Raw genomic sequence first — 139344 nt, 5'->3', positions numbered from 1 at the left:
TGGATTACGTGGGTCACCTTCTTGGGCTGAAATATACCCTCTGCCCGTGTGGATTATCTTTATTCCCCAGCTGCTCAGGGGGGATCCTCAAGCACGGATCTTGGCAAAGACCAGCTGGCGTGGCTCCCCGTGCCTCCTCTGCAGATCCTGCCAGCCCCACACAATCCCCTGACTGCTTTCTCGTCTCTGAGGGTATTTCTTCGGAGCCCGAGGAGAGAGTTTCACTGCTACCTGCCTAAACTCCCTGCCTTCCCCTGCTATCAGAGGATAGCGGTGGCACCTCGGGGCCGTCCAGCCTAGTGGAAACCTCATTTCACATCTCATCCTTAACGCTTGCAAGGCTAACTTCAAGGTGGATGCTGTGCAAGGAGGAATAAGCTGATATTTGGGACAGCGTTCAGGTTTTTGCTTCCCCCTCCCATCAGAGAGCAGCCTTTGCAGCCGAGAGGAGAAGGTGTGCACTCAGCTCATAAAAATAAACAGTGTTCTCTGCTACATTCCTGGACGTAATGTTTGCAGATCTGATACTCGCTCCGTCAAGCATTAGTTGCCTCAAATACTAAATATTTACATAGCGTGTGTCACGTGCAGGCTGTGAGGAGGGAAAGCATCACTGTGCCCACTTACAGGGGAGTTAAGTGACTTGTCCACGGCTGTCTGGAAAGACCCTAGCAGGCTCTGAAAGCCAGCAGAGCCCCAGGGCACGGGGCTGCTCTCTTTCCCTGGGACTCTGGGAGCTGTCCTTTTGGGGGAAAGTGCCCCTTGGCAGAGGGAAAGGAGCCATAGGGAACTGAGCACAAGCAACAGGACAAACCTTTGGCTGTCCCATGGAAAGTCGGGCCTTTGTGCAGGCCGGGTTGGCATCACCCAGCCCGGGAGGCTGGGCTCGCTGCATGGCTCGATTTCACGTGGGAGACGATGCCAGAGGCTTTAAAGAAGCAGCTGCCTTCTTACTTCAGAAATGACCCAGACTTCTGAGAAAACTCATCTCTGCAGCAGCAAACAAATTGTTGCTCCTTCTGTTGACAACAAGCCATAAATTACCCCGTTATATAAAGGAGAGAGGTGCCCGCAGAGCTGCGCTGCGCACGCGTTTCGTTTCAGAGGGGAAGGGCAAAGCCCTCGCCTTTCAGTGAGATGCCCCCAGTTTACCCAGGCTGTCGCCCAACACCCTGCTGCCCAACAGCCTGCTGGCTTTCTATAGATTTCTACAGTAAAGGTCGCATAGATGGCTGGGGAATAACACCCTCCCCTCGCTGCGTGTCATGCGGATGGAGCTGAAAGTCTCCCAGGACTGGTTGTCTCCTGCATGTTTATTTTATTCAGTGGTATCATGTCAGTGTGTCTGCCTAAATATAGCTTCTGTGAAGAGCATTTCGAAGTTTCCTGTTACAGTTTCACTCGCAGTTACCTTACAGTAAATGGAGGAAAATCAATGTAATCTCCATTACGCGCCGCCTCTAAATGTGCCTTGCTGGAAATTCTGCCTGGTTTGATTCTCCTCTCATGGGAACCACTCGTCCTCTTTGCCTCCCTCCCTCCCTCTCCCTCCTTTTTCTGATGGAAAACCCCATAGTTTTATCATTTAAAAATCCCTCACTCTCCTTTGTCTGAGAGACACTGTCACAGGAACTGACAGTGCAGAAACCACCGAGTCCCTGCACAGAGCTGCGACTGCAAAGCTCGTGTTAACTGGCTCTGTAGCATTCGGGCACGATCATTTCAGCAGCTTCTACAGAGCAAGTTGAGCAGAAGGGTCAAATTCAAGGTAATCTCTGAATAGCAAACAGTAGCCTAGACCTCACTTCTTTTGTCTTTTACAGATCCTACAAGTAGCAAGAAAATGATTGATTTTACAATGTGTTCCTTCTGCCACGGTGTTTACATACAGCTCTCTTGCATGTCCACTGCCTTCCAGCAGCATGCACCTACAGATACACAGAAGAAATACCCTTCTCAGATCCCTGCAGTGCTCGTGTCAGCCAGCCACCAGTAAACAATCGCAGCCGTAAAGCAATCCAACAGATGTTATGCTAGAGATGAGTACTCCAAAATAGAAAGCCTAAAAATACATCTTCAGGGCCAAATCACACCCGTCTTTTTTTTAACGCCGCGCTCTGCCGTTTTTGGCCCACAATTGGATCCTCAGTTCCAAATGTAGGTAGTCCTGTGGCCACCAGCACACACTGGGATGGGGAAGGATGGGGGGGCATGTGGAATCCTGCCTGCAGTGGCCACCTAAGGAACAGCCATATCCTAAACAGGTTCATTTGAGAGTATTGTTGTTATTTGCCTCTCAAATATCTCTGTAATCCAACACCAAGGGCTTCGCCAGTTCCAATAGACATTTTGGAAATGGTGCATATTGATACTCATTTTTCAACACTTGGACCTGAGGTGGGATTTAATACCTAGAGGGGTTGTGTTGGTATGTGCAAAACAGCACAGCATCAAAGCCTCTCCCACTGCAGGAAAGCAGAGGGGGCTGCGGCAGAGACAGATCAAGTCACTAAAGGTGCAGACAGCACTGTGCTGCCCAAGGTGGCAAGATGGGGCTGGAGCACTCTCTGGTCCCGCACTCTCATCATGAGTCCTCAGTCCCTGAGTCCAGCAGAGATGTTTCTTCAAGAGATTTTGTTTCCATCTTGCTTCCACATCGCGAGACTTTGAGCCAAAAGGAGAGTGCAGAGCCCTCGAGGGTTAGGCAGCTGCTTTACATAATGGTGTCTAGCAAAGCCTGGAGACAAATGTTGGATTATTTTGTGCCTTTTTGAAAGAAGGGGTCTAGAAGATGTATCAGCAACATCCTCTCTGCAGAGAATGTGGACAGGAGGACCCCAAAGAGAGGCCCTACGGATCTGTGACTATCGGGTCCTCGGGAGGCTCGTTCCTACAAGTGAGGAGCAGATGACACCAGTTGTTTTGGCCTGAGGTTGTACTATCTCGGGCTGTGATCCTATCAGACCCTGTGAGCCAAACAAGACGAGGCCACGACAGCAGCTGGCTGGGAGATTTCCAGGAAAAAAGAAACTACTAAGCAGCCTTCACAACTCTGACCCTCTGCTCAGTTCAGGGCCTGCGCTAAGAGATTTGGACATGCAGCAGGATGGGGCATTAAAGCTTTGAATCTGAGGCTAGTTCAAAGACCCCATTCCCAGCCCAGCTCTGTGACGTGGGCTGGGCAGGAGGCAGCATTTCCCAGCTCTCCTGGGATGTCAATAGAGCTTATTTGGCTGTTTAAAGGTTGCATCTTCTGCTTGGATTACCATCGAAAACAGTCGGATGGACCTGACACGTTCCCTGAGAAGAAATGGTACAGCCAGAAAGGAGGGACAGGATCAGAAGAAGGGGGAGAAGAGGAAAAGCTGCTGAGAGAGATTAATATGCACTGCTCTCATGTCTGAAGGCAAGAAGCAGCAATGACTGGGGAAGCCCTGGCAGCTTTTGGTGCCAACCTCTGTGCCAGACGAGACGATCCAGAGGACGCAGGCAGCTGGCACTGGGGGTAGATAACCCAGCACCCAGGGATGGGACTGGCTGTCCCTCCAGCCTGTTTGGCAGCACTAGTGTGTGATGGGCCTGACTCTCCAGGCACACTGGTCCATGCCAGTGCCACATGGATGGATAGAGCGTATCCATGGAGCAGCTCTCCCGTGTACTGCCACTCCCTGGAGCAGACATCTCTGCTGGAGGAGGTATGGGAGGGCAGTGCCTGATCCCTTGGGCTGCAAACACATGGGAAATGCCAGCCATAGGATGTGAGGGGATGGAATGAAGATGGTCAGGGGAAGTTTGATTGGACATTAAGAAAAGATTCTTCACTGAGAAGGTGGTCAGTCGCTGGAACGGGGCAGTGATCGTGGCACTGAGCCTGTCAGAGCTCGGTGAATGTCTGGATGATGTTTTTACTCACATGGTTTAGTATTAAGTAGCCTGTTGAGGAACAAGGAGTTGTACTTGATGATCTTTGTAGATCCCTTCCAACTCAAGATAGTCAATGATTCTATGATGCTACATATTTGCTCTGGAGACCCATAGGAGATTGTCACTGTTGTTCCTCCCACTCTGTAATGGTGCAAAGACAGATTCCACATCCCTAGGCTTGGGATGAGATGGGGGCCAGAGATTTAGCAGCTCTCAGTGGATATTGCTCCAGCAAGTGCTGATTCCTTGTTTCACAGCTTTAATAGGCAATTTGGTGTGACCACAGGGTCTTCCCCTTCTCCACTGCCTTTGCCCAGTGGTCAACATGCTTGTGTCAGCTCAGTTTCAGAGGCTGAACCATGGGCTGCCGTCTCTGTGTGGCAATACAGGAGTTACCAAAGATATGAAGGTGGGTTTGTCATGGAAATCAAATGAGATGTGTTCTAAAACACACAGCTTGGAAGGATCTGGGCTCATCCCCAGCACAGGCCACGGCACTGTGCCTGGCACAGGCATTACATGGGCTCTCCCCTGCCAGGACATTGTGCCAGGGGAAAGCTGAGCTTTGTGCATCCTCCAACCAGCTCCTTCTCAAGATAGGCCACAGAGCACTTTTTTCATTTTTCCAGAGGCTTGAAGCTGAACTCACCTACTCTAGAAAGAATGTGTCTTGCTTCAGCTTCCCAACACGGGTTAAAATCAATAACATTAAAGTTTATTTCAAACACTTTAGTTTATCAAAGCAGTTTTCTCAGCATTCCAACCTGCTGTCAGGGGTTTTTTTCCACTGTTATTTGCCATGCATTAGGTGTAGCAAAAGAGTGTTTCACAATCTCATCTGCTTTCAAAGACCTTTCTAACAAGCCCTGCCATGAGGATATCATTCATTTGATGACCTTGGTCAAAAACAAACACAGGCCCCAAGGTGCAGCATGTGCAGAGGGATTGATACGCTCACAGGTTTTGTTACAGGGAAGGTTTTCTGTGCCACTGTCTTGCTGAAGCTTCTGCCTTGTGTACATCCAGAAGCATTGCTGCTGCTGGCTGGGAAGCTAAGCTGTTTCCTTGGCTCCTTTGGAAACCATGAAATACAGTTACGCTCTTAAACAAGCCCCACAGCCCAGTAGATATCTGTGCCCGTGAGCTGATGTTTGCAAACACGTTATGCTGTTATCTCAGCAGCTGAATAAATGCATGTGCAAAGCTGCTCTGCTGCAGAATTTGAATGGGATGATTGGATGTTTTTGTGAGTAAGAAGAGCCTGGAACAGGCAAAGGGGGTGAATAAATTTGCTACAGATGAAGCAGCTCTGCAGGTAAGTCCCCCAGTGAAAGGGCAGTTGGGTTTTACATGCATACTGTCCTTCTGTGTGGCAGACCTGCCTGATGGGGGCAAAACAGGGTTGAAGCATCTGATCCAGAACTGCTGCAGACTCCGCTGCTTCCATGGAGTATCAAGACATACATGGATCAGGCCTTGAAATTTCCCCCCACTTCTGAAAATCAGGTCTCCTCTTGGGTGCTGGCTGTGGCATTAAAAGTCTAATTTTAGGCTCTTGGCTGCAGTAAGCATCCCTGTAAACGCTCAGCCCCTCTGCCAAGCTTCTGTAGGCTGGAGTGGAAATTCACATCAGGGAGGCTTTGCTGTCTGCACTCAGTGGGGAATAAGGAACCAAAGGCACAGAAGGATCATCTGCACAGCGCTACCCCTGAGAGGGCAGCACTTGCAATAGAGATGGTATTGGCTGCTTTGGGTTTTCAGCAAAGTTTTGGGGCCAAACCTGTGGCTTTCTCCCACCTTTCCATCCTCTTGACATCATCTCCTGGCAGCTGCAGCTCCTGGCCCTGTGCTGGCTGTCCCCTGATCCCAGAGCACTCCACGCTCAGCACCAACACCGGGAGCTGCAACGAAACCGAACCAGGGTGGGGAGGTGTGAGCAGCATGGGATGCAGTTGGCTCTGTTGTACCATCTCACATCACCCAGGGAGGGAGCTGGGGACTGCAGAAGACGTGTCTTCTCTTGGGAAGGAAGTGGTAGTGGGAATAGATGGTGGAGGCTCAGAGGAAGGAGGGGATGGTTGCTTGCCACCCCGGGCCCGTGGTTTCACATACATAACTGATGCTCTTCGATGACCCCTGGGTTATCTGGGGATGCAGATTAGCTAAGTTCTTGTTTGCAAAGGACTGTTCTTTTACAGTGGTGTGAGTTATCTGAGATGCAGGCTGTATGCATGAAAATACAATACTTTGAGCTCCTCCATTCAAAGCACTGTGATGTGATAGTGAGATAGTGAGGGTCTTAAATCATGTCTACAGCACTGATTACAAATCCACATAGTCCTGTTGCAGCATGCACCAGGATCAGGGACAGACCTGGAAAAGATTCTTTGGGGATGGACTATTCAAGTGCTCCAAATTCTTGCTTCGTCTCTGGGAGAGGATATTGCTTAAATGCTACCATCATTTTCCAAGCCTTTCAGCTTGGAGAAAGCCTGTGCTACTTGTAGAGACAGTCCTGCAGATGTTTAGGATACAGCAGTTACATCCAGCCACTGCCACACTCCTTACACAGGATTATAGACACAGGGAAACTGGCAGAGAGTCAAATCCTGGCCCTACCAAAACTAGTGGGTTCACTTGTGCAGGGCAGGGTTCCATGAGGCACATTCCTGCTTTGCTTCTTACCCTTTGTCATTCTTCAGTAGAACGTAAAATCCAACTGAATATAGAATCATAGAATCACAGAATGGTAGGGGTTGGAAGGGACCTCTAGAGCTCATCCAGTCCAAGCCCCTGCAGGTTCACCTGGATCATGGGGCACAGGAATGCATCCAGGAGGGTTTGGAAACCCCCAGAGAAGGAGCCTCTATACCCTGGACAGACAAGTCAGGGACCACTTAGAGAAATGCATTTTCCTGTCTTTGGAGGTACATGGGTGGTGAACATATCCCTCTGTCCTATGTCTCATGTGCCCATTTACTAAGTAGCACTCCAACAGTTAAACAGGGAACATCTGGACTGCTCCTACATTTGCCATCACTGAGATTTGTGCCTCTCCAGGGATTCTGGAGGATGAGCTGAGCTACCTGATGTGAATGGGTGGGTTGATATTCAAGGGGAACTCTTTTTTATCTCTTTTTATTAAGCATTGTATTTCTATTTAAATGCCAATATTAAACTTCTGCCACAAATTCTGGTTCAATACATCCTATCCTGGGTGAGATTCACAGGATGTTTGAAGCAACCACTCTGACAGAGGATCAAGAGACAGCAGGTAAGGAAGGTGCTATAGGTCCATGGATAGAAGTTAAAGCACTCTCCTGACCTCCCCTGTGTATACAGAGACAACAGGTAAGGAAGGTGCTACAGATCCATGGACAGAAGTTAAACCACCCTCCTGTGTGTACACCAGTACAGATCCATGCACAGTGGTTACTTTCAGCAGCTGCAGCTTTCCAGGATGGAAAGCAAAGGACCCAAACATGAAGACTGAGACTTAAGGATGAAAACTCTTCATCTCCCCAAGCCTTTCTGAAAAAAACCCTAAATGTGTGAGGCCCAACACTGCAAGCAAGATGCTCTCTTTTAAAATGAGCCCCAAGTAAAGAAGAGCCAGTTGGTGTGCTGAAGATGACTTTAGATAAGAGAGTTAATTAGTTTGCATCCCACAGCTGTGAATATCAAACGTTGGGGAAAGCTGCTCATTGTACCCAACCCTGCAGCTCTACAGAGGAAATAATGGCTATGCATTGAAACTGAGAATCGCTGGGGTAGCCTCGAGCCAGGGCTGCTGATAAGCAGCAGTAGCGTGGTAAGGCAGGCAGACAACATCTTGAGGAGCTGCAGGGCAGGGCCTCGCCAGGGACAGCCACCTACAGATGCTGGAGAAGCTTTCTTGATCAGAAAAACATCCTGGGGGAAGCTCAAAGACAAGTATGGCTCCAGAGAGAGGGAAGAGCTATTTCTCTGCACTTTTCCATTCTCCTGTCCTTTCCCCTGGAAGTCCTGGAAACCTTGTGAGTGCTCCTTTTCCTCAACAGCAAATGTGGAGTTCAGTGTTGACAGATCCATGTAAGCCAGACACATCACTTCAGGACCTGTGCCAAAACAACCGAGGCAAAGAAAAGTCATGCACTCTTCTTGGATTCTTCCTTGTGTTCCTTTGGAACCTCTTCTGTTCCAGCTTATACCCATTGCCCCTTGTCCTGTCATTGGACATCACTGAGAACAGCCTGGCTCCATCCTCCTGACACCCACTCTTTATGTATTTGTAAACATTAATGAGATCACTCCTCAGCCTCCTCTTCTCCAAGCTAAAGAGCCCCAGCTCCCTCAGCTTTTCATCAGAAGGGAGATGTTCCACCCCATCATCTCTGTGGCCCTAGTGGGCCTGATCCTTTGACATCCTGTATCTTCTTTTGTGATGGTTTTCAACAGTGCTGGAAAGCAGATACACAATTAAATCAGTGTAACTACATCCCCTTAGATGGGTACTGACACATAACTTACTGGGGAAGTTTCACCTTCACCTTTTAGACAAGCTTGGTTAAATCTGCCCACTTCCAGTACAGGAGCAAAACTCCTGCTGATGACTGAGAGCAAAATTCAGAGCTTTCGGCTTCTGTGTCTATAATTAGACTGAGCAGAAGGCAAAATATTCCATTATGACAATTTCAGACTTGAAAGAAATAGGTTTGAGCAGATGTTGATTTGCAGGATAAACAAGTCAATTCAGTTTAGTCCCCTCTACTGTTTTAGTCCTTTGTTGCTTGATTTAAAGTGTCAAATCCAGCACTCATGCTGTCTGCATGACAAAAGACACGTGCCAGGACAGACACATAAACCTGCAAATAGAAAACACATTCAGCATCAGTGGAGGTCTCTGTATTTCCCTACCATCCTTTAACCTCCAGGACCTCTAATTTACCCAGGTGTTCTAAAAAGAAATAATCTACAAAGCTTTTGCAGCTCAGAAGCAAGACAATTGCCTTTGATGCAGAGATCTCTCGGGGTATGGTGCTGTGTTAGGTTGTACTAAATAAGCAGGCTGAGCCTGATGGTCTCTAAACTCTCAGGTGAAAACAACCCTTACAAAAAGGGCTTATAAAGGCTGTTTGGTGGTGTGATGTTGGGAGTCGGACAGACCTGCATGTCTCTCATCATCAGAGATGGCACAGTCCTTGAGGCTGAGGCTTTCCCTGAAGCACTGCAAAGCCCAAGCCCGTAAAGCAAGTTAATGCAAATCACTTGGAAATAAGTTTTCCTACAAAGAAACAAACAAGCAAGGAATCCTTCCTGAAGTTACAGGCTCTCTCTGGAAAGCTCAGCTTGGGTTTAAAGGACTTTAGTTTTATCAGAGGTCTCATTGAGGTCTGTGGCTCCTCCGACTTCCAAGTTTAGACGGAGACATAATTCATCCCTTTTAATAATTGAAAGGCATTTGAGTCTTCTTAGTCTGAAGAAAGAGATAAGCAGCTTTCTGAGCACTCAAACTCGAGCTGATCTTACAAGGGGCATTAGTGCAATAGCCTTTCCATGCTTAATAATGTGTTTTGTAGCCTAATAGAATAATAGAAGAATTGTCTAATATGTTTATTGTTTGACATTTTCATTTCTTTAAGTGTGAATGCTGAGCTGTTGTAAGCTGAGAGGGTATTATGAGCTGAGGTGCGTGATCTTTGCTGTGAGTATGTGGATACACTGGTACACTAAACAGTAACAGCTAAATGTTTTAATTTGGTAACGAGGAGGTGAGCTCATTCAAAAACCCAGTGCTCAAACACAGATCCCAGGGCAGAGTGTAACTGATGGATCAAAGAAACAGGCAGAGAGGAAAACGGGATCCCAGCCCTCGTGCTGCAATACAGTTCCTGAAGCCCTGGTGCTTCACTGACCATTTTTCACTTGTTAGACTTATGCAGACAAATGTTGGAAATTACCAATATCTTACAAGGATTGGTTTGCTCCAGAGGATCTGTGATCTGCACATAAATGACTAACGGGGGGACTAAGCTTTGCATCACTGTACTCACCTGGAATACCCTTGGTCTGCTCTGGATCAGATGCTGCTGCATGGGATCTAATGTTTCCAGGTGATGTGGTTTCCAGGTGGTGTTTCCAGGTGTTTCCAGGAAGGCAGACTCCTGCACCCCAGAACCACCCAGGAAAAGGGGGGGAAATAGTTCCTAAACTGCACAGATGGCTCCCATTGACTCCCCTCCCTCACTCTCACAGCTCAGCCTGGCAGAACGTGGCAGAACGTAAGCTGCTTTGCTGGAAAAATGAGAGGAGTCTTTGCTCTTGTTTTGAACAGCATCCAGGATGGATATTTGCAGCTGGAGGATGGCTGTGGCTGGAGGCCACGTTGTGTGAGACACCAGACTACTGACCCTACAGCCTCGTGGGACCTATCCAAGCTCTGCGGGCTTCCTTGTACCATGGGAGTCTCAAACAGGGCTGGGTCCTGAGCCCCTCAGAGTGTACAGAGTGGTCCTGCCTGGCTCCAGACCTACCTGCTTTTAGGGGCTCAAAACAAGGTGTCAGCACAGGGTCTCTACTTTCCTTGAAAAAAAACACAACCCAGCTCCCCCAAATTCCCATTCCACATAAAAGATCTAAACACAGTACCCAAGGGGAAAAAGTTCCTCATTTATATACCATTTATAAAGCAAATTCTCTGTGTTAATTCTCCAGTGCCACAGACATCATTCTTCTCACCCATGTAAAAAGCAATAGGACAAGAGGAAATGGCTTCGAGTTGCACAGGGGAGGATTTACATTATACAATAGGAAGATCATCTTCACCAAAAGGGTTGTACTGTGGAGTCCTGTGTCCAGTTCTGGGCTCCTCAGCTCAAGAGGGACAGGGAACTGCTGGAGAGAGTCCAGCACTGGGGCACCAAGATGATCAGGGGTATGGAACATCTTTCATATGAGAAAGGCTGTGGGAACTGGGGCTGTTTAGTCTGGAGAAGAGGAGACTGAGGGGTGATCTTATTAACATTTACAAATATCTAAAGGGTGGGTGTCAGGAGGTTGGGACATCCTCTTTTTTCTATAGTAGATAGTAACAGGACAAGGGGTGATGGGATGAAGCTGGAACACAAAAAGTTCCACTAAAACATAAGAAAAAACTATTTCACTGTTCAGGTGAGGGAGCCCTGGCACAGGCTGCCCAGGGAGGGTGTGGAGTCTCCTTCCTTGGAGGTCTTCAAGACCTGCCTGGACATGTTCCTGTGTGACCTGATCTAGGTGACCCTGCTTCTGCAGGGGGGTTGGACTAGATGATCTCTAAAGGTCCCTTCCAACCCCTACCATTCTATGATTCTATGCTTGTCAAGCATGGGAACAGGCTGCCCAGGGGGTCCCCATCCCTGGAGGTATCAAAAAGCCATGCAGATGTGGTGCTGAGAGACATGGTTTAGTGGTGGATGTGGCAGTGCTGGGTTAATGACAGGACTCGATGATCTTTAAAATCATCAATGGAGGATCTGGATGTGCTTTACAAAGCCAGTGAGGCAAAACCAGCCTTGCCAAGATGAACTGCCACACTCAGCTTCAACCTGCGAGATCCTCTCTGATCTTTTCCAGAAACAGAACCTTACAGAACAACAGGTTTTACAAGGAAATATCTCTGCTCCATAAAAATGAGTCACTCCATTTAACGTTAAACCAGCTGCACTACGTTTCCATCGCCTCTCCCTCTGCACAGGGCAGCCCTGAGTTGGTGTCTGGGTGCAGATGGCAGCAGGAATGCTGAGAGAAACCTGTCAGTCTGTGAGCAGCAGAGCTCAGGGGATGGGTCACTGGGATGCTCGTGTCTCAGCCACATGGGCTTGCCTTCTCCAATAGCATCATTAAACTTCTCTGGAGCAGCTACCCAAGCCAAAAGGTGGAAGTGCTGGGACTGGACAGTAGCTGGAGTCTCCCACACTCAGAGGCAGCCTGCTTAAACCCTGCTTCTCTGAAAAAGAAGCTAAAAATAGCAAGGGGAGATGTGCCACAGCCTCTGTGCTACCAGTGCCAGATTTGTTTTACATTGCAGCAGCGCTGGGACTCAGGCCCAGGCCATGAGCAGTCCACAGTGGCGAGGGCTGGGGATAGGGGGTGCTGGGCTGGGGCCTGGTGCTGTGCCCTGAGCTCTGCACCCCCTCCCTCCCAGCTGTGGTCCCTGCTCCTGAGGGACCCTGTCTGCCAGAGCCACATCCAGAGAAGAGCTGCTCGGGGTGATCCTTAGGTCTGAGGAAGTAATGAGGAGGATCGAAGTGGTCTCAGTTTCTTTATCCCCTGTAAGAGGGTTTGCACCATAAGACGATCCCTTACTCTAGAGCAGCCTGGTCAAGTGGAAATCAACACTAGCTAAGTAAACGCTGATCATCCTGCTTAGAGACTTGAATTAAAAAGCTTTACCAATCAGCCTTGATTGATAGAAAAAGGACAGGGCATTAGGATTAGTCATGCAGCTTTAGAAGGCAAGACCTTCACCTCAACTATTTTGCTTCTTTTCCTGTTTGCTGACACCTCTCCTATTAAGTGAACCAGGAGCAGACCTGCATCACTACCTGCAGAACATGCACACGCCGCTTTTTGCTAGGAGAAACACCAAATCTACACGTTACTCTCCATCTAGGAGCTAAATCCTGAGCTAAAGAGAGCTGTCACTCTGCTGTGATCAATAAACCTGTTAGCCCTTGTGCAGTACCTTGGCTCTCTGAGAGCTCCTGGAATCAGATCTTATTATTTTGATGTATTGGTGCTATTTTGACTGCTCTCATCTGAGGGACTGGGCTCAGGTTGCTTGGAGCAGTAGAAGAAAGAAAAAAAGTAGAAGAGGAAAAAACCCCTCACAGCCAAACAAGCCAAAGGCATTATTGGTAAAAGGGAGCTCTTTGAAGAGATGAAGCTGGCAGTGTGACAGGGGAGATGCAGCAGAAAACACCGGGTAGGAAGCTGGTCCCTTTCCAGGCTGTGCCCTGCAAATGAGGCAGCTGCTGCCCTTACAACACCCAGAGATGCTGCCCAGGGATGCAGAAGGTTCTGCCTGCTTTGCAGGGCCAACGTGAGGCTGTGCAATTTTCACACACACCCAGCATTGGCCTAACTGTTCCCTTTTTGCACTGAAGCCTGTTGCAAGCCCCCTTTCCTACTCTTTAAAGATACTGCATACATATGAGACAGAAGTATCAGAGGCAGAGGTTGCTCACCACAGAAAATGAGGTTTATCTGAACCACTTCCATGACCAAGCACAAATCTTATGACCTTGGCTGCTGTACCAGTTCCTGAGGTGCCCCCCAACTTCTCCAGTCATGGCAGGAAGAGACAGGGCAGATCCTGACACCAGACCCAAAAACCAAGGAGACGTCTCCCTCCCTCTCCTGTTGCCTCTGGAAGGTTCCAGCTCCAGGAGTCTGTACACCCCATAGCTTGTGGCTCCCCTGGGCTGCCACAGCCCTGCTAACCTGCCTGAGCCACAGCCAATGTGCTGTGAACCTGCCCTGGGGCTCTGCATGTGATTGATGGTAGCATGGAGCAGAGGAGCAGAGCAGAGGGGCTGGCAGAGGGGATTAGCAGCTGATGGATTGCTGTAACTCAAGCCCTTGCATCCCTGCTGCACCACCAGCTTGAGGTCAGCAGCTCTGGGGCTGCAGTACAAACATGGCCAGGCCAGAAAGCTTCAGCCCAACGTCCGCTGAGGTGTGGAAGCCATGGAGGGTAAAACCCAAGTGAAGTCTGGGGGGACCTGTGGGAAGTACTGAAGTCACCAAGCCCCTCACTCTCATATTGAACAGAAATGAGCTGCAGACAGCACAGCACGGGCTTGCAACAGCTCAGGTTTTGTTTTCCCGGTTTGATTGCAACAGGAGCACCCCGAAACGCCCGGGCGGGAGCAGGGGGGAGCCTGGAGGGCGCGCGGGAGGAGGTTACGAAAGGAGCAGAGCGGGTTATCGGTGGGAGCACATTCCTGCGGGGCTGGGCAGCTGCGGCCCCTTCCGCAGAGCCCGGGGAGCTGTTTGCACAGTGCCAGCCGCTTGCCCCAACAACATTGCTTGAATTGTTTCTTGCGCTCTCAAGTGTGTGACTGTGCCTGGGCCAGTTATTTTAGCGGCTGCTGCACAAGCAAAAGCGTCACCCGAACACCCCATCCCCACGGCAGGGCGGCAGGAGCTGCAGGCATGGTTTATTCACCACCACTTCCATTGGCCAGGCTCATCAGAAACCCCGTGGTTAGCCCCACAACCCACCCCCAGGCTCCTGGGAGGAGCTGCAGGAGCTGTGGCTCTGGAGGCGAGCAGCAGGCAGGAACACATCCTCTCCCATCACCCCACCTGCAGCTCCTGCAGAGGCTTTGGAGGTGGCAGCTGAGCTCGTGGCCAAGAAGGCCAATGGCATCCTGGGGTGTCTTAGGAAGAGTGTGGGCAGAAGGTTGAGGGAGATTCTTCTCCCCCTCTACTCTGCCCTGGTGAGGCCTCAACTGGAGTCCTGTGTCCAGTTCTGGGCTCCTCAGCTCAAGAGGGACAGGGAAGTGCTGGAGAGAGTCCAGGACAGGGCCACCAAGATGACCAAGGGACTGGAACGTTTCTCTTACGAGGAAAGGCTGTAAGACTTGGGGCTGTTTATCCTGGAGAAGAGGAAACTGAGGGAGGAACCTCATCAACACTTAGAAGTACCTAAAGGGTGGATATCAGGGAGATGGGGGGACACTTTTTCCTGTAGTGACCAGCAACAGGACAAGGGGTAATGGACATAAGCTGAACACAAAAAGTTCCACTTAAACACAGAGGGAAACTTCTCTGCTGTGAGGGTGATGGAGCACTGGCACAGGCTGGCCAGGTAAGTTGTGGAGTCTCCTCTGGAGGCTTCCAAACCTGACTGGACACGTTCCTGCGTGACCTGATTGAAGTGGGTCAGCTTTAGCAGGGAGATTGGTCTGGATGACCTCTGGGTGGTCACTTCCAACTCCTACCAGTCTATGATTCTGTGATCCTGTGGCACCATGGGGCCCAGCGAGCACCTGTCTCTGCCCACCAGCACCCGTTGAGGCTTTGTAAAGGGCTGAGACTGTCGCTGTGCCAGCCCCCCAGCGCAGTGGGGCAAGGCTAATCACCTGTGTTTCCATTGCACGTGGAGCCAGGTGGGATGTTGGCCTCCTACACTCATTTTTCAGGGACATTAATTAATGGCTCTTTTTTTTTTTGCCAAGACCCTCTCCAGAACTCTCAGGGAACCAGATTAAAACCAGTCTGTGTGATGCACCTGTCTGGCACTGTCTGGAGGGATGAGGCTCTCACATGGGTGCCCTCAGCCCCGAGCAGTGCCCATGTGCTGTGTGGGGCTCAGGCTCCATCCCTGCTGGTCAGGTTGGCTCCAGCCAGGGTTGGCTCCAGCTGCCATAAGCAGCTTTGCACCGATCACAGCAACATATCGCTGCTGTAAAATGATAAAATCATGTTTGTCTCACTGTTGAATGTCCTACCCATCGCACCCACACCCCGAGACCGAAGCACAGGCAGGCACAAGAGCCCAGAGATTCTTCTGTTAACAGGATTGGGCACGAGGGTAGGGGAATGTTGACAGCTACTCCTGCACTGCGCATTCCCAACTCATTTTCTTCATAACTGAGTGTCCAGAAGGGGTTTCTCAGAGCACCACTGCCTTTGAATGTTTTATTAGAGACCTAAGCCAGCACAGGATATTGAGTGCTTCAGCAGTGAAGCAATGCAGTGTGTGGTTGGCAGGGTTTAATACGGACCTGATTGTATTTCCAATTACGAGAAATGCACTGAAGCCAGTCCTGAGGCAGGCCAGAGAGCTCCCAGCGCCACAAATCTGGGCCATTTAGCTGCGTTATGACTTCTCCTCCCTCATGATTCATCTGGAGAGCAATTAAAGCCCTTGTAAAAATGTGTTCCCAAACAAAGAGTGAGACTAGCTCTGAAATATTGGACAAATTGAGGAGTAACTTTTGCAGTAGTGCAGGATTTGTATGAGCATCCCTTTTTTGTTGTTGTTCATGTCAAGCAAAATCCTACGTGACCCGTTGCAAATGAAACCTCCTGCTGGAAACCTCCTCAAACGTCCACGGCATCCTTCCTTAAATTACACCTGAATCCACATTAGGGCTGGAGTTTTTGGAGCTCCGCGTTCCTGCTGCATTGTTAGAGCTGTAGCATCCCGAAGCAGAGAGCAAGCAAACCCCCTTTTGGAGAGGCTGAGCCTAAAGAGGGATTAGGGATGCTGATGCTGCTGTTTAGGCCACCCGGCAGCATCCCTGGGACTGAGGAACTGCGGGTGAGCCCCTGCTCAGGCCGCAGCGCTGCCTGTCACCTCCACCATGAGACTGAGGCCGCAAACCCGTCCTGCAGGGCCTCACAGTGGCTCCTCAGCAGCCGCCTGGTGCTTGGGGCGGTGGCTCCTCACAGCTTCAAACAACGGCCCTAATCTGCGAGAGGCTGCGGTGGCCGGGCGCTGGGGGAGCACAGCGGGAGCGGCGCACACAGACTTTTATGGCCACAAAGGCCAAGTCGCACCTGCTAACGGTTGTGAATAGACTTGCAGACAGCACCAGGTGTGCCATTTCAACAGATTTCACAACTGGGTGTGCCTTTCATCTATGTATAGAGCCCCGGAGAGGGGATGGAGCGCGCTCCACTCGGCAATTGTCCTAATTTAGGAAGAAATCCTATTTGCCCTGCAAGCGGCCCTGCTCGGCCCGCACATGTGTTCCAGCAGCAATTGTATCGGTTGCCCTCAGCCTGGCCCCAGCCCTGGCCCTGCAGGGAGCCCGGGATGGCCGCTTTCATCGTGAGGGATGGTAATGAGGGAGCAGGGGAAAAGGCAAGCGGCCTCCTGCCAGGGAGAAGGCTTCCAGCGGCACCAGGAGCTTCCCCACCGGCTCCATGGCTGGGCTGGGGCACCCATCCCAGCGCTCACCCCCACCTACCCCGTCACCCAACTCAGCTTAAAGTGTCAGCCCTTTAGAGAAGGCATTTTAATCTTGTCACTGTTCAGTGCTTAATACTGTGGGACCCTGGAGTAGCTCAGAGCACATAGATACTTTAGGGTAATACACAATAATAAATGAGGTCCGTGTGCTCTCAAGGTGTTGGTGATGTCTCTTCTGCCACCCATTAGTGAGACTGACAGCAACGTTACACTGAACACTTTATAATTTCAGGCTTCATCAGAAGCCCAAGTCACAATTTCAGGTTCGTTAGATTACCTCTATGTCCCAAAGCCATGTCATAAAGACGAGAGAGACACTAAGATTTGCCTTTTTAGATGTGGACCACTTGGCTGTACTCACTAAAATAAAGATGCTGATCTCATGGGGATGGCTGGATGAGGTCAGGTAAGAGTTTTGCAGGCTGGAGTCAGTACTCATTAGCAGCAAACGGGGACTTTGTTTTATTCCAAGCTGTCTGCTCTCCATGGGCATATGGATGTTGGCACATCCGAAGGATGCGCCTAAAACGCAGCCGTGATTGCAAGGTTCCATTAGAAGCGTTTTTTCCTGCTTGGGCTTGGCCGATGTGTATCAGATTTGCTCTAATTATGATCTTTGAAAAGAGCCCTGATGAGAGAAGTGGCATCTGCATTGCTCTGGGTTTATTTTTGTAAATGTGAATCATCTACTGTTTCGAAAAAAAAAAGTTCAAGCCCTTTCTCCCACATTGCCAAACCTTCCTAATTCCTTATAAAATCCCCAGCAGAATTAACAAGGGAAAAAAGGAAAAGGATGAAGACACACGTTTACCATTGCAAAGCCAAACACCAGGTACAGCATCACTTTATGTACTGGTTCTGCGACACTGCTTTGCTGCTGTTTCTGTGGAAAACTCTCAAATTGTGGAAGGAAACCAAAGCAATTCCTTGACCATCTTGTTTCTGTTGGAGAATTACACAGCATAGGGTCTGGCAGCAGCATCCCGTGGCATGTAAATGCTCCAGTGCCATCGCACTGGGATTTTGTAGGTGTCTGTAGGCTGGGGAGGAATAGACAGGCAATGCTACTTAGCCTCTCACTTGGCTTTCTGGATCACAGCAACATGCTGAGGGACTGTGCAAATGATGCAACTGCCCTCTGTCCCACTTATATAAGTCACATCAAAAATGCTTAGCCTGAAGCCCACACCTTGCATTGGTGAGGTTGCCTCGGAGCACATTAAAATAGACTGGCCCTATCCTCTCAGCACACACCCTTTAGGTATTCACGTTGATAAGATCCCCTCTTCAATCCTCTCTTCTCCAGGCTAAATAGCCCCAAGTCTTGGAGCTTTTCCTTGTAAGAGAGATGCTCCAGTCCCTTCATCATCTTGGCAGCCCTGCACTGGACTCTCTCCAGGAGTTCTCTATCACTCTTGAACAGGGGAGCCCAAAACTGGACACAGTATGTGTGTGCATTTCAAACTGTCCTGCTCAAAGATGTGCAGCTCAGGCATGACTGGCTGGCACCAGCAGCATGATGTGCACAGAGATGTTAGGTCTTCCTCCTACCCCTGGCTGGCTCTGGCTGTGGGGTCTGGCAGCCCCCAGTTCACTATGTGCTGTGTGGTGGCACAGCAGATCCAGCACTGCCTGGCCTGCCACTCCTTGGGCTGTCTGACCAGCCCCAGTCAAATGCAGGTGCTGAGGTTTGAAGGCAGTTCTGGACAGACTCACCAGCGAAGCATGTATTTGGTGGGATGGATCACACCTGATGGCCTGTCACTTGCAGACCTGGGGCAAACCCTTGTCAGGAACCCACCCCCAGTCCCCAGGGAGTGTCTGACTTGGGGAAAGCTCTCAGGATCACATCAAGGCCCTCACTAGAAGTGGAGTTTTGTTCACTTGTAATTCTGGGGCATGAGGTATAAATACATAAATGCTGCTTTGAAAAGTTTCCAACTCTGTGGCCCCTCCACTATGGTGATTTATTTTTCCAACTTATTGCATTATACAGCAAAAAAAGCTTTTGACATGTGCCCGCACACACTCACTAGCTTGACACTAACCAGATCAACAAGCTACTGTGTAATAATTTTGATGGAATCAAATGCATAATTTTCTAACTACAGCCTGGAGTAAAAGACATAATTTATTACACATATTGTAGTAGCTGGTAAAGGCCTCAGCTGCAACGAGGACACATCGTCTCACACACCATAAAGATGCAGAGCAGTGGTGACCTCTCCCTAAATAACCTTCCAATGTAAATACATCAGACAGACAGAATTTATTTGCTTTTCATGATAACTCAGCCCTTGATTTCCCTCAGACCAGGCACAGCTCAACGCACATGTGTCTGAACTTTTGTGTCTGACTCCCACAGAGGAAGGCTGCTCTTTTCTTCAGAGGCCTGTTTCCAGGGAGCTCTCCTCCTTGGTCTGTAGGAGAACCAGCAAGTAATAAAAGCTTTTGGGAAAAAAACAAACCCACCTTATCTCTGTAGACACTTACTTAGATCTGCAGTGATTTTAAGTCAGCCACTGGAGACCATCAAGCACCTACACTGCATTTATTCCAGCTGCAAAACGAATGCTTGCATATTCACAGCCAAACACACTCAGCACCTCAGTAATCCTAGAAGAACAAAGAATGCAGGCATCTTAATTAAGTCAGTGAATAACATAAACCGGTGCATAATTAAATTGCCAGACTTGGTTCTCTTTCATTCATGCTCTCAATGGTTTCACGTGACAACCAGTTCACACCTAAACTACGCTGATAGAAGTGATGCATGTTCTACTTAGAGCATTTTATTAAATCAAAGCATGTTGCTCAGTACATCTGTGCACCTTGCACAGGCTTCAAAGTAAACTGCACCAGTGATGATAAAATCTCTCAAAAAAAGTTCTTCTAACCATGAGATTTCAAGGAGAGGCAACTCCCATTCTTCCCATTTGGGTGATAAGGAAGCTGAAACCACACACCACACCTCAGAGACATCCCTTGTATTAGTCACCTCAGAGTCTAATTAAAAGAATTTGGCCTCTCGAGTCCCAGTCTGGAGGACAAAGTTTCATCTAATTAAGCAAGTATCACCCATAACACAAACAAAGGAGCATGTGTTCCAGTAGAAGTCCTCATCATTCATCCTTCTATTCCCATCACTGCTGCTCAGCATTAAAGTGGGAACAAACAGAAGCATATAATCTTACAGCTGGTCTATTGTCCAAATGACACGTTAGCAGGAGGATTTACAGACATGTTTGTCATGAAATAAAGCTTTGCATGTTCAGAAATGCAAACGTTTTCTCCATCCAGGAGCTACACAGCACAGAGGAAGCTGTGCACAACTCAAGAAAGGAGTTAAGATATCTATGACTATTAAGGTTTGCCACCTCCCCCCAAAATGTATCAGAAACTGCAGTGAATACCCAGCTGCCAGTACGTAGCGACCACAGTGACAGGCTCCTACAGCAGCTGCTCTGAGGTCCTGAGCAACCCTTCAAACTGTGGTGGGGCAGTGGCGTGAAAAAGAAGAATGGGACACGCTTACTCAGCCCTTCAGAGGCAAATCCTGGCCCCAGTGAAACCAGTAAGTGTTTTGCTAATGGTGAAAACTGGGTCAGGATTTTAATTCTGATTTTGTTTCCAAATTCATTTCAAGACAGATCTGCTCTGTGAAAAGTCGAGTTGATTGAGACAGGCAGGTTTGTAGTTTCCTGTTCCAACACACCAGCAGGGAAGCTTTGGTTATTGTTTTGCCAGCTTCGGTGCTATGTTGTTTTGGAACCATATGAAGCTGAAGATGACACCCATTGTCTTTGGGAGGCTCTCATCATAAGCAAACTTCATGGAGTCTTCTAAAGGTATCTCTACAACTTCAATCAACTCTCCTTCTTCAGGCTGGCCACCTCCTTCACCCACTCTCATCTGATCCGTTACTTCTGCGTAAAATAATGTCTGCTTAGAACCTGTCACACCGACTCCAGACCTGGAAAAAAAGCAGAGAGGAAACTCTGTCTTAGATTTTAAAAACAAAGGAAAACAAAAGAAGCAACTAGGAACCAGGAATGGAAACCCGTGTCCTTAGCTTGTGTCATTAAGCAACATCAAAACGCACATCCTTACCCTCTGCTAATGCCATTTAGAAGCCGTAAATGTGGCTTTGGTAATACAGAAACTGTCTGCAACTTTCATGCAGAAAACTTCTGAGTACAGTGGCACATGAAATGGATCTGTCTTCAAATATATTCTGCAATTCTGGGAAAATGTTAGTTTGGGAGAAAATGAAAAAAACGCAAACAAACAGGTTTTGCATTGGTAAACTGCTGTTGCACATCTACTGAAGTCAACAGAAGTCTTTCCAGCCAGTCTGAGTGAGAGCTGGAACGCAGGATGACTCAGAGCACTCACAGACAGAGCGAAGCACTTCTGTGTATCTGTGTGCTATCATGCTCTGTTGGTTGGCTTGTTTTTACACAAATATTTAGATTTTTTTACTCTTTAAGATGATTATGTCCATTCACAGCTGGTCTCCTCTGCTCATGGGCTGGATAGGTACAAGAGCAGAAAGGCAGCTGGAGAGTCGGTCGTTATCCCTCCTGAACTTTAGCCTTGACCCAAATGGACCACTGCAAGCACGCACGTCTCTGAAGTAATTCAGTCTCCCTCCTACGTTCGCTACAGTGGATTTAGTTGAGGATATTTTAGATTATGCAGTCTTTCTTCAGCTAGACCGCTTGCTGTGTATTATACTTCTTATTTGTTAATCCTCTGTTTCCTTAGGACTACTTCATTTAGGTATTATTAAATAAGGGATAAGTGCATAATCCACTCATTTAGTCCTTCCAAGAAAATATTCCCACCATAACAGCGACTTCTTCATTCCACGTGATTGCGAGTGACTTTTCACATTGAACCTGCATCCAAAGCTCACTGAAACTATGAATGAGGTGTTAGGGCAAGCTGAAAAGTTAGCTTCCATATTATTGTACATAACAGAGGATTCTAAGATTTGTGGCAGTGTTATGCTCTTAAGAGTGTACATCCACCCCTACCCAACCGCTTGTCATCTAAATCTTTCAGTCAATCCAGCATCCATCACACCCCGCAGCGGGAATTAATCACTTGCCTCTCAGCTTTCTAAGAACGCTGGCAATTACTTTGTTTGGAGAATGAATAGTGATTATTGAAGCTGGTTTCTTACATCAATATACACCTTTAAAAAAAAAACCCCACAGAATAGGGAGTGAACCAGTGGATTCTTTTCCTGATATATTCCGTGACTTTGGGTAAGATGTTTCACCCCTCCAGGATCATTCCTGTGTATCTAAGAATCCCAGAATCACAGAATCTTAAGGGTTGGAAGGGATCTCAAAAGATCATCTAGTCCAAGTCCCCTGCCAGAGCAGGATCACCTAGAGTAGGTCAAGAAGAGAAACTGAACCATCTTCAGCACTTCCAGGAATTCTCAAGGCTGCCTTGGGATTTCTTCTGTTCTAGGATCATCACTTTTGTTTCAGTATCGGTAGTTGTTTCTTTGATACATACTTTAACCAACAAAATGTGAACTAATAGGATGCAGCAAGAGGACAGACCAACAGTGTTGCTCTCTTTCACTTTCACCAATGTCCAAGTCCTCCTTCCTCAGTCAATCTGATTCAGTCTTTACTTTCTGCTGTGAGGGTGACGGCACACATTACTCATACACTTTTTGTTAGATGCAACTGATTTTTCTTGGTGCTATCAAGCAACAATATGGTAAAAAGGAAGGCTGGAAATGAAATAGTGATTGAGACCAAAAGGATTTATTTCACAGTCCGTCGTGGATGAATATTTAAGCTCCAAACATTCAGTGAACAGTCTCCCCAGCTTAGGCACCTTGATATCTGTCACTGACCACTGTCCTGTCTGCTCCCCACTCCTCACTATCGTAGCTATGCCTGTTAGAAGGAGCCTCACTGAGAGAACGTATCTGTGATGGAATAGTAGATTGGCAGAAGGATTGTCTCTTTCAATCAACTAGATATCTGGTTTTCCTTCTGTCTTTCAATTGTTTCTGCAAGAATTGCATTTTAGACTGGCTTTTGGTAATTGATAGTAAGAATAAAGAACGTATGTTAACTTATACTGTAAAAATTGCAAGCCAAAGAATGCAGCTTGCTAGTCTCCACAGGCACCATGAAAAATCACCTGCACAATATATTTAGTGTTCTGTTATTTCTGATGAGTCTCAAGTCTGACCTTCATCTGAGGTGCCCCACCTGGAGAATGGAAATGATCCAAAATTAAGTACATTCATGTCCACTTCATATTATGTAAAGGTTATAAATGATACCATAGAGACTTTATTAGAGAATCTCTTCTATAAGGGCGTTCTGGCTTGATTATTTACAGTATAATCTCCCTCCATACCACCTGTGACCATTTCCTTATGAAATAGCTGCAGCTGTGGAAATCACAGGAGTTCACTTTCCACACACCTTTCTTTAAACTAAAGGAAAACTGCTTCTTGAGGTGCTACACTGTAAGACTCAGTTTCTTGCCACTGTATCTCAATTTCAATATGTAGCAGATTTCAATATACTGTTATTTACATCATATATTGTCCTGGTTTAGGCCCACCAGGGAACAAAAGACAACGATTAGCTTCAAGTACCAAAGACCTGAGGATTGCCAAAGGGCAGGGAGAGCTTAATTGCTGCTTAAGGTCCAGGACAAACAGACAAGGCTACTGGGCTTGGGGAAGAAAACAGGAAATAATTTAATGCAACACCAAGTAAACCATACCCATAAACCTCCAAAACATAACCAAAACAAAACAACACAGAGTGGTAAACAATGAAAAGTCCCACCAGCCCTTTAAGACCACCTTCTGCCCACTCCTTCCCTCTTCCCGGGCTCATAGCCCTGAGCCCGGTGTTCATTATCTTCTCCCTGCCTGCCCGGCCCAGAGGGGCAGGGAATGGGAGTTTCAGTCAGTCTGTTCCTGATGGCTTCTGCCATTTGTCTCTCCTCAGGGCAGGTGGGCTCCGCACCAGTCCTCCCTGCACGTCCGTGGTGTCCCTCACACACACACAGCCCTGCACGGGCTGCTCCCACGTGCATTTATCCCAAAGGCTGCAGCTCCTCTCTGCCTCTCGTGTGGGGCTGCTCTGGGCCCGCAGGCTCCAGCACGGCCTGTGCCATGGCCGCCTCCCCACACAGTCCCTCGCCCGTCCGGGTGCACTCACACAGAGCTGCTGGTGGCTCCACAGTGCTGGTGAGGCCGCAGCTCAAACACTGTGTTCAGTTCTGGGCCCCTCACTAGGGGGAAGGACATTGAGGTGCTGGAGCATGTCCAGACACAGGCGATGGAGCTGGTGAAGGGTCTGGAACACAAGCCTGATGAGGAGTGGCTGAAGAAACTGGGGGTGTTTAGTCTGTAGAAGAGGAGGCTGAGGGGAGACATGATCACTCTCTACAACTACCTGAAAGGAGGCTGTAGTGAGGTGGGGGTCAGTCTCTTCTGTCCAGTAACAAATGACAGGACAAGAGGAAATGGGCTCAAGTTGTGCCAGGAGAGGTTTAGATTGCAGATGAAGAAAAGCTTTTTCACTAAGAGTGTTGTTAGACACTGGCCCAGGCTGCCCAGGAAGTGCTGGAGTCCCCATCCCTGGAGATATTTAAAAGATGCATAGCTGAGGTGCTGAGGGACATGGGTTAGTGATGGGCTTGGCAGTGTTAGGTTAGTAGTTGGACTCAATGATCTTAAAGGTCTTTTCCAACTGAAATGATTCTATGATGCTGTAAGAGTGGCTACTACACTGAATAAACTTTAAAATACTGAAGTTATGGCATTTCTTCACAGACACTGGAATATAATTTGACACCAACAAAAAAACTGCAACAGTACATATGCAAAGCAGGAAATAGCCACATGTTCATTCTTTCTTATTTGATTATCTAATTTATCTTTCTGACACAAGTAATTCATGAAAAACTAATAGAAACTTCCAAACAACTTATAGATAAAATCAAAGACTGCTGGTATTAATACTCACATTATTCTATTCTACTCTTTCCCAGCCCAAACAACAAATTTAATATTTCTAAAACTACTTAGAATCCCCTCTCTATTTAGATGGGTGACTTTGGAGGCTATTGCATGACATTATTTATATACATATTCCTTGCTTTTATTTATTGTGTAACTAAATGTTTATTTCAATGGTTTCAGAAAGAAGTTGAAAGACATAACATCCTCATCAGAAAGCTCAAGCAGTGTGTCTTGGATGAGTGGATGGTGAGGTGGATCGAGAGCTGGCTGAATGACAGAGCCCAGAGGGTGGTGATCAATGGCACAGAGTCAAGTTGGGGGCCTGTGGCCAGTGAAGTTCCTCGGGGATTGGTTCTCGGGCCAGTCTTGTTCAACATCTTCATCAACCACCTGGATGAGGGGACAGAGTGTACCCTCAGCAAGTTCCCTGATGACACCACACTGGGAGCACTGGCTGATTCCCCAGAAGGCTGTGCTGCCATTCAGCGGGATCTCAACCAGCTTGAGAGTTGGGCAGAGAGGAACCTCATGAGGTTCAACAAGGACAAGTGCAGAGTCCTGCAGCTGGGAAGGAACAACCCCATGCACCAGTACAGGCTGGGGGTCAAACTGCTGGGGAGCAGCTCTGCAGAGAGAGACCTGGGAGTCCTGATTGATAATAAATTAGACATGAGCCAGCAATGTGCCCTCGTGGCCAAGAAGGCCAATGGCATCCTGGGATGCATCAAGAAGAGTGTGGGCAGCAGGTCAAGGGAGGTTCTGCTCCCTCTCTACTCTGCCCTGGTGAGGCCTCATCTGGAGTCTTGTGTCCAGTTCTGGGCTCCTCAGCTCAAGAGGGACAGGGAAGTGCTGGAGAGAGGCCAGTGCAGGGCCACCAAGATGATCAAGGGTATAGAACATCTTTCATATGGGGAAAGGCTGCAGGACCTGGGGCTGTTTAGTCTGGAGAAGAGGAGGCTGAGGGGAGATCTTATTAATATTTACAAATATCTAAAGGGTGGGTGTCAGGAGGTTGGGACATCCCTTTTTTCTATTGTATCTAGCAACAGGACAAGGGGTGATGGGATGAAGCTGGAACACAAAAAGTTCCACTTAAACATAAGAACAAACTATTTCACTGTGAGGTGAGGGAGCCCTGGCACAGGCTGCCCAGGGAGGGTGTGGAGGCTCCTTCCTTGGAGCTCTTCAAGACGGACCTGTTCATGTTCCTGTGTGACCTGATCTAGGTGACCCTGCTTCTGCAGGGGGGTTGGACTGGATGATCTCTAAAGGTCCCTTCCAACCCCCACCATTCTATGATTCTATGACACAGGAATACACTTTCATTCATAAAAAAAGGCATATTTATTACCTTTTGTAATTTGACGTTTCTTTCTCTAAATGTCCTGCCTTGCTCTGCCAGTTGATCATTTTTTGCATGGATCCATGTGGAACGTACTTTATTAAACTAAATATCCACAATATTTCCAGATATTAATGTATCCTGCCTATCCCTAAAAAAAAAGTCCCAAATCAATGCTATTGTTATTTCACTTGTCTTGATTTTCATAGAAATCAAAAGCTAGAGCATTTGTTGATTTGGAGTTGTTCTGAACCTCCCTCTGGCTGAAGTCATAACGTGTTTTAACACATATCCTTGGAAAATGTGTGTATATATTTCAGTGATTTGGGGTATCAGGGTCAGAGGAAGAAGAGAGCCGAGAGGCAAAAGGTGGATCTGAAACAAACAGCAACAGGGAGCGATGAAGTTTGCAGTGTGCTTTCAGGTTTATTTATCACTAGGAACTTCCTATGCTTTGCCATGCTTACTTGCACTGAGTGTGATGTTTAAGGGATCTTTGATGTGCCTTTCAGCAGGGTTTTATTCCTTTTTCTGCTACCTTCTTCCTCTATCTCACCTCTGTGACACATGCTTTTCCTTGCCCCCATATTTCACATTACAAATAAAATGCTTTTGCCCTGGCCTGAAATGAGTCACCTATTAACAGATTATGGCTATATTCATTAGCTTTGCATCTGTGGAAATCACAGGGGTCAGCACACCCAAACTGCAAGCGATGAGTTACATCCCTGGGAAAAAACCTTCCTGATAAAGGTGCCTTCCCAGTACCAGAGAGGCTTGGTTTGGGGGAGGGAAAGCAACGTCTGGACTCGGCATCGGTGACACTTCAAGCTTCAGTCTCACTCCATGGGTTTAGCACTACGTTGCCCAGACCAGGCATGCCATGGCTCATACTGACCCAGACCTACTAAGCCTGGCTTGACCTAGCTGATTGTTCCAGATGCATTTTGATGTGTCTGTATGGTGCTTGACTCTTATTTACAACTGTGGGACAAATGCAAATGATCTATACAAACCACAGCTCTATTTTTCCTGTCTGTTTACTGTATGGATCAGCTTCCTCTGAGAATTATCGTTGTTTCAATTAACAGATAAATGACTGACAAATGCTTTTTGTCAAATCATTAGGGCTCACAAAGCCTGTAACTTCAACAGAGAGAGATTTTTAAAACCAGAAGAGCATCAGCATTAAACTTTTCACATTGCCTCAGAGGCAGTTAGAAGCCTCCAGCACCTTTGACTAAGAAGGTCTAAGAACGTAAGCATGTCAACGTAAGGATAGCAAAGCAGTATGGTTTTCATCACAATAGTAACTTAAATGTGAGTTTAACACGTCCAGACGAGACCGTATGCTCTGTTCCCATATTTCAGTTTAACTAAAACACTGTGATTAGATCATGCCATGGCTTTTAAAGCTGAGGCAAACACGCTCATAGGAACTGCACAGCAAAGGAGCAGTTTCTGGAGAACGACTGCAAGGTGCTTCTCCTCTCCTCCTGCCCAGGGCTGGGGCTGGCTGGCACAAGGAGGCTGTAACTAGAGTATTTTCTATCTACTTCCTTCTAAGACCAGGGGAAACACAAGAGACAGATTGTCACTTCAATCTGTTTTTGAAACACGGCAACAGCAGCTATCACAAAGCTTTTGTTTAGCTCTTCCCTTCTATTAAGTGCATGAGAAAATACATAGTGCATGAAACAGACCTCACAAAATGGGACTTTTCCCTCCTCATGTCTGAGTTCATAAGCACAACGATACATTACACACATATTTTTTATCACAAGTGGGTAAGGGCATCTTGTTGCTTTTAGAACGAAAAGAGTTTAGTAGGGCCTAAAAGCCACAAGTGAGACTGAGTCACCTTAGGTGTGTGCCAACGCTCAGTAGCAGTGAGTTTCCTCCTCAAACTCAGTGTGTGCACACATGCACATTTGTAAGCAGGGTTGAAATTCAAAGCATGTACTCAAGATTAGCTATGCCTTCTTCTGCTGTCTGGGTGCTCATCTATGCCAACCAATTACTACATTCATGATTATTACACTTCTAATTTGAAGGAACAAACATGTACAAGAAAATAAACAATGTCTTACACTTTGCTCCTCTCCTGCAACACAAGGAACAAATAAATTGCCTTATCATCATGAAGACTTATTAGTTTAACTCAGATTTCTGATGGACAGCAATTAAAAGTGAAATTTCTCACCACTTCTTAATATTTAGGAAATGCAAAATCTATAAACAATCAACATTTACCTGATCCTATCAACACAGAAACACATTGTTTGGTTTTAATCTGACACAACTAATGTGAAAATTCCTAAATGCAACATCTCCTTTTATGAGACATAAGCCATCTGGACACAGAATTTGGGTATAGAGTGAATACAGAATTCATGTTTACAAATAAATGCGTTACAAATCTCTGTTATTTATGCTGAAATCAAGATCTATTTAGGCATGCAACATGTAAACTGATGAACAGTGACACGCAGCTCCTATTGTCACTTCTTAGGACCTTTGTACAGTTCTGACATTATAAGCAGCAGGTGCAGGAAAAAAGCAGAGAAGTAATTAACATAAAATTACTTTACATTATGCCATCACCCAACAGGTGTACTAGCAGGTGATCTTTCTAATTACAATGCACTCCAACATTTTCAAGGCTATTACTCTTTCTACATAATAACCTGTGAATACAAACCATTTTTACCTCATTGCACAGAGGCTAATAGCCAGAGCACAGTAATTGGAACATCCAATATTAATTCTGTGAATGCTCTTCTTTGTTGTGTACTTTTGGGGGAAAGAAAAATCAAATGTAGGAAGATTAAAGTAAGTACCTATGTTAAAATAGCTAGGTCCTTCAGCTAATCCATCTGATTCTCTCGCTGTGGGGCTGAGAACCTACAGCTCCTATTGTATCCAACTCATAGCCAGGAGTTTATTACAACCTCTGAGAGAAAATAAAGACAGAAGGAAGGGAAAAGGAAGTTGAACTAGGAGCTTTGCTTCAACTTCATCCTGATGCTCTGAGGTCTTATTTAAGTCCAAATAATTTTATAAAGATTCTTCAAGACCAAAATTTTCAAGAACTGAAAGAAAGTAAGTTGGATGGCAATAATAACACTTTCAACAACATCTGTCCCTGCTCCTATCTTATAAGGAAACAAGTCTCAAGGAAGACAGTTGGAAGTACTTCAACTTAGGAAACTAAGTCACAGCTGAATTCCACATGGGACTGGAACTGAAAACTGCTGGGATACCATGACACACAGAAAATTTGTTGTATCTGAGTAAGTCCAAACTCATTCACCAATAAAATTTTGTATTTAGGGAAAAAATAAAATGCAGGGAAGCTCACAGATTTCTTTTAGAGCTTTTAAAAATAACAATTAAACTGGCAAATGTTCTCATGAAGCTTCAGTTTACAATTCTACTACTATAGTAATAGCTACATTTTCTTATCAAGCTTTATCTCAATAGTTCCTTTACTCCATTGCCTCTACCATCTCTGCTATTTTTCACTGAGGCCATACATTTAGTTGGTGAGAACTCAACACACCAGTAGGCATCAAGACTTCCAGGAAGCCTCCAAAAGTGGATAAGCTGCTGCCACAGTAGAAAAGCAAACTTTTTGTAATGTCATCATGTTACTTATGGTGTGCCTGTATTGGGTTTACATGGCAAGGTTTTAGTGGGGGGTTACAGAGGTTGTTTTTTCCTGTGAGAAGCTGCCAGCAGCTTCCCCCATGGCTGACAGAGCCGGTGCCAGACGGACCCGTTGCTGGCCAAGGCCAAACCCATGAATGATGGTGGTAACACCTCTGGGATCGTGTATTTGAGAGAGGGGGAGAAAAAACCTGTGTTATGGCAGCTATAGAAAGGACAGAGAATACATGAGAGCAACCACTTTGCAAACACCAAGGTCAGTGGAGAAGGGACAGGAGATGCTTCAGGCACTGGAGCAGAGATTAACCTGCAGCCCATGGTGCAGCCCATGGTGAGGCCCTGCCCCTGCAGCCATGGAGGAGCAGAGATCCATCTGCAGCCCAGGAAGGACCCCACACCGGAGTGAGAGGATGCCCAAAGGAGGCTGTGACTCCCTGTGATGCTGGACCCATGGATAGAAAGGAGCCACCACTGGAGCAGGTTTGTCATCAGGACTGTGGGGGACGCACTCTGGAGCAGGGGAAGTGTGAGGAGTCCTCCTCAAGGAGGAAAGAGTGGAAGAAACGTGCGATGAATTGACCACAACCCCAATTCTCTACCTTCCTGTGCCACTGGAGAGGGAGGAAGTAGAGAAATCAGTGAAGTTGAGCCCAGGAAGAAGGAAGGGGTGAAGGGAAAGTGTTTAATAAGATTTGGGTTTATTTCTCATTACCCTATTCTGATGTGATTGGCAATAAATTATTTTTTCCCTCAGGCAGAGTCTGTCTTGCTTGTGAGGGTAATTGCTGAGTGATCTCCCTGTCCTTATCTCAACCCATGAGAGTTTTGTTATATTTTCTCTCCTCTGGCCAACTAAGAAGGGGGAATGGTAGAGCAGCTTTGGTGGGCACCTGGTCCAGGGTCAACCCACCACAACTTGTGTGCTTGCAGAAAAATTGCAATTTGTGTAGCCACGATGAGAAGAGGAAACTCACCACACAGCCTGCAAACAATACAGTGTTTTTCTCTTCAGAATGATTCCTGCCTCTCTCTACACAGCAAATTCACCTTCTGGCTGGCATTTTTCTGTAACAGGAACAGATATTTCTGCTTCTTCGAAGTGTGATTCCTCTGACCTCCTCCAGTCAAGTCCCTCTTAATATGTTTGTCTTTCTTGTTATCCCCAATCCAGTCTCCTTCCTTCACCCACGCCATACTGTCCTCCAGCTGCTAGAACAACTTGTTCCAAAGACTCTTACTCAACTCGCGTAAATTCCCCAGCTCCTGGCTCCTTTCCTGATTTCTCGTTGACTCCACAGCTACTCTGTGGATCATTCAAGGTAATTAAGTCTGAGATCTGCTTAATTCAGTGCCTGACTTCTATCTGATGAGTATTATGTCACAGGAGCTTTGACAGAGATTAAGAATTGGGTCCAACAGCTTATTTGTACGTGCTTTTGAAATATTTGTGGCAGCGTTGCAGGTAACCTTTTCTGGCTAGCTGAGAATTCCCCCAAAGCCACTGCTGCAGCCTGTGATAACCAATGAGAAAAATACCCCTCTATCTCCAGATTACCTTTACTGCTCCCACTGCCTGAGAACAGAGCAAAGATCTGCTTGAATACAGTCTAAATACTTTCCTCATTTTGTAAAGAGATTTTTTTCTCCACTGCAATGAATGTACTTCGTCCAAGTCACAGCATCATAGAATCACAGAATGGTAGGCGTTGGAAGGCACCTCTAGATCTCATCCAGTCCAACTCCCCTGCCAAAGCAAGTCCCACCTAGATCAGGTCACACAGAAACATGTCCAGGTGGGTTTTGAAGACCTCCAGAGAAGGAGCCTCCACACCCTCCCTGGGCAGCCTGTGCCAGGGCTCCCTCGCCTCAACAGTAAAGAAGTTTTTCCTTAAGTCCATTTAGTTCTTAGTCCATGTTTTTCCTGTGCATTGTTCCTTCATTTCTTCTTCCTTTTTCTTCTAAAGGATTTTATATTGCATTTTTCGCCCTAGTCTAAGCTCTTCCTACACATTAAGAAGAGGAGGGCATGGACAATCCATTAGTCACAGAACAGTATCGACCTCTCAAGCCAAAACTGTTTCTCTCTTTACATTTGACATTTCTTCTGCTTTCCATGTCCTTCTGTCAGGTCCAGCTCAAGTCCTGGTTTCATTTGTCAGGCAATGTCCTTCTCATGACCATGATTCCAGAAAGGTGTGTCATTAGGGATCCAACACAACTCATTGCTTTCAGAAAAAAACAGGTGTGAAGACACTTGTTTGAAACCCTTGTTTGTAAAAAAGCCTTTTCACCACGTGCACAATTCTCTGAGTTCTTAGCTGCAAAAATCCAACAGACTTAACTCAGTAATTATTAAAGTTGTCTAAATGACCTAATGTGGTTTTATTTGCATCAAGAAAGGAACAGTTAGGTGATCCTGCTCTGGCAGGGGAGTTGCACTGGATGGGCTTTCAAGGTCCCTTCCAACCCTTAAGATTCTATGATTCTGTAACAGCTGCTAAAAGATTTGTCGGGAATACATCAAGTGCTGTCAAATAAATATCAGATATAATAGGACAACAGCTCTTGTGCATAGAGGCAGCAACACAAGCAATGTAACTTCAGTTTATCAAGGCTTTGAACGCTATCTAATGTGACAGTTACATTAAAAAGTTAGGAGATCATAATTTACTTAGAAATTGAAGAAACTGTGAAATAGGTTCAAAACCACTACAAAAATGGTATTCATGGTATCACTGTCAAATTGGAAACACAAACTAAAAGGATTTCACTGAGGACCATCCTCCACCCAATGCACTTAATGATTTGTTTTAGGGCTTGTATGTTGAAATACAGACTGCAAGTAGCAAGGCTGAGGTAATTTATAACATGGGGGTGAATATTGGAATTCAAAATCATCCCAAAAACTTGGAGAAATGGCCTGGAAAAATAGGATGTAATTCAGTAAAGACAAGTTCAAGGCTCTGTGTTCAGGCAGCAGCAACAAGCAGCGCAAACACAGACAGGAGGTAAGTGACAGTGCAGTATTGCTGCAAAAAATAGTTTTGAGATAGGGGAGGCACCGTGGGCCATAAAGCCACTGCAAAGAAGGCCAATATCATTCTACAGCATATAAACAGAATCATCTGTAAGACCAGGGAAACAACCCTTCCACTCTATCTGACACCACTAAAATCTGGTGCTCCACTTTGGGCACTATGTTTTTAAGAAATACACAGACCAGATGGAGAGAAGGCAAAGGACAGGAAAAGGAATAATCAGACATCTAGAAAACATAGTCTAAAGAGAAAGCTTAAATCAGCTGAGATAGATTTGCATAGACAAAAATAAACTAAAGGGGAGACATGTTCGAACAAATACGAGGAAGCTACATCGGTACTTCATGTCCACTGGGAACAGAGTAGTAAGCCTCTGGCTTGAAGTAAAGAAAGAGAAATTGAGACAAGACGTGAGGAGAAATTTTCTCATGGTACAGATAGTTAGACACTTCAGATAGAATGCTGAAACCATCCAAGAGAGGCTATGAAATGATCAGACTTTAGAGAAGGCACAAAGGCACGTTTGTCAGAAGGGATTTAAATCCAGCTGAGACTGATCTTTGAAGAAGAGAGCAGTCCATACGAGATTGTCCCCAAACTCCTTACAATTCTATTTTCTATGGCTTGTTTCTGACCTGATGCACTGGATCAATAAATAATACAGAGCAACTATTACATGGATCACTGGGATGGCAGACAATAGTGCACGATGCATTGTAATTATTAACAGCATGCATAAGCATCGATGTTACGCTTCCTGTCAATACTTTGTATTGACAGTCATGGCGTGAAACAGCAGCACAGAACATTTGGAAAAACCTGTTACACTTAGAAAAAGCTCAAATATTCTTATATGTAATACAGCCATTATGGAAAAAAATGTCCTTAGCAGACCACAGCGGAACCAGTTCTTTCCTGTTATTGCATCAGATCCTCAAGGATCAGACAGATAGGCTAGTCTTTGGCTGAAGAAGAAAAACAGGACACTCCTAACACAAAGACCACAACATTTAGAGTAAAATTCTAAATTTTTCACAGGAAGTTCAATAAAATGATCTTTAACACACCATCTTTGTGGATTCAACCTGTCACATTAATCTGGAAAGATAAATGCCATGCATGCCCTTGTGTCTCCAGCATGGACCTCCACGAGCAGAAGGCTGTGCCCACATAGACCAAGCAGAATTGGGAGATTAACATATTAAGTGCCCTTTGCATGGGTCTCAATGGAGAAAACTCCCATTGTATACTCTCTTTGCAAGTCAGTGCAACTAAAAAACACAAAGCAAGCAACTGAAAGAACACCCACCTGTAAGATACATTTATCAATCAAAAAAACATATGATGTTTTAGGCAAATGTAAATCATTAATGTCGAGTCAATCTTCTACACTGAAGGTACCAACTTCCACAGCTATAGAAATGATATTCTACTTCTCTTATTTTGTGTTGGTATACAGATACCTACATCCCTATACATATGTATATATCTGCATGCTATAGCCTGTCAGTGTCACCCAACCTATGAAATCCTACAGACAGCTTTTGCTCATAAATCTAGAGGACACTTTTTCCTTTGAGTAGAACAAACCCTTAATCTAGTTTCAAGGAGCTGTAAAAGACAGCTCCTGTGATTCACCCCCTCCCCTCAACAGAAGCACTGCTTGTTAATCCGGCAGGAAACAACATTTGCCAGGATTGACAGCTGTGGATTTGTATTCAATTCCCAAATTAAAAACCAATGACGGGGCCTAGTTCAATGGAGATGTCAAGCAAATTAAAGAAAGTAAAAAACCTGCTGCTTTCTCTGTAAAACACAAACATACATCCATTTTGGATAACAATACCAAAAGCTGGGAAGGCGATATAATGGGATTAAAGCTGTGTGCAAAGTTTCTCCTGAGGACTTCTTTTTCCCTTTATCAACTCAGATTTTGTATTTTCCCTCTTATGTAGGAAGTTTTCCTCTTACTCCTAATCTATGTTTTCAAATATGTTAAAATCTATTCCAGCAACTACTTGAAACCCTGCAAAAAATACAATGTAAAAATTTTCAGTCTCATCAGCAATATATATATATATATATATATTTTAATATATAACATCAATTATTGTCCAGTTCGAAGAAGGCTTAATTATAGCCCAAATATTATGAAGAGATTTGACATCACGGGTTCTCATGCTTCTGCAAAACTGTAGTAATGAAAAATCAGAGCCTGTTCTTGGGCAGCTTCTATTGTTAATGAAAACTGAAAGAATTGGAGATGGAAAATGCCTGACACAGTAAAGACAAGCTGTTTTCTAGCACTGTAACAAACGACTCTGAAGAGCCATATGCACCTTTTCCCAGTTTAAAGAGTCTTTGGAATAAATCATGACAGTATCAGTCTTACTGGGAATTCAATCCCGTAATTATGAGTTCACAATTCCTTCAGTCTCTGTAAATACTCCTCTCACTTGCTGAAAACTACACCTTTTATGTACTTTCAGATGTCCATGCTCCTCCAACACACTGCTTAAATAAGGAAACAGGGAACATTAATTTACATTCAGGCCACTTCAGCAATCTGTGAAACAACAAAATGCAAAGTGTTTTAACTCACGGCAGTTTACCTGTAAGAAGTGATCCTCCTTAGGTCTGTAACGGGAACACGATAGCCACACTCTTCTAAGACTTCCTCACATGCAATTTCTTCTAAAGAAAGGTCTGGTTTGTCTACAATGCCAGCACAGAGTTCATAGGTCACTCCTACCACAGCAGGTAAGGGATCCTCTAGACAAGAGAAGCTCTCCTCATCCTGATTCTTGAAGGCTTGAGGATTACACCTTTCTATTTCACACATGTAAACAGCTTCAAAAAAACAAACCAAAGACAAAAGAAAAAGAAAAAGGGGGGGGGGGGGGGGGGGAAGAGAGTGTTAGTTTGTTGATATTAAATGAAATAAAATACAGTACACAAATTTTGCCTGGAGTTTTATAACCATCAGAGTATTTAATAAGGAATTCAGTTGTGCTGTGTGCTTAAATGATGATACAGTGAAATTCAGAGAATTTCAGAGAACAAAGGTTCCCTTTCTGTTTCTTTAAAATTATTATTCAGACTCTATTTGTGGTTACATAATTTGGCAGGAATGAATGCACACCTTACCATGAATAACAGCTTTAAAAAGGAAGCTAGTTCACCCAAGAAAGCTAAGTCCCAGAAGTGCCACACAGCTTCCATTTGTGGGGCAATACGGATACTGGGATTTAATTGAAACTCTGCAGTTATCTTGCAGAAAAGTTGGGTTGCACATGATGAACCATGTGCACAATGATGAGTCTTTCAGCCTGTCAACTCAGCTGTTATTTAGAAAGGGTATGAAAAGCATTTATGTATGTTTGAAAAGGAAAAAAAAAAATCCTCTTTTGAACATATAGTTGCACAGATTCCCGTGTGGAGTCTGAAAAAGGCTTCTTGAATTAATCTACAAACAGCTGCCACTGTAAATGCACTGCTAAAGAAAGTGCAAATACCAGATTTTAGTCCTTATTTAAACAAAACCTCTCACTGATGTCAACAGAAATTTTGCCTGAGTGAGAACTGCAGGACTAGATGTTAATACACAAAGAATTACTACTAAAAATTCCAGACCACTGTTAACTTTATTTTACAGGTATAATCATAGAATCATGGAATGGTGGGGGTTGGAAGGGACCTTTAGAGATCATCCAGTCCAATCCCTCTGCTGAAACAGATCTCACTTAGATCAGGTCACACCGGAACATGTCCAGGTAGGTTTGGAAAACCTCCAGAGCGGGAGCCTCCACACCCTCCCTGGGCAGCCTGGGCCAGGGCTCCCTCACCTCAACAGTCAAATAGTTCTTCCGTATGTTTAAATGGAACTTTTTGTGTTCCAGCTTCATCCCATCACCCCTTGTCCTGTCACTAGAAACAATGGGAAAAAAAGTGCTGCCCCAACCTCTGACATACACCATTTACATGTTTGTCAATATTAATGAGATTCCTCCCTCAGTCTCCTCCAGACTAAACAGTCCCAGTTTCCACAGCCTTTCCTCATAAGGAAGATGCTCCAGTCCCCTGATCATCTTGATGGTCCTGCACTGGCTTCTCCAGCAGTTCCCTGTCCCTCTTGAGCTGAGGAGCCCAGAACTGGACACAGGATGAGGCCTCACCAGGGCAGAGTAGAGGGGAAGCAGAACCTCCCTCAACTTGCTGGACACGAGCACATTGGCCTTCTTGGCCACGAGTGCACATTGCTGGCTCATGGTTAGTTTATTATCAACCAGGACATGCAGGTCAACCGATCAACTTTTTTTTCTTCTATTTACTGGATTTAGCTTATTATTTCTTAAAACTGTGGTATTTAACAAGGCCTTTAGAGAAACGTTGCCACATAAAAAGCAAAGTGCCCTAGTGACTTCTCAAGCACTTGGTCTCTGAGGAAGAGTCTACATCCCAGAAATTTGTATCTAGGCTCCTTCTGCAATGCTTCTTACAACACCTCTGAAGTGTAGTATGGCAAGGTCAACACTTGAAAAGGAATCCTTCTAGATCTGTCTCTTGTCCAAAACTGAATCTGTCTCCAGAAGTTAGAACTTTCAAAGCTCATTGTAGTGGATACATCTAAGCCTTTGAGATTCAAACAGTTAAAGAAATGAGCCTCCATTTCTTACTTGAAAGATATCTAGAGCTCAGTTTTCTTCGTAAAATGCAGCATGAAGGCAGAAAATATCCACACAGACTCTGAGGGAAAGATCCTTGAAGGGTATCTTTTGTCGTTATTCCAAAAGCTTCCAAGAAAGGACAACTACCTCCAAGATCTCTCTGAGATGAGCCAAATACTGTTAAGGTTTTAGTGCTTTTTTAGTATTTTATCAGTAAATACAAAAAGGGACAACATGGGCTTCTCACTTAAGGCACTGGGCATCAAAACAGGATACAGGTAAGAGTGTGGGGTACAGAAATAGGATACTGTGATTAATGCAACTCTCTGTTACAAGTGTGTTGAATCCCTGAAACCCATCCTGTCATTCCAGCAGGGCTCTGCCATTCTCAGCACAAGTGGGCTCTGTGCAGATCAAAACCTACATTCCCAAAAGGACCTAATCCAGCAGTCCTCTTCAGAGCAAAAGTCCTGCAATATGCCAAAACACAAAGCCCAGTAACAGCCTTTCTCTGTAGATAAGGAAGAAAAGAAGCAGTACTAGCGACTTCTGTGGAAGTGTCCAAATATTAGAGCATTCACCAAGGAGTCACAGTACGAATTCAGTAACACCAGGCTCGAAAAGGCTCGAATGCAATTCATCACTCATTGACAAATAAAGCCTAGAAAATCAAGTTGCCTGCTAATATCAGGGAACAGAGGACTCTCTAAACCTCTCCTGAAGGTGAAAAACTGACTGAACAAGTGACACACCATGGGAGATAAAGCACCAGATGGAGAAGCAGTCTGTGGCCTATTGGCTAGGGAACACTCCTCAGGGGGAAACTGATGACTGTCCTCTTCCTCATCACAGGTTCTCATCTTACTGCACATGCACAAAGAGCTTGGAGAGCAGAAACTAGAAGCAAGAGCTCGGCTCCCAGCACAGTCACCCACTCATTATACCTGTGTTTGATTGTTCTCTCTTCTTATGATACTTTGGTCAGAAACTGCCACTTCATCATTACTGGACAGTCTCCTCCACCATTGGATGGACACATACCATAAGCAGAAGCATGGTGAGGACTCAACAACCATCTGGTGCTCATCAAACATCTTGACTAATTGCCACTGCTGTAGCAAGTCTCAGAGTAGAAACTCCAATAGAACTGATGTCCTCAGCTTCCTTTCTGCAAAGCTGGGACAAAGGGTAGATGGCTCAACTGAACTCATCAAATAACTTATTCAAAGCAGCTTTGTTACAGACTCATATAGGGATGTGTTTGCTACGTCCAAAGGGAAAAAAATAATGACTGAAGGGTTAGTGGGGTTCATCTGACTAGGGAACGTGCTAGCTGGTTTTTAAACTTTTGATGTCTCTTTGCACCAGTGTACCTCCTGAAACACAGCATGGCTTACCATTCAAATCTTTGATACTGATCATCACAATCCAGTGAAAGATGGTTATACTTGAAGTGGAAAAAACTGGGCACAAGTTCCTTGGTACTAACCCCAGCCTTTCTAAGGAGCAAATCATTGTATTCGAAAAAGTGTGCTACTCGTTTTGTGACTACCAAAATGAGCGCTGCCCAAGACCTTTACCCATCAGACACAGATGAGGAACTCATACAGAAGCTACTGAGATACACATGTAACTTTTCTCTCTCTGCTCCTTCCAAAGGTGTGATTGATTTTTTTTTTTTTCACTCAAGATGATCTAAGTCCACAGTACCTTGAAAAATATAGTCCTGTCTGCCTCACCCTGGTTGTGTGCTCCTGCCATTTTCAAGCCCGCACGAACTCTTCCAGGCCAGTCAGATAAGCTGCCTAATCCTCAACATTTTCTGTTTGTAGCCATTTTCTGTATGTAGCTGTGGCTGCATAAGGGCTAGTGTGCTAAAGTGAATGAGGTGGGAATGTATATATGGGGAAGGATAACTGCCTTTACAAGTAGCACAAACTTCAGAGGGAAAACCTGATGATGACATTACACTCCAAGGAAAGGCAAGCACATATGTCAACTATCACACGTGCAGGGGCTGTGCCTGGTGTGTGAGCAGCAGCTGTTTGCTCACAAGTAATGAGCTATCACCTTCCTGGTGGGACTCTGATATAAGCTAGCAATGAAAGAAGTCTCAGCCTTTATTTTTGCTTTGTGGAACAGGCACCAAGGCAGACAATAACCATGGACTAGAAATATAATTACAGTGATGTGTGTAATATCAGGGCACAGTTACATTCACTGTACTGCTACGGCGTGTCTGACTGACCACTGTTCCTAACGCCGTGCTCCAGCCTCTGCAATGGTTTAACTCCAAGCTCTTGAGGCAGATTTAACACTTCCATATGGATGATGCAATGAACATGTCGGTGTTCAGTACATATATCCATATGCACATGTGGGAAGGCTTCTGTCTAAGACTCCAATAGAGTAACAGCCATATGAATCATTTTATTCAGCTGGTAAATAAAAGACATTGGATTACCGAGAAACAAATAAACACTTTATAATTTATGGCTTTATGAGAAGTCTGCACTGTCAGTACAACAGTGCTGCACAGCACCAAAGAGCTTGTCAATCACTGTCAGTAAGAAAGGACAGCCTGACACCACCCTAGAAAGTTTCCTACAAAGTCTACCATGAACAGTCTTGAAATGGTCTCTTAGCAACAGCCAGTGAACTATCTAGTGATTTGTTAAATTAACATGCAGAGAATATGCATTTCATTTTTAACTTCAGAAAGTAAATATTGCTTTGAATTAAAATAACTGATACAAAAACTCGAGGAAAAAAAGAGAGGATCTTTATATTAATAAGTGGTCAAACGAAGCTGTCTGTGGACTAATCAAAAAGCACATAGTCCTGAATTTCCCTCATTTTAAATTCCCAAGTATCCTGTGCACAATTACACACTAAAACAAAGGAATGTTTAAGAGAAAAAAAATATGCTTCTGCCTACAAAATACTAGATAGAAGGAACTTCAAACAAAAGTATTCTTTTGCATAATCATTGTAGAGCTGTTTGTAAGTTCATTTAAAAGAGGATAATGACTAGCCTAAAAGGAGAATATAAGGCTACCCTGATTGTTTTTTCCATCCGTAGTGGAAATTTCCCTGGTTAGAAATTCTGACCAACTGCAAAGGGTGGGCTATGACACAAAGAAATGGAATATTGAGCAAAGATTTTTATCACCACAGATGCACCAACTTTTAGCTGCTAAACCTTGAAAAGCTTGCTTCACTAGAGAGCAAAAGTAGATCTAAAAAAAAAAAAGAGGATTACCTGGGCGGAACTGCTTCACCACAACAAAGCACTGCCGAGAAGTGTTAAAGATCAGGATTGACACACTGAGGAAGAAGACAACAAAGGAAAGATCAATGCTTTATGAAGGATTAATGCAGAACCATTAAACTGACATCTTGCTAATTTAATTTTAACTACATAAATACATATAAGATTTATTACTAACGCCACAATGCAACAAGATTCTTGTCCAAAGCCATCAAGAGGGATACACAATGGGCTGTGTTTCCAAAGCCCACGAGAATTTATCCAAAATTAAGGCACTTTCGTCTCCTGCCACGCAAAGTAAGCCACCAATCAATTCCTCCTCCTCAACTGAAAAAAAAACCACTCCAACCCTAGGAACATTGCTACTAGATAGTAATAACAGGGATAAAATTCCTTAAGAGCATTTTCTTCCCTTATATCAGTCACAGATTAGGATAGTCTAATTCTTAAGCCCAGTCTAGTTTCAAGCTCTGTAAGCACAGAGCATCTCCTATCTGTAGCTGCTTGCTGAGCTCAGACCTTAAACCAGACACCATGCAAGTCCAATTCTGTGCAAATTTAAACAAGTAGCAGTTTTAACTACTGCTACTATTCAGTGGTTTAAAAGTTACATTTTGATCTTCCCCCCTATCCTCGCTGATTGCTTGAAATGCATGTTGTGTGGAAATCTGACAGGCTGAGTATTTGGAGATGCTCAGAAAGTGGGGAGTATTAATGTTTCTGCTTGCTTAAATTACTCTCAGGTTTTACTAGTTTAAAAAAAATGCAGACACAAGTCTCTCTCCTTGGTTGGAAGCCCATGAAAACCTGCAAAAACAATACTTTTCTCATTACCATGGTAGCATTCTCTCATTTGTTATTCCTCACTGTAGGCAAAGTTAATTCATTATTCTATGAATTCTACAACAGATTAGAAGAACAATGGTATGTTTGCAGAGCTGAGTTAAACTTTTGACTCTCCTTGTAAAAGTGCTGTATATTTATTTTCACTATTTGATTTAATAATGAAGACTCAAACTGCCAGAGCAACTGCTATTTGATGATTATTAAAAATAATGTTAATGTTTATTATAATAATATATAAAAACCAAAACAGAAGGGAGAAGTCCAGATGTTAACATTTATATTCATGGTTGCTGTTCTCAAAGACCAGTACTGCATACTGATGGCTTCCTGCCCCAGGAGATGTCATTTGCAGGCAATTTTAAAGCAAAGGTTTCAGCCTTCAGAGAGGCTGGAGGAGAACATTCACTGTCTGCTGGCATGAGGGTTCCTTCTCACCTAACACTAGAATATCTGGGAATTACAGTGTAGGTTGCTAGAAGAAATCAAGTTAAGCCCCAGCCTACAACATTTTAAAGTTTACTTCAGCATTATCCTTTGATCATTTTTTCCCCCTTTTTTTCCTTTACATGACTGTTCTTCTCTCCAAAGCTGCAATGTCTGAGCGTAGACATTACATTCACTAAGAGGAGAAAAGGAATTACTGCTACTGAACCTTTGTTTTCTGTCCATGGGTCTGAGGATGTGCACTGCCTGAATTTGGAGACAGCAGCAGTCTAAAGCTGAGATTAAAGAGAAGAGCATACGTTTGCCCTTTACCTTTCTTTACATCCACCACCCCAGGCCTAATCTTTCACTTGGCTTGCCTTCTTCCACGTCTCATTAAACAACTCATACCAACTCATTAAAAATGGCTCAGCTATTAGACATTATTTTTTCCTAAGAGTCAATCACTTGAGATTTTTATGGAACAGATGGGAAAATTAAAAACAATCTGTCAGAATTAAGGAACAAGATCAAATTAAGCTGGAAAGGAGTAGCAGCAAGTTATTACAATTGTCTGCTTCTCACACCATCTTGAGATGAGAGGGTACAGAAATGGCACAGATCTGCAGAACTTTCTATTTAATTACTTCTGATTTTCTGAAGAGACTGACAAACAATTTTGAACATAAATTTACATTTTTTAACAAACCACAACACACAAGTTCTAATATTTCTTGTCAGAGTTGGAGAGGCATGGAGGAGAAAGTTCAGAATGACACCTTCTTAGGAGGAGTGTGACATTATGAATACCATTTGGTATTTCTTATTCCAAAGGAAACAATACAACACTAAACATTTCCACAGGTCACTGGGTTTGTAACTTCTGAAAATCCATCTGAAGCTGCACTCAAGACAGTTATTTGAGTATTGTAGAAAGTCAAGGCAAGATTGTTTAATTGATTTAAATAGATCCCCAAAGCCAGTGCTTTCTGTGGGTGTCCATGTTTCTGCAATGACCCAAATACGTGGAGGTTCAGCTGTTTGGTCTGGCCTGCAAGTTCAGGAAAGTATTTCTTTTCTGGAGTTTTAAATAATCATACAAAGAATTCACCACATAATTCTTTCTGAGATTACTATTTTTACACACGATACAGTCTACCAAAAAAGCAGAGTTTCAAATACATCTTTCAATAGTATTCTACCATAAGGTATTAGAAGGGTATTTGATGTTTCAAGGCAATTCCCTTTAAAATACTACAACCAATTCTAATTTAGAATATTATACATCCATCTAAAAGCTTTAAAGTGATCAATACAGGGAAAACATACAAACCAAAAATTGAAAACATTCACAATGACTTTGGGAAACATCTCCACAAACAAAAGATACAGAAGATAAACAAAGCCCAAGCTCTAGGTTATCAGAGAAAAATTACACAGAATCACTTGAAGAGAAAGAAAAAAGCCAAGCCAAATTTACTAAAAAACAACAGGAATCTTAGAGAAGAATTTAATCTGAAATGAATAACAAAGGTCTTAAGTAGCAACAGGCTTCATCTGCTCATCTCCCAAAGAGAAGCACAAGACCACTTATTACTTTTTGTGAAGGAAAAGAATATTCAGATGTAAGAGGGTCAAGATAGAGCCAAAACTCACCTTCATACCCTAAAAAAAAGCTATAACACATCTGTAAAAATGAAACACTGTCTCAGGTTAGACCTGCCAATCACAGAATCAAAAGGGCTGGACAAGACCTCAAAAGTTCATCTAGTGCAACTCCCCTGCCAGAGCAGGACCACCTCGAGTAGGTCACACAGGAACTCATCCAGGGGAGTTTGGAATGTCCCCAGAGAAGGAGTCTCAGCAACCCATCTGGACAACCCCTCACCTTCACAGTGAAGAAATCTTTTCATTTTGGGCAGCAGATGATTATTTTTTACCATATTCCACAGTTGTACATCTTTGCTGGCTATTCCTTCAACAGATGATCCTGAGCCAAACTGCTGGTATAAGACGAGAAGCCAGTAATGCAAACACAATGCTGCTGAGCCACAGAATTGTACCTGGGAGTTGCCGAGCACACACAGGTATCACGTTTGGTACCTGCCACTACCAGTGAGCTTGCCATCTCTGCAAGCAAGAGGTGACTGAAAAGGCTTTGAAATGTGCCCCGTGTGTCATTCCAGAGCTATAATTTGCTTCTGTGAGATACAGATCACCTGGAACCAGTGAATCGAGACTTGGCTCCTCCGCATTGCATCTGTTGGTGGCTGGTTTTGAGACTACGACCAGGCAGAAAGACAATATATTGAGAGATGACACAGGTTGGTACAGTGTCTTCCAGGGCTGGTGATGACCACAGGCCTGCTCAGCCTTCAGCCTAACTCCTCCTTGGTTTCCCTCTGCATCAGTTCCTGCTCACTTTATACAATAAATCACTACTCTAATTACAGGATACTCTCCCAAAGCAAGCATGTATGTAAACAGGTTACTGTACAACAATGGAGGACACTGTTATTTCTATAAATAGAGGAACAATTAGGGTAGCCTTACAATATTTTAAGAAAGATATTTACCTAAAATGTCAGCAAGACATATCTACAAAGATGAGCTGACCTGTAATTGAGCTTTTGTTGTACTCGAGCTTGCAGTTAAAGCATGCCTGGTCTTAGTATCTAACACTATTTTCTTAAAGGGATTCCAACTATTCAGGATCCCATATAGCATTTAACCATTTAAACTTGAAAGAAAGCCCTGGAGAAAATAGGTGAGTATTAGCATACTCTAATGAATATTTGGCTTCCCTAAAATGTTTAAGTCAATGTGCAGAAGTTACATACCATTGACCCACGGACATCTGCCACACAGGAGTCTAGAATCTTAACTCCTCCTCCAACTTTAAGAGGTTCATTGAAAGAGAATATATCCACCTGAATGCAACCTTTACAGTTGAAAACACCACTTAACACAAGCTAAGAAAATGTCTCTTTTGTGCCATTGTCCTCTTTTCCTTCCCCCAATACACTCCAGCTCTGTCTTTACTGAACTCCCAGTAACTGATGCTTTATGACATTCCAGCAGAGCAGACATTCATATAGAAATACTACTACTATGCCTTCACACACTCAAACCTGAGAAAGGAAGGTGGTGTTTAATATAAAAATGGCTGTTATTTGACCATGACAGTTACAAGGTAGGGGACAGATGAAAACTGACATCCTGTTAAAATGTGCACACACATATGGAGAGATAGGAAGCTAATTTGTTTGAAATACATCCATTAACATTAGCAAATTAGCTTCACCAAAGCTCCAAGAACGTGTACTTCTACAGCTCCAATACCTGAAGGAAGGGTTTGGGTAGTGGGAGTTAGGGGTTTAGGCTGGTGTTGATTTTAGTTTCTTTTTTTTTTTGTCTGAGTGTGTCTGGTTTTTGCTATTGTGGTTTTTTTAGGTAGAAAGGTAATTTTACCTTGTAGTCATTGGTTTGGTAATCTCCTATCTTGACGGTTTGTCAGTTTGTTGACCTGGGCTACAGTTAATCCAACAAGCAACAGCTAACACCTACTAACGGCTTTTCAAGAGACAAACTTTTAAAATCCTTTAATAAATATTGATTCAGCCTTTGATTTTTCTTAGTTGTGACCTTAATGCACACTTTACAAATGAGAATTTGCAACAGTAAAAAAACATTTAAAAAATAAATCCCAGTACAGAAATAGCAAAGGACAAGATTCTCCTGTGTTTCTGTCAAAGAAGTAAGACTCTCAAGGTCAGAGATGAGGATTTTTAATGATAATCTTGTACTAACACTACAGTATGCTAAGTAATTAATGAGGCAATATGGGCAAAGAAACTGACTTTACAAGAGCAACTCAGAATCATCTGTGTCTAGCATGGGCATGTGTTTCACCAAGTGTGATCGGAATCGAATAATGCAAGATAAAGCACCTAAAATAAAGAGTGACTTCAACATTGAAATCCAGAGCTTCCCATCTATTAACCACAGCCACTGCCACCTAAAAGTTACCTCAAAATTAGCTGAAAGTCTGTAATACTATTTGTGCTGCTTACAATCATCTCAGCTCCACAGTGGAGTACAAAAATAAAGAAATCAATCGTTTCTAAGTCCTGTAATTATTTCAGCTTAAAATTTGTTTTTCTTCTTGAAGTTATATGCATTTGGCTTGCTTTGTTTATACAGTGGAGACAAATTGGTCTTTCATACCATTTTCCATGTCAACACTATAATTTCATCTAATCTTTTGAAAATATTATGTTTGAGAAACACTCCAGATCAGGATTAAGGGATGTTAGTGAACAAGTTTCCTTTTCTTGTTCAAATTAGAAACAACTTTGCTTTCAATTTTAAAGCAATAAACAAAAAACCCTTAAACTCATTTGAGAACTAACAATCTAGGGTAATTCTTTGGGAGGATTCATCCTTCAGGGGGGTTTACTTAATCTGAAGCTGTTTCTAAATTACTTTTGGTGACCATGTGAAAGTACTGCATGTAGCCCCTCTGCCACTTTTGTATTCAAATTAACCATCCATTTCACAGTTGGACATGTCCCTGAAAACTTCTAATGTGGTATCTAAAGTGCTGTCTTCTTCCTTTTCTCAGAGCAGCACCTGTAGTATCTTAAGCCAGAGAACAGATACGTAATAAAGCTGTACCCTTTGATTATTCTCCAGTGCAATTCCTTTCATTTCCCAGAGCTTTAACTATAATGCAGACAGTCCTCAGATTAAATGTGTGTTCTTGCACAATCTTTACTGGTTCATTTAAGTCTTCCTTCAAAGCATTTTACATTTTTCAAAGGCCAACACCAATCCAATTGGCTGCTTAAAATGCAGCCTATTACAAAAGCAAAGCTATAAGCTCCTGACAAAAACATTCAGCCTTTCATACTAATCACAGATAAAGTGGATTTGGCAAAAGATAATTAGAGACATCTAGAAGATTTCTGAATTCTGATGAAATTTGCATGCTTTCTCCAATGCAACCTAAATATTTAAGGCTAAGTAAAAACAGGGTGAAGTAGTGAGATGTATAGTTAAGAAAATAAACATTACTTTGGAAAAAATCAAGAGGAAGATTGGTTTTAGGAAACTGAACTGCTGCAGGAAGTTGTTCATGACACCATAAAGCAGGAAGCATATGTTTGGTTAATCATCAGACTAGTGGAAGAAAGAATTAAGAAAGTGCCAACAAATCCACACAAATGCACTTTTAAAATATAATCTCTACTCATAAAGTAATAATTTGCACTCAACCAAAGAAATACAATGCAGGACAACTTCTTTGGAATAAATGATCCTCCCAACACCCTGTTTTCATACAACAGAGAAAAAATAGGAAAGTAAATTCAACTGCAAAATAAATGAGACATCAAAGCACGTTGCTCTCAATAACATTCTTTAAGTGTCATATCTTGGCCCGTATCCCAGGATACCCTTGGAAATGACACGTTGCATCTCAATGAGATGCTTTCAACAAAATATTTTAATAAATAAATTCAGGTTTTATGCTAACTTATTCGATTAAATAAAGCTTTGTGGGCATTATGTACAGCAGATGCCAGAGCCTGATGGGCTTTTGTTCCAATTCCTAATTATTTGTGAAACTGCTGCTTATAAATGCTATCACATAGCAGGACCAATAAATAACCCATCTCAAAGGCATAAGCATGAATCCATTCTGAAATGGCAAAAAATCATAGTTTTAAAACAATAGCAGGTTTCCAGGATGACTCACAAATGAAAGCTTGAGTGTTCTGCCCTACCTAAACAGACAAACCGGCAACTTTGTTTCTTACCTACCAAAAACCAAACATGAATTGAGTAACATAGTCTGTTGCCAGGTATATTTCAAAACCACCTGGAAGCAGAGGAAAGACTCTTCTTGATTTTAGTGACTGTAAGAGAATAAACACATTCAACTTATCTTGTGTATTATTGCAAATACTACAAAATTAAACCCCTAAAGTTGTAAAAACAAAGTGCCTCTGACCTGGATATCAGAAACCTGCATTTAGAAATTAATCACTAATCAGCCAAAACTCTTGTGTACCATGATTTTAGGAATTTTTATGGATTCTGTTTTTGAAATTAAGCAAATATTTAACTTCTCAATTAAGCAATACCCTCAATGAAGATTTTATTGCCATTTTACCCTGTTTCAGCCATACAGCAGAGAAAAGTTTATATGCTATATGGTGCTTTCACATCACATTCTTTAAAAAGGTGAAACAAGAATCTGAAAATTTGGCTTTTGATTTTGATGCTGTAAAGTTCTCAGAGAAAAACACAAATACATTCATTTTTGCCTCATTGCTATGATTTTATTTAGATGGGATCCTAAGGTAACAACATAATAAGACATCTTAAAAGAGAGTAAATACGCCTGCAGAATTCCTGGCACATAAGCAGAGGATCTGTCAAGTCTTCACTTAAAAAAACCCCCAAAATGGGAAAAAAAAAAGACACATGCATTAAGTGCATTTTATTTGCAAATATCATATGCAAAAAAAATCGTGTAATTACTTGGGTTGAAGGAAACTAATAGGCTACTAAGTTTTTTCCTTCCAAGAGCACAAAAAATATCATTATCCTGATAGCATCCTTGATAGACAGATATCAGGTCCAGACCTGAGTGTTTTTGATGACAGTGATTAAGAAACACCCTTTCCTAGGTTGTCTTATTGCCCATTGGTAAAAAAGGTTTCTTAATCGTTAATTTAACAAATACTTTCCACATGAGACATCATTTCTTCTTGTGTCATTGATTACTGATGAAATTAAATGATTCTGGCCTGCTTTAGAACATTCCTTTACATTTTTTGTGATAAGTAGTAATTTTTCTCTTCAGTTGTGTTATCCTTTGCATGAACATGCCCAGCCATCATTACCTTCTCTATTATTTCCCTAAACTTTTCATCATTTTTGTTGTTTGTTGAACTACATCCAGTTTATTTTAAACTGGTACGTTATCTTCTGCGCTATCTTTGAAGATAATCAGGAAAATTCCACACCATTGACACCCTGGAGGAGACATTACAAAGACACAGTTTATAGCACAACAGCACTTTATTGCATGTAAGAGGCACCCACCACCCAAGAAAGCTTTTTCTTACCTATAAGGATGTTAGAAAGCTGTATTTTACCCATTTTTGAACTACTGTGATAATTCTTGCACAAAGGAAGTATCTGAGTTAAATTTCATGGTGTCTTAGAATACACTAGGACATAAACCAGAAAAATACATACAGGATTCAGTTTCCATAAAGTCCAAACTATATGGCATATGAAATAGGAGAAGGAATTTAATCCACTCCTATAAAGCGGTCAAGGCACATGACTTCCACCCTGACTCCATAGCTGCCTGCTACAGCCACGGAGCCAGGATAGTAACCCTGGCTCCTCCAGGCCACTTGCATGGCTCTGGGGACCCATCACCTGGCTGGCACTCGTGACCAGGGCCGCAGGCAGACGCTGCAGCTGCTCAGCAGCACCATTCCTTTCTACTTTGTTGTCCCTTCAGCAGCCGCAGGAGCCAGCACTTGGCCAGGTAAGTTGAGACCACAGGGGACTGGTTGAGTGTTTATCATAGAATCACAGAATTATAGAATGGTAGGGGCTGCAAGGGACCTTTAGAGATCCTCCAGCCCAACTCCCCTGCCAAAGCAGCTCCCACCTAGATCGGGTCACACAGGAATGTGCCCAGGTGGGTTTTGAAGACCTCCAGAGAAGGAGCCTCCACACCCTCCCTGGGCAGCCTGGGCCAGGGCTCCCTCACCTCACACTGAAAGAGTTTTTCCTTATGTTTAAATGGAACTTTTTGTGTTCCAGCTTCCTATATTCATCTTCCTGTTCTGAATTCTGCTCATTTTTAACTTGCTTCAAGAACCTCTTTCTGTTTTCACCCAGTGCTGGTACCTGCAGTAGACAACACACTGAGGTGCGGACTACCTTGGTTCCCTTCACCTTGCAAACTCCCTCCTACTGGAGAATTACACTTTTCAGTTGCCTTAGCAATCCATAAAGCCTAAGCCTCTTTTCTCAGCAAATGACTAAAGTAGGAACTAATTTGTTTTAAATATGAAATACATTGATCCCTTTACTTAAAAGAATCCAGTCCTACATTATTTCCCTCTCCATTTTAGAGAGATAAGAAAAGACTTTTTCTTCCAATAATAATTTTAAAGTCAGGAATTACCACTGATCCACTGTGGCATGTTTTTTTGGGTAAGAACACAGCATAAAAAGTGTACAATACACATAGAGAGTCAGAAGCTTTTTAGCCTGAATGCCTTTTCCTTGTCACATGATATTTTCAGAGTGGAGAGGAACACACATAACAATCCTGCATGCAATTCAGCCTCCCCATATTTGTTTTCTTTTAAATGTAGTGAACTTTACGGTGATTTTTTTTGAGCGGAGAAATAGCCATAATTTTGCTTTATATCCATTCCCAATGCAACTAGAGAGCTGTCCTTTTGCTTCTCAACTAGCAAAAGGTATAGTTATGTTCCTGTTCTCAAATGTTACTACCCAAAGCACAAAAGCAAGCACGTGACTATACACTGACCTTCATCTGTTCCCAAATTATGCTTTTTAAAAGCCTTGAATCTGTTTAAGGGGAGCTGCTGAAACCTGAAACGAACTTGGTCTATTGCTTTATAAAGTAGATGAATGTAAAACTTGAGTATTACATTTCAGGCCCTTACTGCACTAAATATAGCAAAATTAGGATGAGGGAGAGAAGTGGAACATGAGTCTAGTTTTAGATAATAATTTTGTCTTAACAGGCATTAATGATTACTTCGTAATATTTGTTAAGTTTCTATTCCTGTCAGAAAATTTGCAGAGGAAAAATGTCCTCTTGATCAGGCTTCTTTATTTTTAAAAGCAGTGACCTTAAAAGCAAATTAACAACTTCTTCCCCTGCAAAATCACACCACCACAAATTATTAAGCATCTTGAAATATACCTTGCACTTTAATTTTCACTGCTTGCACTCTGCTTGCTTTTTATAAGGATGTTTTTAGTAATGAGGAAACACATCAGCTGAGTATTCAGAGAAGTAAACTTAATTTGAAAAGCTAGCAGTGCATAAAATACCTACAGAAAGCATCTTTTGCTGTGTGTCACTGCATTGACACAACAGGCCAGAACTATATAACATGAGGACCACCTCAATAAACTGGTTCGATAATTACACTCAAGAAGAGGTAACCAAGGATTTTTACCTTTCTTCATTCTTTAGTTATCTTCACTTTTGTTTCTAAGGACATAACAAAACCTTGCAATGAGCCCTGATAATGTTCAACTGCAACAATTAAAAGAAAGACTAACATAATTGTAACACCACAGGATGCAAACAACAGCAAACGTGTTACTTTCCAATAGAAAAATGGTTTGTAAGTTGACAGACTTCTTGACAAGTTCACAAATTTTTGACAGTTGTCAGATGGGATCTGTCACATTCATTAAGTATTTGATCTACTTATAAAATCACAGAAACTTGCAGGTTGTAAGAGACTTTTGGAGATCATCTGATCCAATCTCCTGCTCAGAAATGAGGTTGACTTCTAAGTTAGGTCTGTTTCTCAGAGCTTTGTCCAGCCAAGGTTTGAATTTCTCCAAGGATGGAGACACTGACACTCATCTGACTTCTGACACTACAGGTTTTGAAGCTTTGCCTTGGTAACAGTTTATTCTGTGGCCAGTAATAAGTTCCAGAAAACTTTCTTTGTCTTTGAGTGGCATGGAGGGATTCAGAGTAAAGAATTATTTGTTCAGCATAAAGCATAAATGACAAAATATGTAAGCAAGAGGTGACTCCAGGACTGATACTCTATTCTGAATGGTCTTGATCTTAAGAAAGCTCAGGAGCCATGCACCATAAACTCAAGCCCTGATCTGCAATGACTAAGAAAGAAAAGTAATACCTCATAAAAATTCTATTCTTTCAGCTCATGCTAGTGTTAGGCCAGCTTGCATGTGGTTAAATGATCTTGTCCTATTGCAATATACAGTGACATAAAAGGTGACTCACACTTAAGGTAAATGAAATTACTACCACAGCCCTCATGTTTTGCCTTTGTATAATTTAATCAGCTGTTCATCTGAACAGTTGGAAAGGACAAATTTATACAAAAATAACTTAATCTCTCTTGTTAAATATCTTCCTGTATTGAGCCAGTATTCTGATATAAATCTATTGAATATTGGGTTATGTTGACCTCATTTGAAATGAGAAAGAAGACTGGGGTCCCAAAGGAACCCAACACACAAGCTCTTAGTTCACTGTCATACAGCAAGGATGTCACTTTAAAGTATACATTTGCTTGTGCTGCTGAAAGAGGATGACAGATAAAAACATGAGTTAGGCTTAATGTGTGGTTTTATATGATTAGCACAGTTGGGGGGGGCCTTAATTCACCATCAGTAAATTCATGATACATATCAATTACATGTAAATATATAACACATACATACACATGTGTACTTTACAGACCTGGCATTGCAATGTGCATGTAAGAAAATGTGGAGTATTTAAGTGTGTTACAGCATTTTCAGAAGTAAGATATGTTTTGAATACTTTTGAAAAATTATTATGGAGAAATGATAATAATTATGGAAAGCACCTACAACCTTCCTGAAGGAGACATACACATTAGGAAACCCTCACCAAGAGGATTCATGTCTCAGAAACATCTCCTCTTCTTCAAGATTTGATTATTAACAGTAATGAATCTCTAAGAGCCCTCTAAGTATTAAGTTCTTTATAATCTTCAGCAACTAGACAATGTGATTTTTCCTTGTGAACTAGCATCACAGCTCCTCTATTAAAATACAGTAAAATGTAGAGTTTTCATGCATGATGAGGCATTTTGGACTTGACTAATTTATCTGATAATAATTGACTTTATATTGGCAAACAGAACTTCTGTAAACCAATGGATTTCCTCCACAGAAAGTTCACATTATTACCTTCAGTGTCAGCAGTTGCACTGAAGTTACTTGTGACAGAGCATTAGACATTCTACGGTTCAACAGTAGTCACTAATAAGTTAGGATGGCAGCTGTTGTACATCTGAAGCTAACAAATGTTATGTGACCAGAGATGACTGGCATGACATGTGGCCGTAGCCTTTTTATACAGTTATGTTCTCAACAATTTTAAAAATGTCCACAAAAGTCCTTCAGAAATAGTGTTCCCAAGGAGTTCATGGAAAACTGATCCTTTCCTATTTACCCCATTCAGCTAGTTGCATGTATTCACACATTATCACACATTATCACAGAGAAATATACTAAAGTTTAAACAAAAATTGGAACACAAATTATTCATCTGGAAGTCATGTTGTCAGTACTGTGAATTGAGGCTGGATTCACTTGCTCGATAGTACAGGGCATATATTAAATTTCCAGCAATCAGTTATCATTTCATCCTTTGTATCTGTGATCATAAATTCAGGCACATGCCCATATGGACAGACAAAGTGCAAAGACAAGAACTGTCTTCCAGGCAAATTCCAAAAGCAAGTGTGAAGTTCAGTATCGAAATATCACTCCCTTTTCTGTCCTCATTCTCAAGCAGAACAGGCATTTTTAATCTAATATGTCCCCTGGAACTTTTACATTGATAAAAACGTAATTGATTTTACCTACTTACTTTACATACAAGAAGAATTCATCTCTCAATATGGTTTGGGTTATAAGTCACGATTTCTTTTGCCATTAGTGTTTTGCTACATTTTTTACATTTTATAGACTTAGAAAAGCTTTTTTTAGATAAAGTTGTTACTTTTGTTTCTTATTTTCATCTTCTATTACCCGTGACTAGATTTATACTTTTTTAAACAACACATTAATATGTCAGTAGTTAATAACTCTGAGTCTGGGTCTCTTTCATATACACCCTACTAGTTATAATTTTGCATGAACTGATGTTTGAAGTCAGGAGTTAACTGCTTTTCTTCCCTGAAAGGAGGAATATAATTGGAAAGACAGTACAAAGTTGCCAGCCATCCATTTCTTCACATGTGCTTAGGAGAGGGTTTTGGTGTGTAGAGAATGGAATGCCTGAAAGGTTTCAGGCATTTGTAAAGTTACTTGGATTAGGCTTTGCCTAAAACATCCTTACATAGCAGTGATGAGGAGGATTAAAATAAAAATGGTAGCTTTCAGTTCCATCTGCTACGCCATCATTAAAATGTACGATACATCATGTGCCAGAACTCTAGGATTTGAAAAGTCAAGCACAGACAAAATTTACAGAAAGCATAATAAACCATGAGGAGATTTAAAAGTTTCTGATAATTCTGTCTAAAATAGTAGAGAACCTGCTGCAAGTACTACACAAGAAGTGAGAACTGAAAAGAAACAGATTTCAAATCAACAAAATTTGACCAGTGGAAGAGAATATAGCGTGAAACACAACATAAAGACAAAAGGAATTAGTGTGATTCATCTGTTACCTGTCATGTGTCCTCATAAAATCCCAGAACTTCTTAGTGCCATTCTGGGGGGGAAAAAGAAAAACAACATAAATCCATCAGTACGCTTAATTCCAAGTGAAAAATTACTATAGTGAAATTTAAAAAAATACAACAGTAATTGCTTTGAAATCTTAGTATAGCTGGTTTTATTTATGAGACTGTTGTTTTGGATTCTGACAGCAATTATTGTCAATGCTGAGAACTGTGTTTGAGCAGTTCAAACTTTTAGACCCACAGTATTATGGTGACAGCTAAGTTAAGATGATGGCAGCCTTCAGGACCAATTTGGGGCCTGATTTAATCATTCATCAGGTGCTAGGAAGCGATTAATAGCTAAGTTTTAACCAGTAAAGTAACACTCAGGTCTATGTTCTTTCATATCCAGAAATGGTTTCAGGATGACAGCTTGGAACTTACATCCGAACTAAACTCATTTGGGATCCAGGAACAAGACATCCTTCCCTCTAACCCCTTACAAAGCCCAAAATAGTAGTTTTGTCCATGATATGCCTAACATGAAGAGATCACACTCCATTCTACACAACAGCTGTTACTCTGCACTGCTGAGGACTGCACTGGTGAGGATACTGTCTAACAGCAAGCTTGAAGTCACAGCACTCACTCAAGAACTGGGAGACATAAAATGGATTATTTTCTCTAGTTGGGTCAATTTCTGTCCTCTGATATCCTAAAAGTGGAGATCCACTATAGCACAGATGAAACTGATCCCCGAAAACAGGCATTCTTCCACAGTTATAAAGAACACCCTAGCTTATATTGATATTCTATTTTCTATAATCACCTACAACAATTCAAACACAACAGAGAAATGTATACAATTCTTTACCTTGCTTATTAGAAATGTGATTTTTTTCAGCTGAAATACAACTCAAAGAGATTTCACTCCTAAGTCAGTTTGAAGTCTATATAAGGAATCACTGTGAAATCAGAGAGAGTACTTTTTTTGGTTGATATCTTTATCTTATAGGCAAGGCAAAACCTAGACATGCTGAAAATCTACATAGCTAAAATATGCTTAATGTGACAAGCAGCACAATCTCTCTATTATAAAGCAGAGTTACATGGATGATCAAACCCCGAGCAACTGGTTAATGATTTAAAGCAGGTAAATGTGAGCAATGACAGAAGAATCAGGTTCAGTTGGTGGGTAAAGGTGCCAACCAATATAGACAGGCCCTTCAGCTCTATTACAGATGTCATGGCTACCAAGTACACAACAGCTGGTGGGGATTAGATAACAAGCACTCTGGTTCAGAGATTAAGCTCCTGAGCTTTATGAGTTTACCAAGCTTTTTGGAATAGTGACTATTTGCTTGCTAGCTGGGTTTTTCTTCATTCCCACAACTCTAATTATAAACAGTTGTTTACCTCAAGAGAAACTCTAGTCTACTCTTCCACTGGTGACTGTGCATACCTTCGGTTAGCACTGACAGAAATCAAATGTGTGCATTAGAACAGAATACGTGTCATTGTTTAAATGCAATATCAAATTGAACGAGAACTAGAGACAGAAATGTCTCAGTGTGAACTGAAATATTAAAGACACTGTTTGTCAAGCTGAGTGTATACTCAAATCCATTCCACCTCATGAGAGGTAGAGGAACAACTTTGAAATGACTGAGATACAACACATCCTTCCAATGCTTGAACTTGATAGCACAGGCAAGATAATGTAAGGTATTCAATGTGTAAGGTCTGCTCAATCCTTTTGTAGGTTTATTTCTACCTGTAAGACAGGTATTTGGGGGACTTTCTCTTGTTTGCAGATTGCTGTGCAATTTTCCATTCCACATGAAGCTGTGGAACAGGGGTAACGTCTTCTGTGTGTACCTTCAACCTTCCCCTGCCCCAAATTGTGAGATGTACTATCATCATCCATTCTCCCTATGTAGCAACCACCTGGGAGAAATGTGGGTGTCCAGCTGATGGAGAAGACAAAAAAGCCTGAATCAAGGATGTCCTTGTATTAATTTAGGCTTTTAGTCCTGTGATGCTACTTCCTATCATATGATCCCAGCAACTATTTTCTTGTCTCTTTCCCCCTGCCATTATTTTGCAAATTGTAGAACCTGATTGCTTTGGAGCACTTATGGAAGGGTTTCAAATAACTGAGGAAAATTACACCCTGGAGAATCATCCTCATCCAGACGGGATCCATCAGATTTCAATGACCTCAAGGATTAGCATCATTAGCATGAACAGAATCACAGACATGCACATCATTTTTAAAAGAAAAGAAAAAGTGGAACTAAAATGAATCAGAAAATACAACCTTTATTTTCTAAGTGTCTGGACAGCACATAAAGCGATTTGTCTAAAATATAGTTTGATCAGTTGAAGACTCAAACTCAAAACCAGACACAGGCTACATCAATTTGAGTCTTTCCATTTAAGATGTTGCTTATCATCACACACTCTTACTGGACAATATTTGTTAAGCTATTTTCTGCCTATATTTGAATAAAAAATAAAACCTGCACCTGTCCAAATAAATAAATCAATAAACAAATGAAACATTCCAACATCTCATTGTTTACAGTGGCAGAAACTCAAATGAGCCCCATTCACGCCCTATTGTCCAAGCCAAATGTAATTTGAACTCAACTGTATGGAGTTGAGTTTCTATTGTAGTCTATGTGTGGTTCTTTCCTAACAGACTAGTATGAAGGTTGCTAATTATTAATAGCATGTAAACAGTTACCAATGGTTCTTATGCTGCTTTACATACTTTACAGAACATTAATTCTAACCAGTTTCCAACCAACTATATCAAGCTGTATGTAATATCTCTATCTTATCTTTAGGACCAAAATATTAATTGCTGAAATTGATCAAGATTCATGCTTTTAAAAGCCAAGTAGCCACGACTACTTTTTAAACTGCTCTATTCTATATATCCTGGCCTTTGATAATGCTCTCCTATCACAACTGTCACAGATAGGTGGAGTTAAAGGTATCAATGGCCATCACTCCTAAAAAAAAGAGAAGTATCATTATGAAATACAAAAACTCTCTCAAATCTTTAGCACTCTCCATTTTAATAAACATATATATGTGTATTATTATAAAGTACTCCATTCTTCAGTGTCTAGTAAGGAACAATCAAAGTATCTCTCAATGAAGTGAGAGAAATAAGTGTGATTGATTGCTGGGAGATCTAAACACAGACGCCCAGCAGGAGAAAGGAGCATATTATTACATCTGAGAAAGATTTCAAAACTTACTCTTGGGATAGGAAATGTGTCCTGTGACGTTTTATAAAGACAAACAGGTCGAGAGTATTTTACATCAATTTTTATCTGTTCAGAATAGCAGCTCTGGTACTGCAACAACCTTGTATAACACATATTCGATTTGGTAAATCTTTAATCACAAAGTAATCACACTCTATTCTGTGCTCAGTGATCAGGTTCTGTGATGTTGCAATGCTGAACTAGGGCATATAGCATATGTAAGTTAATAAAGCTGTATTCTAGGAGAGGCAGCATGTGAGACAACTTCGTTTCATGTTACACAGAAGACAGATTACTTACACAAGCACAAATTGCACAAGAAAGCCGTATCAGGTCAGATGAGATGTCCAACTTGCCTTGTATCCTCTCTCTAACAGCGAAAAACACATTCAAGAACAAAGGAAGCATACAGCAACGCTTCCCAAGAATACTCTTCCAAGCCCTTGATGAAAGGCAGCTGAAGGGTGTCAAAAGGCAATCCCTCAAAAAGGCATCCAAATTAACCACAGTCCTCTCCTGGTCCCAAAAAGCAAACACAAATAGCCATTTCTGTGCTACCTGAATGCACAATAGTGGGTCACGAGTCCTCCTCATATTATCTATGAGTGACTTTAACAATGGCATTGACAACTTCGAATGACAACAGTATGCTACCAGCTTTAGAGTCCGCACAAAGGGAACTCAATCCCTTTTGGTTCAAATTATTCCAGGACAACCATGCACTGCAAAGAGCTCTCTGCTAGAGAAGTGTTGACAGTGGATGAAAGTTCAGCAGATGTGATTCTTACCAGCAGAGAGCTGTTTATGATGCCACCCATGCTTGAGCTCCACATTCTCTGTCCTGCTTCCATCCTTGAAATGATTTTCCTAAGACTCTTCCTGCACCTGCTCATTGCCATAATTACAAGCAGAAGCCTGTTCACACCGTCTGTTACGAGTAAGTTGGACTTGTCTGAAGCCTATAATGAAAATACTATTCTTTCTCCCACCTACACTCTCTCTGGCTAAAATGCCTTAAGAATTGCTGCACCAGGCATATCACTGTCCTACCTTCCTCCACTACCTTAGGCAATACAATGTCTGAACAACATGGTCTGACTGCTGTTCAGTACCTAAGCAAAGGGTAGCTTTTGGTTGCTAGAGAAACTTGCCCAAGATTTAGCCCAGGCTAGCCAATAAAGAAGATAAAAATGACATGCTATGCTAAGAAGAATTCACTAGCACTGATCTTACAGTGATACTGGGTGTGCTCCACACGAGACTGACCCTGGACGTGCTCTGACACAAGTGACTGGGGAGTTTCCCTCTACTCTTTATTTGGGGCAGCTTGAATGCCTTCCTCCCTCTCTTCCCTGAGGGCAGCACCCGTACACGGTCTGCCACCTGAGAAGCTCTCGAGCCAGCTCACACATCACGTAAATGTATTTGCACACATACCAATACTCAGCTCGGTGTTATACTGATACCATCCCGAGCCTTCAAAAAAACCCCAACCCAAACAAATCAAAACCTCTTCAGTTTGGCTGCGGTCTCTACCGTTGTGTATAGCCCTGCTGCGAATAACAACAATTTCTCTGTAGATGCTGCTTTATCAAATGGAGGGAATGAGGACTGAAACACAACTTTAGAGAGACAGATGCAGGCTTTTCCTCAAGGATTATATCCAAGGATCCTCCCAAGAAAGGGAATCTATTTATAAATAATGGAAATGAGTTCAAGCTGTGGTGCCTCACTTATAAATAACAAGACATGCATCTTTCCAATGCTATTGAGTTTGAGAACAGGATGAGAAAGGGATGGCTGTGCAGCAGGCCATGCCATGCAGCTAAAGGTAATCTAGGTATAGTGCCACGCTAAAGGCTGACACAGCAGAAGTCTGTAAAATCATGAATGACATAGAGATGGTGAATGTGAAACTTTCATTCACTATTTCTTGTAATACAGAAACACTATGTCATAGCTGGACACCTGAGGAGAAAGGTTAAGGCTTATCTGGGCATTGATCTGTCTTCCTTCAAGGAACCAGTGCTGAAGTCCAGCAGCTGCGCACAGAAGTCTGTCTTACTTGTTTCATGAATCAAACAATTAACTGATAGCTTCTGAAACACATAAATGCAAACAGTACTACATGTATGTTTTAAGCATGCACGGCTCAAGGTTTATACTTCTTACATTTTATTAGAAGTTTTGTTTGGAAGAGTAAACTGAAAACATGTTAGTGTAAAAGGTACAAGAACACTCACAAAGCCTCTTTAAATGCTTCTCTTAACTCTATGTAATAACTGTTTCACAACATTGCACAAGGGTGTCATAATAAATCCTCAACACACAGGTTTATAGTAACAGATTTTCTGTAGTTACTCTGTTGGGAGTTCAGACAATTCAACAAATCCAAATTTATGTTGGATTTGCACTGATTTAAATGACTTCTTGTAATGAGCTCTGGACAGAAAACATATGACTGAAGCAGAAATGATCTTTACCCAAAAGGTTTTCCTCTCTTAATAAATAAGAATATTGGGGCTCTTTAGCCTGGAGGAGATTGAGGGGAGATCTTATTAACATTTATAAATATCTGAAGGGTGGGTGTCAGGAGGTTGGGACATCCCTTTTTTCTATAGTAGCCAGCAACAGGACAAGGGGTGATGGGATGAAGCTGCAACACAAAATGTTCCACTTAAATATAAGAAAAAAACTATGTCACTGTTCAGGTGAGGGAGCCCTGACACAGGCTGCCCAGAGGGGTTGTGGAGCCTCCTTCCTTGGAGGTCTTCAAGACCCGCCTGGACACGTTCCTATGCGACCTGATCTAGGCGAACCTGCTTTTGCAGGGGGGTTGGACTAGATGATCTCTAAAGGTCCCTTCCAACCCCTACCATTCTATGATCTATGATTCTAAGGAAAATCCTTTATCTAAGTATTTAGTGATTTAAAACATGACTGAACTAAAGGCACTGTGCAATGTAATCTTCCATGATCATCTACAGAAAACTACTGCTTGGACAGAGAAAGCCAACATGGCCCAGAACTGTCAAGTCACACAAAAACCACCTCAGGAGAAAGGGTTTCATAGCTTGTATTACAGATTTTTGAGAAGACTGGTGACAGGCCATGCAATCACTTAAAATGGTGGAAACATATGCCCAAAATAAGCAAACTAACCTCACACATGCCACGAAAAGAGAAAAAGAATCTGTCCCTGACAATGATTAACTTCTTACTGTTTACATTACAGGAGAGACAGCATGACGTTGGGGACCCATTGTGATAGGCACTAAGCATATGTAGTGGGAACAATCATCTTACAATTCAGTTAGAGCCCAGACAAAAGTTAGTGTAAACAAATAGAGGCAGTTAAGGAAAAACGACAAATACATTACGGTATAGATAAGCTACATGCACCAGTTATGAGGGTTAAAATGGCAAACAACAATCATGATTCCCTAGCCTCTACCAGTTGGGCTGGGTTTAAAGCAGTCATCCAAGAAATAAATGTGCCATGTTTGTGAAAAAACAATCCAACTCGAGAAGTTGAAGCAATTCTAACATAAAAATAACTCTGTCCTCATCGCTTCATTTACTCTGCTTTCAAACTCCTAAGACACAAAAGCAGTTGATGTCTTTAATGCAATGGGATTTTGACCAGTCTTCATGCAATAAAATAACAACACTACAAGACAAACAAATAAGACAAATAATTGACAAATAACGGTCTGAAACCAGAGTCAGCAAAGCCAAGCAAGTGTGTGTTGCTTGTTTAATGATTTACATGTAACAAAGCAGTAAAACTCCCTCATGGAATAATCAGATTTTGCTTTTTTTCTGTTCACAGATTATTTTTTATGCTATGTGGGTAGGTTTTTCTTTAACAACATGTGTGAAACTTGTTTTTCTATTGCAGTCATTTTCACAGTCAACCAGTCTTCTACAAATTTATCTACACAGTTTAATATCAAGGTGTACAGCAATGCCTCTCTTTGGAAATTCACTAGGCATTCTCTTGTTGAGGTGTCTGTTTGCTGCAAGAAAACACTGAACTTGCCACTTTATTAGATGGGGTTTCATCAGGTTAACCCTCATGAGGAGCATGCCTAAGGAATTGAGTAACTGACTCATGACCAGGGACAAAAATCTGCACCAAAGCAGAAGCTCTGGCAGCCTCCTGTCACCTTTACTACCTCAAGTAGTCTTAGCTTAATGATTTTCAGCCATGTTCACCTTTTTTATGACCAATAAAATCCACCAGGAGGTAAATTTGCAATAGAGGCAACTCAGTATTTAAATACTTTGAGTTTATAAGAACATATGCTCCTACAATGGGAAAATATGCCCAGAAGATGTCTATTAGCTGCTGCTTCTCCTTGAGTCTCAGTTCTTCGGCTAAGCAGAGTGAACTTCCACCATGGTAATGAGATACTGGATAAATTAGACCCTCATCCCTCTGTAAATGAATCTTTCCCTTCCTTTCTCACCCACTAAAGAAGTGCTGCTATCAGTTGAGATTTGCTTGTTACATTTTTTTTTTCAGCTTGATGGAACACGATGCCACATCTGTAGCAGGTTCCAATAGAAATGTGTAAGGATTCATCATCTAATTGCAACCATTTCTTACCAGCTGAATTATTAATGTTATAACTCTTTGTTATATATAATCAATACATAGTGTTTCCAGTGTCGCAGAATCACAGAGTGTCCACTGTGATGTGCCCACAGAAGCTGTACTTCCAGGACAAACTCAGGACTAACTACTTCATGCTTTCCACTTTTCTATCATAAAACTAGTGATGGAATTGCCTTGTACTACCTGGATATTTTTCACGGTATTTTCATCACTATGCAATATATAAAAAGTATGTGAATCAGTTAAAAAAATAAACCACTAGCTTTGATGCCCAAAACTCTATAGTTCAGGAGGTCTAAAAGAAAGCAAGCATTAGTAACTACCACGATACTCTGAAAACTGTGTGAAGAATGGAAATCAAACACCAAAACAATTAAGAATAAAATACCTGTTTAATCTGCTTTAAAACTTTCAGTGCTTCCTGTTGAAATTTTTAATTGGATGAATAAGTTAATGGAGTGTATTTTTGTTTATGGAAGCTAGAGAGTTGTCATACCTATAAATCTTCCTCATCCCCAAAAAACGTGCAAAGGAACAGTAAAAAATTCAAGGACGATTAACATTCAGCTTTTTCATCTAAATGAAGAGCTTTGTCTTGAACAGACTATTTGCATATGAAATCTGTTTGAAATAATGACTTATCATAGGGGTTTGATTTGTGGTAAGCAGGAAGAAAGCTGTCTCCTTTTTTATAATTACAGATTTCATAGAAAGTATTACACACCTTTCCAAATGAAGGGAAGCACTTTCAGTTGGCATAAAACCATCCAAGTCAATTGTAACAAACAATTAAAATAAATAATATCTTTGTAATTTGCATTAGTTGATTACACAGCCCTTGTTTTTCTCCTTTTTGAATGTATACATCAGTATTAGAGAACTGTTTTATGATAGCTTAGCTATCATAGAATCATAGAATGGTAGGGGTTGGAAGGGACCTTTAGAGATCACCTAGTCCAACCCCCCTGCAGAAGCAGGTTCACCTAGATCACATCACATTGGAGCACGTCCAGGCGGGTCTTGAAGACCTCCAAGGAAGGAGGCTCCACAACCCCTCTGGGCAGCCTGTGCCAGGGCTCCCTCACCTGAACAGTGAAATAGTTTTTTCTTATATTTAAGTGGAATTTTTTGTGTTCCAGCTTCATAGAAAAAAGAGGATGTCCCAATCTCCTGACACCCACCCTTTAGATATTTGTAAATGTTAGTAAGATCTCCCCTCAGTCTCCTCTTCTCCAGACTAAACAGCCCCAGTTCCCACAGCCTTTCCTCATATAAAAGATGTTCCAGTCCCCAATCATATTGCATAACTACTAATTTAAATGTAAAGTGATGGTGTTAAAGTCACTGAGTCCTAGGCTGCAGCTCCAAACAGTGTCAGCCAATGGAAACCCAAGCTGACCCTTCTTCTACCCCAGCTGCACAACTCTGCTCTACCCCTGCCTCGTCACTTCCATTTGCACAGCTACACAGCAAGCTGGTTCTGGGAATTGATCTGAGTTTTAAAAAGTGCTCTACAATAAAAGCTGATGAAAAATTGATTTGTGGTAGCCAAGATAAATGTAATGCCATTATATACATACCAATTTTTTACCAATGACTGTTCAATGCCATAGCCTGGGCCTATTCAAAATTCCTCCAAGAGGACAGAGATGCATCTGATAAAGAGTGTTCTCCAGAAAGCCATATGCACACACAAAAAAAGCCAAAATTACGATTTCAGTCCACACCCACTAATCCACTCCATCAGACTGCACATGCTGGAGTAAATGAAGCCTCCTCTTCAAAAGCAATTTGCAGAATTACTTGCTGATGTTGAAGAACTACTTCAAAAGAGTTTAAATGTTATGGAATTTTATTGTTTTTTAAACAAGCCACTGTTTAAGCTCAAGAGGAAGGGGGGAGTGTTTGTTTTTCAAACAAAGCTTGCAAGTTTTTGTTACTAAACTATCCAGAATGTTTATTTTTAAAAGCACCATGATTACAAATAATGGCATTTTGCAGTTTTTAACTGACTTCTACGCAAACGTTCCAGTTAGAAATGACTGTGTTTACTGCCTTTGCGGAATCTGCACCCAAAAATATACAAACTGATGACTTTTCAACGTTAGAAATGAACATTCTATCTGAAGCACAAATACAACTACTGCTAATTGGCTTTAATTGACAACATTAATGATTTCAGAAGTAAGACTAAGCTAGAGACAAGTCATCCTGTGTGCTGTGCTGACACAGCAGCTGTGAGCAGGGCAAAGTTGCTGCCATCTCCTCCACTACACTCACTTTATGTGTAAGGATCTTGAATCAGAGAAAGAGATACTCAGCTCTATGTGACAGCAAACTCTTTGAGGCATGGACTTTACTTCTTTTGTGAAATTAGCTGGAAGAAATGAAGGTACTTCTTGAAGAAATCGTCATATATACCAGTGGAGACCACACCAGGGATATCTCAAGAGATGTTAAACCTAAGGTCACAGACTGTAATTTTTACAACCCATATCAATTTTCTCTTCAAAGTGAGCGTTATTCTGGTAGGAGTTTGTAATGAAACTGCAAACAGATGGTTATGGCAATAGAGTTTACTGTTCAAAGGTGCAAGTTTTTCACACTTTAAGAGGTAATATAAACAAGAGAGAATGCATTAATTTATTCAAATCTTAATGCAATACTGGGCCAAGCCACTTTGTTCATTTTATGTATATCAACTGCCAAAGCAATTACAACTAAGATACTTGATGATGTGTAAGTAAACTTTCTCATATAATCCTCTGGAAGTTTACTTTTCAAGTCACAGTTTGTTTTTTGTGTGTACTTTTCAACAATGGAGTTGTTGCAGTTTATCTTGGCATTCAGCTATCAGTAAGATCATTCAACTTTGAATGAAATTTATAAAACATCAGCATTATGAGTACACCAAATTAAGTAAAATCTCCTTTCTCACCTTGGTTTTCTGTTTTTAATGTACATCACCAGTAAGAACAACTGCATATACATATCAAACGTGCTTAATTCCAAGGGAAATACATAGCAGCGTACTGAAATCTATCCTACAAAGAGTAAGGATATGGTGCTTAAGAAACACGATATGCACAAAGGTCAAATTTATGACTTTTCTCACATCATTTTACTGCCAGGTCAGCATATAATTTAAGGTTATAAGTTGAGATACAGATGGGGCTTTCCGAGTACTAAGTTGACTCCAATTGCTACGAGGTAGAGTTTTCAGACTCTAGTGTTATTGTACATAAATGACAACATTTAAAGCAAATAATTTACTGCTCTTTTACTCAAATTCCTGTCATATTGTTGAATTATGCTTCATGTATTTTCCCATTTTCACTAAACTGCGTTTTCCCTTTGAAGTCTGTGACACACTTCCTTCTTTTGCAAAGATAAAAGGAACACACACTTTCCTCATTTACTAAATTACTAACACTGCTTTTTCCACAAACTTACAGTAAAACATGAAACCTGAAACTTTTTCTGCACATAGTTAAGGAATGTATTCTTAATAATGAGAGATGTTTTTACAGAGATAATATAATTTGCAAACTGTGCATTCAGCGTGTGTTACACGTCTCACACAGACACTAATTTCCATGTCTGCTGAAAACCTGCACAGCCAAGGCCATTTTTGTCATCTTTCCCCCCAGGTTTTCTGTTACTGTCAAAGAAAAATATGTCACACAACTTGCAATAATTCTTTATTTGCAAAATTACTATCAAAGGGACAAAAAGTCTGGAAATGTAAACCACTAAGATTTCTTTTGCCATACTTTCTGTTTAATCTGACCTAAACTAGCACTTCCATCAAAGTAGTACCAACTTGCCTTTCCCTGCTTTCTGCATGGTGTACAGTGTGCAAACAGCACAAACATTTCTGCAACCACACACTGAGCCACACTGAAGACCTCACCTAGTGACTAAACCAACTCAGCACAAAAAAGCTTCTCCATTGCCAGTCATGTTGCCACTGCACAAAGGTATGTGCCACACAAAAGAGGGGACAACTGTACCTGTGATTTCATGTCTCACATTCTACCATTCTGAGCTGCCATACTGACATACTAGACTTGATGATGTTCAGTGGGATTAATACACACATCCTTGAAGAAAACCAAAAGCTAGAAGCAATTGAGACAATTGTCCTGGGTAAAATGTGATCAGAAATTGTAATGTTTTGTCTCTGGAATTCTGTATCAGAGCAAGTAAAAGTGATGCTAACATCCCTGTGGAATAGGAGAATAGATCTAGGAGGCATATCTGCTGGCTCCAGCTCAGAGAATAAAAGACAAGGAAATACCTCAACCAGAGATCTGCTGAGAACTCCTAGGTGTTTTGTCTTTCATTTCTTTCTCTGGAGTTTTCCTTATTTGTATAAATTGTTACATATTCATTGAGTCACAAACAAGCAAACAAATAAACATAACCTTTGTAGTTCAGTAATAAACAAATCTGGGGAATGAGAATCATAGGTTCATATCTCTGCTCCAGTTTATAGTAATTTATGAACAACTCCAAAAGATGAGATTTAAGAAAGCATTTTGTAGCATACACTGACTTTCTCCTTTAAGGCACTCGCTGAAAAGATGGAAGACCCAAACTTAGACTTTACTCTGAACCACTGGCATTTCAGGCAAACACCAGAATCCCCAAATAGCATCTAAACACCTGTACTGAATAATGTAATACTCTATGGTGGGATTTAAACTGCAATATTTGTTCTAAGGTTACAAAACCACCTTAGTGAAATCCAGTGAGGCTGATTCCTGCAAATTGCTTTGTAAAATGGCACTTAACACTCCTAAGTCACCAAAGGCAGTATTTTCCAAACTGCTACATTTTCCTGAGACACACACAGAGCTAACTACAAGAAAAACAAACTTTGTTACAAAAAAAAAAAAAATAAAGAGATCAAAAGAATGAAAAACATCTCCAGGAAACCTGTTTCAATCTTTTCTGGTCCACTGACAGCTGCTTCTTTTGACCACAGCGTTACCAAGATAAAGGGCCTGACTGTGAAATTTCAGACTAGTGATATTTAATGACAGGCAGGGGAAATAACTCATAACATACCTAGGTCAATTATGTCTGTAGTAGCTGTTTCAGGATAGAGTGAGAATCACAATAAAGTACCCGTTGTGAGTCTGAGACTCCACAGTAGATGAGAAATCTTCCTTGCTATTCTTTAACTCCTTCCTGTACTTACCCTGTGTGCTCATTACTCCAAATGCCCTTTCAAGCCCTTAGGAAGAGGATTCTCCACTGCTATGGTCTAAATCACATTCCCATAACTCATGATTCCCTTGACCACTCACTGGTACGGCACCCCTGAGAATTAAGAGACTGCTGAAGACAACCTGATGCACAACCTCTGCCTTAGAGAGTCAATCACCCCACTGACTCTGCAAGGATTTAGGGCTCTCGCCTCCTCTCTGCTGGCACAGCACAGAGAGAAGCAAAGTCTAGTAAGCAGAAGGTGAAAATGAATCTTAAAATCATCAGTCCCAAGGCAACCACTACGCCTACAAGCATAATTTCTTCTTTGCTACCCTAGGTCATGACCCTCATCCAAAAGAGGAAGGAAAGAAACTGTCCTTTCATCATTAATTTCACTATACCATTCAGGAAAACAACACTGACACCACCATAAAACCACAGTTTAAGTTGCCACTGGTATTTCAGCCAAATGCTAATCACCACCATCAATTGTCTAATATTTCTCATTACCTTTTTAGTCATTCTAACAAATTCCACTGCAACTTATACAGGGATTAAAATCTTCCCTGGTTGATAAAGAGAGAAAAAGGAGACAAGGAGAGAAAAAACTATCCCTCTTCTACCACAGTACTGGCTCACTCCATTTTTAGATGGAAAAAGCTGCATTCAAATCTATGCAGCTGATGAATGCTGTTTTAATTTCTGAAACAGAAATTACTGTGTCAACCAAAGCAGAATATTGATAAGTGTTTGCACAGACTATTGTATCATTACAACTGGATTAAAAATGACACAGAAAATCATCTGTCACGCGTAGCTTCAAAGTTACTGGTTTTGTAAACACATCTGTGAAGCAATAGTGTGGATAACAGACACATGATTTTTAAAAGCAATTAACAAACCCATTTATTTACAACTTACGAAGGATATGATTTTTTTGATGCAGAATTCAAATCAATGTGGGAACAATATAGCTCTATGAACTGCACACCTGCATCACACAGCAGTCTGGTACACATCCACAAAGAGCCCGCGTTAACAACATTGACCAAGGTCCACAAGCAGCATTTTGGAAGATCCTAAGTTTTAACAAAGTTGGGAAGGAAGCCAGGTGCAGCATCGTGGTGTCTCCATGGTGAAGCATGAGCAGGGAAGGATGCCTCCTACACAGCAAGTCTCATAGGAACTCAAGGTTACCACTCAATGCAAGTGTTTTCATAGACAAGGTCCTGGGATTTTTAGTGTGTCTCCTCAGCAGTACTGGGTACATCGAGCATGTTAAAACTATTTATTGCCATTTTTGTTGGCTCTTTCAACAAAATACCAAGACACCTTAGGCTCTAAGACTTTATCCTGAACGTGCAATGGCATAAACCCAGCATACACAGAAGAGACTAAAATCTTAGACAAAGAATGAAGTTTACAGATACAGCAGGGCTGGTCTGAGAATGAAGAATTAACTTCCACAAGTACTAAAGACAATTATACACTTTCCCTTGCAGGAGCCAGACATCATTTGCTGACCAAAAAGTACACAAAACACAGCACTGCAGAAAGTTCTTTCTTTTCTCTTTCATCCTCTCCCCAAGGCAAAACTGCTAGGTGTGGTTTGTCATCCTCCTTAATGCAGTACTGGAAAGCATGCCACTGCTCTATCATAAGGCCTGCAGAAGAATGTACAGACAGAAGGGAGGGAAGACACAAGGCCAACTGGCATTCAGCTGGGTTGGGGTTCATTTTTCTTTGAGAAATACTTCAAAAGCAACTATTCCAACAGTTTTTCCATTTAGTGAAATACATTCCCTGACTAGCTTGTTTTCAGTCCCTGGATGAGATTAGATCTCTACTCTCTCAGCTCCCCCTCCCCCCCCCCCCCCCCCCAACATAATTCTTACACTTAAATCATCACATTTATATCGTTATTTTTGCAAATTACTCTTTCTGTAGCAAGTGTACCATGATGCTCTAGGCAGGTTCCAAAGAAATACAAGGAAGATTTTCTTAACCTTTGAGGTGAGGGAGCACTGGAAGGGGCTGCCCAGATGGGCTGTGGAGTCTCCTTCACTGGGGACATTCAAACCCACCTGGACAAGTTCCTGTGTGACCTACTCAGGTGGTTCTGCTCTGGCAGGGGTGGCTGGACTGGATTATCTCTCGAGGTCCCCTCCAGTCATTAAGATTCTGTGATTCTGTGTGAGGCTCATATATTCCTGTGCTATTGAAATGTTGCTCTTAAGAGCATGACAAGCCTTGCAAACAAAGTAAGCCAGAAGCTGCCTATGTATGTGATAGCCAACTTCTCTTCTAATCCTGCTGCTTCCCAAACTCAACAAGCTTAAGTGGACAAATAACAACAAAGGTAGGTTTAAAAGCCAAACCAAAACTGAATGAAGCCAACAGCATTGGTTTATTTCAGCAGTTCAAAATAACAAGATTTACAAAAGCTATATAGGTCCATATCCTAAGTAGATTTTTAAATTATTTACAATGTTCTGCTCAATATACAAATTTATCTGTTTCCCCTGTTTTTTTCCACATCTTGACTTCCAGCTCAGTTTGTCAGAACACTTAATTTCTGGTCAAAAAACACACTTAATTTTTGGTCAAAAAACACTGAGCTGCTGCAACTCCAATCACCTTACTTTCCAAGTTAAAAAAACATCTCTTAGTCAAATTGCTTTAGACTTTATCTAAACCAGGATGAAGTAGTAAAAATGCAAGCGGAGATCTGACCTCACCAATAAGAGGTGGGAAAATATAACCTTATTCAGCAATGGTGGAATTTCAAAAGAGGATCTTAGAGTGTCATGTATAGCCTATAACCTTTTTATTCCAAGTTCACAAGTAACTATTAAAGCTAATTAAAATATGAGCTAAAATGAAAAAAAATCATTGAAAAGAATCCTTAAAAGAAAAATGAATTATCAAAGCCTGTGTAGTTGACTGCATAGTCAATATTCCTGCTAGCAATCTCAATGATCTGGTATGTCATAAAAATCTTATAGAATCACCCAAATAATGCTATGCTTTTTGGATGATATAGACACCAATTTCTAAGTATATCATGCAGAAAATCCAGTAACTGCAGTCATCACATATTAAGCTCTTGGGAAAAAACCAATTTTCTACATTAAGAATGAAGTCTAGAGTCAGAATCATGCACAGACGTAGCTGCTTAACTCCAGAAAGAACTCATGAATTAAACCTGAAGCTACAACACTGGAACACTTCTGCCATTTTCCAATGGACAGCGAATCACGCACGGTGTGCTTTATCAGCCTGCTGAGGAATTCTTTTAATCTTTTTAAACAATTGTTTGTATTTGCTTACTAAATATGCACCTTGATCACACACAGCATGACATATCAGAATAAGCATTTGCCTTAAAAGAATGAAGCTCAAAGTCTCACTGGAAATGTTGGTTCCCCCCCCCATTTTTTTTTTAATTATATCTTCTACACAATTCTAAAAACCACACTATTTACTGACTGGGAGGACTGTGGAGGGAAAAGAAGGTGGGGAGAGGAAAGTGAGCAGACCAGGTTCCAGAATAAACACATAATTACTGGATGATATGCAAATGCACTTTGCACACACTGAACACATAGAATAAATCCTGTACGTTGCAACACAAATTGCAGAAGTAGATAAGAATTTGAAGCACTAAGTAATTAAAAATACCAGAAGAAGGCATCCCTAAAGACAGAGGAAAGAAAATTAAAAAGCACATTAACCACCACCTACATTTTTAAGCTTCTGTACTTTTCCCTCTGTGTATTAGGAAAAAAAAAACCCTCTTGGAAAAAAAGATTAAAAAGCTTGCCCACATGCACACACACAGAGGGGCCACAAAGGCTATGAAAGAGATACTTAACACAGGTTCCTGAGCACATAGCAAGTCACTAAACTTTCACCTTGAGGTAGTTATGATGACCTAATGTCTCTTTTATGATATCTCTCATTTTTTTTAATTTAAATCTACAATGTGTTTAACAAGCGATTCTTCCATCAATCTTTGATGTGTTTTACTTATAAAGCAATGACAGTTTTCAGTTCAGTCTCCTTAAAGTTCCAGAGAAACCATTTTCCACTCACTTGCTTTGAAAGCCATTAAAACAACTTGATGAAGAACAGCAGCAGGGGGCTAATAGAAGCCAAGGCTTAGTAACAATCTTTAGAGTTTTCTCCTAAGACTTTCTCACAGACCCTCCTCACAAAGATCCTCAGGGCTTTTTATCCTCTCTTTTCTCCCCAGCCCCCCCAAAACCAGTTCAAAGTGACAGATGCAACTAGCTCCAGGTTCTGCTATTTTCTTAACTCCAGTTTTACCTCTCAATTTGGATAGATTCTACTGAAATCTGACTCCCACAGCAGCAGTCATCTCCTCATCACCTTCCTGTTCGGAAAACATAATACACAGAAAGGTTCAAGGAGTAACTTGGGAACAGCTTCTAACTTGTCTGTACTGAAAAGAGCACTAGTACAGAGAAATATACTTGTTTCTTAAAAGTCATATACAACTGGCATTCATTAATAATTGATCAGTGATCTATATACAGTTCTGTTTCACTGCAGTATTTCTGAAACCTTCGTAATGACTGTGACCCTGTAACATAAGTGAACTGGGACATAAGTAAGGAATTACACAAGCCAACTGCAAATAATCTTCAACCACTCTAAAAACGGACACTGCCTGTAACAAATGGTAAGTTCTTCAGTTATAGTTTCATGCAAATGAAGAAATCATTATGGAAAACAGAACTATTAGCATAGTCTTATGCTGATCAGAACCTGTAAAGTATGCTTTTTAATAGACATTCTGCTGTGCTCACCATCACTTTATTTCGTTACTATTGTCACCACTTGAAGTACAATCCTTGTTAATCCCTGATTTTTGAGAACTTCTGGGACCCCAGAGCTCTACAGATTCTTGAATTCCTGTATTCAAGTGATGCCGCTGTGGTCAAAATATCACACGCAGTGTTTCTGCAACATGAACACCTACTTCCATAGGCCTATGAGACATACCTGTTCATCCCAGATTCTAGTTACAATCCCTGTTCTTTTGAAAAACAGAGTTTTATAGTTACAGCACTCATCTCTAGGAGCACACAGGGACTAAAGGAGGCCAGATATGTGCCTCCTCATCTTGAAGACGGGGGCAACACATGAGAGAGATGTGAGGTCAGGAGAGACAGATGGTGGGCATTCCTATTACAGCTAAGCCACCTCTTGTCCTTACACCATTGAGCTTTATGTTTTCCAGTTGGTGACTCTCACACTTTGTGCTTCTACTTTATTTCAGACAGCTCATATATGTAAAACAAACTGGGAGAATATACCATGGAAGATGCCCGAGGACAAACTTTATCCATACTTTCACACAGCAATGTCAACAATTATAGTTTCTGCATCTCCCCCTTTTGCTGAAGTAATACACTATTAAAATGTTAGTGTGAGATTTAGGGTTTTTTAATGGGACTGTCTTTAAAAATTAGGAAAAGAAAAAACACAGAAGAAATTCTAAGTCAGTGAGCTGGAACACAGTCCTGTGAGTAAATACAAAATTTTCTGCTGGCTTGCTGAGGTAATCATAAATATTGGAAAAGGAGCCATCAAGAATATAAACTAAAGAAGTCTGAGAAGTACAGAAACAATATCCTAAGGAGCAGCAGCAGTTATGTATAATTTCCTACAAGCAGACAATCACCTCACAGCGTTGAAAAAATGTAAGGCTGGAAGGACCTCACAAGATCACTCTGTACAACTCTCTTTTAATGGTGGCAGGATCAAACATATGTTATGTGAGTGCTATATAATACATGCCAGATACAGAATATGCATCTGACCATTATCCAGTCAGAGCCCCCCTTCAGGCTGTTCCATCATTCAAACTGTTCTACCCTTTGTGCAATTTTAGGTTTAAAATACATACTTGTAATACTGTATATGTAATAGCCCTGTAGGATTGTTATGCTAGAAGCACATGACCTAGAGTTCCTCATGGACCTCTACTGGGGAATAACCATTTAATTAAATTACCATTAGCATTACTTCTTTCTGTAATAGTTTTTAAGTATCAATGCTTACTTCTCCAGCAGGGTAAACTTCTTTTAACCCACATTTTCTGTTTTCAGAGAAAGAACATCTCTTACCTTTAGGAGTTTAGCCTCATTTCCCTATAATGTATTCATCACCGCTCAGCACATCTGTCCCAGCAAATCCCATTTCCTGTTCTATTCATGAGGCTCAGCAACCTGGAGCTTTAGTGATTGCCGCCACACTTTTCCCATGGCCTTCTCACCTCTCACCCCCCCCCATGCACCCCGCTCCCATTGTTTATCATCTGTTCTCCCCTGCTGCAAACTGCTGTCAGATGTTCACTTATCCCTAATCTTACTCACTGCCTTTGATATTCTTTCTAATCCAACAACCTGTCAACTGGGGCATCAGCCCATGTCCAGACCAGCTGCTCTGTCACAGGCAGTAAGATTCCCTCTCAGCTCCAAGAGGTATTTAAAGGATTTTGACACAGCAACCACAACGTGAAACAAATAATTAATGCTGTTTTGATCCCTGATCAGGGCTTTAGTGTGACATGAGCTGACCACTAAGAAAAACTGAGCTCTGCTCTGTTTAAACTTTAGTAAACTTTAGCGTTACTATATTAACAAGATTTTGATCAATGTGTGAAGGACAGTACCAAAAAAGCTAAGTTCTTTAACTTGTTTCAGTTAAAAATGATGAAGAATAATTAATCTGAATGCAAGTCACAAGGGCAGCTAACTGTACATGCCTGCTGTGTAGAACATGCTCATTTATGCTACGTGGACTTGTGAAGCATTTTCAAAGCACGGGAGCTGACCTTTTATGAGTCACAGGTGAAAATGCAAACGTATTATAAATGTGGCAGCAGTTGAAGTGAAATTGTTATTTAAAACCCACTCCTATTTTCAAGAATATAATATAGTTTCAGTCCATACAGGCAATAAAACCCAGGCACTTAAAAGAATATTCCCCTTTACAGAAAATGTCTAATTTCCATAATATTCACATTTGTTATAAACACTTAAAATGTTACAGTGTTCATCTGCTTTAAAACATACCAAATAGGCAGAATGTCATAGCTGAGATTATCATTCAGATGACAGATTTTTTTTGTACTGGGAAAAAGAAGTTTCTGCTTTTTAAGCAAACATATGTATTTTGATCCAAACTGAAAAACAAATAAAGCACTTAGTTGCTGAAGAACGTGAACACCATTTTATTTCTCAGATCTAACTGCAATTACTATAAAAGAGATGGTACCAAACATGTCAAAAAACCTCTATTTTGTACCCTTCAGTAGTTGCATTTCACACACAAAAAAATATAATAAAATCTCGATGATGGATTTTATAACACAGTTTATTCACTTCGAGCTAAACCACCTTTATTCTTAGGGCTTGTCTACACCAGGACATCAATAAAATGAATCTGAAATAAGTACCTTGATGAACTTGAATTCTGCTAGTTAAACTCCATTAAACCTCTGTGTGGACACAGTCATTCGGTTTAGTTTACTGCTCCCTTAGGGCATGCACTGGAAAGTTAACATGGATTAAGGTAGGGTATGAATTCAAAGTGCAATCGTACTTTGAAAATGGTTTAACGTAAACAGAAGCAGACTCTTTGTTGTAGAATGAGACGTGGAGTTAATCAGGAAAGTCCTGTGTAGACAAGCCTTTGCAGATGAGGCTACTGGAGTGGTATTGTTGAAGCTGATGGTTTTCAGCCTCTTCATCTGCAGACCTGGAAACATCTACCAGTGAAGCTGCAGACCTTGGTAGCACATTCACATCTGCAGACAGCTGATCTGCTTTTCTTCATTGACTCACATGGGTGACCTACAAGTAGTCCCATGGCTCTCTGTGAGCTATGTTATCAGAACTTGAAAAATACTGGTTCAAGATAACTACAACTTATGTCCCTCTTCTTAATACTTAATCTTAACTTCACAGAAATCCCAATAGTGTAGCTACTGGTGACATGAAATGAGATTTTCATGTTTGTTTCTACAAGTGTAGACATATTTCAGCCCAGCGTAAGGACGCTACAGAAGATGCTCAACGGAGCCTTATTCTTGCCAGTAAGTGACATTTGCTGTCATAAGTTTGTTAAATCATAATGTGGCTGACCTAAAAATGTGAAGTTTTATCACTGCCAACTACTTTTCATGTATTTACTTCAAAGAACCCTACGTGTGCTTGTCAAAGCAGGCTGGATTAAGAAATTAAGATTAATTCAACATAATAGTCACTGAAACAAGTGCTAGGGTACTTTTCAACTACTACTCTTATTAAGTAATTTCTCCCTTTAGGAATTCATAAATGTATCATACAAAAATAACTTGTACACGTTTCCAGAGTTGAATTCAAGGTGTATAGTAGAGCCAGAAGTGGATACTCCTTGATTCCTTAATTTCTTTCATTAAATCCACTCTCTAATTGTAAAGAACACTGTTTCTTTTGAAGGAAATTATATTCCCTTGGCATTTAACTCCCTAACACTGTTGTTGCAAAAATAGCACGTTTCTTCCTTTCACCTATATAAAAGAATTCTACTGTACTGCAACCATAATTGCTGGTTAACACAGCAGCAGTCACATCAGCTAGATCCTGTCTCACCCAGGATCCTACCTCTGACAGAAGCCAAGATGCCTAAGGAAGAATATATTGTTAAAATCCTCTGAGCCTCCTGCAATTTGCAGCTCAGGGACTTCCTGAGCTAGAAGCAGTATGTTTCTATTTAAGACTAATACTATATACATTGACGTAACAGTCTTGACAAGCTAAAGAAAACGAGACAAACTTTGCAGCAAAAATGGCACTGCCTTTTATTGCAATCCTGCTTTGAAAAAATGAACTGCAAATAAATGTGCTACTCAGTAGCAGATTTCCTACTACTGGAGCCTTTTGAAGATTCAACAGAAAACTGACTTGTTTGAACAGGTAACTTAAAAATCTGTTTACTCCCTCAACAGTATAATGTTTAACTGTCAAAATAGAAAAGAATGTTTTATGTTTATAAGAAAGCAGACGGAAGTTCCACAGAATATTTCAGGCAGCTGAGCACATTCATGTTGCTCCTACCTTATAAAAGGAGATTCTGAATGTAAAAGGAGACTGTTAATATTACTGTAACACTACAAAGCTTTGCTTTTTTTTTTTCCCAGCTGCAATGTTTTATGACATCATGATACAGTCCCCACTTCGTTCTGCATCTATACATATTTTTCTAGCTTCATGTCACCTCCAAGACAGTTAAATTGTAAGGCACAGAAACCGAGTGGCTGGTCACAGTCACAAAAGAAAGCAGCAGCAAATCTTAAGATTTGCAATATGAGATTTCATTTCTACTGATGAACTGGGTACTAGATCTGAAGTATATTTTCTGTCCTTTGTAAAGTTCATGACGTGTTAAGATCCACAGCAGGCTTGAAAATTACTTTAAGATGATGTAAAACTCAAAGAGATTGTGATCGAGTTCCCTTAACACCGAATGAAAACATTGTGCATTCAAATGAAAGGAGCTTTTTTCATGCTCAACTTTGACAGGAATGATTCTAAATATTAAATCAGTGGAGGATATATGATGGCCAGAGCACAGGACTACTCTGAAGTGCGTGAAGCTCACAAAAGAGTAAATAGTTGCAGTTTAGCGCTGCTGAGAGGTTCAGTCGATTTGAACGGAGTTTTTGAGGTTTGTCCCAAATAACTGAGATACTCACTCACCATTCAACAGACTCACATACATACTGGGAAAACTCCTGACAGTCTAGTAGCACATCTCTAAAAGCTCCTGGGCAGAATGCACATATATGTTTATAAAATGCAAGGAAATGGTGGCAAGAGCTCCCGTGCCAGAACAATCTTCAAAACCAAAGCTATAGGAGTCTGGGCTAGATCCACAAAGGCTTTGATATGTAAGATGTGAGCAAAAGTTTCTGTAAGAGCTCAAGCTAATATTCCCCTAGCTAGATGCTTTGCTTCCTCTGCCTCCCTTTGAAGGATACTGTCTCCAACAAAGAGGTCACCAAAAAAGAATACAGAAAGGCAATTAATACACTGAGTTCTATGCAAAGCTCAGTAATTTAGCTTGTAGGGCTGATGGAAGTGGGTTTCAACTGGAACAGCAGAGTAAGAGCTGGAACAAAACAACTTTCCTTTCTGCTGATTCACGGAAAGTAACAACCAGAAGCACAGAACAAAAAAACCTGCATGCAGTAACTTCTTAAATCACAAGATTCACCAGAGCTCCCTCTGTCAAAGCCCGGTTTTAGGGCCCAAATCCAACCACTGAAACCACCACCACCAACCAGAACCACTGAAAACCCTGCTCGGGTGCTGATTAAGAAGACTATGTTGATACAAATTTCCATTTGGATACTTAGTATTGCCTAAAACCTTAACAGCTCTGCTCAACCCTTACTACTCTGAGTCTACCTCATGACCTAGTATCAGCAGTTTTGTCTGCCTAATATATAGACAAGTGCCTGGCTAACACAGACAAAGGATAGCTGAAGATTTACACACAAATGTGTTTCCCAGTAGTGAGCACACTGTCCTGTGATGTGGGAAGCAGTATTAATTGAAGCAAGATCTTGCAGCCTGACTCTACCACATCCCAGGGAAATGCCCTAGCCCTTGGGCATTGAGTTAATCTCTCATTAGCCATCCCTCTGGTCTCTTGAATAAATTATTTATGAAAAGCAGAAAAAACTTCAATAGGAAAAAGTGAAAAGAGATTTAGCATGGAGTTCCTGGTAAAGGAGCCAATTCTTCAGGAGGTGATACAGGTTTAAAAAAAACCCACTTTAGACAACAAATCAATTTGCACTTTAGGGCCAAGTCCACATTAAAACTAGCCAGATGCTACCCTATATATGAGATAAATTAATTCTCTTCACAAAAATACATAAACGGGGTTCCTGCTGACAAAATGAAGAGGATCAGGCTATGTGAGGCACCTTGTTCACCTCTCACCCACAGGCCAATCCATTAAAATACCATGGCTCACTTTCCTGAGGGCCTCATCTTGAGACAACAGTTGACAGCTGAAAGTCCCAAGCAGAAAGTGAGGTCCATTTTGAGGAGCTGGTAGATGACGATTTTGAATGACATAGTTTTAAACTGTCCCTTAACCCTCTACATTAGCCCTAACCAAATCTGCCTACAGCTGCTGAATCCTGTGACTCCTTTACTGCACCGCCATTTCTACCTTTGCACTACACAATGACATAACAAAGCATTTTAAAAAGTGGTTGTTAACAGTGATTTGTCTGGAGAGCCAGGTGATTCCCCATAGCTCAGATACCTAATACCAAGCTGCATGTTGCCTCAACCTGCATAGTTCAAAACACAGAATTATCTCAGAAGGGTGTACACCTACTTTCATGATCCATGGGAAACGTTCAGAGCTCATCACTTTCATTTAAGATATGTGGGGGCAGAAGAAGATTAAAGACTTCACATGAAAAGATCTCACGATTCTGTATTGGAAGAGCAGATACACCACTGGCATAAATTGCTGTAACTTCAGGAAGTCTTGTACCTTCAGGAAGACTTCAAGAAGTCTTGTTCTCATAAGAGAATCCTCACTACACCAAAACAGACAGAAATATGTATTTTTCTGGTGGTCTTCTGGAAGAGTACCTCTGTATGGAGCCAAATACAACAGGTATAATCTAAAGGATGACTCAAGCTCTTACAACACAAGGAAACTTAGGACTCAAGCACAAACCTAGAAAGATACTCCAGGAGTTTTCTCTAATGTGACAGTAACCACTTGACTTGATTCTAAGCACTAGCAACTCTGTTCCTACATGTGTCTACAGCTCCGTGTCTGAACATCCAAGTGCCTAAGATAAATACTCAGCTGGCCAAAACACTGATCCAATCTTTGGGCCTACAATTTGGAATGTCTTAAGTACCTCTGACAAGCAGGTCACCTGAATCTTTGCATCTACTCTTGATCAGGTGTGACAACAATCTTCTTCACATGCATAACCTGTATGGGCTTAAAACATCATTTATTCAGCATTTTGTACAGATTTAACCCCCAAACACATAGCTTTCTGATGTCTTGCAGATTTTTGGTGGCCTGTAAACCTGCTAAAAAAAACAGAAGCTTACAACTCAGTGAGGTGTGGATTGAATGCATAAAATCAGACAAACAGGGTAAATTGTGATGAGATATATAAACTTATGTTTAACTCCAGAATACTTAACTGTTTTAACTATAGCAATGGGATTAAAGTTATTTCCACACAAGCAGCATAATTTTTAGATAAAATGTCTCCGAATCACTGCTGTAATGAATGTGTTCATGATGAAATATCTAAGAATCAGTGATGTAACATGTTGATAAATGCTCAGAAATAATCTTAAAATCACAGGCAGGTAAAAATTGTTTAAGTTTCTTGTTTGTATAGAAGAGCAATAGTTGTAAAAAAACACCCTAATAAAATAAAACCTGTCAATTCTGTGTATGTCCTTGGACAGAGGAGTTATGTTGAAGTATCAATGCCTATTTTAGGAACATATCTGTTTGAGAACAGCTTTCAAAATCTCCATCTTCAAGGCTTAAATTATCCTTCATCAATATTATATAAACACAAAAGTATGAATCAATGAATCTTCTTCAGACTTCCATGAGTTACAGGAGACATGTTATAGCTTCACAAAAAGCACCCATAAGACCACCCCAATCCTTCCAATTACAGCATAAAGGAAGTATCCAAACTAGTTTCAGTTTTCACAGTGCAACAAATGCCATTATTTAAATGTTCCTCATTTATATTATTCTGCTATTCAGAAAGCCTTTTTTTTTCTCTTTAAATTAGATTTGGGTTATGTTCAGCAAGCAGGTGCAGGGAATTCATGGAAGGAGGAAACTCATTTGACTTTAAGATACAGCACCAATTAGGAACTGAGAAGAAAAGTTTCTTTTCTTTTTCCAGCTAGTGAACAAAAAAAAAAAGTTGGACAAGGGGAGGACATACTCTGTGTAAAACCATTAAGATCAAGAGCTAGATTTAGGAAATCATTTTCAATTTCAGATGAGCTGTGCAATTTTCAAAAATTCTTATGCAGATCAGGCACCAAACTCCCTCAGATTTTAGACATTTAAGTGTTCCAGTATTTAATGGGGGTTTTCAGCAGGCCTAAATGCTTTTGAAACCATTAGCCAAATGACTAAAAATATTTATTATTTCCTCTGGTTACTAAGTTTTTACATGCAAAATGTGCTTTTAATAAACATAGGGCCTGTCTCTCAGGTCAGGTGCAGGCAGTGGTACACTCATTGAGCTTATGCTCTCAGTAGCCTGGACCCAAGCCAGCTTCTGTACAGATGCCATATGAACTACATTTTCATGTTCATTTCAAGACAGTCCTGAAGCCAAGAGAAACAATCTCTGCCCTCAACCAGCCCCCAAACACTCATCCCTAACCACTGCATTAACACCTTCCCTCTGCCAGCACAAGCATTTGCATTGAATCAGAGATCTTGTTTAGGTTAAAACTAACTTCTTTTTTCAGCCAGATTAGCTTTCATCCAGACCAGATCCTCAATGCAACACTACTTGGCTGCACAAACACTTGTTCAAGGAGAAGATGTAACACATGCAGAAAGGGAAAGTCTACTTCTTTTGGTATCAATGCTGGTCTCTGTCAAATCACAGCAAGTGTCCAAACAACCTCCTTGTTTCTATTTTACCATACTCATCACATTTAAGGCACCTGTATTCAATTAAATGTAATCTTGCACTACTGTTTTCTACATTTTAATTAAATCCCATTTTCCATGTAAGTAGAGCATGACTCAGAAATTAAAATTAAGACTTAGTTTATAAATCAGTCACTTATAAACTAAGCCAGCAGAAACTCAGAACGTGAAAGAATGTTCTTCATGCTTTCTTCAGGTATCTAAAATAAATAAGTAATTCAGCATACAGCTTTCAGTTGTTGACAAACCCAAGTGTTTTACTTATCCCAGTCAAAAAGAAGAGAGTTTGTGTCGGGAAAATCATGTACAAAACATATTTTAAAAGGTTTAAAAATCAGTTCATCTGCTTTGGTGCAAGCCACTTGAACCCTTGCTTTTCCTTTTGTGTATCTTATCTCACTGTTGGGATTTAGACACGCCTCCTCCACATACATTCCCTCTTCTGCCTTTCCAACTCATGTGTTCAGGAGAAAAGCAAAGGAGGACTAACAGAAGATGCAGTCTGCCACATGCATTTTCTAGGGGCTGTACTAGGTCTTCTGCACCTCCACTACTGTTCCTGGGTAGAAGCTCAATCCCGATCAGCCAGTGCTGCCCACCAGTGACTTATAAACCAAGTCTTCTTTATTTTGTGCGTGACCTTGCTTGCAGAGAACTTTCCTTTCACACTTTTCAATTCCTGCCAGTGCAGGTAGCAGCCCACAGGGGTTCTGTGAAAGGTGACTGGCACTGATAAAAACACGATCAGGGACGGGGATTTCTGTGCCCATTTCCCATGTGCTGGCACTGAGGCTAGCCTGGTAGAGCATTATCTTGCCCATGTAAGCAACAACCTGCCACACTAAGGGCGAGCCAGCTACGAGCCTGACCTACAAACTATCAGCACAAAAGCAAAGCCCAAATTAAGAGATGCCCCGCTCAAAGGTGAACGGAAAAACCAGAACAGGTTAATGGACCAGACTCCCGGGAGGCAGCCGGCGCTCGGGGCCTCGGCGCACGCACGGGGATGGAGTCAGTACCACAGCCCAAGGCAGTGCCCTCCACAGACACGAACTTCACTGGACACCCAGCGCCACTCAGCCGGGCCGCGGGCCTGGGAGGGTGCGGCGGGCGGGGGCTGCCCAGCCGCCCAAGGGGCCGTTCGGCGCGGGGCGGAAGGGGCGGGAGGGCGCCATGAGGCTGAGGCGCACGCTCCGCCGCCGCTCGCCCAAAATGGCGGAGGCGGGGGAGGCGGCCGGGCGGCAGCGGGACACGACAAGTGCCCGCGGCCCTGACAGCTCTTCTTCTTCGGCCTCCCGCCCCTGCGTGCCACGACCAGGCGGGAGAAGCTGCAAGGGAGGAAAGGGGCGGAGGGCCGGGCCGGGCAGGCCGTGAGGGAAGGGACTTGGGCGGGCGCCAAGGGGCGAGCCGCCGCCGCCGCCACTCACCTGCCGGTAAGAGAGGCGGTAAGGCCGCAGGTAGTGGGAGGAGGTGCAGGGCTTGAGCGCCAGGTCCTCGATGGCTTCCATCACTGCGGGGGCAGCGGCCGACAGGACGTGGACGAGGAGGATGAGGGAGACAGCCGCGCGCAGCCGCCGGCAGCCGGGCCTAGGGCAACGGGCAGGGCCGAGCCGGGCAGGGCCGAGCCGAGCCGGGCAGGCGGGGCCCGGAGAGGCCCGGTTGCAGAGTGGAGCCCGGCAGCGCCTTTGCTCCCTTCCGTGCCGGCCGGCCCGCGAAGCCGGGAGGGACAGTGCTGGGGCAACTGTCCTGCCCTTTTCTCTCTGATCGCAAGCGAGGCGCTGGGTTTCACCCACAAAACGGGTACACGGCAGCAGCACACCGGAGCTGCGTCACCCTTACTCTGCAAAAACACCTATTTGTGATGCTGTTTTCTCAGCAGATTGACAGATGCTCTCAGGAGGTCGGTTATTTCCACATGTAATGCCAAAATTTCTGGGGTACTCCTGCACCAAACAGAAAGTGGGCCCCCTCTTGTGAAGACGGCAGAATTTTGCCACAGCTCATCCCGGTTTGGGATGTATGTCAGTTTTTTCAGGATGAGGATATTCCTGTTAAAAGCACAACCTCTTTGCCTACATGGTGTTTTTGTGTCAAGATGGGAGTTGTATGAGTGATGTGCAAAATGTAGGCACAAATACAGACCATGGGTGGTCTGCAATGTGTCATTTGGTGCATCTCAATTTCCCTCTCGGGGGCATCTTCCAGTTGGGACCACGCTCTCAGCCCATGGCAGAAAAATAAATGCAGTTTCCTTAAACACATCTGGCAGCTTTCAGCAGCAAAATTGCAAAGCAGTTATCCTCTCTGCTGTTACTTCATATTTCTTAAACAAATCGCTGTTAGATTTAACAACTTCCCAATTTTCATAGGAGTTTATTCATCATTATGCAACATTGGGTTGGATTCCCCTTAGTGTTTTAATATTCCTAACTAGATTCATGAGCAACAGAGATGACAATTTGCCATAGTCATTATCTCGCTGATTCATGTTCACTTTCCATGCAGATGTTCCAGAGTACAGCTATTTTAGTTACTATGTAAATTAAATTACCTTGTCAGTGTATTGACCGCACTGGGAATAATCTGTCGTTTCTTGTATGTGTTTTTTTTCCTCTTCTAGTGTACTTCTACTGCATCACTAAGGAAGCTCGTTGTCTTGTGGTAGGGTGAATCTTAGCAGTGTGCCTAGAAATAACAGATCCAGCGATTACAGGACTCACTAAGAAGTAAATAGGCAGCACTTAGGTTGCACAGCACTTGCCATCAGTTCCCATAATGCAAGTGACAAAAAAATGGCGAGACAGAGAAGTGTGTTGTTTACATCTGCAAAGCCATCACAACAAATAGGCAACTGAATGTATCTTACTAGTCATCTTTCAAAATATTTGTGTAACTATTTGCATCATTGGATACGTCCCTGTATTTCTTTTTCTTTCTTTTCAGCATGATCTAGGGGTCATTCAGAGCTCCTGGGAACTTACACTGTAGTTTTCTATTAAATTATTTCAGCCTTCCAAGTCCAATTTAAGTATAAACACAGTTTCCATGCACAGCGAGTTTACACTATCTCTGTTTGCTTATGTTAAAAGTTACCAGCTACCCAGGTCGGTTCAGCCAGTTAGATTGCCCTCTTCAATAAACATTCTGACACCACTTTAAGGTTTCGAGTGTGTGTGTGTTTTGGGGAACGTGTCAGCACGTGTGATGGATCGCTTATTCCATTCTTAGTCTTCGGTGGGAAGCCTTTGGGGTTGTGATGTGTTACAGACCTGGTCTCACTAATGTACCTGGAGCAGTTGAGCACATTGTGGCAGGGAAGCACACTTGGGGAGTGGGAGGTGGGGGGCTGTAGTGTTAAAACAGCAACTGAAAGTTGTAGATTTCTTTTTGTGAAATGAAGACTTCTGTGTAGACTTCTTTATGTGCTCAGTGAACTAAGGATTTCAGAGGCTGAGCTTGAGGACGTGCCTTAGTGTTACTGTTTTGCAGGTGAAATCTTGAGTGAGAGAATGAACAGGAGAAATAGACCCTGCATAGTGGGGATAGAGCAGAGCAGCTGGGCCTCAATTAAATGGCAATTTGTCAGTAAGGCCTGGACACCCTGTGCAGCAAGTGGCTTTGCTTTGCTAGTGGGGAACACTCCTGGGAAGAAAGTGCCCCTCTGCTCCCACTTATTCCAACAGAAAGTAATGAAGGGGAATAACTTAGTTCTGGATAGATGAGATGTGCTCCTGTTTTCTTGTTCCCTCACACTACTTTTGTAGCTTGCCTGTGCTGACTGGTGCAGTGTCTCTGACCTGGCTGTACACACACTGGCTTCACAGCAAGAAGTACAATGCAGCGTTGCTCCTCAACAGCCCAGCTTGGAGGTTGGGAGGGCTCTGTTCACACAAAGTCCCAGCAGGGCAAACCTTCCCACCATGTACTCACCGCTTCTGCTGGAGGAACTCTGTTACAGAGGACATTGAGAGACCAGGCATGTTTGCTGAGATGGAGCACTGCCACATAAGGATTTCTAACCTCAGACAACAATCAGCTAACAGATCTCTGACCTATGTTGTCTTGACATTCCTGTGCCTCTCCTGTTTTAGAGCAAAAGTGCTAGTGTTCCTCCAGGAACGTGTGAAAATAGATACTCATAACTCCAAGGTGTTCAAGTGCTATGCTCATGTCCATTAGCTTCAGGGAGATGGTTCCAATACTTAAATTTAAGCCTATATTTAACTGTTTACAACATACCATCCCTTGGTTTCTACTAGCACTATTCCATAAAGTATTGTTTGCATTCATGTGATACTGTCCCTAGATCATCAATTCCCAAACTTCTTACATCCTGGATTACTCTCAGCCATCACTGTTTGGTTTCAGAGCACTATCCAGGTTTACCATGACACCCCTAATTGAAACAGCCACCCATGACATCCAACCTATTGCCTTGTGTCATCACACCTCTCCTGGGAAATGTTATCCTTGATTTGCCTCAAGGTATAAGGTGGTGAATGTTGTCAGGGCTGGTTTCCTCATGGGTTCTTTAGGTTTTCTGGAGCTGCTGGCCACCTGTTACACGATATTAAGATGTAGATGCTTACCCTGCACATGCTCTAATGGGTCTGAGAACAGTTTGTGTGACAGTGGGATAAACAGCCCAATAAAGAAAAGCAAAAAAAGAGTGAGTAATAGTTAATTTCTCTCATGAAAAGAAAGCTCAGCAGAGTAGGTCAACAGGCAGACATGAAAAGGGAGAAGTGTCCTGTCTGGAGATGAAGAGTCTTATCGGAAGATTCCCTTAATGTTAACATGAGCATTCAAAAGGAATTCTTTCTGCAGGGTAAGGCTCTTTGTTTAACAGACTCCTCTTACTTTCAAAGCTGTGTTTGCTCTGTGTTACTTTGTGAGTAACTTTTATTACCAGCAAAACACCCCAATAATTTTTTGTTGTTGATGTTTTAAAAAAATCCCCGTGAGCTTGAATTTTCCACCGACACCATCCTTCCCTTCTCCTTCCAGACACTCACTCAGTCCTTGGGCATGTACTCTGCAGAGGGTTAGGTTGCATCCTCATTAGCAGTTTGGTTTATTGCTGTTTGCTTTGAGGCCCAACGAGGAATATTTCCCAGGCAAGCCTGGCACTACTGCCCTTCTCCTGGGCTGGTGGTGGCTCCCGGAGCCAAGCACACCTTTCGCCTCCACCTGCATGCACGGGCATGGGTGGGCAGGGAGTCAGGACAGTCCTTTGCCACCTGCCCCAGCCCATCTGTTCAGGCAGCAGCCCTACTGTTTACCGTGGCTGGGCACCCAGGAATGTCCCTTGCAGTATTTCCCTCTTCCTGCTGGAGCTTAGCAAAGTGCCTGAGCTGCTGGGTTCATTCGTGCACACTTAGGCAGCATGTTACAGAATCACAGAATGATAGGGGTTGGAAGGGACATCTAGAGATCATCTAGTCCAACCCCCCTGCTGAAGCAAATCCACCTAGATCAGGTCGCACGGGAACGTGTCCAGGCATTTTCCATAGTGATGTGTGTGTGTGTGTGTGTCTGCCTGTGCTTTTAAATTCAGTCAATCCTTACCAGGCTCACATTGTTCTTTATCATGCCGTTACTCATAAGCAAAAATCAAGTCCTTTCTTACCTCTGGAGGACTCCTTAATGAATTGCTGAGTCTCATTACTTTCTTATATCTGTTTTTATATTTGTGAGTACTGAGATACTGTGAGCATGAAGCCTGTTGACATGCAGTTCTCATTTTTAAACAATTATTTCTAACCCTTATAGTTGCAGAGAAAAAAAGTCAGGAAGTATAAACTATGCTCAAACCTATGGTTTGTGAGCTGTTAAGGACAGGTCCTGTGCAAAAGCAATGCTACATATATAGTGGAAAGGCTTTCCTATTGGTCTGACAGATAACCTGATTCCCCAGCTCTCGGGAGAAGCAAGCTGAAGCCAATGTGCTCTGGTTGACCCAGGATCCAGCTGTGTGCCCAGTTCAGCCCCATCCAGCAGCAGACAGCTGGGACACCTGCAGAGCCATTGTCTTCTGCTTGGGAACTGCTTCCAGAACTTCGTCCTCAGGTCCCCAGGTGACATGCAGTTTTTGTTAGGGTCACATAAGGATATCAGAAAGGTTGGAACATTCTCTGTACAGTCTTAGTGAGGAGGGTAGATGAAAATGTCCAAAATCCACTGTATTTTGTAGTTTCATGTTGTGAATCCTTATGATCAGCAGTGTGAAAGCTTGTCCTCTTGCCGTGGGCTATCCTTGCACTGCTCCAGAGATGTTAGTTCTGAATGCCTTTCTGGGGATCAGATGAAGGTTCTTTCCACAGTGAAGTGGCTGCTGTGAGGTTTGCCTTCTAAAGTTTACCCCTTAGGCTCCTGTGGAAAAGCAAGCCTGAAGCTGCCAATATCTACCTTTTAATTATTATTCAGTTCTGGGGCATAACCACCTGGTTACATTCATGAAAGTCAGCGATCGTGCTTATGCAATTCTTCTGGCATTGTAAATAGAGCCCTAGAGAAATTTGTTTGTATTTTAGTAGCAAGATTTCTGAGAGGTGACTCTTTATTTTATAAATAATTTACATTTCTGTTCTGAAATAGAAAATTTGAGGTCCACACTGCAGTACATAAGATGGTGTTCCAACAATTTGATTCACTATCAGCTGGTTCAGAGCCGCTTTAATCATGAGTAACCTCAGTCTGAAGAACTCAGAGTAACTATTTATGTATGGCTCTGCAGAGCTTGATTCATAAGAACTGACAATATAAGCAAGACAAGAATGGTGCATGGTCTTGCTGATTTGCACCACTCCGAGTTAGAGGAATATTCCAGGTTTTTTCCCTTAGAGGTTTTCATTAGAATCATAGAAGGGTAGGGATTGGAAGGGACCTTTAGAGATCATCCAGTCCAATCCCCCTGCAGAAGCAGGGTCACCTAGATCAGGTCGCATAGGAACATGTCCAGGCGGGTCTTTAAGACCTCCAAGGAAGGAGCCTCCACAAGCCCTCTGGGCAGCCTGGGCCAGGGCTCCCTCACCTGAACAGTGAAATAGTTCTTTCTTATATTTAAATGGATCTTTTTGTGTTCCAGCTTCATCCTATTACCCCTTGTCCTGTTGCTAGATACCATGAGAAAACCAAAGTGTGTCACTTTTAATATAAAAGGAGCATCTTGGTTTTTACCTTGCAAAATCAAGTACTGTCTCATGGCTCTAGCAGAAAACTCATCTGTGTCTAGTAGAATATTATGATTTCCCAGAGAGCTGAAATTTATCCATCTGCCTTGTGAAATCAAGGGCTGATACAAACCTCTTTTTTTTTTCCAGCTCTTTTTAATCATTAAAATCATCATTAAAACCCTTGAACTGAATTTGTTAAGGAAAAATAATAATTGAAATATATTGGGTGTAAACATAGCCATGGCTATCATGACATGCAAAATCGATCTCTCTAAAAATAGTGGAGGACAAAAGCTCTTCAACATAAATATATAACTAATGTGTCAATTACACAGTTCATAAGATATTCATAATATAATATGACAAGTTGCAATATGGTATAGAGAGAGAGAGGTGAGAATATGGGGAGTAAATTCTAATTTCTAGCTTTCCAGCTGGGGGAAGAACAAACACGTAGTCTGTGAAAAAATAACAAACAATATGCATGCAAAATTTAGATACTTTTAAATTATTTTAATTGCTACCCAACAAATGTTGCCTACAGCTAAGACAGTGAAAATTATTTGAGGGAAGACTTTGATTTTTCAATAAGCTCCTCTCTAATGAGGGAGGAAAGAAAATGATAACACCTTGTTGTTTGTATTACAGTACCATGCATGGTGTAGTGGGTTTGCCTGGGCCAGGTTTTGGTAGCAGGGGGGACTACAGGGGTGGCTTCTTTAAACAAAGATTTGCCAGAAGCTTCCCCTGTAGCTGACAGGGCTAATGGCAGAAAATTCTAAGGTGGACCAAGGCCTGGGCGATTAGTGACTGAATAACATATTTGTGAATAACATATTTGAGAAGGGGAAGAAGTTGTTGCACAGTTGTAAAACTACAGCAGCAACAGAGAATGAGAATGTGAAAACATCTCTGCAGACACCAATGTCAGTGGAGAAGGAAGGGGAGGAGGGTGCTTAGGCCCTGAAAGAAAGACTCCCCTGTGACCTGTAGTGAGGAATATGGTGAAGTGGGTTGTCCCCCTGCAGACCGTGGCGGCCCCCAGGGAGCTGCAGCCCTGGGAAGGATCCACGCTGCAGAAGTTCATGAGAGACTGTCTCCCGTGGGAGGGACCCCACACTGTAGCAGTGGGAAGTGTGAGGAGGCCTCCCCTGAGAAGAAGCAGCAGCAAAGTCCATCTATAACAATCTGACCCCAATCTCCATCCCCTGCATTGTTGGGAGGGAAGGAAGGGGAGTCCCGGGAAGAGGGAGGGGTGGGGAGGAGATGTGTTATGATTCGTTTTTATTTCTCATCTCCCTGTTCTGATGGTTCATTAATAAATCAAACCCATTTTTCCCCAAGTTGAGTCTGTTTTGCCCATGACACTAATTGCTGAGTGATCTCCCTGTCCTTATCTCAACACACAAGGCTCTCTATATTTCTCTCTCCCCTGTCCAGTTTAGGAAGGGAAGTGATAGAACAATTTGGTGGGCACCTGGCACTCAGCCAGGGCTAAACCACCACACACAGCTACAATCCAGGTCTCATTATGCTAGAAACTGTTCAAACACAGGAAGAAAAATGGTGTCTTCCCTGAAAGAGTTGTGAACTAATTCATACAAAGGAACAAAAATGACTAATGTACAGTAGTAAGAAACAGCTGAGGGACAGTAAAGGAATAAGAAGAGTCTGCTTTTGCTTGCCCCATATGTATGCAAAGAGCTGCAAGGAGAAAAGTATTTTGATTTCTCAGGGAACCTTGATGTTCCAATAGTTTGAAATTGTCTGTAAAAAGGACTGGAGCCTGAGCTGCTGGATACTTCAATGTTGGCCATGGCTCTAGCCATGACCCTGGTATCTCCGAGCTCTCCAGTCACCATGACCCTGCAGTTGCTGGTAGGCTGCCCTGGACTGCAGGCATTGTAAGCCCAAGGGTTCAGGCAGTTTGCCTAGCAAGATTTGTTGAGGCTATGGGAGCTGGAAGCCCTGGTCCTCAGGAGACTACCATCTGGGCTGCTCAGAAGCTGGGGCTGGCTTAGCTCCAGAGGAAGCTTGCCTATTTTCCAAAGGAATTTAACTGAATACTTGTCTGTATGAAATGTTTCTGTTTGGTAAATTGAGACATTCCAAAGCGAAAGGTGTTAGTTTGGGTTTTTTTCTCTCCACCAGATGTGATGAGCAGGTAACTGGCTTCTGACATATTTAAATATAAATATATGCATATATGATTTATATATAAGGAGACAGAACTCGCCATTTTTCTGCCTCTTCTTTATTAGGCAGACTATATTATTTTCATATTTATTTGTATTGTAGCAGTGCTTAGGAATCCAGAACTTTATTGTGCTCATTGCTATCAAAACACAGAACAAAACAGCCTAAATGCTTTAGTGAGATTCTTGTGGTTAGAAGTGAGTTGGAGGAAAACTCTGAGGAAGGACAGGGTAAGTTCTCCACAACTTAGTTCAAGGGAGTGTAGCTTTTCATCAAAGACCATGTGTGACTGAAGGGCAGCACGGAGAGCAGAGCCTGGGAGCACTAGGGCAGTGGGGGACGTGGGCTGGAGATATGGAGCACTGAGATTTCAGTATAGGAAAGTTGAAGTTAGGAAGCAATATAAGGGTCAGGCTGATGGAGCTGAGATGGTTTAGCAACTAATTTGCAAGTAGTTGAGCTGATCTGTTGTTGGAAGATAGCTGGAAAGTTAGCAATTGGGTCTTTAAGAGATTAGGTCTCCATGAGAGTCCAGGTTCTGAGTAATGAAATCCCAGGCATCTTACACAGGAAATATCAGTGCCAACAGTTTGGAGAGTCCAGCCTTTCCAGTGCTCGACTTTGGAGGCTTGGTGATGTGTTTTTCTTTAACAAATGTTCTACATATTTAGACATTTTCAATTCTTTGATTGGAGTTCAGGGAAAAAAAGAATCTCAAACCAACCAAACCCACAAAAACCAACCCTTTCCCCAGCTTTCTTGTTTGTGAACCATATCGCTGGATTTATTATTTTGCACCGTGCTCTTGGAGGCTGCAAAGAAGGTTTCCAGAACATTTCAATAGGAGATTTGGATATTAGTATGCTCACAGTAAAACTGAGCCCAGGGAAATCCAACCCTAATCTCTGTTGATCTCCTGGAACAGCCTATTTTCACTTTACTTATGCAATGCTTCCTCTTCTAATGCCTATTCGTTGCCTCCAGCCACTTCATTAGAAAGCCTACAGAGTGGAAGAGGCAGGTGTATTTAATTCTGAGAAGTGTCAAAACCAAAGGAAAGACAAGGTTTGACTAACTGCTTGTGCATAAGGATGTCACACATCAACTGAAGAAGATGGGCAAGGCATGGGGCATTAGGCATGAAGTTGGATTGTGCTGTGCAAGGGGTGTCATTGCTTTTAAATTGACAGAGAGCTATTCCGTGCGTTGGTTTTTTGCTGAGACTAGATCTGAGATTCTCATAACTTAGCAGTTGATACGGAGAAAATGCCCTCCTCCATCAGGATCAGGATATATTGTTTTAACCATGGTGCTCTACAATAACTACTACAGTTGTCTACTTTGTATTTTAAAGATATCCAATCCATGTATGCTAATATATGTGCATCAGAGATTGTCATGACTTAGAGCCAATCTTTGGCAGAAACAATAGAACAGACTCACAAACAGGTGGTTCTCATCACTTGGTGCATAATGCTGTATGTGTGCAGCTTAGTCTTTTGCCTAATGCTCTGATCCTGCACAGAATGCAGGCATAGATGTGGATGCATTTGCTGGGGAAGGTAACTAAATACTTCCTTCCCTGAGGCATCTTGCTTGGTACCTGTATAAACATCTCTAGGCAATCAGGCAAAGCTGTAACACATAATCTGTCATTGCTAAGGACAGCATTGGTGTTTTGTGTACTTTAGAAAGGAAAATACATTTAGAGTGAATGTGAATGTTCTGTTCTTCATTCATGTGTGACCAAATTCTAATCTCTTTCAGTCTGCCGTAAATCCAAAATAACCAACTGAAGTCAGTGCAGTTCCTGGAGATTTGTGCTACTGTAAATGAGAACAGAGCAGAGAAATTTCTCTCTTTCTCTCTCTTATAATAATGAGAAGAAAAGCTGGAATGTCAGCCTGTCTACACTTCTTTACTTTGCTCATGTTGTCGTGAAATGGACGTCATTTAAACCTTAATTTTTGTATGTATTTGGAATATAACAGAAGCAGAGCCTTGATGGTTTCTTATTTTGCAAGAATATAAACATTAAAAGTCATTTTTCTTTTACACATGAGTTAGGAAGCATAATTTACTTGAAAGGACCCTATTATATACTCAGTACTGTATTTGTTTATCTAATTGAATAGAAGGGTATTTATTGCAGTTTCAAAGTTAAGCCAATAAACATTTGTCTTTGTATTGCAACAGCCATGGTTGACAACTGGGCAACACCCATTTTATTGTGGGCTTATTTTATAGTATTGTTGAAGCAAAACTCTCGAGTACATTTTCCTTCCCTTACTTTCACTGTTGCCACAGGTTGGACACTTGGCAGAAGATGCTGAAAGCCTTTCTTACAAGTTGCCCGTGCTACTTGCATCATCCTTGTTTCTAGCACCATTGGGTCACCTCCCAACTTGAGGTTTTGCTTTACATACTCCTGGATACAGTCTATGTGCAACAAAGCATAGAGGAATGAGCAGTAGGATGTTAAACAGATCTACAGGTATAATTCCTATTAAAATCAAGAGGAAAGCAGTGAAAAACAATCAGAATCACAGAATGGTGGAGGTTGGAAGGACCTTTAGAGATCATCCAGTCCAGTCCTGCAGAAGCACGTCCCACCTACATCAGGTCACACAGGAACACATCCAGGTGGATCTTGAAGACCACCAGAGAAGGAGCCTCCACACCCTCCCTGGGCAGCCTGGGCCAGGGCTCCCTCACCTCAACAGTCAAATAGTTTTTCCTTATGTTTAAATGGAACTTTTTGTGTTCCAAGAGGAACCTTTCTCTCTTTTGTACCATGCCCACACCCAAACATCTGTCCATCCACTCTGCCTACTTAAGCTGCAGGAACACCATGTTTGTAGGAATGCTTAAAAAGCCTTTGTTTTCACTGTCAGATGATGCTGTTGGCATTCTTAAACATAAAAATATTTGAGATTGCTGGGTCTTTGGGGGGATTTTTGTTGGATTTTTTTACTCTATAAATGTCGTTCTGGATTGTGCTGCCTGTATCAAATAGCTCCTGGAACATCCCTCTTAATCAATTCCTTTTGGGAGCAGGATCATCATGCTTGTTCTGAAGCCATGCCAGTGCCTGCACTGCATGGGGACTACAGATGAGATCTTTGTTACAGAAGTATGAGGTCAATTCACTATTCCAGGCCATGTAGTAAGTGCATTCCTGACTGCATGTTACATCGTTTTGATTTTCTGGGACAGCATTGCACTTTGTCTCCTCACTGAAAGAGCTATGTTCATAAGATACAGGAAGTCCTGCTAAACATCCATAACGTTACATTAACAGCTGCTGGTGGATCTTTGAATGCCCAATGATCAGGGGAGAGCTTGCAAGAGATTTAGTGCTTCTTTGCTCTGATTGTTTTCTTCGGCGTGCCTCAGAATCTAAACTTCTGTAAAAAAAAAAAAGGGCAGTTAATCCTGAAGGTTATGAGGAAAACTTTTAAAACATGCAGCAGATGGAAATCAATGCAGTAGTGTCTGCAAACAGACGGATACGCTGAGAAGCAGTCTGAAGGCTGATAGTATTTGGATGAAAGGAAAAAGAGCTGCGAAGCAATCATGCAGCTTAGACATCATCAATACAGTACAGGGAACCTGCAAGCCTGCAGTGAGCCCTGTCTTGTTTTACATTCTTCATAGGTTTGGTTTTTGCCAGTGGCTCAAGAGAAACCCAGTTTTCTCTGCAGTTGATTTGTGCTCCCTCTGTTTTGTGTAGACAGCTTCCATTCCTTCCCTTGGCAGCGCATGCGGGTAGCTGGCTCAGTAATGGAGCTGACTGGAAAAAACAAAAAGGTTTCCAATCTGTAGAAGGTAAATTTATGTTTCTCCACTTGTTTTCTGCAGTTCTGAAGTGAGGATGACAGACTGCTAAATGAAAATTGTTTCAAAAGTTCGGGGTGGAAGGAAAACAAGAAGAGATGCAAAAAGAACAATTCTAATGACTGATGAGGAGTTTGATTTCAATTGTTTTGATCTGAATGAAACCCTCATGTTGAAGTTGATAAGCTTAGTGGCTGTTTAACGTGTAGTAATGCCTTCAGGAATCTGTTCCGACTGCCAGTGGGTTATTTCTTTATCCCAGCTCAAGATGTCTGACACTTCTCTGCGAGTGAGATTTAGCAGGATTTCTACAGATTATTGTCTAGAATAACTCGTTCATGTCACCAGGAGTGCTGCTTGTACAGCTCAAATTCAGGTTATGGGACAAACTCTCTGCTGACACAGTGTTGCTTGTTTTGGTAGCAGAATATTAATCCTGTGTCTTCTTAGATGTCACCTCTGCAATGGTAGAAAATCCCACGGTGGTTTGCAGTGTTTGGGAGGATAAAGACATGTTAAATTACGTCTCATACCAGATGAATTCCCAATGTCAGGGAATTCCCAACAGGGAATTTGATTTCAGGGGGAGTGGGTAGGGCACAGAGGTGGTTTTGGCCAAAAGCACACGAAAGCACCTTCACTCCTGGTCCCTACAACGCAAAAAAGTGCCAGTAACCATAACAACCTGCTCAGGAGTGAGAGCTCTGCCAAGTGAATAGTGCAGAGCTGGTAGCAGCTGTTGACTAAACCAAGTAGACAGCTGATACCTGTAAGTACAGTGCCCTCTGAGAGGAGCTACCCTAAGAGATAGCAAAGGTAAAACAGAGGGATCCTCAAAGAAGTGCCCATCTGATGAGTGTAGATGTTTGCATGCAGCACTTTGCAACACATCTAGGTACTTGGCAGCTCCCAGTTGCTGATGCTCTTAGTACAGCACATGCAAGACCATACATGGTGCCATTTGCCTTAACAGCAGTGATTAGTGCACTAGGAGAATAGACAAGGATTTTATGAAAATGAGAACTGATCCATTCATGAGTGGCTTTGGGCAAAAGAGCCTGTCACCAGTCTATACTCCCCTCGAGGTGTACAGTGTCCAGTATATGTCTTGTCAGATGTTACTGCAAGATCCTTACAACAGACCATTTATTTTTGTATATTAGCTAAATTGCACAGATAGCTTGGGCCTCAAAAGCAGCCCCATGTTGTCAGTAATACCTACTGTATTCTCTACTGCAGGTAGGCAGAAGAAAAAGTCCCAGCTTCACAAAAAAAAAACCCCTTCAGTGTCATTGTGTGCTTCATTTTTGCCTAATTCACCCTTTACAGAGGTGCAATAGCAAGAGTTAGTAGTAAGAGGCTACAGTGGTAGTTAGTATGTTATTTTTTGGTAAGTTGTAGACAAGTTGACAGATTCCAGCAAGTTTCAGTTGTTAGAGGCTGTGTGACACAAGATGAGTTGGGGTTTCTTTTGGGAGGAGTGGCAGGAAAGAGATTGGTTCCAATCCTCCACCACCTCCTGTCGCCTCTTCCCTGGTGTCTCTCCTGTGTTCCCAGCAGAGTCTCAGGAGGATGACCTGCAGAGCTGGTGACTTTTAGGCCTGCAATTCAGTGGCAACAGGACTTCTCTCTTGGTATGTGAGGTGATGTAGCAGAAAGAGGAATTAGGTGTCATATTTTTGCTTCTTTATCCTTCGCCTTACCCTTTCTTCCCTTGATTTTGGGGAGTTAAGTGCTGCTGGAAAAAAAAAGAGTGGGAGATCTGGCCTTAAAAGAGATGAACTCTAGAACAGAAAAGTCTTCAGGCTCCAGGTTATTTCTACTTAGTCACAGATAGTAAAGTAAATCTCTGCTGTTATTAGACACTACATTCAGACAGGACAAGATGCTTGAAATCCTCAAATGTTGTTAATGTCAGCTGTCAAGCCAGCAACATAAAAAATGTATCACTAGAGCCCCAAAGTCCTGGAGATTGGCCATGATATAATAAGAATTCAAAATAAATAAGCATTTCAGTTTCCTTGCTGTATGAGTCTGTAAGGGTTTTGTGTTTTTCTGCACAAACTAAGATACTCAAATTATTTAAGATGAGTCTTTCTTATGATTATGATTTGTCTTCATATATCTAGACACCCAGTCCTGTAGGATGAAGAAACATAGAAGATGTCCTTAAAACTGGCAACACTGGATGCTGTTACAGCAGAAACTGTTGTGAGACTAAAGGTGAAGTCCTGGTTTTAGTTGCAGAAGTAATTTTAACAGATGCCCACTTGTGTTTAATAAAACCAGATTTCCACCTTTCCAACTGCTGTTTTAGTCACAGCAGCATGTTAAGTTCCCACTCAAGCCAAGCTGTGTGAGATAGTAATGGCAATGTTGTTGAAGTAGAGAGAGTCAAATCAAACACCACTGCAATCAAGTTTACGCTTCTTTGCTAGCAAACTGAGCAGGAAAGAGTTAAATCTCCTCCAGCAACACTGTAATGGGAGACCTCCAGTCACTTGCAAACTGAGCAAAGAAGTAGATCCTTCAAATTAGGTCATCTGTTTGCTTCATTCTGGAGGATTTTTATTAAAATGAAAAGTGGTTTCTGTTTCTTCTCCTGCACAGAAAACAAACATTGGCATCTAGAGTGGTGGAAGACAAATACTTGGTGCTGGGCAACTTGATTAAAGTGTATTCCTTGTAATGAGCGGTGCCTCCCTTATCCTGCCATTGTGTTGAGACAGAAAAAAACCCAGGAGGGCCTGCCCTTTGCCATTGTGCCGTCACATTTTCCAAGTTCAGCCAAAATGGGGGTTATAAAAAGCTCTAAAAAAACAATGAAAAAGAAAGATGAACTTTGTCTTTTTAGTAAATCGCTGAGGCAACCCTTAAACAGAAGCAATCTTGTGCATCTTATATGTGGAAAAAGTGAAGTTAGTGCTCTATATTACTAACATTATATTACTAATTAGGATATTACTAATAAAAATCGTTATGAGATAAAGGTTATCTGAGCTTTACTCACAGCTTTGCTAATAAAATTGAAGCTGAGTTTTACTTAAAACACCATGGAAGGTTGTAGAGGAAGAAGAGCTTTGCAGCAGAAGGCAGTGTGTTTGTACTGTTATGTTTTTATCACTGCCATCACCAATACCATCATCTACATTTATCTACTGGTGTACATTAAACCAGCAATCCACTAATACATTAACAGCCATTATTATCTGTAATAGCTCAATTCAATCAGCTCTAATGGGAGAATTGCAGTCTGCATCATGTTTGCCATTTGACAGTTGCTTGTGGGCATTCACCTGTGTGCAAACTGAGCAGAGAAAACCCCCCAAAATTGGGCATTGTGTGCTTACATTTTGGAGACATTAAAAAGAGGCTGTAGTCAGTAGACAGATGCAGGTATCTTCAAAAAAACCAAACCAAAGAAAAGCTGTGTTTTAGGCTAAGCCACGTCTCAGCTCTGTTTTGTGGCACTTTTATTTGTTTCAAAGGCTCATCTTGGATTTTCCTTGGTGTCTTTATATGCTGTACACATTCTACCAGCACCAGACTCAGTAAACAAGGATGTGCCCATGGTAAAACAGACATGGTTAAAAAGATCTGTGTTGCCAGCCGAAATCTGGTTAGGTTAGTGTGGGCTTCTAGCAGCCAAAATAAAACAGTTGTGCAGGGCCAAGAATTTTGAGATAGAGAGGGATGGAGGAATTTGAAATATGCTACAGAAGTGGAAGCAACAGGACTTGGCAAAATCCTTGATCTAGTTAGAGAAACAACGTGTCTTGCTAGCCAAACAACAGGGTGGTGTCGAAAGAGAGAGTGAAATGGCAAAACCCTTAGGCAGAGACAATAGAGGATATCCAGGAAAGGGTGTTTGAGACCTAAGTCTGGATGGAGATGAAAAGTTAGCCCTAATGAAATACTCATTTGCTGAAATTTTTGGTTCAGTGAAAACACAAATGCCCGACCTAAAATTCTACTTTAGTATGATCAAGGGATCTGTACTGACCAAATAATCCTGAGAGATCCAACAAAAACACAGCAGTTTCGAGACGTACATAGATAAATATCATATATATGCCTCTGTCTGTACTGACATATATGTGTGTCAAATGAATCATAGAATCATAGAATCATTGGAAGGGACCTTTAGAGATCATCCAGTCCAACTCCCCTGCAGAAGCAGGTCCCACCTAGATCAGGTCGCATAGGAACATGTCCAGGCAGGTCTTGAAGACCTCCAAATGAAAATGGTTTTCACATCATAGTTTAAATAATAGAGACAAATAATTTATAAACGTTTCTTTGAACAATTACAGTGAATAATCTAATTTCCTTGTGCTTAACTTTAGTTCTGTATTAGGGCATTTGGTTTTAGGTTTTCTTCTTTTCCTCCCTTATTTTAGGAATAATTGCATTCCCCGTAGCTGCTTCACTAATAGAAAGAAATTTATCTGTGGAACCTGCATCTGAGAAGCTTAACTTATAAATACTTGTGTCTGTTAGGCAAGAGGATTGGCAAAGTGATGTGGATATTTTTATGGTCCCCATTTACACACTAATGTGTATTGATTGAGAGGAGAGCAGCGCACAAGCCAATTTCTCAGCCGAAAAGAAAGATGCACTCAGCCAACATGGCATTTTTGCTCCATGATTTTCTTTGGGTTTAGCACCAAGTTCAATAAAGAAGGCAAGTACTTGCAGTTAATTAAAATTACACATTTTATCCAGGAACACATCAATAGATAGGCGTGTAAAAGGCAGAGATTTTATCTCCCTCAAAGAGAACATGGGTTTGGTTGACTCTAACTCTTTGAATTTGTGTTTGTGGCTTATTACCTTTGTAATCAACAAAATATAAATCTCCTAAGTGCTTGCTTGAACCTGACACCTCTGAGGGAGCATTTTACAGTGGGACCCCTCCATCCCAGCCCAGGGATGAGCAGGGTCTTTTTTCTTCTTGCATCGGAGCTCTCAGAGCTCACAGACTTAGCATTGGGGTGAGTCAGCAAAAAATAGCCCCATGTTCCTCTGCTGGTGTCTGGCATCCAGAGCCTGGGTTGCCATAGCAGAAGAGATCCACGTGCCCCTGCAAGGCCTGGAGCCCGCTAAAGGGAGGAGACACAGCTGCTGCCAAAATATGCAAAGAATTGAAAGGAAGATTCTCCTAACCCTATACAACATACATTTAAAAAAATGCCTAGATCTCTCATCAAAGTAAAATGTAATTAGGGATATTATTGCATGCCTTCTTAATTGGAACAGCTTGTGACAGAGAAGTACTTGGGAGGATTTCAACTTGACAACAAAGTGCAAGTGCTGCACTCTGCTCGGGTTGGAAATGCCACCTGACAGATCCACGTGCCCATAGAGCAGCTGAATGACAGGGGTCAGTGGGGCTGCCTGCGTGCCCAAAGGGATCCACGTGCAGGAAGGTCACCTCAGAGCTTACACTGTAGTCACCATAAGCCACTATTAAGGTTCCTCTAGACTATCAAATGAGAGTATATCATTTCCCCATGAGCAGCAGTGAAATAATTTCTCTGGAATTACAAAGGAGTGATCAAAATTTTGCCCTTTCTTGAAACCAGTGGTGTCAACAAGAGGACTAATAAGTGTGTGGTCCAGAAAACTGTATTCCCATAATACTCAGCCATGAGAGTGATACACGAGCAAGTGGATGGGAGGAACTTAGTCTGGAGAAGAGGAGATTGAGGGAGGATCTCATTAATATTTACAAATATCTAAATGGTGGGTGTCAGGAGGTTGATGCAGCACTTATTTTCTATTGTATCCAGTGACAGGACAAGGGGTAATGGAAAGAAGCTGGAACAGAGAAATTTCCATTTAAACATTAGGAAAAACTCTTTCACTGTTGAGGTGAGGGAGCCCTGGCACAGGCTGCCCAGGGAGGGTGTGGAGGCTCCTTCTCTGCAGGTTTCCAAACCAACCTGGACGTGTTCCTGTGTAACCTGATCTAGGTGGACCTGCTTTGGCAGGGGGGCTTGGGCTGGATGATCTCTAAAGGTCTTTTCCAACCCCTACCATTCAATGATATGGTTCTATGAATTCCCATTGACAGGGTGCTGGAGAGTGACCAGCAACATAGACAGGATTCAGGCATAGTTAGGGAGGGATTGACACCAGGAAGGTAAAAGATGCAAAATGCCTTCATTCTTTTGTTGCAATGGCTCTGTACTGCCATGGCCAGAGAAAACATACCCCAGGGAACTGCTCACCCAGACTGTATGGCTACAGTCTAGTTGTTAATTTCTCTGTGTTTCTATGTGGGAGCAGAGAAAATGAAGAAATAAGTGTTAGAATAAGATGAAGATGTTAACAGTGTGTGCCACAGGGTTGTTCTTAGGCAGTACACTGCTTGCATAGCACCAGAGTAAATGTAGAAACAAGGGTGTTACATTTTCTTTGTACTACTACTAGTATTCATATAATTAATTATATATTCTTTATTTCTTTAATACATTTCTTGGTGGGAGTGTAGCTGAAAAGATTTATTTTAAGGCAGTGCATTGAGAAGATCTGTGGCCTGATATTCAATAGTTAAGTTATGAGGTATTGGACAGTGGAGTAATAAAAACCTACTTGCTTTGATCTTGTAGTGAAAAAATGATTAAAGTATAGAATTGCATGTGCTGACATTAGACCTCCACCCACAGAGAGTTTTAAAGCTGTCGGGGGAAAAAGGAAAGTTGAAAGACAGCTTAAATATAATAATTCAGAAATTGAACTTCTTTGTTATTTCAAAGATGGTCAGAGTAAAAGGGATTTTTTTTCTTCACATTTTATTTGTTATACTAGTTCTAAGGACCTTATCCCAAGACATTTCCTCTTGCAATACAACCAAAAAGCCTGAAAGTTGCTAAAAAAAGGTAGGATGTCAGAGAACTGGGTTTCCATATTTTCTATCAAACTGCACTCAGTGGATTTACATCTTTGAGGATTCCCTCTTCCACACTGCTCAGGCTGACCCTGGCAGAAAAAAACAGAGTCTTCAGTAATAGAGGGTACAGCAATGAAAAGCTTGTTCCTTTGAACTGTATGCACATTGTCATCTGCCAGGCACATGAAATTACCTGTGCAGTTGAGATTATGAATTTATTAATTGTTAAAGAATACAGGGACTTGCTGGGTTGAGTTTCTGGCCCCTGCCATGTGAACTGCTCCAGTGAAGGCACACCCTTACACCCACACACAGTCCTGATTTAAGTCAGTAGGAAGCCTCTGTTTTTGCATAATCATTTTGTAGCCAGTATAGAAGACTTAAGAAAATGTATTAGCTGATGCTTGCAGGATTATTTCTGCCCAGCCAGACTTCATAATCCTTTTGTAGTGACAGATTTGCTAGTGCAAAGTCAATATTTAATCTCAGAGTGTCCTTGATTATGGTAGGTAATTTTGATTCTTTGTCCAATGACAGAGCCTTAGCATTTTGTCAAACATTCTTCGATAAAAGGAAATACTTTTATGAGAAAAAGAACCCCAGTAGCATTCATTGGAGATGACCCTGGAGATCAGAGAGAACATTAGATGAAGAACAGTAAATTGGATTTCACTAGCGCTGCGTTCATTACTAGAGACGTGATGATCCCGATCAGAAATTGCAGTTTGATGTTACTGTTGCTGCACTCTAAGAATAAAGACCTAGGAAACACACTATGCCATCTCTGAGACATGAGACACACTAAGACAAGAAGGCTTTTAAGACCCAGCTTTCTGCAGCCAGCTTTCATTTAGACAGGAATCAATGTTTTTGCATTTGCATTTTTTGTATTTGAATTGGCTCCCATGTTGGCAATGCCCTGCACTTCTTCTACTGCTTTCTTTAACAACTGTTCATTGCTGAAGCACACACTTCAGAAAACATTGTTTTTAGGGATGGGTAGGGAAAGTATCACTGTTTTGATATACATAACCCTTCTCAGCATCAAAATTTAAACACCATGAATCTGACTCCGAGGGTAGACAAGAAGCTCACTTTGTCCTACCAACTAGCAGGGATCCATTTGCCTTTTGAAGAGGTCCCAGACTGCTGCAGGACAAGCTTCTGAAACATAAGTGTTGTCTTTTGGGACAACTCATCCTCCCCAATGTGGAAAAGGAAACCTTCCAACCATGTGGAGTTTCCCCCATGTGGGGTTTCCTGGAAGGATCATCTCTCTCCTAACCAGCCTGATCTCCTTTGATGACAAGGTGACCTGCTTAGTGGACAAGGGAAAAGCTGTGGATGTGGTCCTCCTGGACTTTAGTAAGGCCTTTGACACAGTCTCCCATGGCATCCTCCTGGAGAAACTGGCTGCCCATGGCTTGGATGGACCTCCTCTGCCATGGATGGAAAACTGTCTGGATGGCTGGGCCCAGACAATGGTGTTAAATGGGCCTAAATCCAGTTGATGGCCAGTTACCAGTGGTGTTTCCCAAGGCTCAGTGTTGGGACCTTTTCTATTTAACATCTTTATCAACGACTGGAGTGAGGGGATCAAGAGTATCCTCAGTAAGTTTGCTGATGACACCAAGCTGAGCAGGTACATAGATCTGTTTGAGGGCAGGAAGGCTCTTTGGAGGAACTTGGACAGGCTGGAGCGATGGGCCAAGACCAACTGTATGAGGTTCAATAAGGCCAAGTGCTGGGTCCTGCTCTTGAGGCTTGGAGTAAAGTGGAAGTTGATCTCTTATCTCTGGTAATGAATGATAAGACATGAGGAAATGGGCTCAAGTTGTGCCAGGGGAGGTTTAGATTGGAGATTAGAAAGAACTATTAAACATTGGAATGGGCTGCCCAGAGAGGTGGTGGAGTCACCATCCCTAAAAGACACACAGATGAGATGCTGAGCGATATGGTTCAGTTTAGTGATGGGCTTGTCAGTGTAAGGTGAGTGATTGGACACGATGACCTTAAAGGTCTTTTCCAACTGCAGTGCTTCTGAGATCTGCAAAACACACCAAGATCCACAATGGGAAGCCACTTCAGATGGGAAGTGTTTAGATTAGAACCTAGTGTTCTAAACTCTCAGGTTCTTCTGTCTGAGGGTTATCCTGGGTAACTGAAGATTTTCGTTCCTCCATCAGATGAAAGGTGCTCCCAGAGAAAACAGCTTGGCATGATGGGACAGAGTTTTCCTTTTGGAAGTGCAGATGTGTCCTCCAGCATCTCAGTCTCTTTAGGGCATTAGTTCTTGGGGGCCTTGAGGGAGTAGTTTGGGGTATTGCTTAACCTAAACTTAGTCTTAACAACAGTTGGAAGTGGAGGCATAAAAGCATGATGTAACACGGGATGTAATAGAAGTGTGTAGCGTGTGGATTAGAATTAAAAGGGGGAAAAAGTGACAGTTCCACTTGAGAGCACAGCAAAGGAGATTTCCACGTGTTAGCCAGCTTCACTAACAAACGTTACCTGACTGTAAGGATATGTCCACTTGGAAACTGGTGCTCTCAGGCAGAGCTGTAAAAGAGAGATGTCCAGTCAGATTCACGGAGAATGCAACATCTCATGCCTTTGGGTTCCTCTGAAAATGGGTAACATGAGGTATTTCTGGTTCATTTCAGGGAGCTAAGGTTTAACTTGGGGTTTTGCTACAGCGTGATGGAAATGGACACATTTTAAATGGTCAAGTCCTCTATGGCAAATGCTAATAAATTGGGCTTTCAAGTTAAAATAGCAGAGAACATCTTGATGCATATCTATAGAAATAAGCCCTCTAGCTAATAGAAAATGACTATTTATAATTGCCTGTTTGGATGCCTGATATCAGATGGTTGTACTAGTAACATGAGAATGGTATCTGACAGGTTGGGAAAAACACATGGCAGGAGATGGGCATATTGATTTGTAGGCAAAATTTGGAAGGAGGGGGAGGGAGACAACAGCCAAGAATGTGCTTTACTTTTTAAGAAAGTGACATTCCTACCACCAAAACAAAAACCTGAAAAAGAAAGCACATTCCAAAATGATATCATCACATTCTTTCTGTACAGACAAACACGAAGCACTGTAGCTGCTGTTTCCTGCGTTTGTATTTCCCTCAAAGGAGAGATGTTTTCAAATAGGAAGAGAAATTCAGTTTCAATGTCCTGAGGAGCCTCTTGGCAAAGTCAGGCCTTCTCTCTAAGGACAAGACTGGCTAAAATAACAATGTCTGGGTTGGATAATACACCAACTTGTAGGTAGCAAGTAGGTTTTCCTCTTTTCAGTGAGAGGATATCCACATTGCAGTTCCAGCTGCAAACGGTTGGATGCTTTAGGCTGAGCAGTGGACTCAAAGGAGACTTTTATTTGTATTGTACTGAAGCAAGTTTCTAGGTTTGAAAGTGGACAAGAGGCCTGTGAGGCTTGAGAGTATTTGTGTTAAGGTGATTCACTTAGTGTATCACACCACTGCAATACCTGACCAGGGATGTGGTGGTTCTCCATCATCAGAAGTCTGGAGCAAGCCATAGTTTCTAAACCACCACCACCAACCACAAATTGAGACCACAGAAGGTTATGCAGGAGCTTGGGTATGAATTTCTCCGCACTGGGTTATGCCAAAGGCCAGACTGTCAGATCACAAGATCATGACAGCCTCTCTGGCCTGGATGATTACAAATCTGTGGATTGCAATCATTGTCCAGATTTATTCTTCTGCTGCTAGAGAAGGCATTCTGGCCTGGGGAGCTATGAATGCACAGGCTGCCACAGCCAGACATCAGTGTGGGGCGTTGCCTGTACTGTACCATTTAAGGTAGGGAGAAAGGGAAGAGGGGACAGATTCAGATTCATGTGGAGATAGTTTACAGTCTAGCAAACATATCTCACAGTAGCGATGCAGGCAGTGTCACTGTGACTGCAAGACTGCAAGACAGGTGACTTGCTGTTCTGTGCTCTCTGCAGAATTCCGTTCTAGGGTAACTCTGCTTTTGCACAAAGTTGTCCCTGCTGTGACTGAATGGAAAACAAATTCAGACCTTATGAACTAGGAAAAGAAAAGCCCTATATTCCTGCGTAATTCAGTAACACTGAATTTTATCATGAGCTAAGTGATTAACTCCTGGGAGTTAATAACCTCATATTCCTACCTTTTATCATTAGCATTCTAAAATCTGCATTCAGGCACTGCCACTAACTTCTTGGGCGATTTCTGCCAACCTGATTGTTTTCTTTCCCTTTCTGTTATCTGTGCCACACCACATGTCTCTCACTGATGTCAAAGTCTGGAGGGGCAGGCTCTGCCTCTGTAATGTGATGAGATCTAGTTCTCAGACAGGGTTGCAGTGCAAATAGTAAGAAATAATATTTATTTTTTAAAAGACAGTAATTTATCTAATCCTTGGCTTAGGCAGTAGCTCGATCCTCACACTAAAGAGGTCCATTTTGCACAAGTGATGCCAAATTATGGCGTCTTCAGTCACACCAAGGTCACTGAAAATCTTAACGTGGCTTCAAGAGAACTTTTTGAGTGAGGAAGCACCTAGCACAGCAGAGAGAATTGCCCTGACAAACCTGTATCCCTCATAGCCTTTTCCAAACCCTTCCCCTACTGACTGCAATTTAACTCCAAATCCTATTCTGCTTTTATATAGTGTGTGATCCTCCTCCATCCTGCTGCCCCCAGACTGACAGCTGTTCCTTCTGTCCTTGAAGCACTGAGGGAAACATAAAGACCAGCTTGTAACTCTTCCTCTCCTCAAAGCAAACGACAAGGTTATATGGCAGTTGCAAGTTTCCTTTGTTATCCTTTTGTTTGAAGAAATAGGAGTTGCACCTCACCAAGTGCAGAGGCATTCAATTAAACAAAGACATTTTATTTTAGTAGCTGTTTAATGAAAAGGAAACCAATAGACAGTTTTTTCTTCCTCCAGGCAAGGAAAGCATTGACAAATGCTATATTTAGCTGTGAACAATGCAACCTGCAAAAGGATTTAATCTAACTTATCAGGAAATTAATTCCCCCTCCTTTCTGACAACATGAACTTCAGGGGATGTGAGCAGCTCACACCACACTGGAAGCTCACGTTCCTAAATTCATTTTTAGGCAAGCAAGTGTTCTATCTAGGTCATAATTTGGGATAAATTGGCTGCCATAGGAAGGCAAGGTAGATTTTGGCCTTGTTCCTCTCAGTACCAAGATAGCCTAGGGGCAGTGATGGCTGAACTGGACTGTGGGACCATGCACAAAGAATGACATGTTCAAAGAGCTTTGTCTCCAGAACTAAGTATTGGCCTCAGTTGTGCCAGACAGCCCTCCTGAGCTGGAGGACTTTGATGTATTTATTGCTGCTGCTGATTCATAAGACACTTGAGAAGACAACTGTTTCCTCATATCCCAAAACAAGTTTCCAAGGCTGGGTAGGATAGCCATAAACTGAGCTAATTAAAGGTAATTTCTTGTATGTGACAGGAAAAAAAAAGCTGATAGCATCAAACCCTAATGGAGAGAGATGGGAGAATTTCCCTGAGCTACGTGCTTTGCTGCTGAGAAAGCAGAGCTTGGCAGATGGGAAGATGGGACTGATTTCCAATTAAGCCTTCTATTAATGTTTTATTATTTTAAATTTAGCAGAGCAGTTCACTTTTCTGTGATATTTGCAGGACTCCCGTTTCCTTTCTGTGGACTGCTAAAAGGAGTTCTGTAAAAAATGCCTAGATATGTATGTCCAAAGGAGCAAGAGAGTCACAGTACAAATTCCACAGCAACTGCCCTTCCTATCAAATGAGGCTCAATGTTTTCAGTCTGTCAAAACTTCCTCTGAACACTGTGGCTTAGATCCAGTTCTGACTGGGTGCAGCTTTTCAGGTACAGACGGGTAAGAAAGAGCAGAGGACAGGAGTTGTTCTTCCTCTCTTAAGCTGGCTGAGCAATTAGGCTCTTGGCAGAGAAAGGGAGAGAGATGCAGTGCAAGTCCTTTCCTCCCTGCTCTGCGTGGGCTTGAGCTATAGGCTGTAAGATTTTATCCAGTGCATTCTTAGGGCACATGGGGAGTGCTCTGGCATCAGGCCTTTGAGGCATTTTCATGGCATCCCAGGATCCTCTTTAGAGAAATGCAAGAAAGTAAAATACATATCCACCCATCCTGGGCCATAGGGACTGTCTGAGAGATGGATGCAGATTCACTCTGCCACCCAAAAAAGGTACAGAGTGCACAGCGGGATTTTCCTTCTGCCTCTCTTTTCACTGATTATAATTTAAAATCGGTCACATGGAGAGCTGGCTTGCACTCAGTGACCTGAGATTTAGGCAGATAAAGCTGGGCTAAAAGCACTCATCTCAAAGGACCTAGATGGGAACCTCTCAGGGCATGTTTCGTCTATGCTTCACATAGAGTCAGTGTCTCAGGCTTAATCCCAGGGAGCATCCCTGTTACCTTCGTAATACAAGCATCTATATTTATTGAGGGGCCACTGGGGGAAAAGTTAGTACATGCTTACAAGTTAATTGGGGCTTTGGTTGTGCTGACATGACTCTAGAACAACTCTTCCAATGCCAACATCAGTGCTGCTGACACGCATAAACCAGTGAATGAAACACTGTGAAGCTGGGAGCTTCGAAGAGGAGTTCCAAAAATGATGAAATCCAACGAGGTAGTGTGTCAGATGAAAGCAAGCAGAAGGAAAACCAAAATATAAGTGTGGTTCCATAACAAATCAATAAGAAAAAGAGACTGGGGAGGGAATTTTGCCCAGCAGGGTCTCCCCAGGAGGAAAGGAATCTTTATTTGGAGAAACAAGGCTTCATTGTGTTGATTGTAGCACTTTTTTCTTATCTCATGCTCTTGCACAAAGAGGAAAGAGGCAAGTCTGCAAGAAGGACTAATATGCTGGTGCTAATTTAGGTGTGACTGGGTGTAAAAACACAGTCGTTTTGGAGCTGGGGAAAAGTACTGCTGGCAATTTAGCGCTGCATATCTCAGGGTCTCAGTCTGCTCGGACTGGCTTCCTGCTGCTCTCCGCCATTATGTATCAGCAGGAAATTACACTTTTATGAGTGATTTACCTTTAAACAAACACTACTACACAAACAATATGGTATTGAATTTGGTGGTTTGCCTTTTAAGTATTACAGTGAAAGACTGTAACAGCTGTCCAAGCTGATAACTACTACCTAGGATAAGAATATTGTTGACTGAGTTATTAGTCAATTGTTTAACTAAATCTAGCTGCATCTCTCTCTTTTAACTGTTTGACAGCTTCTTTAAACAATATAGTTCCTTGAAACACGCATGTAGCTGGTTCCTTGGGTGGGAACTTTGTGGATAAAGAATTGTTTCAGAGATCAGATCACACTTTTAGTTTGAATTTTTCATATTTTTGAGGGTTTTTATTCATTTCTGTGTTTCCCTTAGCTGATTCCTAGAGGGAATAGTCTCCTAGAAGTAAATTTCCATGGGGCTAAGTTCAGCAGATGAGCCTCAACCACAACCTGTGGCTAAAGATGACTAAACTGCACAGCTGGGTGAATATTGGCAGAGAAGGCTTGAGACAACGTGATGAATCTACTGCACGTCCACTGCTGTGACTCTTGTGAGACGTTTGTCTGAAGATGGGAGTTCGTTTTGTGACACGCTGAATGCCTGAAGCCTTGGAGGAGACTCTCAAGTCTTTGGAAAATAGGACATAGCATGTGCGGAGGAGGTTGACCTTGCAAAATTCTTACTCTGTTTTTGAACAATTAGGACTAACTTGAAGCCCAGTTGAGACTTCCAGACTTCGAGGCTCCAGAGTTTGAACTGTATCCAAGACCCAGTGAAGTCACATAGAGATTTTCCATTGACTTCACTATGCTTTGGACCAGGCATTTTGAAAGGCTATTCCCATGGACTCAGATGCCTAAAGCCAAACAAGGCTTTACACAATTGAAAATTACCTGCTTTGTATATTTTCAAAGGCAGCTCCACCACTTGGCAGTAACAATATAGAATTGAGTTGAAAGGGTGAAAATGGATGTGGATATGGAGTGATTCTTCAGAAAGGCCATACCAATACTCCAACACTGCAGCACTGAAAAGGAGAATTTTTAATGCATTTCATTCCTGAGTTAGATTTAAAGGGAGGGAAAAATAATGTCATAGAATCATAGAATCATGGAATGGTAGGAGTTGGAAGGGACCTTTAGAGATCATCCAGTCCAACACCCCTGCAGAAGCAGCTCCACCTAGATCAATGATAGATGTCAATATTGCAGAATTAGAGCTCTCTTCATGGTTTCAGTATTCTAACTATGGTCTCTGCAGTCAGGAGGTTGAGACATCTCTTTTTTCATTGGTATCTAACACAAAAAGTTCCATTTAAACATAAGAAAAAGCTATTTTACTGTGAGGGTGAGGGAGCCCTGGCCCAGGCTGACCAGGGAGGATGTGGAGGATCCTTCCTTGGAGATGTTCATGACCCGCCCAGACACATTCCTGTGTGACCTGATCTAGATGAACCATCATCTGCAGGGGGGTTGGACTGGATGATCTCTAAAGGTCCCTTCCAACCCCCACCATTCTATGATTCTTTGAAAAGGGATGTATCTTAATGCTTGAGGACATTTCTTTTGTTGAATCAGTTCTATTACCATTTTAAAGCCAATTTCTTGATGCCCACTCCAGCGATACTCTGGAATTGATCTACACCAACAGTGCATTTTCGTGAGATCACACTTGCAGTCGCTTTCCCGTTGCATGAAGATTCGGTGCAGTGCTTCAGAGAGCTAATACCACTGACTTTATGAGTCTTTTCTTTCAAACAAGATCAGTTTTGAAAATTATTTTACATTTGTGAGTAAAATATATGGGTCCTGATGGGAGTGCCCAAAAGCATAGAGCAGTCGGCCCTGCTTTTTCATATTACATGGGTGAAAAGGAAGAAAAGAAAGCTTACTGGGGCTTTATGTAGCCTTATAAGCCTCATGATCTACTTCTATTGCTTATTTCCTGCCCACATCTAAGTTTTCAAAGGCTCTTTTCTTTGTTAGAGGTCTAATTATTTTGGCTAGTAGGCCAAAGCATAGATGTATATTGGATTAACAATGCCCATTAACTCTCCCTCAGCAGGTGGAAGATTTGATGCAGATCTGCTTGATGCTGGTGTAAAGGAAGAGTTGCATCCTGGAACCAGATGGATACGCCACGGTACAAAAGAGGATGAGATCAGAAACAAGCTCTATTAGTGCCATGAGCCGTTCCCTGCTGATGCAGCCATCCTTGTGAAAGAGTCATAGAGACTTACAGTTGACTTTTCAGCTTCTCATGTGTTTTGGGACACAAGGGCTGTTGGTCACAGAGAAAATAGATGCTCCCTTTTCAACTGGTTTCCTTTTTGTTGTTGTTATTGGGGTGGTTTTTTTTGTTTTAGTCCGTACCAAAGTGGGAAGAACTGCAGGTGATGTTGAGTTTGAGGTTCTTGAATGAAAACTGCCCACAAAATGGGCCGCTTCTCTGTAAAACAAGTTGTCAAAAGCACTACCTCTTAATGTGGAACAATAAAATAATCTTTTCAACCAGTTTAATGGCCAAGATGAATGAAAGAATCTGTGTATGCTTTACAAATGGCCTGATTACTGCCAGCTCACATGCTTGGTCTGCAGTTGTAGTACATTAGAATTTGAAGTAGGATGTTGTTAGCAACACTTTGCGTGGGGTGGAATTTGAAGCAAAAGCTATAAATGACCTGTGACAGCAAAAATGAAAGTGCAGTTGCTTTCTCACATGACCTGTTTCTTTTAGTGTCATTAAACTTAATCAATGATTAACCTTTGGTTTAACAGTGCTTGTCATTTCGTAGCAAATCAAGTAGAAAAAATGTTGTCTACCTGAATAATTCCCTAGAAAATGTCTCAGAGGTACATTAATAGTTGAAAGGTGAGAGGCTGGCCTAAATCTGAAGTGCAAAATCACCGAGTACAATTGAGGGAATGAGAAACATTTGACTATACATTTGACTCATAGAAATCCTGTATGGAAACTCAGATTTTAGGAAGATCTGGTGTCTGCTTTCATGAACAGGACAATGTTCATCTCACTAATAACACATGAGAAATAGGAATGAATCGTTTCACAGAGCCTTCATCTCATTTAGGGTTGTTTTTTTTCTTTGCATAATAACTTTATGTAGTAAATACACACAAACAGTGCGTCTTAATCCAAGATTGTCTGGATATGGTTGTGTTTTTTTGATCTTCGTTGAGATCAAATGACTTACGTTACTTTACACTGAATTAAGTTCTAGCTGGAATGAATTTCCTTTTGGCAACCAATTAGGATGTTTAAGAAACTACTTTCATTTCTTGATCTCAAAAGTATTTGTGGACAGTTCACATGGACTATGTATTACTGTGCCTAACTGCTATCAGCCTGTATAATTATCTCATTTGCATATGCTAACAAGGTACATTATAGGTATAGTGTTTTCACATGCCTTTTATCCAATTAGCTCATTGTTCCCACCAGTCTTGTGTTCTCCCCCTCTGTCACCAAATTAATAAGAGTTGTGAATTGAAAATGGTTTCATTCATATGGTGTGTCTGTGCAGACAGATTCACTCAGAAGAAATGTGGCTTCTGCTGTTCACAATCTTTATTTATTCATTACACACACAGGGAGGGTCTGTAGGGCTCCCAAATAAGCTGAGGAGCTTGATCTGGTAGATGCTGGCTGAATTCAGAACTTCACAAATACATGTACGCTAAAAAATCAAACTCCCAGAAGGACTCCTTGTCTTCACCAACCACCTTTCATCTGAGGGCACATGGAATGGTTAACTTTTGCTTGCTTTCATTCATTTTGTTTTCAAAAGGAAAAGTTGCACCAGTGAGGAACTCTTTCCTCTGTTTTTTTTTTTTTTTCTTTATCCAGTGGTTCAATTGTTTTGTGTTACTAGTTCAATCCCATCAAACTGGAATTTATTCAGGTGATGGGGCCATGCTCCTGTGCCTTCATGTGTAAAATCATCGACAGCTGGATTTGTTTTAAAAGAAAAGGATTTGCATGCAGATTTGCATCAGAAGGATAAACAAAAATTGAAGAAGTGAATTTTCTTCCTGAAATCCTGGCACAAAATATGCATCATCCTGCTCCAGAGTCATGGTGACATCATTACCCTGTTAATATTGTTGTGACTTGATCACCAGCTGCTTATCTAGTAGCCTTGTTCACAACAGTTTGCCACACCAGTATGCCTCAGAACTTGTACATTCATGTTTTCATGTGGACCTGCTGTCAACCAGCTAGCTTTCATCTCAAACTACCCGAGTTCCATTTCAACTGCTTCTGGCCAGAATCAACCAGGAATACTTTCAACATGGTCAGTCGAGTCAGAGCAGTGTTGAGAAAGGACAGAGGAAGACAAGGTTAGGCTTATTATCCCCAGTGTTCTTTTGTATCTTACTCTGTTAAATCAGTAGTATTCCTGAGGAAATTGTGTCAGTTTACTTTGCAAAGAAAGAGTGAATTATACTGAGTTCTTTGCCAGTATTCAAGTGATCTAAAACAATACGTAGGGGACATGCTGAATAAAAGTCCTACATTTGGAAGACTGGTATGGAGACAGTTTAGGAACATCTCATCTATTATTGTCATGTAATAAAACCTCGTTAACATCATCAACTCAATGACAGCCTAATTAGTCAATAGAAAAATGAAAAGAAGAGATAAACTGGGGCAATAACAGGACAACAGTATTCAGACAAGAGGGAGACGAGTTGAAAGAAGTGTGGAGAATATGGTTTTCAGTTACTCAGTTTTCTCCCCTTCTTTCTCATCCATGCCACTCCAGGGAAAGCATCTGGCATCTGTAGCCTGTTGTGCAGATGGGTTGAGAGGAGCACATATTCCACTAAGTGCCTGGCACGCTTCAGAAGTGGCTGGTGACTGATTGTATATTTGCCAGCAGCTAGTGATTAAGGAGAGTCGCTGTAGCCATGGATGTCTGACAGCACATCGGGTCAAAGAGACTGCATGTATGAGGAAACATCAGATTAATACCTCCCAAAGTGCTGGCCACATATGCTGCCCTTTGGTAGGCATATCCTTCAGGGTGAGCAGTTTCCTTATCCAGACTTGTCAGTTTAACGGGAGTCCCAAGCTTCCATTTCTATTCCTAGACAGATGCACTGTACGTACACACCTTATGAGAAACAATACTTGGCCTAGACTATGTGCCCTTTAAGTAGGCAAGTGCAGCAAAGGATGGGAGAAGGAAACTGAAATTCCTCATTCCACGGGGAAAGAACTGAAACCAGGAGAAATAACATTGTTTGGTGCCACATGAAAGTCAATACCGGCGATTCAGGCCCAGTGTGAACAATCGGCTGAACTGGTGACTTTGCTGCATGCCAAGAGGAACTCTGACAGAAAATTCACTGCTAGCAGCATGCTTGCACCATGTTTGGCTTTATGGACACCTTTCCAAAGCACATATATCTGTTTAGAATGAAATTCAGCTCTTTGTGAAGCCATCTCAGAGTCTGCTGGTAGGGAGTTGTTTCTTGAGAGTCGCCAGCTCTCCAGTGTTAAACTCTCCAGCATCAAATCAAATCTCTGTATTTCTTATCACAAAATTACAAGTCTTCTTGAGCCTACACTCAGGAGATAAACTCGTGATCGTCCTCAAGACAGGCTAAGGCAGGATATCTTCCTCCCTTTCACTCAGCATTGGGTGATCTTTCTTGTTATGTGGTTTATTCACTTCTACTACTGTGGCCCTGGTGAGCTGATCTGGCCACTGGTCACTAAACCCACCTCTGGCCTCAGTTTCCCATTAGACAATCCCAATGACAGCTTCTGTCCAACCATTAGGCTGTGATAAAAGACCTATAGGTGCTGACAGGCTCTCTGCCAACATCAAGTTACTGGAAACCAAAAAACTTTTGATCTACCTTCATACCTCTCCTGCACTGACACTGCTCCTGGATAACCCAGGGAGTGAAGGAGAGTTTTGAACAGCAGTGACTAAAGCAGCAGAGGCAGGTGGGTGTCACTGCTCCTAACGCAGGACTGAAGTGCCCAGGCAGTGAAGACTAGCTTTCAGGCTCTACTCATATTGTAACTCCACTGCCAGCTGCCACTAGCAGCTGCAGAGATGGGTTTCAATGCCTAGTGACTTCATCAGGTGTTGATGGCTACCACCAGCCTGAGCCCTACCCTCCAGGCCTAGGAAAACCAGTATCTTCACCAGGTGCTTTGATTAGACAAATCTTCCCACAGATAAAGCTTGGATTAGTGTAAGAGGAAAGAAAAGGAAATGGAAAGCTGGCAGAGCCTCAACTTGGAAAAAAATGACACTCAGGCAGCAGTCCCCAGGGAAAATATCCTAATTTGGGGACCAGGAAAGTGGCCAGACCAGTGCTGAGCACAGTGAGGGCAGCTGGGCAGGTCCTGGGATGGGGAGGACAGGCCAATGCTGAGCACAGTGAGAGCAACTGGACGGGTCCTGGGCAAGGGCTCTGCGTGGGCCTCGGATGCGGCCTGTGGCTCTTGGCGTCGGGAGGAAGAGCGAGTCTGGTTGATCAGAGCAGTAACACGGAGGGAAGCGGTGTGGGGGATTTGCTTCAGACTTGCTTTCTCCCTCGCAGAAGTAAACTATTCAACCCTCTGCATTCCAGACCCCTGGGGGGACATGCCACCCAGTTCGAGCATAGGCACATTAATAAACCAACAATATCTGCGTCTGCATCTAGATCTAATCTACAGCTGCTAAGTGAGATTCCCTGTTTCCCACCCCCAGCAGCATCTTGGCAGAAGCTTTTGAGCTCAGTTCTCCACCTGTAGTTTGAACATCCCATATGGTGGTTTTCATTCAGTGCCTGTTCCCTCCTTCACACTCCTGTTGACTGGCTTTGGGGAAGTTCGGGTGATCTCTGACCCTTCAGGGAAGCAATGCCTCTCCTGCTTTCATTGGTTAAGTCAGCCAATGTGATCCTGGCCTTCTGCATAGACAACCTCTCACTGGATTCTCTCAGCTAAGCAACAGTTTTGATAAAAGCTCTCCACTGGGCATTAATTTGGCACCGATGTTTCCTCCTGAAATTGTGGTCAGGTTTGTAATGGTCTCATAGTCTGATCTCTGCAGAATCCTCCAGAGAGACCTTTATGGCACCCAGGGACAAGCAGAGTCTCTGCTTACCCAAGATGCCTTCCTTCTCATCCTCTGTTTGATCTGAGCTCCAGCTTCACACAACAGTGTTTAGTACCTTCAGATTCATTATTTAGCTACATTTTGGCCAAAACACTCTAAATATTAACGCAAACAAGGCCTGTCTCTTTTAACTGTTTCCCTCTGCTTGCTGATAGAAACAAGAGGAGAATTCTTCCCTGGGGACAGTCTGCCCATCTGGAGCATTCAAGCTTTTAGGGGCTGCTTTTCATCCTCTTTCTTGGCACTTGCTTCTTGCAGGGCTGGGCTGCATGTTCACAGGTATATGACATTACTGATAATACCACAACAAGCTGGCATTCATCAACCATCTTGGATGAAGGCTGTCGTTAAAAAGGCAGGTAGGGGCCTGTGCCATGGGAAAAATGACCAGGTTTTCTAATCAGTCATATGGAGTTATCTGGACACATGGCTACCTTTCATCACTTATGCTGACGCCAAAAAAAGGATTACAAGGCCAACATGCCTGTTGAAATGTCTGTGTGTATTAAGCTGTCATGGACTTGTTTTGGTTCAAAATAACACGTATACTTGATTTCTTTGTTTTTAATTCTCCTTTCTTTCTTTCTTTTCTTCTCAAATCATCCTGATTTTCTTGTGAGATTAGGAATAAAGAAGAAACAATTGATCCACAGAAAAAGTAAGTACTGTTGCCACTAATCAACACTGCTTCCTGAAAGCCATGCATAACCCCAAACATACTGTAATGGTAGAAATAAACACCAATATCTAAGTCATTTTTCTCATAAGAACTAAACACTTCAGGAAGTGCAAACACAACCACAGCCTCCTTATCACCACTATCTGTACCACACCAGAGCAGTAGCCCCACCAGGTCATGCCAATGCCCATCTCGCCCAGCATCCAGTTTTGGACTGTAATCGTAAGCAGATACCTTGGGAAGAGTAAGGAAAGAGAAAACCTGTAAGATACTTTCCCCTGATACTCTTCCCACATCCATTTATTCTCAGGTCCTGGACTCCCTGAGTGAGGTGTGGCTTTTGTATGTTTAGTAACCTCATTGTATTTCTCTACTGTGAACTTGTCCAGTCACTGCTTAAACCCTTACAAACTTTTATCATCCAAAACATCCTTTGGCAAGCAACTCCATAGATCTACTATCTCTTGCATGCTAAACTACCACTTCTTGTTTGTTTTGAACCCAGTCCATGTACAGCAAAATACAAAGGATGATCCATCCCTGTCCATCTTTGATTATATTAAGCCATCATGCAAATTAACACCAATGGCATTATTCAGATTTGGCTTTACATCATTCATAGTCCAGGTTAGCAAATGCTCATCTTTTGCAGAACTTTCTTGGAAAAGGCACAAACCCCTCAACAGCTAATCAAATAATGCATTTGAAAGGTTTTCAGTCCTTTACAAGAAATTCTGATCAGTTAGGGCTTGGTTTTCTATTGCATTTCACTGGTGGAGTCACGCTTGGAGAAACTATGTGTAAAGCTCTGTGGATTGGAAAGGAAGTAACTTCCATTAAAATACTATTTTAAAGCAGAGAAGTAAGGTGCAGCAGTGGAAAATGTAGTTTTCAAAAGTATGATCAAGAGATAGAAAAGAAAGAATATATTCATTTTTATAGTGTCACTGTTCTAGGATGTAACATTAGTTCTTCCAGCTTTTCCTGATGGTGGTGAGTGATATGGCTCTGCTGTGCTCCCCAGTGACTCAGTGGTGTGCACCAGCCTCCAGAAGGTAATGGCTTTTCGTTTATCATTGTGGAGCATTATGTTCCCATTTTTGTGTGTTTTCCTCTGCTATTGCCATTTGTGTCAAGTCCTGGGATGCTCATAAGTAGCAGCAAAGCAGTCAGGCCTTCAGAGAAGTGAGACAGTATCTCCTGTGACTCCCAAGGGGAAATCTATAAAGAATTGCAAGGAAGATGCCAAGCCAGCCAGAGCTAGGAGAGTCACTGTGGCAAGGGAGGAACAAGAAAGGGAGGAGAAAAGCAGAGAGCTAGCCACCTTTCCCTGCAGAACTCATGCAAAGTGCTGATAATGTGTGTTTTATTCATTCTTCCCCTTTGTTCTCTAACCATCTCTTGAGAGACATTTCAAAGAAAGGGAGGCGAGGAAGAGACTAAAAGTCTCCTTTTAGATTGAGGAATGCAGGCTCCACCCTTGCTCCCAGCTCCATCGTTTTTGTGCTGCTGCAGCTGGGGAGTCTCCCTTGAGGCTCTAACTTAAACCTGGGGTTGGTCCTAAGCCAAATGGTCCAAGGATCAGGGGAGCCATTTTCCTCCCTGAGCCCAGATCTGGCCTTTCATTGCAATATATGGAGCTGGGGACATGTCAAAGATACCTCTGAAAAGGACTCCATTCCTTGTGCCGTAGGGGAGTGGTGAAGATGTTGGGGTGATGGGAAATAACCAGATAAATGGCAGCTCTTCCTGTGGCACTGCTGTACAGAACATCCTGAACGTGCACAGGAGGAGCTGTGACCTGAATTCGTTTCTGTTCACAGAAGCACGGGGCTGCCTCAGGAACGCTCTGTCCTCATCTCAAGTCCACACTTCAAAAGAGATGTTGGCAGGTTGGAAAGGCATAAGGGAAAGGTACACAAGCAACCTGGGATCTTTGAAGACTTTATGGTAGGAGACAGAGAATTCAGTGGAATTCATCTGCTTGAAAGAAGGCTACGGGGTGACTTGCTTGCGGTCTACAAGTATGAGCATGGGGAAAATGCAACAGATGTTTCAAGCAGAAAATGAACCCATAATAAAATCCAGTGGTTGGTTGTTGATGGTAGACACATCCAGAACAGAAGTCAAGTAAAGAAATTGAAGGTAATTAACCACTACTTACTAGAGTAAAGTTGGATTCTCAGTTTCTCTGTACATCAAGTGTGGATGACTTGTCCAAATCTCCTCTGCAGAAGACAGAGAAGAGCTCGTGGAGGATGATTTTACATCAGAACTATACAGCAGGGCAGAAGATCATGGTAGCTCTCATGACATAACCGAAGGTTCAGAAGAGTTCCATGCCATGCCAGTCCCCTTTAGTCCTTTTGCAACCCCCGTGTGACACTGGGTGCACCGGGCATTCCATGCAGTCTGTATTCACACCATGTTTATATATCCCAGAGAAATAGATGAAAGAAATGTTTCCATACTGGGAAATGAGAAGTGAATCTCACTGAGATTCAACAGCAGGGCCTCAGAAACTGAGATAAAGGACAATAGTAATAAAAAACTACCACCACCTTTGTTTAGATCTGCTATCAAAAGTAACACTGGTGTTAGAATATATCAGTTTTTGGTGGTTACAAGGGGTGCACTTGCCTAAAATCAGCGTGGTCTGTCCCACTGGGAGAGGTGTGTGTGTGAAAGATGCTGTGTCAGCCCCACCGCAGCTGTGGGGACAGGGAGCAGCTCTGGCTTTGGCGCCCTTTGCTTTCGCATCTACAGAGGCCTACAGCGTTTTAAAAGAAGGAAAAAATCCTAAAGCTTCAATGTATGTGCGTGTGTGTGAGAGAGAGACACAGAAACTTTGGGTTTGGAGCGGTTTTTTTTGGCCTTAAAACGGTTTCCAGGGCCCCGTTCTGCAGCGCCCCCTGCTGGCCAGGGCCCGGGGGCTGCCCGAGCATCCCACCCCGCACCCAGCCCCGGCCCCACGGCCCCAGCGCCGGGCAGCACCGGCAAAGGCAGCGAGCTGCTGCACGAGTGCCAAAGGGAAATAAAACCACTGCCATGGGGCTTGTGAAGGTGGTATTTAAACAGAGATAGTCGAGCCTGATGAGTAGCAACGATAAAGGAGCGTCAGCGTGCGCCAGTCGGGATGATGAAAACAGAAGGGAGCTGGAAATTAGCAATTGTTACAGGCAGCTTGAGGATGTTGTTACTCTTTTTTTTTTCCACCTTTTGAAACGTCCCTCTGGGCGTTGTGTCTGCCAGTGAAATCTCTGGGATGCTTCTGCCGGTGCGTGAGGAGTTGCTGTGGTGCAGCAACACATAAAAGATGCCCCTTGCTTTTCTGGAGAGATCTGTGCTTTTAATGGCAGAATCTCTGCTGCTGTAAATCAGATTAGTGCAATTTACTTCATTACTTACTTACCCCAACAGAGACTCTGGCTCCAGATCTTTACATTGCAGTTGTCCAAGAGTATCTACCAACACTGGGTTAGTTTTTGGCCCTTAGACAAATCCCAGTGTTCACTGTTGTGACTTGCCTTCTTATATCTGATTCTCTTTTTTTTATTTAAAGAAAACCCTTGTTTTTCTTTCTATGATCATCATTTGTTTGCCATTGCAGAAATGCTTTGTTTGTAGCCCTATCAATAAAGCTGTATTTCTGTGCAGTGAAGAGAGAAACAGTGCTTCTGGCTACTGTCTCCAGCTTGAAAGCAGATGAAAGTGTTAAAGGCTCTGCTGCCTGCCTGTCCTGAGCAGTCGCTTCCTTACTGTCACTGTCTAAATATGCATGGCTAGTTCTAACTATGGACAGGAACTCAGAGGCAGAGCACAGAGCAAAGAGAGCAAAGACAGTTTACAAATTAACATGCAACGTGCAGGTTCTGTGTTGGTGCTCCCTGAGACCAGCCAGGGGTTGGTGTCTTTGGAAGAGGATAATACTAGGCCAGCTAATAGTGGTATTTCTCCAGACTACTTTGCCAGCCACCAGTGACTAATCTGACCCAGGTGTGGCCACTGGTAAAGGATAAGACATTGATGAAAAATTACTCATTTTCCATCACTTGTGATCTATAATGCAAGTGGGAGCCCTCAGCTTTTGGAGATATCCTGGTCTAGAAGCAGGAGACTGCAAGAGCCCTTCTTCAGAGGGCATCCCCTCCATGGTACAGGTTTCCCCATCTCTTTGGGATTGCAGCAGCAAATGGAGGCAGAAGAGGCCTGTGTGTCATGACCTTCTCATGGGAATATCTGGGAGTAGTGTCACAATGAAGTGTGAGCACCATTATCACGTGCCCCCATTAGACAATTACCTGGTGTGCTGGTCAGGGCCAAGTCCTGTACTCCTTGTACTGGGACCAGGCCACCAGCCCTCCTCAGTGATTCACAGTAAACCATCTGTATCACTGGCGGTTCAGGTGGCTCTCTGGAGGCTCAGAGGATGCTCCCAGCTCCTCAGGTCTCTTCCTGTGAACTCCTAGGACTCAGAGAACTTGCCCTGTTGCAGCCAAGGTGCAGGGGAATCCCATAAATCTTCTCCAGCCCTATTGTAAGTTGTATAGAGCTTGTTATCACTTTCGACATCTCTAGTTACAGTAATCACTTTTATAAATGTACTTCGGCGATGCCAGTAATTAATCAAATACCTTTGTTTCATTAGCCATAGTAATATTTTTGGTTTCATGTTCTTAGGGGTTTCTCTTTATAAACCTCTCACATAATGAGTGTCTCCTCCTCAGCACTCAGTCACTTCAAATGTTCTAGCACTGCTGATAAAGTGTTTAAAGGAAAGACTATGAAATATTTTTTCCTTGTATCAGACTGGAATCTCAAAGGGTTGGGATCATCATCAGGTCTGCTTTGCAGCTGCAAATGTTGGCTCTTCTCTTTGAGCCCTGTAGCTCCCGACTGACTCCAGAGAGCTGTTACCCTCTACTCAGTCTCCACTCCCTCTGCAGCACAGAGCTTCCTCTGCAGCTCCCATCCCAACCCAAGCTCCTGTCCCACACACCGTGTGAGGTCTCTTGTTAGTTTAATAGGAATAAGATAGATCCCTAGAGCTAAGGGAAACTCCTGACAGTCTGTAAAGTGAAAAGGAATGAGTGAACAGATCACGTGGGTTTTGGTAAAAGTGGAAGGGAAAAAAAAAGGCTATCCAAACCCAACACTATATCTGTATCAATGAGAGAGTAACAACGATGAAGATACCTCTGCAACACATGTCATTACAGATGTCACTCACAGAGAGCTGGTGTGTGGCAACTTCATCTGCCACTGCAGCATCCACTGAAGCAACATACACCTAGCTGACTGGCGAAGCCTGGTTGTTCAGTATCTCTAACTTGATAACTTGTGCCACTAAGGCCATTACTGTGCCCTTCAAAGTCATGCTGTACAACAGGGACTTTCTTCTCTTTTTTTTTTCCCCCTGGGATAATTTCTTTTTGATAGTGTGTCTTTTTTTCTTTAAATCAAGCAAAAGAAATTAATTCTGGCATACTTCTGGGAGGAAAATAATTGTACAAAGTCGTTGGCAAACAATCTCTGCCCAAACATGCATGCAGAAAACGAGTTCTCACAATTATGGTTAATGCAAAATGAAGTCAGATTATAGAGGCCTCCAGCATGATTTCTAGCATGATAATGATGAGAAGAGAAGATTAGGCTTATCACAGACAAAAAAAACAACCACACTGCTGCAATGCACTTGAACTGCAGCAAGATGTTGACGAGCACTGCAGCTCTGTGAGGCAAAGCAGGGATTTTCTGCACAATTTTAGGCCTCTGTACAACAAACTGCTGAAGTGCAGACATCATTTCCAGCACATGGAGCAGCTCCATGGGCTCTGCTGGGAAGCAGCATGTGCCTAGAGGTGCACAGGTGCTGCTCATTACCTGGGTGCTCAGGTGGTTTGGGTTTTGGTTGGGTTTGTTGTTTTTTTGTTTGGTTGCTTTTTTTTTCTTTGGAATGAGGCCTTATCTGAACCTCCTGCAGCTCTGTGCATCTGCCATGGGAAGACCTGGGAGTCTGAGAGAGGAGAATGGCAAGAGCCTGGAGCAACACTTACCTCCTCTTTTGTTTAGCAAGGAACTGCAGTGCAAAACCCAGAGATGTTGTGCCCTGGTAGAAGGAGAAGTCTGTGGAAAATGTTTGGGTGCTGGGTGTGCCGTGGGTTCAAAATCTCTTACACCCCTAAATTCCCACCCTGTGTGGCACAGGTTGGAGACCTGCCTCAGAAGAAATGGATCTGAGTGCAATTTCCTATATACCGGTGAAGTCCTACCAGAGTGATGTAGCCAGCGCTGGTCTGGCTATGGTCCATTTCAGCTCTTGTCCTTGCCTGCAACTGTGTCAGGATCCTTGACCTCATAGTACCAAGTCTCTAAACTCTGATCACTGTGGCCAAAAACTTCTGGCACTTTGACTTTGATCCCAATGGCAGAGATCATCCTCTCTTTTGGATAACTTGAATAACACGTGACAGAGCAACAAGAAGAAATACAGCCACGCAGCCACCATATGAATTAGCCCAGCTGGAAAAGAGCCAGGCTGCAGCAACAGCAGTGCTGAGTCAGACCAAGGGGTCACCTAGACCATATCCTGTCTCTGACCAGCCCTTAGCGGATGCTCCGCAAAAGAGCACAAGAGCAGGACAAGTACAGTGATATTTCCTCCACTCCATCCTTCCAGTTTCTGGCAGTCTGGAGTTTAGGGACTTCCTGAACCAGGGCTGTATCTTCATCTCTGCAGCCTGGGAGCCTTTGATGGGCTTTGCTTTCAAGAATTTTCTAATTGCTTTTTGAACCCGTTTATACTTTTGGCCTTCACGACATCCTGCGGCAACGGGTGTCACAATGTGCTTGTGCATTGGGTGTGTTTGCTTTAAACCTGACACTTATCACATAAAGGCTCCCCAGTCCTTGCACTATGAGAGACATATCTTTATCACACTCTCCAGACCATTCCTGGTTTCACATACTCCGCTCATCCGCCGTCCCAGTGGTCTCTTTTGCAGCTGAACTGTCCCAGCACATGTGATATTTCTTTATTTTGAAGGCTTTCCATAGCTTTGATCATCCCTATTGGTCTTCTGTGAGCATTTCTGGTCCTACTCTGTTTTTCCTGGGCAGAGCAAGTAGCCCTGCCTGCAGTGGTGAAGAGGGCACAGGCCATCGATGTACACAGCAACACAAGGACGAGGACAGGCATCTTTTTGTTTTCTCAGTTTCTTTCCTAAAAGTGCCTGATCAGTTTTAATTCCTGAGTGCTGCTGGACCCTGAGTTATGTACTTAAAAGCACTATCCACAGTGATTGCAGAGTGTCTTTCCAGAGTGGTAATATCTAATGTAATCTCCATTACTGCATAGACATTATTAGGGTAGGGTTTTTTTCCCCTGGTAGCATGAATTTGCATTTGATATCATTAAAGTTTTATTCACTATTTTATCATTTGCTACTGTGAGATCACGGTCACCAGTGGAGTCAGATTTTCTGCAACTCCTCAGAACTACATTTGCTGTTTTACTGTTCACAGCATTAGCTTTTTAGTAATCCAGGCAAGATTAATACAGTGCTAACGCTCAGAGCCTCATCTTTGAGGGCAGTATGGGACACAATCCACTGGGCTTTGGGTTTGGTGCCTGTATGATGCTCTTCTCTGGGCCAAAAATGTGTTGGACATCTCAAAAGGAAGGACGACACCAACAGACTGCCTCATTTCTTGAATTACAAACACCAACTCTTACCTCATCATACTCCAGGGAGTACAGAGTTGAAATGCCTGATTAGTGAGATGAGTGTAATGCACACGCTTGGGGCTATTCCAGGCACTGGAGCCAATCCAGGCTGTGAGGTACAGTGATGGGCCTGGAGCTATGCAGTCTACAGATTGGATTCCAGGTTGAAGTTAAGCTATTGATTTTCTTTATGAAGCTTTGAATACGGCCTGACAGTTGTGTTTTGAAGGCACACCTCTTCTGATGACGGACAGTGGCAAAATATGTGTAGGTGTACCCTTGAATCCCTACACGGTGTGAGGCTGTAAGTCCAAGGGGTGCTGGGGTTGGTGGAGAGGTGGGAGAGAGGTTGATCGACTGCTACATTGGGAAGTAAGGACAGAGTGAGGCTGGGGATGATGGCTTTTGAGATTTACCTCTGATGGAGATTGGCCATCATGGGGTGAGAAGAAGAAGGGGGCTTTCCTGGTGACAGATGCTGTGGGAGGCAGAGCCAGGGGAAGCTGTTTCGAATGGGAGCTCACGGTATGAAATAAATAAGGGGAAAGTGAGAGTGAAAGACACATTGTATAAGATGTACAACTGGCGAGGTGCCAGCATAAATATTCATTGAGTATGTTAATTAGCAACTATTGCTGTTACTCATTAACTAATTTATTCAACAAATAGCATTCAGGCCACTCTAGAACACTGCATACTGTTACTGCTAAAAGGGATATCAGTTTCCCTGGCTGTCACCTGGAGACATTGATACTCCCCCATCTTTGCAAGTACTTTGATATGTGGAGATGAAAATTGCTGCAGGGGGCCAATGGAGCACAGTACATTACTTAGAGAGTAGGAGAAGTCCAGTCTTATTCCCAGCAACATGCATAAGAGGTTTAATTGATTAGTTCAACCTCAGTTGGAGAATGGTCAGTCTGTAACACGACTTCTGTTTGGATATTGCCAATAGTCAATAGTGTGTGACTTGCAGAGAGCCTGCAAATCTGACAGACAAGAGCTCAGCAGTGATCAAAAAGGCAAATGGGATGTTAGGCATTATTGGCAAATAGTAAAGAAAAAAAGAATAAGCCATTACTTAAATCCAATGTGATCTGGTCCAATTTAAATGGTCTGGTCCTCCCATCTGAGAAGCACAGAGCAGAACTTGACTGGCTCTGTAACTGTGGTCAAATAGGGTATGATAGTTATGGGTGAATAACTTCTATGCAAGGACTGAACAAGTAGACTGGAATCTTCCTTATGGAAAAAAAAAACCCAATGATGAAAGGCAACATCTGAGAAAAATATTTTCAGTCCCAAATAGCACAGAAAAGGTAAATAAAGACAGCTGTTCTTACAACAGAAGAGCTGGGAGACATGCAAAGAAGTGATCAAGCAGCAGACTCAAACAAGAAGAAATACTGTTTCATACCACATCTAATGGATTTGTGGAACTCCTTGCCCAGGGTGTTATGGAGGCCAAGAATATAACTGGTTTCAGAGAAGGAATAGAAATGTTCACGATGAAAAACTCCTTTAGTGTCTATTGAATGCAAAGGCTTAGGGAGTTGTTGATTGCCAAAAGCTGGGAGGAGACTATGCCCTCAGGAGGATTACCCTATCCTGGACTTTCTCTATAAACCCGCTGCAGGTCACTGTCAGAGGCAGGGTCCTGGGGCATCTGGACTCACGAGTCACCTTGTGCAAGAATTTTTATGTTGATGCTCTGCACTGAGGATTGAAATCCCTTTTGGCTCTCTTCCAGCTCATCATCTCTAATTAGATGTTGGAGAAGAGCCAAAGGATTAAAAATCCTGATTGATCCATCTACCTATGTATTCAGATCATTTGTGTGATACAGCAGTGGCTTAAGCTTCACAGAGTAAATGAACCTTGACATGTCATTGAGCCACCAGTGGTATGCTGTCATATACTGCAGATGTGGATTGAAGCAGAGACCTCACAACTTGCCTGGATAAAAGGTGATCCTTATGGCCTGCTCCCCCAGCAGAGATACTCAGGCAATACTGAGTACTAATGTTCCTTAGCAAGATACTCAGGCAGCAATGGCTATATGGGTCAATTCAGGTCTGGCAGTAGCACCCCCAGGTGCTGAGCTGTGACTGCCTGCATTAGCAGAGTCTCAGAGCATCCCCGAGATACATTTGGTCCATTCTAACACTGTTCCCAGGCACAGTACTTAGAGTAGTGCAGGGACCATTTCCAGTAAGTGGTCACCCTGTGAGCACTTTTAACTAGGCAGTTCATTAGCACAAGCACTGTCTTCCCCATGCCAACTGGGTGCAGTGCCCAGGAGCACTGCTGGGCATGTTTAATCTACCAGTGCACACGTAGCTTCTGTGGCAGGATCCAATTACAGGATCAGGTCCACAAGGATGAGGGAGATGAATTTGTGAATCAAAGCAGTACAAGCTTGTTGCCTATGAAGGGCAACATCTTCATGTGTGGTGGAAGGAAGAGAGGCTACTCAAAGGAAATCCCAAAGGTTCTTGTCTAAGTTGTAGGAGATGTGAGCATTTTGGAACTACATCACTAATGATAGCTGGATGCTGAGCTGGAAAGTAAAGGAGCTGGAATAGAGGCTCAAGGACTCAAAGAGGAATGGCCTTTAGGAAAATCCTAACAAAAAATAAAAAGGAAATAAAGGAGTAAATGAAAATGTAGCTGACACACAGTACATGAAACAACAACCATCTCCTAGCAGAGCATCTCCTAGCAGAGCTTCTTAAAGCTGGTGTGTTTTAAATAAAAGTGAAGTACTAAGTAAGTGAGAAGACATTCCAAGACCAGCCTCTACAACCAGCTGCAATATGTAGAAGAATATGTATGAAATTCTTTGATGACAGTTTAAAGTAAGAGATAGAGTCACTGATGATGATGGACCAAATACTGGCTTTTCAACACCACTTCTAAGTTGGTTGTGGTAACTACCCAGCATTTGGTACTGTTGAATCTTAAGGTGGTTGAGAGCAAGGGAGAAAATGGAAATGCATGCTATACCAAAAATGTTGGTTGTATTTTATTAAAGCATGAAAAATGTCAGTGAGCTGACATTACTCATGCTCAAACTGACAAAAAGCACCACATGAAAAGATAATAGCTGGCTCTCTTCCTGTATTAGCAGGTTGCAATGACCTATACTTAGACTTTCAGAGGAGCATGGAGTTTTTCTTCTGTACCATGCTCAAGCTTTGGAGCAGGGTAAATCTGCACCAAGCTTCATCCACAGAGCTGTCACATTTTCTGTGTGGGACAATGACTGCGGAGGAAAGGATCTGTCATGCAGGTTCCTGTGACAAAGGAGGCACCATGTGTGAAGAGGAGCCACAAGACCTAGGAGGACTCTGTAGCACAAGAGGAGTAGTGGAGAGACAGAAAGTGTATCAGCAACACTCAGGTTTTGCCCTAAGTGTTCCTTTGGGCTCCACTTCAGGAAAGCTGCCCCTTCTTTTCCTACTTTAATTTGCTTGCAAAATATTTTCTCACACCACACAGGCTCTTTATTATTATTATTATTGTTACTATTTTTGGCAATATTTTCCAGGTTTTTGGTGAAATGGCTCACAGCCAGCAGGGCTCATTTTAATACAATGAGAAGTCTTGTCTCTTTGGATGAAGTCCTCATGGGAGAAGAAGGTTTTAGAGTAGCCCAGGGAGGTGGGGTGAGGAAGGAGATTGTTTTCTTTCAAAGAAGAGCAACATGTGTCTATGAAACAAAAAGGTTTCCACAGCCTATGCTTACAAACCCTGGAGAGTCACTCTCAGGGAGGATATGACCTCAGGGAGAGTCCATCCCTCACTGCCTCAAATCCCCACATGCTCTGGCTCTGGGTGCAGATGAAGTTTACTTCTGCATTTGCATAGCTGCAAGCCCTGGCTCCAAACCCACCCAGCCTCTCCCAGCTCCTGCAGGAAACTGCCCCTCCAGCTCAGGTCTCTGGATGCAGGCACAGACTTCCCTGGGAAGCAGTAGGAAAGGGAGATGCCAAAGCTCCCTGCGTGAATCAGTGTCTGGAGGGTGCCTGGCATCCAAGCCCAGGCTCCTGTCCATCACGTGGTGAAGTCTCACTGCTGGAGCTGGAGAAAGAGAGAGGTGTGCGGTTCACGTTCAAGAGGTTTCCAGGGATATCTCAGATCCTGGGGGATCTGGGGAAAGTCAAGCCCATCCACAGTGACTGCACATGCCACACCTGCCCCCTACTCCGCAGCAGACAGACTGGAGACAATGCAGGTGGAGCTGCAGGCTTTTCTGTCTTTTCCAGAGAAGCTTTGTAAGGCTGTCCTGGGGACAGAACCACTCCCTGACCCTGCCTTGGCCCAGCCAGCCTGACATCCCACAGGGACACCATCAGCAGGCAGCATCTTCACTGAGGTGCAGAAGGAAACAGGAAGCTCTCTTCCCTTGGGAAGGTCCCTTCAAGGCATTACTTTTGGAGATGAATCCAGACTCCTTATTTCCATAACTGTGTTTGTAACAGAGGTGAGAGAAATGAATGCTCACACCATCCTCCCAAGGGAGATGTGCTTCAAATCATGACAAACACTGTAATTTCTGCATGATACCTATCTATCCCTACCAAGTATCCTTCCTCCATCCAGTTACTGGAATACAGCACATCCTTCTTTAGCACTGAATATAAAAAGCAATCCAATTTTTGCTCAGAGCAAAGGCAGTGATGTGGTTGTTTGTTTTGTCTAGGCTAACGCATGAAGACTTTTGAATGTCCTGCAGGGAGCATCTCTTTAAAGCAGCCTGTCAGCTTTGCACTTTAGTCCATTAGGCTACAAAATACAGAAAAATGCATGGAAAAATAGCTCTCTTTAAGCTACTGTTGCTTAACCTGTTTCAGTATTTACATATTTAGCAGCAGACAAAGAACGAGCTTGCTCATAGCAAGGAGTTTGTTTTGTACCCCTTTTAATTTCCTCACAGCTTTGCTGGGATCTTATTGCCCATCAGCAATGCACTGGGGGAGGTAATATCATTTCACATGAATTAGCTACAAGGCACATCTTGGATTTCCAAATGCTCGTATGCATTGTTCCATTCACATTAGATGGTGTCCCACTCCCTTTTGAATAAGGATGAATATTTTTACATATGCAGGTCATCAGATAGCTCAAGCCCGTTCTATTTTGACTGGATACTGAAGGACCATACTCAGAAACCAGTCACATGGAGTCCTCCTCCTGCCTCATTGTCCATACTTCTTGACAATCAGTCAGTTGTCCTTCTCAGCATTTTTTTGCTTGGAGCAGCTGAGTAAAGCCACATGCTCTTTGGATAATCAAACAGCTGATCCTCGAAGCGTGCCCTGCCAGTCGTGACTCAGTAGATATGGAGACATTGTCGCTAGCTGGCCTTATGATATGCCCCTCGTGGCTCCTGAATAGGCAATTGCACAAAGGGGTAAGGAAAGATATTCAGGGCACATGCACAAACCAAAAGCATGACACGGCAAAGCACATCTTTGTTCGTAAGGAACGTGTAGCCTTCAGACAGGTCTTCATTTGTTGCACCTGGATGTTACATCCTTGAATACAGTAGACCTGCACCTAGGCATTTCACCCACACATCCAGCTCTCCTACATCTTCTCTTTCAAATATTTATCTCTTGCAAGGGCAACTTGCTGGATATCCATCGCCTGGACTAAGGACAAAAACATACACAGAGACCCCATTCTTCCCTTTAATGAGATGCCATCTCCATTTAACTAGTTTCTGGCAGAATTTTCAAGCGTTGCAGATCTCACGTTCCAATTACATCAGTCAGTATTTTGCTGTTTGGCAAAGGCCACCAACTTCAGCAGCTTGCTGCATTCACTAACAGTAGCAGAGATTACCTACAAAACAGGGCGACAGGCCTAAATAAGCAAGTTACACGCAAGGAGCCAGATCCTTGGCCCAGCTGGGGCTGCTTTGCCCAGCTCCAGCAGCACAAAGCTGTCACCAAGCCAGCCCAAACAGCTGTTGGAGGATTCCCTTGGCGCAAAAGAATTCCTGAATGGCAAAGAGCCACTAAAGCAACTCCTACACAATCTCACTCACTGGTCCCCAGAAATCCCTGACAGCTGGGACGGCACAATGGGGCCAGAAGCACCTGTTACCATTCAGAGCAGCCTAAAGGCTGCTCTATAGGGCAATGAATGGCAAAACAAGCACCCAGCATCTTTGGGAGCACACAGAGGCCTGCCTTTATCACCTCGCATCCACAGCTGGAGGTGCACCGTGGGAATATTCCTTCAAGGCACTGCTATGGCAGAGTGAGAAACTCGAGGCACTCCATACTTGCCTGTGCTTTTTAATGTTTGTGTTTGTGGAGGCTTGGAAACAGGGAAGAAGCAAGTCTGGACTCCCATGAGGGGAAGGAGCCTGGAATCAGAGACAGGTTTCACAACTTGGCACCTCTCAGTATAGACCCACTGGAAACCTCAGATGTGAGCCTCCTTCCCAAAATGTGGAGGAATCTATTCTGAAAGCAAGTATTGTAGTTTGGCATCTGATTTAGTTTAGCTTTTTGGGTAAAACCTAGGGTTTTCTCTCAACCTGTAGTACCTGACAGGCCTACCAGGATCTTTCCCTTCATCTTGCTTGCCTTCACAGTCAGCAGGCCCTTGCCAATTCCCCGTTGTCACTGACCTCAAAGAGCCATCTCACTCCCAGCTCTCTTCTCAGACTACTACATCCCTTTTTTTATTCAGTGCCTATTGGCCTATCCCTTTAAAAGCAGAACTTTTCTACTTTCTGCTCTACTCGGATTTTGGGTCTGGTGTCTCAGCTTCATTAATCCCTTGGTACATGAGACCTGATGAGCATCTCAGAAACACAGAGATATTCCAGGAGAGGATGCAAGTTCCTTCAAATGGTCTCAAAAGGTTCTGTGTTGTGGCATGTTTCTGGAGAAGGTGTAAAGCAGAATGAAACCCTTGATTATGCACCAGTTTGGGGGCTAATGTTTAGGCCAATTTATCTTTTTTTTTCCCCCAGGATCAAATTATGTCTGAATTTCTAAAACCAAATATACAGAAATGGTGCATAGTGAAAAAGGAATCATTTGTTATTTTTACTTCATCATATACACTCCAAATTCCAAATAACTAAACACAAACTTCCCAGCTCTGCTAATAATCCTTTCCTAATGCTCACCATGGGATTCATCCCGAGCCCTAGACAGGCTTCACTCAAATGACAGTATCAGCATCAAGGTTTCATGCAGCATCTGAACGGAACATTGTCTCTGTGCTGTGCTCTCAACACTCTCTTGCTCTTATTAATTGGGTACTTAATAAGAATCTGTGAGGAATCCACCTTTCATATGCTGCCAATGTGAAAGGGATTAATATTGAAGAGATCTAACAAAGGACACAAAGACAGGCCCTGACCCGGAGACCTCCTAATCAAGGATTTAGACAATACACAACAGGTGAATACCCCGGTATGATAAATGGAGACAGGAAGGAGGAATGGAAGACAAGTGCATTTGCCTAAGCTAATAATCACAATGATCTCAAGAGTCACAGGTGGTCACTGGCTGAACCCATGATTCAACAGCCAAAAAAGTTCAGTCCAAAAGCTTACAAGATGAGTGTGGTCTGTGAGAGCACAATTCAAAGCATTTTAAAGCCACTGGAAAGACTCTCATTAGTGAGGCCTGAGGAACTGAAATATTTACCTCTCGGTTTTAATCATTATTGGATGCAAAACTTGTGGATGCAATAGACAGTGGTTTTATGGCATGTTCTAATCCCTCAGTAACTATTCTCAGCAAATACCTCTGTGTTCCTCAAGTGATAAATTACCTGCTTTTCCCGCTGAATGACGTGGGCTTCTGGACTTCGCCTTTAGAAGCAATCACTTCTGACACCAACAAGCCACAGACATCAATAACTTCCATCTCAGGTCATATTACTGTCTCACACATTAACCAAATTCAGAGCAGTGGTTTTCAACCTAGACCTAGTTTTCAAGATTGGTACTTTCTGAACTGAAGTTCAGTGCTGTGTATAAAAACTTGTCTGAGCCTTCCAAGCATAACAGGTGGTCCAATAAAAGCTGCTCCTTCTCCCTACAAATCTTGATCTGACCAACTATTAATTGGATGGTCAGAAATGGCAGATTTTCACCTTTTCTGGAAAACCTGTTTCAATTGCAAAGCAAGCCTAGCATTTTAATTCATCAAGCCAATGATTTTCCATTGCAGCTCAGCAGTGAATCAGACAGAATAATGCATCTGGGATCAGGTAGGGATAAAATCAGGAAGAAATCAGAAAAATGAGGCAGGGAGGCAAAAAATACTTTGCTTAAGAAGAAAAAGAAATTAAATTGATGATGAAAACCCACTAATTTCAATATGGATATGTCACCAAGATGTTTCAAGATCAGGTAAGAATCATTGCAACCATCAGACCTCTGGTTTTGCAGGCAAGGAAGTGTTTGCAAGGATCTTTGTTTTGGACAGGTTATATACTCCCTCAAGAGATATCAGAGGGGCATTGCTACCACAGAATAAAACTCTGAAGAGAAAGTCCTCAGCAATTTTGTGTAATACATGGTATGACATGTTATGACAAAGGTAACCAAGAGAAGTAGTCAAGTGCAAAGCTGGTGGAACCAGGCTCACAGTTCATGTCTATGCTGCAAAGAGCTGCTGGTATAGCCACATCAGGGAGTACACAGAGATGTCCCTTCCTCACACAAGTCCTGTGAAAGAAACCCCTTCCTTTGCTCTTCTGGGATAAGAACATTTGCCTCTGGGGCTGATGGTAGGTGAAACAAGTCACGCTGCCAAAAGCGCAGTTTTCCTGATATAAGCTCTGCTCACAATAAGGTGTTTTGCTGGTGGGGAATATAGTTAAAGCTGTATTGGCAGAGTGGAGGGATGTGGACCTGATCTGAGAGAAGCTGGCAGGTTTGCATACTGAGTATTATTCCTTTCCAACCTTCTCTTCTGAATAAAAAATGGTGTGGAATCTAATTTCCTCTCTGAATAAAACATGAATATAGATAAGACAAAGTAAGGACCCAAAGACCAGAGCAGCATACTTTCTTGTTCTTCTTACTATTCAACATCATGGCAGCTCACATATAGAGCAGCTCTAGAAACCATCTGTCATTGAGCAGCTCTTTATTCAAATGAAATCAACTGTGAAGTAATCATGGTTCTCATTTTTATTATCTCTCCTTACAGTGAACTTGATTAAAATCCAGCGCACGGTATGCAAACAGGCTGTTGTAAATTTGTACTCTGACAAAAGGGGAAAGAAAGTGATCTGCCCACGTGCCTAGAACTTTGTCATTATACATGGGGACAAAAAAAGGAAGGGGCATACTGGGTTGCATAAACAAGTTTGTCCGGACACAAACTGTCCTAGTCCTATACAAAGGCCACGTCTGCTGCATGACACCATCAGAGGGGCTGAGGAGAAGCTAATATTACTAGCACATATAAAAGGCTTGGGCATGTTCTGAATAAACTAGATAGCCTGGCTTCAGCAGCACGTGCTTTAAAGTCTTTTGCCCAGGAGAAGGATCTGAGCTTCTGAGGAATGAACTCAAAACAGACGTGATTCTCCTTTCACTTCTGGCGGTGTAAATGGGGAGTGATTCCATTGTATGGCTGGTATGAATGAGACTGGGAAACAGTCCCAATCAGTCAATCATTCCCTGCTTTGTCTATTCATTAAACCCCTCTACTCCTCTGCACAGATGGCCAATGTACTATTGTACTCTTAAGAACTGGCCAAGTTAAAAAAAAACAACAAAAAGGAATATGCCTGACAAGTCAGCAATAAATGTTTGTTTTTAAAAGAAAAGGGGCAGATTAGCCTGCTTCTACAGATAAAGCTTAAGCTGTACATATACACATGTATGTAGGTAGATACAGATACAGATAGATATATGTAGTTATGCAGAATATCTATAACATACATACACATGGACATATGTATGTGTGTGTATATATATATATGTATCTCATTCCAACATCCACAGATTTGCCAGCACAAGGTGTGATATTTTTAATATCATGGTAGCTAGAACAGTGTTAACAAACCTATCTTGGTGCCTTGGAAAAGGCACAGACAGAGAAGGATCTTGGTGCACAGAGAGAGGGTCTGCAGGTGACAAGGCTTTGGTGCACAGAGAGAGAGGGAGACTGCAGGTGACAAGGGTTTGGTGCACAAACAGGGAAACTGCAAGTGACAAGGGTTTGGTAGAGCAGCATTTTGTAGCCATGCTACCTAAAACCAGGAGCATGCCCAGGAGTACAGCAATATAGGATATAAGCTATGCAGCAGCTCCTGAGACTGCTGGCTGCAGGCAGCAAGCACTGGGCTGGAAAGGTGGAGGATGGAAAATGAGAAGAATAAGGGAATGGGCAGACAGGGGATGCCATTAATTCCTGCCAGTTTCCTGGAGTATAACCAGAGAAGAGATGGTATCTGTCACTCAGTAGTACCCAGACAGTCTATGTGAGACAGAGTCTGTGGAAGACTGGGCATTAAAACCAACTGTCCTTAACCCTGGAGTGCTCAAATATCAAATATCTGTACCTTCATCTAGAAACACCCTACATAAGGATCATCTGGAATGAATACTTACATAGGTCTCAGTTTAACCCAAGGTCTAAGGAATTACACCACGGATGAGTTTTTCACATTTTCCTGGGATGTGATACAAAATTCAGGCCCTGCTGAAATCTCAGAGCTCTAGTTAGTCACAGGGCTCCAGAACACATTTGGCAGTTACAACATTTGCACAGTGCACCCTCACATTTGCTGAAGAATTTTGCTATATTCCCCTCATCACACACTGGCAAAAGGGTGATTCCAAGCCACCAATCTGAGTGCTACAGGCTGAGCAAATGTACCCATCACCTACACCTAGCCAGTGACTTCTTATTGGCTGGCACATAAGAATTCATTGCCAAACTTCTTGGACAGCTTGAGTGATGACAACAATGTGCAGAAGCCCATGTGTGGATGGACAGTCCCTAAGCTCTTCGGGAGGCATTGAACACATAGATGGATAACATTGCCTGGGGCAAAACCTACTTTGATAAGAAAGAGTAGGGTTTGTTGCACAAGTGAAACTCTCAGGCTGATTGTCTTTTGTGTCTTTTGGTCAAGTCTGCCCTGGGTAGCTGCTGGGAATAGATAATCTGCCTGTAACATCCTCGACTCAGTTAATCTGCCTTTGCCCAGACTGAGAGTGTCTGTAGGGTATGGACACGGATATGCTCCTGGCCTTGGCATCCAAGAAGCTAGGCACAAGTCATATGTTAGTTAAGGCACTGTTTCTCATCCTGAAAAGACCATGTTTGTAAAGATTTGGACTCTGTGTCAAAAGGGTGTTCTCCAGCAGCCGTTGCTTTGCAGAAAACACCTGCGTCACTGAATGACGTTGTATGTGTAGTAGATGTACACATGGAATAGAGTCTGTGCTGCCTGACTGGCCTCTGCTCTCCAGACAGGGCACCTGGTACAAGTGTCCCTGTTTAAATCATGAGATGTGAGTTTTAGGGAACTTTTTTTCCCTCTCTGCGAGGCCCTTGATGCCCTTTAGGCATAATTCACTGAGAATGGATTTCAGAGCCTTACTATGCTCAGAGAAATATCAGGCATGATAACAACTGGACAGCTTTGTGTTAACCAATGAGTTTTCAAGCCATTTTGGTACTGAAATTTTGAAATATTCTTTGTGCAAAACATGCCTAGGGAGCATTGCTTACAGATAACAGGATGCTCAGGGTGGCTGTGCTGTACGTCATTGTTTCCTGATCAAAACAAATATGTTGCTATAGTTCTTCAATCGGGAAAATGATGCCAGTAAAGAGTAAAGAAGGGAAAATTTGAGAGCATGAGGCACCTCTGAGTATACAGGATGCAGCTGCAAGAAGAACAAAATGCCTGTTTTGTCTGTGGTAGGTAGGCACTTAAATCTGCAGCACCCAAGAAAGAAAGGGTTTTTTTTACCCAGGCAATACACAGAAGATGGCATCTACTTTGGAGCTGGTGATGACTTCATACCTCTTCCTGAGGCATGCTCTGCTGATATGCAAAACCAATATCTTCCAGTGTCCCACAGAGATTTATGCGTTAGTCACTCGAGGTGGGGCTGTGGGCAGGGTCAAGCCCACAGAGGTGAAAATGTGGGAGCAGCTCTCCCTCCCTCTCTCCCGCTTCTTTTCTGGGGGTTTCATTTGCTGCGATTTTAATAATGAAAACCAACCCAAAACAAGAACACAGCATCTGAAATGTTTAGAAAACACAGGGCCTGGCTTAGATGAAAGCAAACTGTGCTCCCTCATCAGGTGGATGGAAGTCTGTGCCCTCCTGTGTTTATCTGCTCCCTGCTAACCTCAATTCACCTTTGTGGCATCCAGGGAATCTTTGCTACAGGGCTCATGTATCAAAGGCTTCAGCTTCTGAGCGTCTCATTGCCTCGTTTCATCAGATTAGGTCATTGAACATCCTTCCATTGATCCATTGGGCTTTGGATGTGGGTCCTTTGTGCTTTTTCCAACCAGCACATTGTGACTCTTCTCAGCATTCCTACCTTATTTTGGACATCTATAGCCCACCCCTCACATAAAACTTTGAGTTCTTGGAAACAAGTCCCAGGATGACCCTTACACCCCCCACCAGCATAACTTCACCTTTAATTAATCCACAGCAGAGTGCTGAGCTGCGAGGAGTTGGAGACAGTCAGGAACCAGAAGAAAGGAGGCTTTGGGGTTCTCCTCAGACTCTAAACAAATAACTCACTTTTGCTGCTGAATGGCAGGGACCTTTTAACAAATAATCTGGAGGGTAATCTAAGGGCAAAAGTGTAGGAGGTTTGGATTTGTCCAAGCTACAGACCAGCCCTGACCGGGTCAGGCAGCTCTCTGACTGCAGGATATACAGCTGCCACACAGCACTTAGGAGATGTCTTAACGTTCAACAGGAGAGGAAATCAGATATCTCTAAAAAACAAGGTATAAAGAATGGCTTCTTGCTTTAAGTATATATAATCTGGATGCATTTATTGCTTGTGTAAAAGAGTGACTCATGGGGCTGGCACAAGGTAAGCAGAGCTCTGGAAAGCTCTTTGAAGGCCATCACTCCTAGCAAAGGATTGTTTTACTTCTGACCTGAAATGTCCTCTGCTGTTCCAGACAAGGGCATTTCTTCAGCAGACACCACCATTTCCATTGAACAGTAACTGGTGCAAACCAGAGTATCCCAAGGAAATTAAACATAAACCTGTAAATTAAAACAACTTTTGAAATCCAAGTTGTAGAATTTGCCTTTACAGGGTATTTTATTTCAAAACAAAACCAATGCTCCCTTTGCTTCAGGCTCTGTGTCTCCTTAATACGTGCATTTTAATGCTTTATATCACATTCTTCATTTTCTTCAGTAATTATATGCACAGACTCCCCATCTCTTCATAGTTTAGTACTGCAGTAATTATGATTATTTACAAGATCAACCGAAGATGACCTGACATGAAAAAAGCAGACCTGAAAAAGGCTTACATACTCCAAACCTTATCTTTGTTTTTCCACACTTATCAGTTGGCTTAATAAAAAGATACTATCTTACCTTCCAAACAACTGCCTTGTTTATATCGTTAGATCATCATGACTTTAGCAACTCTCACATCTTGTCTTCACCTTTGGAAAGAGAGATGTTACTCATGTTGCTGCATATAGCTTCTGTACTAAAGCATTATCACTGTCTCTGTCACTCTAGCTGTACGAAGTAACTAATTCAAGCAGCTTTAGAGGGAATCACAGAACACCTGAGGTTGGAAGGGACATCTCACTGTCACCTGGTGCAACACCCACTCACAGCAGAGACAACTTCAAAGTCAGATGCAACTTCAAAGATAGATCAGGTTGCTCAGGGTCATACTCAGCCGAGCCTGGAGTATCTCCAAGGATGGAGACTCCACAACAGTCAATGATCTGAAGCACTCTTTGCTCTCTTGAAGTTGTGTGATACTTAAATACATCCCACCTTGCAGCTATTAGCAGTGAGCTAATGGGAGTTCACATCCTGGGCAATACAGTTCTTGGTCCTTCAGGGCTGTTGCACTCCTTCTTGTTCCTTGTGAGAAAGCAATTATCCTCAGCACCTCAGTGACTAGTAAGGGCAATGTGAGCTGCTGGTACTTTCATCTTTGCTTCTCTTGGTTTCAGGAAATATTTGCTGCCACTTTGTCTGAGCATTTACCATATTTCGATATTCCTTTTACCCAGAAAAAAAACCAGAGAAATCCCCAAAATCCCAACAAAACCTCAAACACTGGAGCTATAATTAAAAAAACCTTATAAACTTCAAAATGAACCTGAGGCAAAATCATAGAGCAGAAAAACCCACACGCTTAATCCAAAGACTGTTTGCCTGCCTTTGCTTGCCTTCAATTTTACCTGATCTTCATTGACCTGAAGAGAGTTTCCACTGTTATGCTATATATACAACCATAGTTATAGCATTATCTGATGTCCTGTGGACTAAGAGCTTTTTCCACTCACCCACAATTCCTTTGTTGGAGACATCGGTAGGAGATGATCTGTGGACACTTATAGTATCAAGTCAGTGGATAAGAAGCAGAAATGGTGAAAGCAATCTGGAGCAGTGTTGTAGAGAAATGATTCTGGCCAGGGGAAGGAGATTACACATGATTTATAGGGGCAAAAGTGTGAAGCATTCAAAGGTGTGTCCTGTTCCAGAAGGTGGTGATTAAAGCCAACTCACATTTGCAAGTGGAAGTAATCAGATATGTGTAAAAGAGCACAGTTTGCTCTTCCTAGCATTGACACTATTAATAGCAAAATGAAAGCATATGTATTGTTCATAATGTTTGCCAGTATTTCAATGTATTGATTTAGGTCTGTGTAATATACTGCAAAAAATACAAAACCCAAAAAGTTTGCATCAAGTCAGGATAAGAAATCTTCTGTCAAGGCTTCTGATAGATTGTTGATTTCACCTAAATTAGTTTGGATTTTGTTGCGACAATTCTGCTAAAACCTTCCAGGTTTTCAGACAGCAGCCTATATCTTGAAATAAAGGATTGACATTTTCCACAGAACACTGTGTCAAAAGCAATTTGTTTTCCAC

General features: G+C 42.5%; 1 protein-coding gene across 1 annotated transcript; it reads right to left on the bottom strand.

Annotated features, from left to right (window-relative positions):
* Positions 1-18795: 18795 nt before the first annotated feature.
* NUDT14 (nudix hydrolase 14) lies at positions 18796-83279 on the bottom strand. The gene is made up of 5 exons (XM_061998058.1): positions 82939-83279; positions 54632-54675; positions 40866-40930; positions 35549-35786; positions 18796-20840 (listed from the first exon to the last, which is right to left on the bottom strand). Exons 1-5 carry the CDS (start codon positions 83017-83019, stop codon positions 20600-20602), a joined length of 669 nt encoding a protein of 222 aa, XP_061854042.1. The 5' UTR covers positions 83020-83279; the 3' UTR covers positions 18796-20599.
* Between the last annotated feature and the right edge of the window lie 56065 nt (positions 83280-139344).

This window comes from Colius striatus, chromosome 6, assembly GCF_028858725.1.
Source record: "Colius striatus isolate bColStr4 chromosome 6, bColStr4.1.hap1, whole genome shotgun sequence".
NCBI lineage: Eukaryota > Metazoa > Chordata > Aves > Coliiformes > Coliidae > Colius > Colius striatus.
Note: the sequence above shows the minus strand (reverse complement) of the source record. Positions and strands in the feature narration are given on the sequence as shown.

What these genes read in the sequence shown, in the direction of transcription:
- NUDT14 (XM_061998058.1), bottom strand. Translation starts at nt 83,019, where the DNA reads ATGGAAGCCATCGAGGACCTGGCGCTCAAGCCCTGCACCTCCTCCCAC. An exon ending in TTTATGAGGACACATGACAG is followed by an intron (nt 40,931 to 54,631) that starts GTAACAGATGAA and finishes CTTCTTCCTCAG; the next exon opens with TGTGTCAATCCTGATCTTTA. An exon ending in GGTGAAGCAGTTCCGCCCAG is followed by an intron (nt 35,787 to 40,865) that starts GTAATCCTCTTT and finishes GTTTTTTTGAAG; the next exon opens with CTGTTTACATGTGTGAAATA.